General features: G+C 39.1%; 6 protein-coding genes and 1 pseudogene across 10 annotated transcripts; 2 read left to right on the top strand and 5 right to left on the bottom strand.

Annotated features, from left to right (window-relative positions):
• Window positions 1–8,590: 8,590 nt before the first annotated feature.
• On the bottom strand, window positions 8,591–9,954 carry LOC128543406 (chromodomain Y-like protein). Its single transcript, XM_053513823.1, has 2 exons — window positions 9,205–9,954; window positions 8,591–9,064 (listed from the first exon to the last, which is right to left on the bottom strand). The coding sequence occupies exons 1-2, from the start codon at window positions 9,311–9,313 to the stop codon at window positions 8,700–8,702; spliced, it is 474 nt and encodes a 157-aa protein (XP_053369798.1). The 5' UTR covers window positions 9,314–9,954; the 3' UTR covers window positions 8,591–8,699.
• An 18,308-nt stretch (window positions 9,955–28,262) lies between these two features.
• On the bottom strand, window positions 28,263–32,226 carry LOC128542934 (chloride channel CLIC-like protein 1; annotated as a pseudogene).
• A 1,870-nt stretch (window positions 32,227–34,096) lies between these two features.
• LOC128542932 (chloride channel CLIC-like protein 1) lies at window positions 34,097–40,351 on the bottom strand. The gene is made up of 10 exons (XM_053513126.1): window positions 39,912–40,351; window positions 39,697–39,816; window positions 37,758–37,868; window positions 37,371–37,595; window positions 37,043–37,183; window positions 36,285–36,384; window positions 35,963–36,060; window positions 35,731–35,877; window positions 34,988–35,557; window positions 34,097–34,863 (listed from the first exon to the last, which is right to left on the bottom strand). The coding sequence occupies exons 1-10, from the start codon at window positions 40,080–40,082 to the stop codon at window positions 34,765–34,767; spliced, it is 1,782 nt and encodes a 593-aa protein (XP_053369101.1). The 5' UTR covers window positions 40,083–40,351; the 3' UTR covers window positions 34,097–34,764.
• A 2,673-nt stretch (window positions 40,352–43,024) lies between these two features.
• Window positions 43,025–56,167, bottom strand: wdr47b (WD repeat domain 47b). Its single transcript, XM_053513124.1, has 14 exons — window positions 56,053–56,167; window positions 54,115–54,298; window positions 53,839–53,922; window positions 53,660–53,744; window positions 52,541–53,316; window positions 52,164–52,281; window positions 51,332–51,501; window positions 49,707–49,937; window positions 49,419–49,586; window positions 48,739–48,908; window positions 45,719–45,889; window positions 45,326–45,457; window positions 45,006–45,224; window positions 43,025–43,878 (listed from the first exon to the last, which is right to left on the bottom strand). The coding sequence occupies exons 2-14, from the start codon at window positions 54,270–54,272 to the stop codon at window positions 43,736–43,738; spliced, it is 2,625 nt and encodes an 874-aa protein (XP_053369099.1). The 5' UTR covers window positions 54,273–54,298; window positions 56,053–56,167; the 3' UTR covers window positions 43,025–43,735.
• Window positions 56,168–58,578: 2,411 nt separating this feature from the next.
• camsap2a (calmodulin regulated spectrin-associated protein family, member 2a) lies at window positions 58,579–91,836 on the bottom strand. Of its 4 annotated transcripts, none has more exons than XM_053513120.1 (18): window positions 91,294–91,836; window positions 87,091–87,350; window positions 77,922–78,083; window positions 75,916–75,999; window positions 73,244–73,276; window positions 72,138–72,279; window positions 71,667–71,806; window positions 69,352–69,442; window positions 69,167–69,263; window positions 69,047–69,084; window positions 68,867–68,936; window positions 66,770–68,759; window positions 65,750–65,886; window positions 65,440–65,660; window positions 64,489–64,585; window positions 62,106–62,224; window positions 61,911–62,029; window positions 58,579–60,519 (listed from the first exon to the last, which is right to left on the bottom strand). In XM_053513120.1, exons 1-18 carry the CDS (start codon window positions 91,430–91,432, stop codon window positions 60,214–60,216), a joined length of 4,245 nt encoding a protein of 1,414 aa, XP_053369095.1. In that variant the 5' UTR covers window positions 91,433–91,836; the 3' UTR covers window positions 58,579–60,213. The 4 variants fall into 4 exon arrangements, with proteins under 4 accessions (XP_053369095.1, XP_053369096.1, XP_053369097.1 ...); XM_053513121.1 differs by having other exon boundaries at window positions 64,489–64,561; XM_053513122.1 differs by lacking the exon at window positions 73,244–73,276.
• A 1,571-nt stretch (window positions 91,837–93,407) lies between these two features.
• On the top strand, window positions 93,408–99,869 carry ddx59 (DEAD (Asp-Glu-Ala-Asp) box polypeptide 59). The gene is made up of 7 exons (XM_053513125.1): window positions 93,408–94,328; window positions 96,438–96,620; window positions 96,820–96,909; window positions 97,003–97,254; window positions 98,851–99,003; window positions 99,125–99,253; window positions 99,541–99,869. The coding sequence occupies exons 1-7, from the start codon at window positions 93,564–93,566 to the stop codon at window positions 99,802–99,804; spliced, it is 1,836 nt and encodes a 611-aa protein (XP_053369100.1). The 5' UTR covers window positions 93,408–93,563; the 3' UTR covers window positions 99,805–99,869.
• Window positions 99,870–100,725: 856 nt separating this feature from the next.
• On the top strand, window positions 100,726–122,186 carry kif14 (kinesin family member 14). 2 transcript variants are annotated; one of them, XM_053513119.1, is made up of 29 exons: window positions 100,726–101,803; window positions 101,904–102,158; window positions 103,039–103,126; window positions 103,705–103,803; window positions 103,959–104,011; window positions 104,097–104,127; window positions 104,841–104,948; window positions 105,037–105,153; window positions 105,255–105,373; window positions 105,506–105,678; window positions 105,843–105,990; window positions 106,080–106,143; window positions 106,280–106,464; window positions 107,049–107,151; window positions 107,240–107,394; window positions 108,839–108,986; window positions 109,077–109,229; window positions 109,370–109,508; window positions 110,212–110,305; window positions 110,405–110,546; window positions 112,079–112,182; window positions 113,099–113,199; window positions 114,766–115,002; window positions 115,201–115,391; window positions 118,928–119,080; window positions 119,214–119,336; window positions 119,504–119,578; window positions 121,062–121,200; window positions 121,313–122,186. In XM_053513119.1, exons 1-29 carry the CDS (start codon window positions 100,944–100,946, stop codon window positions 121,666–121,668), a joined length of 4,713 nt encoding a protein of 1,570 aa, XP_053369094.1. In that variant the 5' UTR covers window positions 100,726–100,943; the 3' UTR covers window positions 121,669–122,186. The 2 variants fall into 2 exon arrangements, with proteins under 2 accessions (XP_053369094.1, XP_053369093.1); XM_053513118.1 differs by having other exon boundaries at window positions 121,059–121,200.
• Window positions 122,187–123,730: the final 1,544 nt, after the last annotated feature.

Below are 123,730 nucleotides of genomic sequence, written 5' to 3'. Positions count from 1 at the left end.
GACTTTTACCTAATAAACCATATTTAAATTAAGACATTATATAGCAGAAGGGCATGGTAAACAGCAAACAATTTTTTTTTTTATCATAGATTGTAAAGGATAAATAGACTTTGGCAAAACTATCAGAGGTTCATGCTGTTATCTGAAACACATGGCAACCCTTTTACTTAGAAATATACTTATAAAATACATCCATTGCTTTTACCTTCTGATACAGTCAGGTCCATGTGTATTTGGACAGTCACAATTTTTTTTATCATTTTGCATTTTATACGACAACAATAAAGCATCAAAATAAACCATACATTTTAATTCAAGAGTCAGCTTTTCATTTTTAAAAACACAATAAAACACATAAAACTGAAGGGACTTGGTAAAAATGGCTGTAATTTCACATTAATATACCAGTCTAGTAAAATCACATTACTATCTAGATGTCCATCCTAATTCTTGAGTATCGCAGGTGTAAGGATTTCTTGAATTTTGGTAGACCCCCTTTTGTCTACTGCTTGTCCCGCCTGGTACCAGGAACCCCCTCAATGAAACATACAGTACAAGTCAGTGCTTAGAGAGGTGTTCAAAGGTTATTGTGTGAGACAGGAGTATATATATTTACACACACACACACACAAAGAACCAAAAAGGTGGGTGCAGGAGTGTTTACATCTGTTCTGGAATGTTTATAAAAGATGAGGTGAAGAAGAACAGAAACTTGGGAGTAGTTCTGCATTTGCAAACGTTCAACAGTTTTACGACCCTTAACATAAACTACTATGGAATGTGTTGAGGTAAAAGAAAAAAAACTCTCTGTTCTCATGCACACAAAATATCATGAAACACACTGAAAATGTAATATTCCCTACAGCAGGAGACCAAAGCAAACCAACAGCTTTTTAAATACTGCCGATTTTACCATTTCGCTTTTCCACCTTGTAAAACTACAAAAAGCTGTGAAAACTACAACTCCCACTAGAATGTGCAGTCGTCTTTGCGGTTCTCACGTCACGCTTTGCTACTCCTCGCCGAAAGTAAGAATAGGAAGCTTTATAAAGAACTTTTATGTCCTACTCTGAGGTAGGAATAGTTTCAGTTCTAAATGAACTTTAAGCGTGATTCCCAAGAGTGATTCTGAGACGCTTGTGGGACCTCACATTTCACTGGCCTTTAGCTCCTCCACACGTAACTCAGCAGCAGCAAGAGTACAGAAGAGGCCATGATGTGTGAGGATTTAATTAACAGCAGCATCCTGCCATAACTCACAATTCCTCGCAAACTACTATTTCTACTTGTATCACTGGCAACTGTGGTGATTAGAGACCATGCATGACTATGAGGTCTGCAAGGGGCACTTTAATGACACTTTTGGTGTCGAACTTGACGCTGTTATTGAGGTGAGCAAGGTATTTTGCACAACACAAAATGAACTGAACACAGCTGCATTAATGTTGCAACATATCTCATAATCAGAGCCTGGACTTTTTTATTATATTAAGTAATTGTTGTTTGCCTACTGTAATATATTATTCTCACACTTTTTACGCAGGTCTTTGCCAAGGCCATGTTAATTGTTCTTATGATCTGCACTGAGATGTGTTCTGTCGTTCCCTGGTTTATCCAGTTTGGGTGGAGAGTGTTTTCTGTCTGCTTTATCATTAGTCTAGTGTGGAACTGGGTCTGTCTCTACAAGGTAACATTAAAACAACTGCTACACATAATTGTTATGCTACACATTATAAATAACCAATTATGGTATTGTCTACTAACATCATGACGAAACAGAAGATTTATGAAAATAGATCAGGGCCAGTATTTGCTAAGCATCTCAAAATCACACTTAGACTTATGGCAACCTTTAAATAGGATAAGGGGTGGAATATAACTGTAGATATAACAAAATACTTTCTGAATGATCTTTCATGAAAGATCTAGGTAATTAGCTTTTAGGTACATTATCTTGTTTTTTGTTATCTGACTGTAAAAGAAAGGTGGGATAGTTATTTGTTTACATTTAGTTACATTGCTATTTTTTTTTTATACGGCTGGTGGTATAAATTGATATATAACTGTGTTTATATGCATCTTTTTTTGTTTAAAATAATATCAGCAGGGATTGTTGGCCCCTATGAGCTTTCATTTACTTCGAAATGATGTGACAATCATCTCGCTCTCTCATTTACAGAAAACAATATATTCATTTAAATTTTCTAAGAAACTTTTTGTTTAGAAAGGCCATATGCGAGGAGGTGTGAAAGATCTTGAATAATGCTGTAATTTACACCAGAGAAGACGAAAGACCCGCATAATGAGCTGAATAATTACCCCTTTCAGTCAGGTATGGGACAGAGGAAAGTGGTACAAGAAAATAAGTTGAGGACAGTAACATATTTCTTTGTTTGTGGTTTATTTAGAATAACTTAAGATTTACTTGCAAAAATTTCAGGAACAGTTTAATATAAATAAAAAGTGCAAACAACATTGACAGTGTAGGATATAAACTGTGCAAAAACATACATGCAGGGTAAAACTGCAACAGGAACAGTGCAAAATGAAAACTGAAAAAAGTCACAATCTTCTTCTGAGGAAAAGGTAAATTCTTCCTCACTTTCCAGAACATTCTGAAGAGCTTCCTCTGCTGTACGCGTGCCATCTTCCAAATGTTCAGAAAACTCACTGAATCTGTACTTACTTTACAAGTAAACATTTAGTCAGTATACACATATGTAGCTGCCTAGTATTTTTGTGTGTTTTGTATGAACTTTATGAATTATGCCTACTTTTTCTCATGGTAAGGTTGACCTTTGCATGGAATTAAGTACATTTATAACTTGATTTTATATTTTGGCATTCTCTAGATTGCCTTTGCCAATCACCAAGTCGAAATGGTGAAGATGGAGCCTGTCAGTAAAAAATGTACTTGAGTGAACAAAATTGACTGGATAGATAATATCAGAGGTGAGGTGCTGGAAATCATCTAGCCACAATTAATTGGTATTCATTACAATAATGTGAATTTCAGAGTAAAGCTGTGGCCACTCCAAATTAAAATGAACCAGTTAAGCGCCCTTGGGACTACTGCGAAATTTTTATTGTCATTGGTTTATAAATGTGTGGGGTTCCTACATAAGAAGATGCAGTCAGTGGCTTGGAGAAGTCTGGTGTCTGTACTGACCCTCTGTCTTTTGCCACTGAGATCCTCATCAGATAAAGTGAAAAAAATTTAATGAATGGAGAATTTGTAACCAAAGTTTTAACATTGGCAAATATGTTATATTATTTGGGCATTGGTGGCTCAGTGGTAGGTTTCTTGCCTGCAATGTTGTGTATGAATCAGGTGGTCCACTGTGGAGACCCCATGATGGATGCAGCTGAAAAACTAACAACAGCAACATTTACATTATATCATTTCAGTGGTATCGGACCACATGGTCTCTACAGGATGACGCTTGTAAGAAATACTACCAGCTCCTGATTGTGAATCCAATTCTGCTAGTGCCCTCAACCAAGGTTCATAATGGTTTATGGTCTTGCTCTCAACTAAAGTACATTGTCCTGAAGGCCTGATTTACCTGTTTCATGTTTGTCTTTACAGGCCATCACAATAACCCTCGTCAGCTTTATTACAGCCATTTGAAATACTTGGGACAAGGCATTAGCGAATTTCTCAAGGCCTCACTGAAAGACCTGTCCATCACACTGAAGTCGCCTGTTTATTTATCTTGTCCTCTTTATCCTGGTATAAAATTTTAAATGGTTGTCAACTGTTTGTAGCAAATTCTTAATGTGAAATTAATCAATTACCAGGAATATTACAAGTAAACAATTCCATACTCCTTTTGAACAAAGTAATTGTCAGTTTTTCCTGCCAACCCACTGCTATATGTCTTATCAATTTACAAATTAGATTATTTACACTTTTACCCCTTTTCAGGTATTTTCTTACAGCACTGGTCAAGGAGCTTTGCACCATGTAATTTTTCGGCCTCTACAAGACAAACGTCAGGATCCTCCACCTGGCATCACACAGCAGCCTGCTGCCAGAGGAACACAGATGAAATTGTTTGGTCTTGACTCTAAATTGTGGAGGGTTATGACCTGGTGCTCAGTGAATAACTTGATCTCAAACCTGATTGCAAAAAATACAAAAGCCCAAAGTTTTTTTCAAAACCATCCAAATTCCATTGTCAAAATCCCTCAGTTTCTCATATCAATATTGAGATATTGACCTATTTTTTTTTGTTCAGAAAATCTTAGATCATCTCTCTCCTTTTGACATAGATACTTAAGATCTGGTTTTATTTATCCAGTAGCTTTAGAAACTTTCAGCCAGTATCTATCTCAATTACACAAAATAATTTCTCAAAGGAAATGACACTCCTTTAAATATATTTTTTTTTGTTTATGTCTTAATGAATTCAATGCCTGGCATATTTGCAACTGAATGAAAATACAACTGAAATGAATCTACTGGTTCCTGCTGCTATTAACAACTCCATTAAAACACATCATGCAAAATCAATCCTTTTTGATTCGCTTCTCTCCAATTTGACAAGCGTGTAAACGCAGTTGTAAAGAGTAGTTTTTGTTTTTTATCTTAGATCAGTGGCAAAGGTGAAATACTTTCTTTTTAGTAAAGAAATTGTAATTCATGCACTTTTTTTCTTTCTCTGGAGCAGCCTGCTGTTCCTCAGTTACAGGAGCCAGAGGAACATAGATGAAATAGTTTGGTCTTGGGTCTAAATTATGGAGGGTAATGCCCAGGTGCTCAGTGAAAAACTTGATCTCAAACCTGATTGGAAAAAATACAAAAGCTGCAAAATAAAAAAATAAAAAGACGGGCATTCAGGATAAAACAGTGCAAAATAAAAACTAAAAAAAGAGGGCCATTTAAAGACAAATGGTGCAAACAGGAACAGTACAGGATAAAATGGGTGTATGGTTTGTATAGTCACACATCTCTGTGCCCATCTTGTAAGCAGTTCCTGTTCAACTGAAGAGACAGGGGAACATTACATGTCTGGCATTTCCAAGGTGTTTTTTGCCGCTTGCCTTGCACTGCTTTGCAATGAGCACATAACCTGTGACCAGCAGTGGCAACATCTCTGGCATCCAAGGTCAACTCAGCTCCTGGAACTGAACTTACTGCTTGTCTGTTTTGATGCTACTTCCTGTGAGACACCACAAGGCTCTTTGATAAGTTGTACCATTAACTCTTTATGGGACAGGTTACCATATAGTTCTTTATGCACAATAAAAGCATTGGTGGCAGCAATGTTCATGAAGTGTAGAAAAATCATTCTATACCACTTCAATGTTTTGCATGACATTGTCTGTATCTTGTTTGCCTTTGCTTTTTTGGGGGACAGGTGGCTGATAATTTTTGACTATTTAAAAAAAAAAGAAAAACCATGAGCATGCTGAGAACACAATAAAATAAAGTACATTATCATCATATAGATATATACACATATTTGTGCACTTACTCAGTATGATTCTCAATTGCGTTAAAAATTGAACAACTCTTGCGTGTCCTGATGTGAGGTGCTGGTGAAGGCAAGGGTGATGCAGACACATTCCTAAAACAAATACATTAAAAAAAAATGTTAGCCTAAACATTTCAGAGTAAATGGATGTGCAATTAATAAGTATGAATGCACAATACTGTATATACAGAGAGGCCCAAAAAAATCTATCCACACTTTAACACGATAAATATACACCTCTCTTCTGTAAGTCACATGACAGCATCAATGATGGTGATACAACTGACATTTTTAGAAGAAAGATAATACTACACACTGATGCCATAATTCAACTTGAGTTTTAAAAAAGGGCATAGATAACAATGTGAAAATGTGTATACATTTTTGTGCCCCTCTATGTCTGTTAATTGGCAATAGGCTGGACAAATATCTGTTGATGGGCCATAGACCATGTAGTGCATCTCAAACATTTACACTAGTGATAGGAAGTTTGAATCAATTTAGTGATTTGGTTCTTTGAATCTCGTTTATCAAAATGAACAAATCTTTTTTGAGTCATTCAGTTCATTTCGTTCTTTTGGTCAGAAATAAAATAAAATGTTGCATTTTTAATAAAAAATACCCCCAATACATCTACATACACAAATTTTGGCTATAGTTCCAGTAATAAAAATATTACAATGCAGCTAAGGACAAAGCTGCATTGTAATATTTTCATTACTGGAACTATAGCCAAGAATTGTGTATGTAGATGTATTGGAGGTATTTTTTTATTGAAAACTTAATTTTATTTTTGATCAAAAGAACGAAATGAACTAAATGACTCAAAAAATCGTTCATTTTGATAAACGAGATTCAAAGAACCGAGTCACTAAAATGAGTCAAACTTCCCATCACTACCGCATAGCGTCTATGGGAGTCACGTGACAAAAGAACGAACGACTCGGAGTAGAAGAGTCATTGAGAAAGAATCGCTCAATTCTGTTTCCTGTACATAACCTACAGAGGTTTTGCGGTGATTTGCGCATGCGCGCTCAGTAGAAAATAAACGAATCAATCTCCAAGACGACTCGTCCTTCTGAGTCACGTTCAAGAATCGTTCAAAAAGAACAAATCGTTCACGAACGACCCATCACCAATTTACATCCGATACATTAGCGAACACCATCCCCTGGACATGCTTTACATAATATTTAACACATTCTAAACATTTACACCTCAGCAGGTATTTTTAAATACAAGCCAAACAAAAGGCATTAAGAACATTTACACCACATGAATCCATAAACATCTAAGATACATAAGGCAGTATTTTAGCCAACTGGAGCTAGCTTGTTTGTGCTAAATAACATTACCGATAGCAGTGTTATAAGCTAACCAAAACGGAGCCAAATATATGTTAGCAACCGTAATCTAAAGCTATCCAAAACGGGGTGAAATACATTAGAACATTTACAAACATCTATAAACTCTATAAGGCATTAGCTTATCCACCGGGAAATAATATGTTTGCTACATAAGGCAGCATGTTAGCAGTGTTATCCACATGCTACACTAAACTATGTAAATGGCATTGGAAGCCAATGTTTCACATAAGCTGAGAAAAGCTAGCTGAAGTGAGGAAAATATTTACTAACATTAGTTTAATCTCATTAAAATAAGAGTTATATATGACTTAATAACTTACCCACTGTCATAACAGCTTGCTTGAATGTCCTCTGCTGGATCTGTTCTCTCTTCAAAATGCTCCCGTTCGTCGTCGGAGTAACGATCTTCTTCTGAGGAAAAGGTAAACTCCTCCCACTGTCCAGAACATTCTTAAGAGCTTCCTTTAGAGTGTAGCGCGTGCCATCTTCCAAACGTGCAGAAACCTCACTGAATCTGTACTTACTTTACAAGTAAACATTTAGTTAGTATACACATATGTAGCTGCCTAGTATTTTTGTGTGTTTTGTATGAACTCTATGAATTATGCCTACTTTTTCTCATGGTAAGGTTGACCTTTGCATGGAATTAAGTATATTTATAACTTGATTTGCTATTTTGGCATTCTCTAGATTACCTTTGCCGATCACCAAGCCGAAATGGTGAAGATGGAGCCTGTCAGAAAATAATTGTACTGGAGTGAACAAAAATTGACTGGATAGATAATATCAGAGGTGAGGTGCTGGAGATCATCTAGCCACAATTCATTGGTATTCATTACAATAATGTGAATTTCAGAGTAAAGCTGTGGCCACTCCAAATTAAAATGAACCAGGACCCTGGTCCTACTGGGAAATTTTTATTTTCATTGGTTTATAAATGTGTGGGGTTCCTACATAAGAAGATGCAATCAGTGGCTGGAGTTGGAGAAGTCTGGTGTCTGTACTGACCTTCTCGGTCTTTTGCTACTGAGATCCTCATTAAGTAAAGTGGAATAAATTAAATAAATGGAGGATTTTTAACCAAAGTTTTAACATTGGAATATAAGTTATATTATTTAGGCATTGATGGCTCAGTGGTAGGTTTTTTTGCCTGCAATGTTGTGTATGAATCATTTGGTCCACTGTGGAGACCCCATGATGGGTGCAGCTGAAAAACTAACAACAGCAACATTTACATTATATCATTTCAGAGTGGTATCGGATCACATGGACTCTACAGGATGATCCTTGTAAGAAATACTTCCAGCTTCTGATTGTGAATCCAATCCTGCTAGTGCCTCCAACCAAGGTTCATAATGTTTTATGGCTTTGCTCTCAACTACATTGTAACGAAGGCCTTATTTACCTGTTTCATGTTTGTCTTTACAGGCCATCTGTAACAAAGTAGGACTCCACACAGGGGTAAGTATCAAGATAAGCAGGTTTTATTTAATTCAGAGTACGTAACCTCAGGACAGAAGGCTTTAGCCGATTAGCACCTAGGGCCGGAATCTGTTAACCGTCACTTCTATCTTTCGCGAAGGGATATTGAATTATACCGCGTTGGAAACCTGGAACTGGCGGTCGCCGACTAAGACTCACACACCACAGTAAACGGAGCTCCACGCTCAGGGACCGTGACTGGAACGCTGTAGAAAGCAGAGGTATAAGGTAAATAAACAGGTAAGTATTAATCTTCTTACTTGAAACGTTAGACGTTGGGTCCTCACTCATGGGTACGAGCCCGGACGTTGACTGAGGTGTGGTGTGTGGTCTTTATGCGTTTACACTGATTACGGACAGGTGGTGGTGGTTAGTACTCAGGCGATAAAGGGCGCTGTGTTGGATTAAGTTCGGAGCCTGGCCTGACTGTGACATTACCCCCTCCTTCACGACCCGCTCCTGAGGGTCGGCCTCTCTGTCGTCGTGGTGGCCTACCTCGTCCTCTGGGTGCCGGACGCTCGGGGTGAGTATGATGAAATTCCTCCAACATTGTGGGATCGAGAATGTCGTCGCGAGGCACCCAGGATCTTTCTTCTGGGCCGTATCCTTCCCAGTCTACCAGGTACTCTAGACGGCCACTACGACGTCGGGAATTCAGGATGTCACGAACCTGATAAATGGTACCTTCATCAACGACGATCGGAGGAGGGGGTGTTTCTTCCTCAGGACCAGGCTCTGTGGGAGAAATGACAGGGTTTTGGTAAGGTTTTAGCAGTGACACATGGAAGGTGGGATGAATTCTAAAGTGTGCTGGTAACTGTAACCTGTATGTTACTGGACTGAGTTGTTCCAAGACTTCGAATGGACCAACATACCTTGGGTTAAGTTTTTTGCAGGGCTGTCGGAGGCGCATATCTCTCGTGGAGAGCCATACCTTGTCTCCAGGTTGGTAGGTTGGAGCGTTGGATCTGCGCCGGTCGGCATTGGTCTGGTACCTCCTCACAGCTCTCTGCAAATGATGATGAGCTTCCTCCCAAACTCTTTCGCTCTCCCGAAACCAGAAGTCCACTGCTGGGAGGTCTGACGGTTCCCCATTCCAGGGGAATAACGGAGGTTGGTAGCCTAAGATACACTGAAAAGGGGTGAGACCTGTTGTGGATTGACGTAGTGAGTTCTGGGCGTACTCAGCCCAACCCAGGAACTGGTTCCAGGAGTTCTGATGGTTGTGGCAGAAGGTTCGGAGGAAGCGCCCGATTTCCTGAATTTTCCTTTCTGTTTGTCCATTGGTCTGGGGATGATAGCCTGACGACAAACTTACACTCACTCCTAAACGGTGAAAGAAGGCTCGCCATACCCGAGATATGAACTGGGGTCCTCGGTCGGAGACAATATCCTCTGGAATTCCATAGTAGCGGAAGACCTGGTTAAAGAGTACTTCTGCAGTGGTCATGGCTGTGGGTAAGTTTCTGAGGGGAATCAGGCGGCATCCCTTTGAGAATCTGTCGACAGCCACCAGTACGCAGGTATGTCCTTCCGATTCGGGCAGATCAGTGAGGAAGTCTATTCCGAGATGTGACCATGGTCGCTGAGGAATGGGCAGGGGAATGATCTTCCCAGCAGGAAAGTGTCGAGGAGTCCTGGACATGGCACATTCCTGACACCCCAGGACATATCTTCTGACATCGCGTCCCATGTTGGGCCACCAGAAGCGTTCTTGTAACAACGCGAGAGTCCGGTCTATTCCTGGGTGTCCGGTACCTAGTGAAATGTGTACTGAGTGGATGAGGGCGTTGCGATCCCCTTCTGACACAAAACGACGTAGTGGTGGGCAGTCTGGTGGAGGTGCTGGAGCCGGTTCTGAGAGGAAAGAGGGAAGTTCCCACTGAATCGGGTTCACAAACAATTTTTCGGGTAGGACGGGTACGGGTTCCTCGATGGAATCAGTGGGAAAATACAGGCGGGAGAGCGCATCTGCCTTAATGTTCTTAGTTCCTGGTAGGTAGGAGATCTTAAAATCGAACCGAGTGAAGAACATGGCCCATCTAGCTTGTCGTGGGTTTAGCCGTTTTGCCTCCCTCAAGTATTGTAGGTTTTTGTGGTCCGTGAGGACTAGAAATGGTTGGGCTGCCCCCTCCAGCCAATGTCTCCATTCCTCCAATGCCATTTTAATAGCTAGTAATTCTCGGTCGCCAATGTCATAGTTTACTTCCGTCGGACTGAACTTGCGTGAAAAGAATGCACATGGATGGTAGGTGGGCGGTTCTCCTTGCTGTTGGGAGAGAATGGCTCCCGCTCCGACGGTTGATGCATCCACTTCTACCACGAATGGCAGTTTGGGGTTAGGGTGGACAAGGATGGGAGCAGAAGTGAACATTTGTTTTAAGTGTTGGAATGCTGCGATGGCTTCGGGAGTCCACTTCAATGATGTGGGTTTGCCGCGGAGGAGGGAAGTCAAAGGGGCTGCTGTGGTGCTGTAACTCTTGATGAACCGCCTGTAAAAGTTGGCAAATCCTAAAAAACGTTGTAGCTCTTTGACGGTAGTAGGTTGGGGCCATGTGGTTATGGCTGCTACTTTCTCCGCGTCCATCTTCACTCCGTTCTGGTCGATGACGTAGCCCAGAAACTGTACCGAGGGCTGGTGAAAGGAACATTTTTCAGCTTTCAGAAATAAGTGGAACTCTCGAAGACGTTGGAGTACCTGGGTAACATGATGTCGATGTTGTCCTTCTGACTTGGAGAATATGAGAATGTCGTCAATGTATACTATGACGAATCTGTGAAGGAATTCTCGGAGTACTTCATGCATGAAGTTCTGAAAGACTGCGGGGGCATTGACCAGACCATATGGCATCACAAGATATTCATAGTGACCTGTAGGTGTCACAAAGGCTGTCTTCCACTCGTCTCCCCTCCTTATTCGCACCAGATTGTAGGCGCTCCGAAGGTCTAGTTTCGTGAAGATGTTTGCGTCACGGAGACATTCGAGAGCTGCTGGAACTAGGGGTAATGGGTATCGGAACTTGACTGTGGGGTGGTTGAGGGTACGGAAGTCGATGCAGGGACGTAAGCCACCTCCTCTTTTTGCCACGAAGAAAAAGCTGGAGGCTGCTGGTGACGTTGAGGGGCGAATGTAGCCATGTTGCATTGCCTCCGAGATGTAGTTCTCCATGGCACTTTGTTCGGGGAGAGACAGAGGGTAGATACGTCCACGGGGCAGTGGTTCTCCTGGGATCAGGTCGATGGCACAATCCCAAGGTCGATGGGGCGGCAGCTGAGTTGCCCTTTTGGGGCAGAAGATGTCCGCGAAGGAGGAGTATTGCGGCGGCACACTCTCGGATTGTTGTTCAATGGGGCTCTCGATGGAGGTGGTCTGGATTGGTAATGGTTGAGGCTTTACTGGTAGTGTTGGGAAACATGTAGTCGTGCATCGTTCTCCCCATCTCAGCACTTCACCTGTGGTCCATGACAAGATCGGATCGTGTTGGATTAACCATGGTCGACCCAGGACGACGTCAGAGGTGGAGTCTTCTAATACTAACAACTGGATCTCCTCCTGATGGAGAAGGCCAATCTGAAGTTTGACGGGGCCGGCCAGTAGATGCACAGACTCTTTGGATAGGGGCTTTCCAGTTATGGACTGGACCTGGTAAGTTTTTTCGGTCGGACTGGTCTTGAGCCGGAGGTATCGGCATAATTCCCCGGAGATAAAGTTGCCGGCTGACCCCGAGTCGAGTAGGGCTGCCACTGAAACCGACACATGACCAGAAGTGAGGTTCACATTGGTGGTTAGAGGTTGTAGTTTTTCAATTTTAGTTAAAATCGAACTCACCACAGCGCGAGATGGTCGGATGGGGCACTCGGCTCTGAGATGTCCCGTGTCGCCACAGTACAGGCAGAGACCCTGGGACAGCCGTCGATTCCTCTCCGCCAATGTTATCCTTCCTTTTTCCAGAACCATTGGTTCATCCTTGGGTTCTGGAGTTGCTACCCTTCTCTGTGATCCAGCCACTGGGACGACTTCGTTTCCGGAGTTGGTTGGACATGAGGCAAGTCGTACTGAACAGCGAATAGAGAGCTGAATGAACTGTTCTAACCCCATGTCATCATCGTAGGTGGCCAACATGCGTCGGAGAACGGGTTCCAGCCCCTGACGGTAGGTGGTTAGGAGAGCACTCTCGTTCCATCCACTCGTTGCTGCCAAAGTGCGAAACTGTAATGCATATTCTTGTACCGATAGAGTACCTTGGGTAAGATGATATAGTTGCTCTCCAGCCGACACCTCGCTGTCGGATCGCTCAAAGACCTCCTTGAAATGATCCATGAAGAGCTCGTATGACTCGATTAAAGGTCCACCGTGCGACCAGATTGCCTCGGCCCACTGTAATGCCTGTCCAGATAAGAGAGAAATTACATAGGCAATTTTAGACTTATCGGTCGGGTACAGGGATGGCTGTAGGTTGAAGGTTAGTGAGCACTGTAGCAGAAATCCCTTGCAGTTCCCCTCCGTGCCGGAGAAGGGCGCTGGTCGGGCCATTGGGCTGGCCACTGGGGGCGCCGAAGAAGCCGCGGTGGCAGCGGTGGCTGCGGCCGGTGATGGCGGCGGCGGTGTTAGCATCGCTTGCCGGAGTAGACTCACCAGCTCCCGTAATGGGTCGGTTTCGCTCATCTTGATGTGTTGGTAGGGTCCGGGCTTCTGTAACAAAGTAGGACTCCACACAGGGGTAAGTATCAAGATAAGCGGGTTTTATTTAATTCAGAGTACGTAACCTCAGGACAGAAGGCTTTAGCCGATTAGCACCTAGGGCCGGAATCTGTTAACCGTCACTTCTATCTTTCGCGAAGGGATATTGAATTATACCGCGTTGGAAACCTGGAACTGGCGGTCGCCGACTAAGACTCACACACCACAGTAAACGGAGCTCCACGCTCAGGGACCGTGACTGGAACGCTGTAGAAAGCAGAGGTATAAGGTAAATAAACAGGTAAGTATTAATCTTCTTACTTGAAACGTTAGACGTTGGGTCCTCACTCATGGGTACGAGCCCGGACGTTGACTGAGTGTGGTGTGTGGTCTTTATGCGTTTACACTGATTACGGACAGGTGGTGGTGGTTAGTACTCAGGCGATAAAGGGCGCTGTGTTGGATTAAGTTCGGAGCCTGGCCTGACTGTGACACCATCACTATGACCCATAGTCCATTTGAAGTACTTGAGACAAGGCATTAGCAAGTTTCTCAGGGCCTTACTGAAAGACCTGCCCATCACACTGCAGTTGCCTGTTTATTTCTCTTGTGCTCTTTATCCTGGTATAAAATTTTAAATGGTTTCCAATGGTTTTCAACTGCTTGCAGCAAATTTCTTAATGTAAAATTAATCAATTACCAGGGATATTACAAGTAAACAATTCCATGTTCCTTTTGAACAAAGTAATTGTCAGTATTACCACTTCTATATGTCTTATCAATTTACAAATTAGATTATTTAGACTTTTACCTATTTACAGATATTTTCTTAAAGCACTGGTGAAGTAGGGTTGCACCATGCAATTTTTCGGCCTCTACAAGACAAACGTCAGGATCCTCCACCTGGCATCACACAGCAGCCTGCTCCTCCTCAGTTACAGGAGCCAGAGGAACACAGATGAAATTGTTTGATCTTGACTCTAAATTGTGGAGGGTTATAACCTGGTGCTCAGTGAATAACTTGATCTCAAACCTGATTGCAAAAAATACAAAGGCCCAAAGTTTTCTTCAAAACCATCTAAATTCCATTGTCAAAATCCCTCAGTTTCTGATGTCAATATTGAGATGTGGACACAATTTTTATTTTTTTCAGAAAATATTAGAGCACACACACCTCTCTCCTTTTAAAAAAGAGATTTAAGATCTGGTTCATTTATCCAGTAGCTTTACAAACCTTCAGCCAGTATCTACTGTGTCTCAATTACACAAAATAATTTCTCAAAGAAAATGATACTTCATTAAATAAACTTTTTTGGTTTATGTCTTAATGAAGTCAAGGCCTGTTATCTTTGCAACTAAATGAAAATAAAACTGAAATGACTACTGGTTCCTGCTGCTATTAACAACTCCATTAAAACACATAAAAAATCAATCCTTTTTGATTTTCTTCTCTAATTTGACAAGCATGTAAACACAATTGTAAAGAGTATTTTTGTTTTTCATTATAGATCAGTGGCAAAGGTGAAACACTTTCTTTTAAGTAAAGACCTGGAAATTGTAATTCATGTAAATTTTTTTCTCTGTTGGTTTACTGTAACTCTTTGTACATTGGCCTACCTAAATCTACACTGTCTCACTTACTGTTCACTTACGGAACTAAGAAAAGTGATCATATTTTTCCTCATTGCACTGGCTCCCAATAAAATTTAGAGTTGGTTTTAAAATCCTTTTTTTGTAATCAAGGCATTGCATAATTCTTCTTTTTATTCTTTAATTTTTATCTCATCAGGCAGTATATGGATTCTAGGCTATTAAGATCTAATGGTCAGTTTCTTTTACCTTTCCCCCCCCTCCATTCATGTTGTAAAACAGAGGGCGATTGAGCTTTCTCAGTAGTTTACCCAAAACTGTGGAACAGTCTTCCTTTGAGCATCAGAGATTCTCCATCATTGGATGTTTTTACATCGAGCTTAAAGACTTATTTTTTCTCACTAGCATTTGACTAATGCTGTGTATTTACTTTAAATAGTTGAATTGTTCTTAAATTTGTGTTTTATGTATTTAAATTTTATAGTTTTTGATCCTATTTAGGGGCCAAGCACTTTGACATCAGCACAATGACAACATGACTATGATGTCATCACCATTGCTTTGATAATGCTCTTTTGTTTTTTTTTTTAGTCCTGATGTCATAAATGCGAGGGCCCTCTTGTTCTTCTAAGGCTACTTTTTTGGGCCCTGGCTCTATTATTTTCCTAAGGATATTTTTTCCCATAATTTAGGGCTTTTGGGGGGACTTAGCGTGCTCAAAAACTCATGAAAATTGGCTATCAGGTTGGAATCTGCTGCCATTAGGATGTCTGAGAGTCACATGAGACATAAACCCTGTACACAATTAGAGCTCATTGAGCTAAACAACTTTAACCTTGCACGTCAAGGCGTCAATTCAACAGGAAGTCAGTTGTTTTGGGTCATTTTGGGAATTTATGCGATCGCCACCAAACCTAAACTTATGCTGAAAACTTGTCCTTTTTGTGTGGCATCACATTGAGTGACATCACATTGAATGACATCATAGTGTGAATCCTTTTTTTTCAGTATCTGCTGCTTTTTAGGGGTCTTAGCATAAAATAAAAATTCCCCCTATTCATATCACGCACACCTCACAAATGTTAACACTCACACACACCAACACACACATCACAAATGTTAACACTCACATCCCTCTTTTTCTCTCTCTGATCGACAGACATATGCACGCACGCACAAACGCACAAAATTAGTGAACGATTTATTCTTTTTGAGCGAGTCTTTAACGTGGGTCAATTTAACAGGTAGTCAGTTATTTTCGGTCATTTGCAAAACGCACCCATTAGAATTTGATACACTCTTCCTAGGGAATTTATGCAATCGCCACCAAACAGGGCCCATGTGATCTCAATATCACCCCGACATCAGTCACGTGATTCCAGCAAACGCGAGGCCTCGTTTGTTACATGACATGGCGTCTTACCAGGTTTAAGTAAAGGTTCGAGCACATGGAGTCTCACTGCTGTGAGTCATTATACTGGAAAAAAATTTTTTTCAATCAAAATTTAGGAAAACTTTTTTATCCATTTCATAAAGAATCTTACATTTACTTCCTATATTTTATACAAGGAAGGTCATACACTCTAATGATATGTGTGTATTGAATCCTTAACACTGACTGATGTATTTATATATTCTGTTCCAAGTGACTTGTTAGTGGTGTTCCTGTTCATGTTTATAATTTTTTTAAAGAAAAAGAAAGAAAAGGACCCTTTTTGTTCTTCACTTTTCTTTTCAGTACTTCACTTAATTTCCAAAGATTCATGGACGATGATTATGTGCATAAACATTTCGTTTGAACAGTGGATTTCTTTAAACAACACCCACACACAAATTACTGTCAGTGATAAATACAACGTTACCTACAGGGGCATGTCCATATTAACCCATAATTGTCCTGCTGGTGTAAGAGTCTAGTTGCTTTACAGAATTTGTCCCCTAGATGGCAGTACAATGAGCTCCTAAATGAAGCGTCATGAAATTAACCTTGTGGTGAATATATTGGCTGGGAAGCCTTGACACCTAAATGAGTTTTCATCTGGCCATCAATACCTGATGACTTTAACTTTTTCTGGTTTATTTTTATTTGACAAGCATCAGACAGTAGACATTTTGTGTTTTAATGACTTATATATTTTGTGTTTTAATTGACGCAAATAAAATATTTTATATAGATAATATAAACCAAAAAAATTACGCAGAACAGAATATGTTTGCTGCTTATGATTTATACAGCATCTTATTTTTAAGACGCCTGGTGGACTTTTATTTTGACATTCTAAAGAGCCGTACGTATATACACTTCCGTACAAGACCGCAGAGCTGTGTTTCGTTCCGAAGTGTACTTTAAAGTGTGCTTCCTACTTCTTGTGCAGGGAATGTCAATGTGCGTTCTAAACGGCTTGAAGTTCAGCCATGTTAAGTGTGATTCCAAACCGCATGGAGGGAAAATCAAGAAATCCCTTAGTATTATGTAGGCTAGTAATGTTTTTAAAAAGATCTTTAAACAAATTGGATTATTATTAATCAATAATTACATATTATACAAGTTACACATGATTTAATGGTACATTATGTTAAATGTGCGTAGTGTGAAATTTCCACAGCAGCAACGACAGGTATCCAAGGGGCTTATGTTACCATGGTAACGCTTAGATACCCTTGGATACCTGTTGCAGCTGCTGAGAAAATTTCACACTACGGACATTACATATTGAATATTTATTGAAACAAAAAACAGACACCATAAAAAAAATTATAATATTGAAATGTATATAACACGTAACTAGATTATGTTATTAATTTACTAGATGAAATGATTATTGTGCAGTTTATTTACACATTACTAAATTAAACATAATTTTTTTTTGTCACATTAATATTACGTCATCCTCGATAATAACGATAATAGATAAATAAATCCCTTTTCCAGTTCCATTTTTTTTTTTGCGTTCCAGAAATGCGCAATGAGCAATTGGAAAAAATTTTATGTCAACTTCAAGGGAAATCTTCTCTCGAGCGATCAGGAGCTCTTCTTAATCCCTGTGATTGTATCTAATTTGTGTGCGCTATTTTGCATATCTCTATACACCAGGTGCACCTCACCTTATATTTTCTTACAGTTAAACTGTGTTACTTTTTAAGGTCACCGGCGGTCGTACAAGCATTTCACTGCATATCGTACTGTGTATGACTGTGTATGTGACAAATAAAATTTGAATTTGAATTTTTTATTGTGTCTTAGAAAAAAAAATGTTAATAGCAATCTAAATCAATCCACTGTCAAATAAAGGAGCCTGTAAAATTGGAAACGAGAGATTTTATTGGATCAATGCTTGGTTGAAGCAGATCAGTGTTGGGACAGAACAGATCAATGTGGCGCACGGCAGACAGCAGATTAATGCTAGGACACGGCAGATCAATGCTGGGGTAGGACAGATCAATATGGGACATGGCAGATCAATGTTGGGGCATAACAGATCAATGCTGATCAAAAAAGTCAGCAGAATGCGGGAACCAATGTTTCTGAGGATCAAAATGTTTGAGAGTGGACCCCTGCTTTGGTTTCAAAATCCTCCCCACTTTTTTAAGGTTGGCTAGTATGATAAGCAAGATATTCTGATAGAGTGTACATATTTACATTTTACTAAACACTCTCACCTTTCCTTGCAACATTCCGGTTCCTGCACTTGCATTCCTTTATATCGGGACACTGAGACTCTGAACAGCAATCTTGAGAGTATTCCTCACCGTTAGATGCCATGCTACTGTAGCTGGAAGTCTAGAAAGCACATTTTCACAAAAAAAAAACAAAAAACTGTAGTTTGTTTTATAACAGCTAGTGACCGAGTCTGTTCTCTTGCTCTCCTAATCTTCAGCTTTATGGTTACCATAAACCAGCAACAAAAACTAAAACTTTATCCATTTCATAAAGAACCTTAAATTTAAGATACTTTTAAATACTGGTGTATTTATATATTCTGTTCAAAGATTCCAAACAGTGACTTGTTAGTGGTGTTCCGGTTTATGTTTATATTTTTTTTTAAAGAAAAAGAAAGAAAAGGACCCTTTTGTTCCTCATTTTACTTTCAGTCCTTCACTTAATATGACTTATAGCAAGGAGACCACGATAGCCCCCACAAGAACACCACACCTGACCGCTTCAAGATCATTACACATTAGAAACAGCTACTTAAATATACCTGGAGCACCTGCAAGCTACTAATAACTACATTTTCCCTGAATGTAGTGTTGCCAAGTCTGCCATGTTTCCACCAAATGGGGATAGTTTGAATAGGTAAAAATTTTCCCCCCAGATTTTACCAAAACAATTAAAAAAAAGAGTATATCAATGTTCTCACTTTCAGTCACTTAAATCACTGTTCACTGCAATCATGGGGGGGCATTTAAGTTTTCATAGTGATAACAAAGCAGAGTTTTGAGAATAAAAACTCACTTTATTTCTCTATATAATCCCTTGGTATCGCAGTGTTTCACCAGTGCTTGAATACCATTAAAGAGAAGCGTTTTCTCAGTATCAGTCAGAACATAGACAGCACTTGTTAGAGTAGTAAATGACCTTCTATTGGCCTCTGATCAGGGGTACGTCACTATGATTGTTTTACTTAACCTCAGTGCAACGTTTGACACTATTTATCAGAATATTCTCCTTCACAGATTGAAAAATGTAATATGAATTAATCAGCCCTCTCTTTGCTTAAATCCTATTTGACTGTTTATTGTTAGTTTGTAGATTTAATTGGTGACTATTCTGCATGTTCACAAGTGGAGTTTGGTGCTCCACAGGGTTTGGTTTTAGGTCCACTGCTTTTTTCTTTTTACATGCTTCCTCTGGGCAACATACTGTAATTCGTAAGCATGATATTAGTTTTCATTGTTATGATGATGACACAGTTATATGTTTTTCTTAAAAATTAGATGAGAAAAACCAGCTTCATAAAGTTGAGCAATGTGTGCATAAGAGACTGGATGTTAATTAACTTCCTTCTGCTTAATCCAGCTAAGAACTTTTAGTCATAGGACCGCATTCAGCTAGACGCAAGTTATTTTTTCCATCAAATGCAACAGGAAAAGACCTCGGTGTAATCATAGATTCCAGCCTTTCATTTGAAGCACATGTACAGTACAGTAGATAATATTACCAGGGTAGCATTCTTTCACCTCAGAAATAATTGCCAAGATAAGGAATATATTGCCACTAAACAACGCAAATTTTTTTTATGATTTACTGTAACTACCTCTCGTTTGGACTATTGTATCGCCTTGATATCTGGTTGTTATAAACAAGCTTCACTTAGTCAAGAATGCAGCAGTGAGAGTCCTCACTAGAACCAGAAGATACGAGAACATCACCACTATCTTGTCCGCATTCCACTGGGTACCTGTTAAAATTTGCATTGATATTAAAATACTTCTTTTGACAAATAAAGCATTAAGTAGTTTTGCGCTTTACCATGAAGACAGTCCTGGCCTCAGCTGAAGCAGACAGCTGTTCTCTGAGGACTTCCGACTGCAGTCGTTCAATAGTTCATAAAGCAAACTATTTCCTTCAGTCTACCTGATAACAAACTGAACTCTATATTAATTTAAAGACATTAAGTGTTATGCTGAACCTCCAGCTGCCTAACACATATGACTGCAGATCAATCCTGTTATCTGTTATCATCCAAATGAGGATGGGTTCCCTTTTGAGTCTGGTCCCTTTCAAGGTTTTTTCTTATTGCCATTTCAGGGAGTTTTTCCTTGCCACCATTGCCCTTGGCTTGCTTATCAGGGACTATCTAATATTTTTGATTCATACACATTTTTCACAGCTCATACAAATTTCCATAATTTTCTTTGGATTGTGTAGAGCTGCCTTGCGACAATGACTATTGTTAAAGCGCTATACAAAGAAAATGGAATTTAATTGAATTAAACTTAAAATGTTACTGTTAATATTCACTGGTATTACTCTGTTTTAAAAAAGAATATTTCTCAGAACTCATTTATGTTCCTCACACTTAATTATGTTCCTCCGTTAATGAGCTGGCTGCTATAAATTTGTTGTAATCTGGAGATTTTTTTAAAATGTAGGTTTCTGTTGTTACATGATTGATCTCTTGAATAACATATAATTATTTTTACATTTATGTATTTATTTAGCAAGGAATGTGTCCCGCAACATGTTGTTCGTGCTGTATGTGTGTTTATGCTTCTGTGCTTCGTAGCATGTGTGTGTGTATATTGTGTCCAGGTCGCGCGCCGCTCCATATTCCACTCCAGCGGCTGCCTGACCTTCCACACGTGCGCTTCCCCCCTGAGTGACGTCATCAATGAGCGGACCAGTTAAAAACCAGAGAGAGACGCGGGAACGAGAAGGCGTGTAAGCGAGGTGTTGATTGTTTGGAGAGAGAATTTGTCATTTTGGCGTTTTTGATATTGGCTTGTGTATTCTGGTTTTGACTTTATTGCATCCCTTTGACTTTGATCATTGCTTTGTCCCTTTTGGTTTGGTTGCGTGTTTTTTTTTAATATATATTTTGTAAATATTTTCACTTTGTTTGAGCACTCACCAGTAGTAGGGGTTTGGCTGCCATTTGTTTTGGGGAAAAGGGAATTTATTCACTGTTTTTGGTTTAGGGAGTTGGGTAGGGTATCTATATTTTTGTTTGTGTTTTGTTGGCTATGAAATTAGCTTATCAAATATGGATACCTGTTTCGTTTATTATTTTGGCCTGGGTCCACCCTGAAGCTAATCCTGGTGTAGTGTTTGTATCTTTATTTGCATTTGCTTTTTGAAAGGCAATACAAACCTCATATTTTTGCCAGCTGAAGTATCTGTCTATGTCTTTCTGATATATTACACAATTTATTCCACAATATATTATAAAAATATTCCACCTTTTTCACACAGTTTAAAATAGAACCCCGAACCAATCATTTGCTGTACGGCCCAACCCTAAACTAGGACATAACAGAAGTGGGGGCTCGTCCGGGATTATTAAACAAGGCTTTCATTTATAGCATTCTAGTTTCAGCTGGTGCGAGTAATTTTCCAAATATGGCGGCATTTGATTTGACCATGTTCACTCTTTGTCCTAATTAAGAGGAGTTTGATGAATGTAAAAAGGATGATCTCCTCCTAATAGCTGATTTGTTTAACATTTAGGTCCCCAAATCAGCTGGTAAAAAGTTGGTTAAGGCCACCGTCTATGATGCACTTGTGGCTGATCAGGTCTTACCTGAGCGTGATATATCTGAGGGAGTTGGTACTTAACCTCTCCCAAGGGCTGGTGACACAAAAACAGTAGCAGAGCATGGGGGGGAATTGGGGGCTGTTTGACTTGAACGCCCGATCGACTCAGTGCACCCAGTCTTGCAACTGGCACTGAAGGAGCTGGAGTTAAAAATTAAACGACCGGAGTATGAGACGCAGTTGCTGCGCATTCGGGAAAGGGAGCTGGACGTGGAGGGGAAGAAGCTTAAACTGGCTGCTCAGAGTCGGAAGCCTGTGCTGCTGCCAAGAAAGTTTGGTTTTCCTGCAGCAGTCTCCCCTAGTCCTTTTGGAGCTGATGTCTCTAGTGCGCTGGCGTCACCACTTGCTCCACTCCTGTTCTCACCGGTAAGCCAGCCTGTTTTTGATGTCAGCCGACATGTGGGTCTAGTGCCTATCTTTAGAGAGGAGGAGGTTGATTCTTATTTCGCTGTGTTTGAGAGAATTGCAACCACGTTAAGGTGGCCAAAAAGTTTGTGGACACTGTTACTGCAGTGTAAATTAACTGGGAAAGCACAAGAAGCATGCTTTGCTCTTTCCTTAGAACAGAGCCTTGATTATGATGTGGTTAAAGCTGCAGTTCTGCGTGCTTATGAGCGTGTGCCTGAAGCACACAGGCAAAGTTTTAGGGATTTGGTTAAACCAAATAGCCAAACATTCGTTGAGTTTGCTCGTGAGAAATGCCTACTGTTTGAATAATGATGTTCTGCAAGTAATGTAAGAAATTTCAACAGCTTAAAGAATTGATTTTACTAGAGGAGTTTAAGTCTTGTCTTCCAGACCAGCTAGTGGTGTATTTAAATGAACAGAAATTGATGTGTTGTCTAGAGCTGCTGTCTTAGCTGATGAGTTTGTGTTGACTTATAAGACTGTGTTTAATATGCCCATGTCAGGTACTAACTCTTCCTTACGCCAATTGAAGTCACATAACACAACTGCTCAGGCTCGCTCTCTGGTTAGTCTTCCCCTGAAACCTGTAACTGTTATTATTTCCACGAAAAAGGTAACCTAATTGCCTCCTGTTAAAGCGTATTCTGCTCAATCGTTTACTTTGGAAAATGCATTGCCCTCTTCAAAAGCTTCCTATTTAGGGGTTGATATATTAATTCAAGGCATCGGTATGACTGTAATTCGGGCACCTTTGCATAAGTTGTATTTAGAAACCAAAGGCTTTTCTGATTTTGTTAAAGTTGCAGTCCGTACAGCATTGCCAGTTAGTGGTGTTTAATTCATTCTGGGGAATAATATTGCTGGAAACCAAATCTTTTCACTTCCAGAGGTTGTATCTGAGCCTATTACTGATTGTCCCGAGTTAGAAGTTCAGATTCCTTCAGTGTTTCCTGCTTGTGTGTTAACGTGTGCTCAGCAAAAGAAATTGGGTGACGTAGTAGATTTGTCTGACTCTTCCTTATGTCAGGAGAAAGCCATTGAGGAAAGCATGCCTCAGCTTAACCCCCAGTGTGAAATTTACTGATGTTCCAAAGGATACATCTAAACCAGATGCTGAAGTCCTCATAACTCAAAGTACAAAGTTGGTGATAGCTCAAAAGGCTGACCCTTCGCTAACTTATTGTTATAAGACTGCGGTGGATAAAGGGAAGCTGGAGAAGCACTCAATGGCTTACTTTTTAGAAAATGGAGTGTTAATGCGAAAGTGGTCACCACCCTATTCTTCTGATGGTTGGAGCGATGAATATCAGGTTGTAAGTTTTCCAGAATTTCAAGTAGTTCCTCCTTCCAAGTTCACATGTTGGCTCATGACCATCCTTGTTCTGGTCATGTAGGCATACAGACTATAGTACAATCGAAAGGAAACCTTTAACATACTTGCTGATGCATTGTCTCGTTGTTAAGCTGTTTTTTTTTTTGTGGTGCTAAATAAAATTTAAGTAAATTTAGAAGTTCACAGTTGGTCGCACTGTGTGTGTTTATGCTTCTGTGCTTCGTAGCGTGTGTGTATATTGTGTCCAGACCGCGCGCCGCTCCATATTCCACTCCAAGCTTTCCAACTGCTACTACACCAGCGGCTGCCTGACCTTCCACACGTGGAAGTTTGGCTAGGTAAATTATCTTATCAAATACCGATACATGTTTTGTTTATTATTTTGGCCTGGGTCCACCCTGAAGCTAATCCTGGTGTGGTGTTTTATATCTTTATTTGCATTTGCTTTGTGTAAGGCCGTGGTTCTCCAAGTGTGGGGCGTGAGGGAATTAGTGGAAAATAATAGGAAAGTACCTATTCTAATTTCTGCTTTTCTTGACAATAAAGATCAGACACTCGAAACTAAACAATCACACACAAAGAAATAGATCATTAATACAGTAAAGTATAGTTCCAAAGAATAATTCCAAAGAAATTGATTCATGTTTGCGGCTGTAATCTGACAAAATATGGAAAAGTTCAAGGGGGCCGAATACTTTTGCAAGCCACTGTACATGTTGGCTGTTGTGAAGAAAACATCACCCTCCTTCTGAGCTTTTCAATCTAGAATAGGTTTACAAATATATGATTATTAAATCACTGTTGTGGGTAATAAAGGCATTAACTATAATTTAATGACATTTTGTGAGCTTTGTAAAGAGATCGACTGTAAATAAATAAAATTAAGATGAAATTCTTAAGCACTAAGAATTCTTTTTTTTCTCCTGCTAATCTCCTGAGAGTTTCATGTTTTACAGCTTCTAGAGTTCAAATATAGAAAAGAAGTGTAGAAAAAAATAAACAAAACACTTTATTAAATCAGTTTGAATAAGTTTGAATACGTTTGACCATTCTCCACCCCTCTCAAGTGCTTCAGCCAACAGAAAATCAAATTAAATGAAAACAAAAATGAAATTAAAATTAATTAAAAAAAAAAACATATGAAATGCATGTGTGATGAGTTTTGTCCAATGTTTAATGTTAAAATTAAACTATTACATCATAAATGTTATACTGATAAAATTACTACATAGTATATGTTTAAATACAGTGTGACCGATGGGAGTCGGACGTTTTTAGAAAAGGGTAGTACACGGCAGAGGTGTGGACTCGAGTCATGTGACTTGGACTCGAGTCATGAATTAAATGACTTTAGACTCGACTTGACAAAATATAAAAAGACTTGCAACTCGACTTGGACTCTAACATAAATAACTCATAAGAAGCCCAAATATAAAAAGTGTGTTAACACGGTCCGCTCTATCTCTGTTTATATCAAGGGATTTTTTTAAAATACAGTATATATTTAATATAAAGAAATGGACCACTACGAGTGCTGATTTCTTTCATATGCAGTTTGGGTTTATTCAAATAGATGTGACCCAGTGAATTGACATCACATGGATAAAATGCTAATTATCTTGCATAATAATAATAATAATAATAATAATAATTATTATTATTATTATATAATATTTAATAATAATAATAATAATTATTATTATTATTATATAGAATATTTAATTATAATATAATAATAATATTTATTATTATTAATTTATATATAATAATAATTATTATTACTATTATTATTAATGTCCTGAGACTATATCTGACGGGTCTCTATTTTGGCATTATGGTTTTGCTGAAAAGGCATATTTGATATGAAATATCAGACAAAATACTGACATGTTTACAGCCTACAAGTGACTCAGCCGAGGTTCATCATTCTAAATATGTCCAAGATAACAAGGGAAACACATCCTGTTGGCAAGAGTTCGTCAGGGATTAAAAAACACTAACTGTCCTTTTTATTCTTTACCGCACTCTGTAGAATCTCAGTGGTCCGCGCATAACCCTTCGCGGGCGAGCCTTCTCCTAAATGCGCGTTCCGTTTTACATTGCTACTAGCATTTACTAACATTTGTATTTTTATGTATCTGAGCAATGTTCTTTCATTAAAAAAAGGTTTGTTTAATAAATACAGATCTTACAACCATACATAATCTGTATACATTTTATTTTTCTGCTAAAAAGACTTGAAAAGACTCGAAAGTCAAACCGTAGGACTTTGGACTTGACTTGAGACTTGTTGGCCTTTAACTTGGGACTTGACTCGGGACTTGCCTGTCTTGACTCGGGACTTGAGGGCAATGAATTGAGACTTACTTGTGACTTGCCAAACAATGACTTTGTCCCACCTCTGGTACACGGTAAGTGGTGATGGACGATTTCAGGCGAAGGATTGAAAGATGCAGTGAAGAGGATGGTCGTCATATCTAAATGACATTTTTCATAACTAAATAAGTGACTTAAATGGCATGTCCTGACCTCTGTTTTTGCAAAAAAAAAAATTAAAAATTTTTAGTTGAAAATCTAAGAAGTACTGTTTTTTTTTTTTTTTTTTTGTCCAGTCACCCTGTAAACCACATGTTATACCCATAGTTCATCAGTTAATTGTCTTTATGATATACAGTGGAACCTCGGATTACGAGCATAATTCATTCCGGAAGCGGGCTTGTATTTCAAAACACTCATGAATCAAAGCACATTTTCCCATAAGTAATAATGGAAATTAAAATTATTCGTGCCACAGCCCAAAAAAATTAATACATAAAAATAATTAACACAAAATATAAAGTAAAAATAAAACAAATTAACCTGCACGTTTCCTTAAAAAAAGTAAAAATAAATCCCGACCAATAAGTGTTTCCATTTATGACCACAGGCGCTGTGTGTGTGTGTGTGTTCTTCTTTCTCCTCCGTTGCTGAGTGTGTGTTGTGTGCGCGAGCGTAATTTGACACTGTGTCGGTTGTGTGTGAGTAAAGCACCCCCTCTCTGTTTCACACACACACACACACACACACACACAAACACATTAAAGGCGAGAGAGAGAGTGTGTGAACCGACAACTTACAAAAATTACGCGTGCACACACACAACACACACAATCAAAAACTGACACTAACGACGAGAGAGTGTGTGTGCACATAACACACACTGCAGCACAAGAGAAAGAAAAACACACACACATAACACACAGACTCAAACACTGACACACAGTAAAGGCGAGAGAGAAAGAGAGCGTGTGTGTGTGAACCGGCGGTGTCAAATTATGCGTGCACACACATAACACACACACTCTGCAGTGCAAGAGAAAGAAAAACACACACACGGATTGATTATACCAGTAAGGAACGAGCACTAAGACCCAGCAGGGGAGATGAATACCCGCAGCGCCAGAGAGAGAAAAACTGTTGGCTCAGTTGTGATGACGTGATGCTCGGTGTCAAAAGAGGAAGCACATGCGTTATACATGATACTCGGAGCTCGTAAACCACGACAACGCTCGTTTTTTAAGTCAAAATTTATTAAAAATCTTTGCTCGTCTTCCGGAACACTCGTAAACCGCGTTACTCGTAATCCGAGGTTCCACTGTACATAAATAAGTTCTTCTATAGTATAGTATATTTTGACTTACGGTATTTGAGATAAATAAAACTTCCAAACAAGGGTTAAGAAAATGTTTATGCACAAAATGATATCTTTGAGTCTTTACTTAAGCGACGCACAAGTCGGTCATGTGGTTCCGGGACGCAATGCTTCATTTGGACACGCCCTTTTCTACTCTATACAAGATTCTGAGCTTTTGTATCACAGTAACATCACTGGTGGCAGTGTTGATGTTCCTCTGATTCAGAAGGGTCAGGGGTCTGCATTAAGCAAAGAAAACAACTACGGAGATTGCTGCGTTGGGAAATCAAATCATGGGGGGGAAAACTGTAGAACTCATGGTTATGCTTAATAGTGAAAGTAAGAGCAATAGCACAGGGACAATGTAAAGAGAACTCAAGTGACTGGGACTAAAAACCTTTAAAAAAATTTTTACCTCTTCATCAAAATGAAGGTTCCCTAAATGAGAAAGACTACTTATAACAGGGACACCACCATATCTCTGCAAGAACAACGTAACTGACAACATCATGATCATTACAGCTACTTAAATATACCGGTAGCATGTCTAAGCTACAAATAACTCAGTTAGCACTTGTACAGTGAGCTATATAGTCAATGAGAAGAGCCAGACCAGGGACTAAAGCCCTAATAAGTAAGAAATCAAGCAGCTCTGCATATCGATCATTGTTTACATGTAGAATATAATGTCCCATTTCAACTATGCCAAGCGGGGATGCCAGGCCTGCTATGTTCCCACAAAATTGGGCTAGTTTGAATAGGAAGTGAAGGATGAAAATAAAATATAAAAGTTTTATTTCTTTCCTTTAAATGTTACCACAATTTACTACTCTTTGGGTTGCAGGTATAAAGAAAAGAAGATTGTAAGTAGGTATTGGCTGACATAAGATCAACACCCTGAGAAAAGTTGTACACTAAAAGATGTGAATATGTGCAAAAAATGAAATAAAGTTGTGCACATTATATTGCCGTTTAAAAAGAGACAGCAAGTGGAAGCAGCAGCTGGATTGTTTATTAGGGACACCACAGAAATATTTAATCAAAAACTTTTGGCTTACACATTTAAAGTGTTCACTGCGATTATTTTCCCATTCTGTTGCATTATGTTCTGTCTTCATTAATTTTATTTTCAAGAAGATAATAATCATTGAAAATCAAAGTGGTAGGGGTTTATGGGGCAAACGTGTGAATAGAGGCTGGTGGGGTAATAATTAAGCTAGTTTGTGTTGTAAAAACATCAATAATTTTCCAGAAGCTGACAAATAAGTGATGCTTTTGGAGTAATTTTACAGAATCATACTGAGATGATTTCACGCAACACCCTAACATTATAATAGTAGATACTATTATGTCCTCCTTACAATAAAGACTGCACTGACTGGCTTGTGAGTCCACCAAACTATTAATAGCTCCTGATACTAGTCACAACTACAAAATAAAAAATAAACTACCACGCTAACACTATATTTACCTCATTCCTTTCAGTGTTTCATGAATTCTTGTTATCTTTAGTGTGCTTTTTAGGTGGAGTCTAAGTCTGCTTTATTTGTGTATTAGTTGCAGACGCCTCATATTCCTTCGTTGGCTCATCACTGTGAGTTTGTGGCTCTTCGTCCACATGCTGTTCATATGCTTCGTCATGAGTGTCTGTCTCATCCTCGCTGTAAAGGCTGTCTGCATGCCGTACGGTTTCCACACTACCCTCTGCTGCTCCGCTCTCTGCATGTTGGGTTTCCTTTGGCGAATTTCAGGTCTGTTGTCTTCATGGTCAGTCCTGTTCCCCATGCGGGTGAATTGGTTGCCTTCTTGTCCTACATGGTGTCTGGGTTGTGCGGGGCGGTTTGCATCACCCCTTGCCAACAGGTACTGTTGTTCTCTGTGGTCCTCTGGCTTCGGTAAGAGAGGAGCGGCAGGCTGCGGCGCGATGCTGGGTGGAGGATCTTGACGTCTTCCTCGTAGAAGGGCATGGTGTCAGCCGCTTGACTCGTGCTGTATATACATACCTAATGAAATGATAAGACATGGCGGTAGCGAGATAGAAAAGCTGGTTGCATGACAACAACAGTTTTTTGTTTTTGCTTTTTTAACAAAAACCTGACATTTTAACACTGCTAAAACTAAACCTAACTAAAACTATAAACAGTAATTTGCTGGAAACATTTAGCTCATAATTTCATACCAGAATAAACAGCATCACACAAAGAAGAACAGGTATCTGCAGTGTAATAGGCATGTCTTTCAATAAAGCCCGGAGAAACTCGCTAATGCCTTCTCCTATGTGCTTTAGAGGGTCTGTGAAGAAGGTAGTGATGGTCATAGTGATGGCCTGTAAAGGGAGGTATGAAACAGGTTAGGTAGGCCTCAGAAAATCTTTCATTAGTTTTTGAGCACAGCAATAAAATGAACCTTTGTTGGGGGCACTTGCAGGATTGTATCCATAATCAGGACCTCATAGTATTTCTGACAAGGATCATCCTGAGTAGACATGGTCTGATACCACTCTGAAATGATATAAGTGAAATGTTTACATTTCATTTGAAATGTTTTAACACAAACTAAATTCCAAAATCTTTATTCATTTGATTATTTTCCACTGTTTCTGGTGAGGATCACAATAGCATATATTTTGAACTTTAGCCACAGATTGCCCTGAGACATCTCCATCCAGACGCCAGTCTGGGGGGCCTACTTGTAAGATACCCAAATCACCACAAGTGAAGCATCAACTTTACTTACACTAGATTTACATCATTTTATTAATAAGGGCTACTCAGTCGTTCTTCCCCTCCCACTGACATGTACTGTATATCGTGAGAAATTGCAAGTGTAAGTTCTAGCACCTCACCTTCAAAACTATCCAACCAGTCAATTTCTGTCATTCCAGTGCACTTATCCATCACATCTTCAAACTTTAACATGCTGGCCTGTTGTTTATAAAAGGCAATCTATAGAATGACAAACCGACTGCATTATTACTCACAGTAATACGCAAATAATTATCATCAGAATTTCTTTTTCTTAAATGGAATTTTTATAAATATTAACTTTAATACATTAAAGGCATTACTCAACTCATAGTTGTTAATGTTTCTGCCAATGTATTTTAATAAATCTATTTTGCTGCTATTACATATTGTTAAGAGTATGTATGATGTGTAGCATGAAAATATCTTCTGGTGTGCTTTTGTTACTGTACCTTGTAGAGATAGAGCCAGTTCCATACTACAGTGATAAAGAAGCATACAACATACATTCTCTTTAACTGGACAAACCAGGAAACCACGGACGACATCTTAATGCAGATTATGACCACAATGACGAAGACAAGGAGAATGACCTGTATAAAAAGTATGAGTAACATACTGTCTCAAGCAACAGTGATTGAGCCGTGTTCGGTTCATTTTCTGTGTACTGTAATTTTTTTTTTTTTTACCCAGGAAAATACATGAAGCTATATATTTTATACTGTATAAGGTAAGACGTTTTCACCTTAATAACCGTATCAAGCTCCACATCAATCGTGTCTTCAGAGTGTCCCTTCCAGGTCTCGAAGTCATGCAGTGTGAAATTGATAAGTTTTTGACTTGATTCAGTCTCAGCAGTGGGCTAGAAGTTCACACACGAGTATGAGCAGCACAGCAAATGTAATGTATGGTTCATGTGTCTTATGGGATTATCATACCAAGTCAAGTTCCTCCATTTCCTTAAGAAGCTTTGTGAGGAAGCGCTTGAACAAAGAAATACATGTTGGCTGTTGTGAAGAAAACATCCCCCTCCTTCTGAGCTTTTCAATCTGGAATAGGTTTACAAATATATGAATATATGTTTGTAAAAATCACTGTTGTGGGTGATAAAGGCAGTAACTATAATTTAATGACATTTTGTGAGCTTTGTAAAGAGATCGACTGTAAATAAAAAAAAATTAATTGGTTAGGAAAAGCACTAAGAATTCTTTTTTGTTTTAGTATATCATAGTTATAACTCCTGCTAATCTCCTGGGAGTTTCATGTTTTACAGTCTCTAGAGTTAAAAACGCAGAAAAAAAAAAAAAAAACCCACTTTGAATCAGTTTGAATACGTTTGACCATTCTCCACCCCTCTCAACAAATGCTTCAGCAAACAGAAAATTAAATTAAATTGAATGAAAACAAAATAAAATTAATAAAACAAACATATGAAATAAGTTTTTCATAAGTTAAAGAGTAACTGAAAATCTTGAACTATATTAGGATTTTATGCATTGTGCTGCATGATTGGCTGATTAGATTATCACATTGAGGTGAACATGTATACAGCAGGTAATACATGAAGCAGATATACAGGTCATATATCTTTAATATACATTTATATTTTACGAAACATACTCACTTCTCGTTGTAACATGTTCACTTTGTCAGTGCATTCCTTCACTTCTAAACACTGTGCCATTTGGAAGGAATCTTGACCGTGTTCTGTACTGTTCGTCACCATATTATTGTAGCTAGAAGCCTAGAAAAGTTTTCACCAAACAGATTTAAAAAAGAAAGAAAAAAATAAGTCCTGCGGTGTGTTTACTTTATTAACATACAGTAACTGAATCTTTACCTCATAAGGCATTCTCTTTCTTTCTTCAGCGTGATCATTCCCGTAAACAAGCACTGAAAGACTATGTATAAGAAGAAGCCCACCATAGCCACACAAGAACAACCAGCCAGACACCCTCATAATAGCAGTAATAGGGTAAACTACAGATAGCTCAGTCAGGACTAAGCTATGATACCTATGATCATTTGTCTTCCGTTTATGCCTCACCCACGACTGAAAGCAGGGTTGCCAGATCACAACCATGCCTTGACTTTTGGGGTTGGGCTGTAGCCAACTGACAACACTGCCAAAAGGGCATAACATGGCAACAACTCAAAGAAAGGGTTAATGGATTGAGATGTAAATTTAAGTTTTTATTTATTTTTTTATTCCTGTTGTTCCAGTTACTAATTATAATAAATATAATACTAACTAGTGTGGGAGTGAATTCCCATTCTGGTAGACCTTGCTTCTAAATGCAAAGGTATGTAAAAAGAAAGAAAAAAAAAGAAAGATACAAGGTATACTGTATCTCATTGTTGAGTTTCTATGCATAAGCAAAAAAAAATATTTTATATATATATACATTTGATGTTCAGATGTCAGATAAAACCACTCACAAAATGCTCACATTTTTTGGTTATAGAATTATTTTTATTTTTTTTATGTGATCACAGTTGTCTATGGTATTGCTCAGTCATGTTTATATAGTTGTGTTATGAGATCATACTGCCTAGGTTAAAATAAAAAAAAAGCTCGTTGTTTTATCATAAAACTGTAGGTACTGTAATTAGACACTTTTTCTTTTTTATTTTTGTTAGGTGCACCTGGACAGTTCCCCATCTAACTACACTGTAAGATGAGACCTGCTTTTAAAGTTCCTCTGACCATGGCTAGTCATCTGGCCATTACAGTTTGGCCCCAAAGTCGGTCCTATCCTTTTTTCGGCTTCAAAAACATTAACTCCAAATGTTCACTGGCTGTCCAACACGCTCCCCACCCAAGAAAAAAAAAAATCACTGCCTGGATTTAACTAAGTAAATATTTAAGTCTTCCACTGGATAATTATGCAGTGATTAATATGTTTCAGCTGCAACAAATTATTTAACCCTAACAATATCTTTAACATGTCAGAAGACATGTTGTGGAAAGTAGTAATGGCTAGATGTAGCGTCATTTAGGTGTCACAGTTACCCAGCCAATAGTTTCACCAAAAAGTTCATTCAAGTGTATAAACAAATTTTGCGTAGCAACTAGACCGTAACATCACAAACAGCACAATTAAAATGTACATGCAGTTGCACCGTTTAAGGAAATGTTTATGCACAAAATTATATCTTTGAGTCTTTACTTAAGTGACGCACAAGTCGGTCATGTGGTCCCGGAAATGCGATGCTTCATTTGGACACGCCCCTTTCTACTATATACAAGATTCTGAGCTTTTGTATCACAGTAACATCACTGGTGGCAGTGTTGATGTTCCTCTGATTCAGAAGGGTCAGAGGTCTGCATCAAGCAAACAACTACGGAGATTGCTGCGTTGGGAAATCAAATCATGGGGAAAAATAGTAGAACTCACGGTCATGCTTAATAGTGAAAGTAAGAGCAATAGCACAGGGACAATGTAAAGAGAACTCAAGTGACTGGGAATAAACAACTGTGTAGCCTTTAAGAAAAGTTTTTACCTCATCATCAAAATGAAGGTTCCCTAAATGAGAAAGACTACTTATAACAGGGACACCACCATATCCCTGCAAGAACAGCCTAACTGACCACATCATGATCATTACAGCTATTTAAATATACCGGTAGCACGTCTAAGCTACAAATAACTCAGTTAGCACTTGTACAGTGAGCTATATAGTCAATGAGAGGAGAGCCAGACCAGGGACTAAGGCCCTGATAAGTAGAAATCAAGCAGCTCTGCATATCGATCATTGTTTGCATGTAGAATATAATGTCCCATTTCAACTATGCCAAGCAGGGATGCCAGGCCTGCTATGTTCCCACAAAATTGGGCTAGTTTGAATAGGTAGTGATGAATGAAAATAAAATATAAAAGTTTTTTTTCTTTCCTTCAAATGTTACCACAATTTACTACTCTTTGAGTTGCAGGTATAAAGAAAAGAAGATTGTAAGTAGGTATTGGCTGACATAAGATCAACACCCTGAGAAAAGTTGTACACTAAAAGATGTGAATATGTGCAAAAAATTAAATAAAATTGTGCACATTATATTGCCGTTTAAAAAGAGACAGCAAGTGGAAGCAGCAGCTGGATTGTTTATTAGGGACACCACAGAAATATTTAATCAAAAACTTTTGGCTTACACATTTAAAGTGTTCACTGTGATTATTTTCCCATTCTGTTGCATTATGTCCTGTCTTCATTAATTTTATTTAAAAGAAGATAATAATCATTGCAAATCAAAGTGGTAAGGGTTTTAGGGGGCAAACGTGTGAATAGAGGCTGGCGGGTAATAATTAAGCTAGTTTGTGTTGTTAACATCAATAATTTTCCAGATGCTGACAAATAAGTGATGCTTTTGGAGTAATTTTACAGAATTATACTGCGATGATTTCACGCAACATTTTAACATGTATGTATGTAGATATGTAGATGTAGATACTATTATGTCCTCCTTACAATGAAGACTGTACTGACTGGCTTGTAAGTCCACCAAACTATTGATAGCTCCTGATACTAGTTGCTATGTTTAATAGAAAGGCTCTAATTATTTTAGGTTGGCGGGAAGTTCAACTAAATGTAAAAGGCTTTTCATAATTGAACAATTCTCTTGCTGGTTTCCATTGACAGAAGTTTTTGCTGCACCTAAACAGTTTCATCATTTTATATTTAATATAAATATATTCAAGTACAAAAATTACATGATAGTGATTTTTTTTTAAAAGAAAACAAAAAGAGTTATTTTAAGAGGAAAAATGAGTTCCCTGAACAGGACTGCCAATATTTTCAACACAGTCTTCTTTCTTGGATTTATCTCCTCTTGGGCTTGCGGAATCACCTGCCTTGAATACAAATAAATAAATGAACATGGATTAAAATGCAAAAAAAAAAAAAAAGATTAATATACCCAAACATTAAAACAACTACAAAATAAAAAAGAAACTACCACGCTAACACTATATTTACCTCGTTCCTTTCAGTGTTTCCTGAATTCTTGTTATCCTTAGTGATTCTTTTCACACTCTGCTTTTTAGATGGAGTCTGAGTCTGCTTTATTTGTATTTTAGTTGCAGACGTCTTATATTCCTCCCTTGGCTCATCACTGTGAGTTTGTGGCTTTTCGTCCACATGCTGATCCACGTTCTCGGCTACTGCTCCCTCATGAGTGTCTGTCTCATCCCCGCTGTAAAGGCTGTCTGCATGCCGTACGGTTTCCACACGTACCCTCTGCTGCTCCGCTCTCTGCATGTTGGGTGTCCTTTGGCGAATTTCAGGTCTGTTGTCTTCATGGTAAGTCCTGTTCCTCATGCGGGTGAATTGGTCGTCTTCTTGTCCTACATGGTGTCTGAGTTGTGTGGGGCGGTTTGCATCACCCCCTGCCAACAGGTACCTTTGTTCTCTGTGGTCCTCTGGCTCTGGTAAGGGAGGAGCGGCAGGCTGCGGAGCGATGCTGGGTGGAGGATCTTGACGTCTTCCTCGTAGAGGCCGAAGAAGGGCATGGTGTACGGCCGCTTGACTCGTGCTGTATATAAATACCTAATGAAATGATAAGACATGACAGTAGTGAGATAGAAAAGCTGGTTGCATGACAACCAATTTTTTTTTTTTTTTTTTAAACAAAAACCTGCCATTTTAACACTGCTAAACCTAAACCTAACTAAAACAATAAACAGTAATTTGCTGGAAACATTGAGCACATAATTTCATACCAGGATAGACAGCATCACACAAAGAAGAACAGGAATCTGCAGTGTAATAGGCATGTCTTTTAATAAAGCCCGGAGAAAGTCGCTAATGCCTTCTCCTATGTGCTTTAGAGGGTCTGTGAAGAAGGTAGCGATGGTCATAGTGATGGCCTGTAAAGACCAACATGAGAAAGGTCAAGCAGGCTTAGGACAATCTATCATACTGTAAGAGTTTATGCAGGGAAACAGTATGAACCTTGGTTGGAGGCACTAGCAGGACTGGATTCACAATCAGGTCCTGGTAGTACCGGTAACATGGATCATCCTGAAGAGTCAACGTAGTGCGATACCACTCTGAAATCACACGGGTGAAATGTTAATGATTGAACACAGTAGACAATCCTAAAAAAGTCAGTGATGACGTCTTCATCAAACAGGATATGCCACAGACAGCTATATACAGATGCCTGAGCCAACATACCTGGTTCCTCTCAGTTTTGGAGGACCATCAGCTTTTCTTAAAGACTTACTTTGTATGTAAGAATGAAAAGTGGCAAGTGTGATCTCCAGCACCTCACCTTTAATATTATCAGTCCAGTCAAATTTCTTAACCCTGGTGCATTTATCATTGAATTGCTCATTCTTTACCAGGCTGGCGTGGTGTGCAGCAAAGGCAGTCTAAAGAAATGTCACAACCACATGAAATTAGCAAAGCGGCAATTACACTTTATATATACACAGTACAGGTAGTCCCCGACTTACGAACATCAAAGTTATGAACGGATTGCGGTTCTACAAACATTTGTAGATGCGAGCAATCAGAGAAGTAGCTTATGTGTATTGTACAAAAAATTGACTGTCCTGTGAAGCTGTCCAGATGATAAATAATAAAAATTTTTAAAAATCCTCAACAAAACAGAGTTCACAGTTCAATAGAGTGGAAAACAGCTAATAACACCAACATTAATTTCTCTGTGCGATTTATTTCCTTAGCCGCAGTTATGTTTTTTTGGCCACATGATGGCAGTGTGGGAAAGGGGAATACAATTTAGTCAAGCGAACTGGTACACTTTAATATATTCTTTTGCTTTTATATTCGTGTCAATTTTTTACAAGACTCACTTTGTCGGACTAAAGAACAAATCCCACCTACGAACCTGCTCCCAGAACAGAACTTGGTCGTAACTAGGGGACTACCTGTATAACATTTAAAAAAAAAGAAGAAAAAAATCAAAAAGAATTTGATTGCAAATACAATAATTTAGCAGATTGGGTGGCATGGAAGTATTCCAGGCACAAATTTAGATGTGTGTAAATTATGATTTTTCATTATTACCTTGTAGAGATAGAACCAGTTCCACACAAGACTGATTATGAAGCATAGAGCAAACATTCTCTTAAACTGGACAAACCAGGACACCGCTGACCACATCTCAGTGCAGATTATGACCACTATTAACAAGACAAGGACTGTGATCTGTTTGAAAAAACAAATAAAAGTTTGTAATTTATCACAAATGAAATATGACGCCCAAGCGTTAAGTGAAAATTGTGACAGCAGTGCTGCAGCTACGTTCTGTTGATTTACTGTGTAAGTATTTGCTTACAATGCAAAATACAAGAATAGGGATGAATGAATAGGTTTCATTTCTGGATGTTTATACCATGATAAGAGTCTGTAGCTCAACACCAAACGTGTCTTCAAAACGCCACTTCCAGGCCTCATAATCATGTAGTTTAAAGTTAACAAGTATTTGACTAAGAGCATCATCCAAAGCTCCAGTCCTCCAGCTGCTTTCATCATTCACAAGCTTCTGGATTTCTGACACCATTTGCTTGGAAAGTTTCACTTCGGCATCGTAGTGCTTTTCAGACGTCACAGCAGTGGGCTAGAAGTTCAAACAACAACTGAGTAAGAGCAGCGCAGAAATGCAAATGTGATAAATGGTTCATGTGTCTTATGAAATTAAGACAATCTTGATTGTGTAACAATTGTGCCAATTGTTAAAAGCGCTATACAAATAAAATTTAATTAAATTACTGCAGCATACCAAGCCAAGTTTTTGAATTTCCTTAAGAAGCTTTGCGAGGAAGCGCTTGAAGACAGGAATACACGTTGGCTGTTGTGAGGAAAATGTCACCCTCCTTTTAAACTCTTCAGTCTGGTAAATAGAAAATATGATTAACTACAAATACAAGGTTAATAGATATCTAGAAACAATTAAAGCAAACTTAATTGATTACCAAAAGGCTTCTGACAATGCTAACAATGCTAGAAGTAGTAAGAATTTACTACTTCTGCTTCCACTACCATTAGCTTGTTCCGATTCTAAAATAGGATTCTCCGATTTGATCCTAATGATCATGTGATCAAGAGAGAGACGTAACTCTTTTCTGTTTTAGGTTCACAGTGGGTTTTATTTAGCATTCTCTACCCTTTTACATTTTTCCAACTATAAACAATCATATTGCAAACACAGTATTAAATATAAATTAACACAATATTAAATTTAAAATGTATAATTTAGATTATTTAAAAACGAACACATCGCTGTTATGATTTATTTGATGGGTTTGATTCCCATCCATTGCCCAAACCCCAGCCACTAGATGCAGCGCCGGTCCCAAGCCTGGATAAAATTAAAAGGTTCTTTCAGGAAGGACATAAAGTGTAAAACCTGTGCCAAAAAGATGTGTGGCGACGCCTCGACGGGAGCAGCTTTGAAAGACTAACAACAACATCTTTGTGCATCTTTAGCACAAGTCTTCACACCCTACATGGTTATCTCTTTAAAGCTACAACTAACATTTACAGAATTTGGGCGATGCCTCTATGAAAGGCGACATTTTATCTCATTGTACATCTGAGCAGTTGAGGGCTAAGTGCCCAACTAACATTTACACAGTAAATTGGCAACTTGGTGGTGCTGGGTTTTGAACCTGAGACCTTCTGATCAGTGGTCCAATGCCTTAACCAATCATCTTTTATCATGCTTATATCCAGCATGGATAAAATGCCAAGGCACAAAAAACATCTCAGACTGATTCTTCTTCCTGTCTTTCCTTTTTGGTGTCTAATGGTGGTTGGCATCCACTATGTTGCATTAACTTGCACCTTATCTTCCTTTGTTTAAATCCTCTTTTCTAGTCCTTTGACTCAACCAAAATTCCCTTTGCTCCATGACAGTTAATTTACTGTACAGTGTGAACAAACAGATGATGTCTGCAGAGTCTATATAAACACGAGACAAAATATCTGATTATTAAACACAAGCTGAAGCACCCATCATGGACGGGAAAAGAGTTTGTAGAAATGGTTAAAAGGCTAAAGCTATAAATAAGATGATCAGCTTTAATGTAATCAGTGATCTTATTATATCAGGTTTTAGCCCACATACGTCTGGCTGTCTTTTTGTACAGACGAACTCTCTGCATAACTTATTAATATGGAGAAATAAAAATTAGCAAGGTTGAATATCTTACACCTTGTTTACAATAAGTTGTACTTTGTCAGCCAAATACCCTCCCTGTTCGGTAATCGGAGAGTGAATCACGAATGAGAAATAGAAAAGTAGATCAGATAAAAATGAAGTTTTGTCTTAAAACAACTCCAGCATGTTAAAATTCACTTATACCACATCAGTGGTGCAAATATGAACTAATCCCAGGGAAATATCCAATTCAGCTATTCTAATTATGTACGTATTGGTGCAGCTGTTTGTTTACTTTGTAAGTAGATTATTAAATCTGGCACATAACTGTTCTTAACATCTGATTGAGTGATACTCAGCATTTTGATTTTTCTTATGGTGCAGGTTAAACTTCAGGAAGATATCCAAGTACAGTTTGACGCATGCGCAGTACGCAGTTCAAACATTTTCTGAGACTGGTTTCGTTTCCTCCGATGTACGAAACGTAAAGATATCACGGAAATACCGAGTTCTGACCAACGTACAGACAAGACGTTAGTTTTTTTATATAGATACTCACTTCTCGTTGTAATGTGTTCAGTCTGTCAGTACATTTCTTCAAATCTGGGCACCGAATCACTGGACCCAAGTCTTGATTGTGATCCCTTCTTTTAGTCGGTACATTATTGTAGCTGGAAGCCTGGGGGGGAAAAACAAAATCGATAAATTTACTCTATGATAATTTAGTCTTATTTAAACATGCACGGACTCAATGTTTTTTGTTTGTTTGTTTACCTCAGCAGTCTTTCTCATGCTTTTCGTAATTGGGTCGTAGTTGAGCATGTCAGTTGGGTCAACCCACTCATCATCTTCAGGACCAATATGTCCACAAACAAGCGCCAATAAACTACTAACAACAATGAAACCACTACAGCTCCATAACAACAACCTGCCTGACTTCTTCATTATCACCACACGTTTAAAATACACCCATATAAACCTAGTTTTTGCATGAAGCTAATGCAAAAAACCCTCAGATTTTTATCTACAGCTAACTAACTTAGCCTTCTAAAAAAATAAAAATAAACATGCTAGCTAACTGGTCAACGAACTAGCATGGGCGATAAAAGAGAAAAACCGAACCCGAATCACTCGCAGCTGAAGAGACAGATAACGCTAAAGCTAATAAACTAACTAAGTTCCTCCTTATTTTCGTCGTTAAAGCGGCACACACAAACCAATACAAGATGTCGCGAGATCTGTTCCGAAAGTCTCGTCCCGGACTAACAGTCACGTGACTTCCGCACGCCGCCGATATCAGTGTCACGTGACCACTGGCAAACCTGCGTCCCAATCCACACCGCTGTTGTTTATAAGCTCTTCTTCCACACGATAGAACTATCACTCTTTTAATATAAACGTTATATGTATCACACAATCAGTATCCAGCTATAAATGTGGGGTATACATTGACTGACACATTATTAGGAACACCTTTGGATCTGATCATTCCTTTCAATTATCCATTCACCTGACAGCAACCAAGTGCACAAAATTATGCGCACACACACACACACACACACACTTAAGCTTCAAAAGCTTAATTAATGTTGTAAAATAATAATATGATGTCAGTGAGTGTAGCATGGTATATGTACAGAGACAAGATAAAGATTTTCATGGTTTTCTGCAATATTTTGTAAAAAAAAAAAAAAAAAAGTGATCTGGTCGTCATCAAGTCATGGGTATTGACAAATATAATGTGCCTAAAATAATAACACACACACACACACAAAAATTTATCTCATTCAACGTCCAAAATGGTATTGGAAAAAGGCACTTCAGGTAGCTGTGGATCAGACCAGCACATCGTTCAAGAGAAGTTTTAGTCCATTCTTGTTTGAAGACCTGCTTCAGCTCTGTCATATTCTGGTGTCATGACTCCCTTTAAGTCATTCTATAGCGTCTCTATTGGGTTGAAAACTGGGCTCTGACTTGGCCCGAGGCAGGAAACGAACCCAGACCCTGGAGTTTTAAGATGATTGTGCTAAGCAACTGTATAGACGGACAGATGGACAGACAGACAGACAGGCAGGACCCAAACTTACATCTACACTTTGAGAACTTGAGTGGCCAATATATAAAACTAGTACCTGTGTACTTTTTTTTTTTTAACATATAGTATTCTATTATTTAACACCAATTACCAGCTCTAAAACTGCATAGGAAGGTTCAAGTCGATCTTATGATGGGTACAACATCTAAGGACACACTGGGGCAAAAGCTAAGGTAGAACGGGATGATCACTACGCCGCCGTCCGGTTGCAGTTCTTTATATATACTTAGAACTGGTGGCCTTGGTGGTCTAACCAAGTGTTTGGACCTTGCTTAAGTGACAAGAATAACTTTGGCCTTGGTGGTCATACCAGTACATACTCTGTGGTGGTGCTGTGCTCTCTTTGGTTGCCCCCATTTACATTTGGAGCCTAGCCATTATGGAATGGACACATTTACATGCACGTTGCTATGATACACTAGTAGATTCCTCATCACAACAACACAATTATCAATTTTATACTAAGCCCCTGAAGGGCCGGGAAACAAATTTTATGGTTAAGCTAAATGACCCGTCCTGTTCTAGCACGTGTGTGAAGGTTGTACACTGAAATTTAAACTCGTATCGCTGGATTCAGAGTCCAGAGGGCAAACCATTACGTACACCATGGAACCAGCCTGCCAAGAAGGAATTTTTGTCATCAGCCAAATTACTGCCATATATAGACAGTCAGGAAACAACACATAGGTCAGAGATTATACAGTTGCAAGCAAAAGACAGACAGCCATGCTGAAACCCGTAATTGTAACCACAGACCTTTAGTCTTAGGCTTTCCCAACTAAGCTTTTTCACTTATGCAACACCCTATAAAGAGCAAACAGTAACTTGCCACCATCAGAGCTTTAGTCTAATGATCCCCAATCAGGATATTTCAGTCAAAGTGCACATGGGCTTGACTTCCTGGACCAAATGCTTTTGCCATGGCCTACATTTATCATCAACATAATTTGGTCCATATTCATCTAACCAAGTGTTTGGACCTTGCTAAGTGTTGTTCCACTTAAATTGGACCATAAAACCAACATCCTCCATATCTTAATCCATGCAAGAGCTTGTGGCATGTACAAACTATACTTAAGCATAAGTTTCTTTGACATATTTATGTCAAATGTGGTACATACGAGCACGGTGGTGTAGTGGTTAGCACTTGCACTTCCAGGGTCAGGGTGTGTGTGTGTGTGTGTGTGCCATGCCATGAATTGGCACCCTGTCTGGGATGTACCCTGCCTCGTGCCCTAAGCCTCCTGGGATGGGCTTCAGGCCTTCAATACAGGATAAAGTGGTATAGAGTGTTACATACTCTGTTTAAGCTGAGGGAGCTGTTCTACTCTGGCAAAAGTTTGTAGGTTCCACTGAGATTTGAACTCAGATCACTGGATTCAGAGCCCTAACCATTGCATCATAAAGTTTTTCTACCTAACAACAACATATGGCAACAGCAATTTATCACAAAGGAAAACTTTATTTGGCATAGTACATCTGTGTGGGTCAAAATTTGGAGTTATGAAACAGTATGAAAGCATGAAGCCATTCTCCATTCTAACAAATGTTCAGGCTGCTGGGGGTTTGGTGTGGGAGATTTTCTTGGCACATCTTAGTACCAATTGAGCATGGTTTAAATGCCACAGCCTACCCAAGTATTATTGCTGTTGATGACCACAGGATAATGCACCATATCACACAGTTAAAATCATCTCAAACTGGTTTCTTGAACACGACGATGAGGTCACTCTACTCATAAGGCAAAAGGGGGTGAGTGTAAATCAACTGCTTTAATAAATGGAAACATCCATATTGTGCATTAATCTTTTTAATAGTAGATCTTCTGTCAATATTCAAAAGCTTGGTTTCAATGAGCAAATAAACATTTGAAACACAAGGAGAATGAAGGTGCTTTACAACAGTGCAAACACAGTGAACAAAAATTTTAAAACAGCATAAAATATTATGAATACATTATATAACTTATTCGTACCTTTCATTTTATTATATACTGTATTTGATATCCAAACATGTCCTAAACATGTACAGAGTTTAAGACAAATCCATCTTCACATGCCATTTAAACACACATGCCAAAGTTGTATGTTAAATCTGCTTCATGAGGAATCTCTGCCAAGATTAATATTTCCAGCATACCAAATAATGTCAGATGAGAAGTAGTGTTTGTGACTATTTAGCCCAATTTTATAGCAGGAAATATAATGAAATTCATGAGCATAACCATGGACGACCCAACTCAAGGCACAAAATAGTTTATACATTCAGAATGAAACTTTTTTTCAGCACAAATAATAGCTCTGTAGTTTGCTAAAAAAAAAAAAACAGCAATTTTTATTAGTTGGCTCAGTTGACTCGCTTCTCTTAGCAGCGGACATGCAGGACATACTCCTATTACATGGAAAGTTATTTATAAATTTGTACGAATGATTCTGTCTATAAAGTTTTACAGAGGGCCGAGTGATTTGTGCTTTTTCTGTTACAACTAGTTCCCAGGGAAAAGTTAGGGGTGGTGTGCCCACAGCGTGACAGTCTTGTCTGCAGAAGAAGACAGGAAGGAGATGTCTCTTGTGTGCCACCGGCATTGGATTACTTTGTCCTTGTGCTCACCAGCCACCATTACCGGAAGGGGCTTCGTTAGATCACCTGGGAACGAAACGTTAAGTTCATAGGAATAAGTTCAAGGCATTTCCCTTATGAAGTCTGCAACTCATAAACATCACCAGATACTGAGTTTCTTCAATGGTGATGCTCAGAGGTGGAATGCATTTTTTTGTCACTTTACTTAAATGCAGTTTTCACATACCTGTACTTGAGTAGTTTTATTACAGAATGCTCTATACTTTTACTCCACTACATACTACAACAAATACCTGTACCTTCCACCATGTGTGCATGGATTTGCATTACATAACGACAGATGGGGTCCATAATCCAAGATACCGCCATTGAGGTTGGATGCCGTTAACTGCTTCAACCCTTCTTTCTTTGTTCTTGTTTATTATGTTAATAAGCATTTCATGTATGGTTGTAGTTGTTGTTAGTCTTTCAGCTGCTCTTATTGAGGGGTTGCTACAGCGCACCATCCAATTCGCACACAACTTGGCACAGATTTTATGCCAGATGCCCTTCCTAAAGCAACCCCGGGCTTGGGATAAGCACTTGGGTATGGGCATTGGATGGGAATCGAACCTGGACCTTCCACATAGCGGGTGAGATTTATATCTGAAGCGTTTGAAAAAGACATATCGCCACCTGCTGGCTATAATATAATTTCTAATTATGTGATTTGCCTTATTTCTGTGAAATGCTTTATTATGTAGCAGGTGTTTGAAATTGAAAGACGAGATGGCCAAATATCATGTTCAGAGAGAGAGAGAGAGAGAGAGAGAGATTTGTGTATTTGGCCCATCAAGAGATCAAGATGACCTGGTATGCTTTGGATTATGAGAAGTTTCTTTCCTTCTCCTTATGCTCATCTTCCCATCATTATGGTGCAAGGATTCAGTTCCAGAACTGCACAGATTTATTTATTTTTTTAGCTGTTTTAGACAAACTCTAATCTGGTTTAGTAATGATTTACATCTTGCAGTAACCGCTCTGTATTTTCTCTGCTGAAGTCTTCTCTTGATTATTGACATTGACACAAATACATCAACATTCTGAATCATACTATATAATTCCTTAATGGTTCTGTCATAAGTTCAGCATCTTCAGAATCAATATACAATGTTGAAAACTATAAAATGTACGTCTGTCTCGTCTTGTCCTACCTTGTAGATCAGTAATCATGACCTTGCTGTCGTAGGAGCCGGTGAGCAGGTAGTGAGCTCCAGGGGAGAAACGGACAGAGCGGATGTCGCTGGTGTGGGGGTTGTACGTCTGGACCGTTCGACCCCCTCTGATGTCGTAGAGCATACATCGGCTGTCCTCCAACCCTGCAGCCAGGAGCCGTCCGGTCGGGTCGACTGCCACCGAAGCCACTGCACTTCCTGATTTGAGAACGTCACCGTCATCACACACCAATTCACTGATACAGTTTATACTTTATCCTTGTACGCATTTCAAAACTCAAATCTGAAATCCAACCCACCTGGTCCATGCAGGGCACTCCTGACCACTTTCACACAGCTGGGTACACGCAGGTCCCAGAAACGTACAGTCTCATCCTGAGAGCCAGACGCTACCATCCAACCGCTCCATGTATACAGGGACAGGATGTGCCCTAATCTCACACACAGGAACTTCATTCATTCACAAGACATTATTTGTCCTGGCCACCTTGGCCCACGTTCACAGATTTTCGATCCTTGCATTGGATTTGGGGGTAAGCCTGGCCCGTGTAGTCTGATTCAATAGAAGCTTTAGTGTAGATTCCTGTTTTACTGTTTGACTGTAGTGTCATTACTGTTTTACCTGTAAAAAGTCAATATTGGAGGCCATGATGTTGTGGCTGATCAGTGTTCATGTGCATGAGTGTGTATACCTGTATGTCCACTGAGTGCATGTAATCCTAGTCCTCTTTGGCAGTCGGTGGTGTAGATGTTGCAGTCTCCAGCTCCAGCACTAATAAGAATAGCACCACCGCTCTCTGGACCCTCCATGAACGCCAGGTCACGAATGGTCCCATCATGCATGCTGAACTCCAGGTCTGGCCCTTTGTGCATAAACAGTGTTGAAAAGACCACTGCAGAAATCTCCACAACAACATCATGCAATAGTGAGGACTTCATGAACTTTTTTAATAATAAAATTGTAAATATTAGGCATAAAATTGAGGTTTTGAAACCGAACAATGTAATTGATGCAGATGTTAATCTAGCCATGTCAGATCAGAACCTAGAATACTTTACTCCCCTTGAAGAGAATGAACTAATTTCACTCATCTCTTCTTCAAATTCATCAACCTGTATATTAGATCCTGTACCGACACATTTTCTTAAACAGATAGTACCAGCAATAATAGAACCCCTGTTGAGAATAATTAATTCTTCACTCAGCATTGGATATGTTCCAAAATCTTTTAAATTAGCAGTTATCAAACCAATAATTAAGAAACCTGACCTCGACCCCTGTCAGCTGTCCAGTTACAGACCAATATCAAACCTCCCCTTTATCTCTAAGATCCTGGAAAAGATAGTAGCGGAGCAGCTATGCTCATATATACATAGGAATGGCATACATGAACTGTATCAGTCAGGATTTAGGCCTCATCACAGTACAGAGACGGCGCTCGTTAAAGTAGTAAATGACATTCTATTGGCCTCTGATCAGGGTTGTGTAACTATGCTTGTATTACTTGACCTCAGTGCAGCTTTTGACACTGTTGATCACGCTATTCTTCTTCACAGATTAGAAAATGTAGTGGGAATTAAGGGTACAGCCCTCTCCTGGCTCAGATCCTATCTGACCCATCGTTATCAGTATGTAGACTTAAATGGTGATTATTCTGCATGTTCTCTAGTGGAGTTTGGCGTTCCGCAGGGTTCAGTTTTAGGTCCACTGCTTTTTTCCCTTTACATGCTTCCTCTGGGCAACATAATCCGTAAGCATGGTATTAGTTTTCATTGTTATGCTGATGATACACAGTTATATGTCTCAGCAAAACCTGATGAGAAAAAACAGCTTACTAAAATTGAGCAATGTGTGCAGGACATAAGAAATTGGATGCTAACTAACTTCCTTCTGCTAAATCCGGATAAGACAGAAGTTCTAGTCATAGGACCGCATACAGCTAGGAGTAAAATTTTAGATCATACCGTAACTTTAGATGGCCTTTCTGTTCCATCAAATGCAACAGTGAAAGACCTTGGTGTGATTATTGATTCCAGCCTTTCATTTGAAGCACATGTAGATAATATTACCAGGATAGCATTCTTTCACCTCAGAAATATTGCCAGAATAAGAAATTTATTGTCGCTAAACGACGCAGAAAAACTAGTTCATGCTTTTATCACCTCTAGGTTGGACTATTGTAATGCCTTACTGTCTGGTTGTTCAGCTAGATGCATAAATAAGCTTCAGCTAGTCCAAAATGCAGCAGCGAGAGTCCTCACCAGAACCAGAAGATATGAGCACATCACCCCTATCTTATCTTCACTCCATTGGCTCCCTGTGAAATTTCGCATTGATTTTAAAATACTACTCTTGACATATAAAGCATTAAATGGTCTCGCGCCGCAGTACCTGAGCGAACTGCTAGTGTCTTACGATCCGCCACGCCTACTTCGATCAAAGGATGCAGGCTGCTTGTCAGTACCGCGTATTATGAAAAATACAGCTGGGGGCAGAGCTTTTTCTTACAAAGCCCCAAAGTTATGGAATAGTCTTCCAAATAGTGTTCGGGACTCAGACACAGTCTCAGTGTTTAAGTCCAGGCTAAAAACCTATTTATTTAGCCGAGCATTTTTATAAATAGATTTGCCATAGGTAAAGGAGCAGATCTGGGGGACTCATGGACGTAGAGTATTATGGTAAACTGGTATGTTTGGATGCTGTCTTCCTCACTCACCATACCTAACTGCCATCTCTCCTCTTCTTCTCTTTCCCCCCTCTTTCTTTTTCCTCTCTCCTCCTGTCCCCCCCTTTCACTCTTTCTCTCTCTCTCTGTCGAGCTACACATGTCGTTCCTGAGCTGCCAGTGATCCAGACTCCCTCTGCCCTCCGGACCTGTCTGACCCATCCTGGTGCCCCGCTTCTGGCTGAAGATCTCGTCACATGGATGCCCCGTGTGTCTCTCTGGGATGCGTCTGGTGTCTGGGAATGATTCTCTCTACCTAGAAAATGGTTCTGGCCTTGACTGGTGTTGGCAACTGTTTCTCTGGGGACTTGACAGTTCGATAGTTCATGACTGGAACTTCTTACAAGTCTACCTGGGTCTTCAATAACTACCTGGACTCCATATTAACATCAATTAACATCAGCTATTATAGCTGAACTGCCTCCCACCCTACACACTGTATAAATGCAGATCATTTACTGCTTTTTGTTTCACCCAAATGAGGATGGGTTCCCTGTTGAGTCTGGTTCCTCTCAAGGTTTCTTCCTCTTACCATCTCAGGGAGTTTTTCCTTGCCACTGTCGCCCTCGGCTTGCTCACCAGGGACAAACTGACCATTTTGATTCATACAAATTCACATTTCATACAAACCTAAATAATTCTTTTGACTATGTAAAGCTGCTTTGCGGCAATGAAAATTGCTAAAAGCGCTATACAAATAAAATTGAATTGAATTGAATTGAATTGAAAACAGTGACTGTTACTGGAGTGTTACTGGAGCTGTCACTTTAATCAGTATAGCATTGGGGTGGACATGATGTCTTTGAATAAAAAAATTAAAAAAAAGCGTACTCAAGTTCAGTAGAGGTATATCAGTAGAGAACATCACACAGAACAGAATAAAAACAGAACTGAACTGAAAACAATGATAATATGTAGGATTTTGGTTCATTTTCTAACCTGCAATCTTTTGTACCATGACATAACTTTTTCATGAAATTGTTCACCTGTAGCATTGCAGGTCTCGGCGCTGAAAGGCAGGACTTTGACATATTTGTCGTTGGAGCCGGTAGCCAGAAGCTGGCCACATGGACTCCAAGCCACACAGTAGATGGAGCCTTTGTGGTGCTTGTTGCGTTTGAAGCAGACTTCGGGCTGCCTCGCTGGACTTCCTGCACTGGGAGATAATAATAATAAAAAAATTTAAAGCATCACTTTGCATAATTCCGCCTTTAAATGATTGTTGTTGTTCTTATTTATTTAATAATTACTATATTCTTCAATTCCTCTTCTAAATTAAATGTTTCTCCATTGGCTAACAGGGGTGTTCAAGTCATAGCCAGACTTTTGATTGTAAAGAATAACAGAACACACTTATGAAACGTCCTTTACTTCTCTAAATAATCCACTGCTACACTAACGCACTTATCCTAGTGCTTGGATGCCGTCAAGGTTTTCTCAGTACGGTTCTTCACATCTTAAACGCTGGCCTCCAAGGAACTCCAAGTGGTGTTGGTGAATGATTGTGTGTACAATCCACACAGACAGATGAGTGTCACAAAAAGGTGTGCAAGATGTCCATTTCCTGTTCCTTGCCATGTTCCTATTGAACTCAATGGCCAATGGATCCTAATAAATTTCCTTGTACGTGCGTAATAATGCACAGAGAGTCATCTTAATGCAATACCTGGCTGTAAGGTCCTGCGGGTACATGCACACGCGCAAGGTTTTGGAATTCGACCCGATAGCATAGAGAGTTCCGGAAGGATGAAATGCGACAGCTCGAACAGCTTGTGTGTCTTCCAGTGTGTGCACTGCTATGAACGGGGACTTGGGCTTATCCTCCTGAAACACACTTTATTGTCATACCAAAAGGTATAAAATTAGAAAGGAAAAAACGTAACAGCATTATGAAGGATTACAGCAGCAGTTTATATTTAATGAGTTTCCACAGCTAGAAGTAAAGCTCCCTTACCTCCGGCTGACCATCACTGGGGACTCGTCTAGGGAAGGCATCCCTCGAATGCCTCCTCTCTGAGGGGTGCTGCTTGTCACAGCAGTTTTGTTTTTGCCCGTTACGTCGGATTCGGGTGTGTGCACGGGCTGCGCGTCAGACTGGGAGCCGTTGCACTGCTGGGCCAAGGCTTGCACGTTCTCCCCCAGGTCTTCCATGCCTACATTCAGCTCCTCCAGCTTTTGGATGGACCTATACCAATACAAGTTTGCTTCATTTCCAATCCAATTCGTAACAATGCCACAAAAACTAGGAGCACATTTCAATTAATTTGCACTTTCGTTCAATTTAAATTCTTGGTAGTTTTATTTTATATTTTAACATAATATATTTTACATTTAATATTTTAAAATAATATATTTTGTGTATATTTTATAGTTCATGGTCTTTTAATCCGGTCTCTAAATGATGCACTTGTACATTTCACATCAAACTTTCTCCTAGACTTCTTTAATGAACCTTAAAAAGGATTCCACTCATCTTCTATACAGCTTTATCCTGTTTTCAGGGTCACGGGGACATGGAGCCTATCCCAGGAGGCTTAGGGCATGAGGCGGGGTACACCCTGGACAGGGTGCCAATCTATCGCAGGGCACACACACACACACTACGGGCAATTTGGGAACACCAATTAACCTAACCTACATGTCTTTGGACTGTGGGATGAAACCGGAGTACCCGGAGGAAACCCACCAAGAACATGCAAACTTCATGCACACAGAAACGGGAATCGAGCCTGGCCGGGAATCGACCGTGGGGGGCGCAAGGCGACAGTGCTAATCACTACACCAACGTGCCGCCTAGGAATCCTTCTGCCAAATTCAGGTCTTCGGATTTAAGGACCATCCTTCATAATCTAACTAATTCTCTGCAAAACCTAAGGAAGCCGCAGTATTCCACCCACCCACTCCAGGTTAAAACACCTCCTCTGCACAGTCAAATCTTTATCCTGTGTACAGGGTCACGGGGAGACTTTAGGGTACAAGGTGGGGTACCCTATGGAGAGGGTGCCAATCTATTATAGGGCACACACGCACACACAAACACAAACTATAGGCAATTTGAGAACGGCAATTAGCTTAACCTACAATACATGTCCTTGGACTGTGGGAGCAAACCGGATTACCCGGAGAAACATGAACACCCCATGCAGGAATCGAACCCGGAACCTGGAGGTGCAAGGCGAGAATGCTAACCACTAAGCCGCCGTGCCGCCTAAATCGTGCTTTATCTATATAAAGAAACCACTCATACGCTCATATTCAGAATTGGATAAACATGACCAGTGTTCGTCTTTAGTTCAAGCACTGTGAATTAATTCATGTTTAAGTACATTACCCTAAAAGCAACCACCATTCACAATCACAGCTGTTCATCCCCGCAGGAAATCTCACTCGGGTACATTTACACCTATTCTACAGCCCATGTTTAAGCAGCTAAGAGGACACCCTACCGACACAACATCTGTTAGCTCTTTATTCACCACTAATACAGCACGTGCGGGCTCTTTATTCACCACTTAACATCTGTCTTGTTGATGCGCGCGTGCGGTAACGTCTAGCATGCGTGTTAGTGTTTTGGCTGACCTGCTGAGGAAGGTCTGTGTGAGGTTGTGCTGGCCGGCACCCGAGGCCTGACTGGCTTGCTGCACTCCTCCCTCCAGCAACATCTGCTGGTAGAGCTGCATGTGCTGCTGCTTCTGCTCCAAGTGATGCTGCACACGCAGTCGCTGACGCTGGAACTCCTGCAGCTGCTCCTACAAGCGTGAGGACACCGTTAGTCTACGGAGACAAACACACTGGTTTCTAATTAAACACAAGTTTAATAAGATCATTCTTAAATAATAACAGAAAAACAGCATAGAAGCATGCCTACATGTTTATTCTCATGAAGAATCCAATTGGACATATATGAATAGGAAATACCCAAGACCTAAAAGCTGTAGTAAGAAATTTAAATTAAATTTTAATTAAAAATTTCACCATTTTTTATAACCAATATTGTAACAAATTATTGGTAATAAGACCAATATTTTAGTCATATTTTTTTCTCATTTTAAGTCTTATTTAATCAGTTCCAGCAGAATAATCCCTCTAAATACCAGTTATGTAAAACAAATAGTTACACCAGCAAAAAAATAAAAACACGAATAATGATAATTTTAATAATAATAACAATAAGGCTGATAAAAAAAAGCCTACTGTCATCAAAAACGAGGCTGCTAAAAAGACAACGTCCAAGATTGAGCTGCAAGTGCGCCCTCTTGTGGTACACAAATGATTTGACATATGGGCTACGGAGAAACATTATGCAAAACAAACCTATCTGGAGATAAGTTAGATTTTTTACTGTTTAAATACTTAATTATGATTAATCTATTAACAATTAATCATTGAACTTTCTAATTAGAAATAGTACCTCTGTCATCTTAACTGTACCAGGGAGATCTCCATGTTTTTCGGCAGGTTGAGTGGGACAGGATGTGTTAGGTTCTACGGAAGTGTTGAGTTTATCTTCTCGTGTGTGTGACCTAGAACTGTTGGGGAAAAGCAGTGAGTATAGCACAGCACAAACTGATAAATCATCATATGAACACATAGATAAAAAAAAGGTAAGTTAAGCTAGTAAACCATGGATACATCAGATGGATGTATCAGTTGGCTCCCTAAAAAAAAAAGTTCAATGTTACCCAAGTAGATGCCTACTAGCACAATCATACACTTAATAAATATAATGCAGAGAACAGAAATGCCAAAAAAAAAAAAGGAAACAAAATACGAATAGAAGCTTCATACCTGTCTGGTGTCTCCATAAAGTTGCTGTCCACTACGTGATGGCTGCCACTCAAGCCAAAGTTGGCAAAAGAGTGCGACATCGGAACTGCATCTTTTCCATTGCCCTCTGTGATTTTTTTCTCCCTCCCTGCCAAGCCATAGGCCAGACCATCTAGTGCTGGGTTGAGGGAACGCGATACGTACGCTTCAGCTGACTGCGGGTGTCTGAGTGGTGACACCGGGGAAGGTGAAAACTTGGCAAGGAGCGGAACGAGCAGATCACTGTGGCCTGCCCGTTCTGGCTTTATCATCTTGTCAACATGGATATTGAGCATCTTCTGCTCGAAGGCGCACGTAAAGGTGGCGGGGGCAAGATTGCGCAGCCAAGAGATCAGGCTCAGGTCGGGTTCATCACAGCCATTGCCACATAGCACATCAATGCCCAGGAGAACCTCAGCCTCGCCAATCTCTTCACCTGTCGCCTTGCTCTGGCAAAACTCCACACAACATTCATACAGCACGCCCTTAACCAGCAGCTGGAAGAGGCGGTCTGAGCCGGCCCGAAACCCGGCCTCGCTGAGCTTGCGGTCAGCTGGGATGAACTCGGCCACCAAAGAGCACGCCTCGTCGAAGCAGCGCACACGTGCTGTACTCGGGTTCCAGTCCTTAAACTCGACATGGTGCGTGAGCTGAGGGAGTGTCAACAGCAGGCAGAGTTTGCTGTAGGCTTCTTTGGATGGACTGAACTCCTCCAGAGCACTCAGGCACCTTACGGCCTCTTGCATGGTTAGCTCAAGCTGAGGAGGCAACAAAAGTAAAAATTGGCTAGATATTTAAATAAAAGTTATACAATTTATTGCTTCAATGATGGTCTCTCCAGGCAGCTAGCTGCAACATCATCTGGGATTCAAACTAACGATCGCCCAGATGATAGGACGAGCTTGTTCCTGCTGCACCACTGAACAAAACAGTTTAATTAATGCATCTTAAGAGAACACGGACACAATACCCAACAATGGGACACTATTGTCCCAACAATGGCCTGCATTTCCATCACCATACTGATCACAGCCCTAACACATAACTGTCTCCTGAATCCACCTGCAACGACGACACACAACCCATCGCAAACACACTCACGTTTTGAGGGTCATCGGACGCAGATATGGCGTTATTTACATAAAGTGCTTCCAGGAACCGCTGTTTCAGAATGATGAAACGAAACCTTTACAGACATAAAGAAACATGAAACACATGTAAGGCGATGATGAAAATTATCGATTGTATCACTGAGTGTATGTAAACTTATGATTCTTTACCTCTTCTTGTCAAATTTGTCTATATTCTCCAACGGCTGAATGAACTGAAGAACCTCCTCCCACTGTCCGTCTAGTATCAGTTGTCTAGGACGAACAAAAAACAAATGAGAATGTCAGGTTATTCAGTGCACCAAGGAGCACTGCATTCTAATACAAACGTATGCTTTTTAGAAATCAGGTGCTAACTGCTTTTCACATACGAAATCAACGAATCAGTTTCTTGAAACCAGTCCGATTCATCAACACAAAATGAATGAATGAATGAACGAAACCCACCTGAGGAAGAGCATATCATCCGAATAGAGCCCGTTAATAACGCCGCTTTCCTTCTCTAAGGCTAGCATGCTGATGTGGAGCTTTCGGGAGTTGAGGAAATCCAGGATGAGCTTGATGATCTCTGCTTCCTTGATGTTAATCGTCTCCTCTGCAGTCATGATGTCCAATTGCTGTACAAGCTTTCCTAGAAAGCAAATTTCCAGAAAAGAGATTGACATAATTGTTACTATTAGCTGGGATTTTATTTCATATGTCATGTTAAAATGAAGTTAATTATTAAGAGATTTTGCAATTGCTTTGCATTATGTTTTGGAAGGTTATATACCTGAACAGTTTCTGATAAATGTTTTTTGTTTGTTAAGCCACACAGTGGCCTATGAATCATTCAAGCATAAAAAACATCTAAGTTAATGCACGAACCAGTGAGAAACTGGTGCAGATGATGACAGATGATCAGGCGGGTGATTGGTATACTGGTGATGCTGAATGATTAGAACAGACGAGAGGGGAAATGAGGTCGCTGCTGAGGTTGTTACATAAACATGTTTTAAAATTGCATCTTTAAGAACTTTGCAGCCTGTCTACCTGGAGATTTATTACAGTTTCTTTAATTGAATCTACATCGTTTAATTTCATATGACGAAACATACTTATATGCACATTATTACGTTAGTGATGAGTTTTCTACTTAGTCACAGAAAGCATAAGTGAGGTCAGATATTGATGTCAATTTAGCTGCAACAGTTTGGGGAGGCCCCATATACAGGTATGATGGTCCGGTGTCCAAATACTTTTGGCCATATATTGCATTAGTTTTTTAAATAGGCATATATATGTGAACACACATTATACAGCCAAAAGTTCATTTTGACAAAGTCATCTAACAATTACATTAAGTTCATGCAAAGTCTCAATATGTGCAGTGTTGACCCTTCTCTTTCTAGACCTATCTCGGATGTGTCAAGCGACTTACGAAGAACGGACCCCTGCAATTCACCCACGCTGTCAATCATCTTCTGGGCCACACCCTGACTGATGCCATTCTTGCATAATCAATGCTTGGAGTTTGTCAGAATTCAAACCAAAAACAAAAGTGTTGGTCTTGCTTTCCAGGGAAGGTCTTCATGAGAGACAGCTTCATCGTGGGGCTTGATGGGTTTTGCAAATGCACTTAACACAATCCTGTTCTTGCATAAATGAACTGTTCCAGAACAGCTGAGCTTTATAAAAATGGCTTAAAATATCAACTGACTGTTACTGTTACTTAATTACTTAATGCCATATGTGTGATTTCATAGTTTTAAAATCTAGAGTATTGTTCTAGAATGGAGAAAATAAATCACTCAAGAAAAAACATTAGAAGAAATAGAAGGTGTGTCCATATTTTGACTGGTGCTGTATGGGTGTGATGGCCTGCTTACATGTTTTTGGGTGCAAAACAGTGTGTTTGGATCAGTTACCCAATGACCTCAATATATTTACATAAAATGAAAATCTACAGTCATGCATTTCATTTCAGTCAGGTAACATGCAGTGTGATGCATGTCTGTCTGAGTGTGTGTGTGTGTGTGAACATGCAGGGTGATGCATGTCTGGCTGAGTGTGTGTGTGTGTGTGTGTGTAACATGCAGTGTGATGCATGTCTGACTGAGTGTGTGTGTGTGTGTGTGTAACATGCAGTGTGATGCATGTCTGTCTGAGTGTGTGTGTGTGTAACATGCAATGTGATGCATGTCTGACTGAGTGTGTGTGTATGTGTGTGTGTGTAACATGCAGTGTGATGCATGTCTGTCTGAGTGTGTGTGTGTAACATGCAATGTGATGCATGTCTGACTGAGTGTGTGTGTGTGTGTGTGTGTAACATGCAGTGTGATGCCTGTCTGTATGCATTGCATCACTGTGATGAATAAAATCCCTGCCTTTGTTAGAGAGCCTTACCTAAACACTGCAGTAGATGCCCAGGGTGGACCAGAGCAGCAGATCTGCTCGCGCAGTGTTGATCAGTTAACGTTACACACGCTGGTGTATTTTTCTTCCTTGTAGAGCCTTACCTATGTGCAGAGCCAAAAGGGTCAAAACGTCTAAAAAACACACAAAAAAATGAAACAGTCGCGTTCTCCTGCTTCTGTCCCCGCCCACCCGGCGAAAGGCTACAATCCACCAATGAGATTAAAGTGGGCGGTTCCCTCGACTAAAGTGACAACCACGATAGGAGATTTCGGTGTCAGCAGTTTTGCACCCATGTCCAAAACCATAATGAAAAACATCCCATAATGCACCACAACACACCCCTTTTGCTGTCAGTAACCATGGTGATTGTTCTTTTTTTTTTTCCACATGGGCGGAGCCTAGGTGTTAACTGCCCTGAGGCGAGGTTTTTTTAAGGTGAAATTTTGTATTGAAAAAAGCTTTTTTTTTTTTTTTTAAATGTAGATGCAGATAATCTGTTCCAGCCACTCAAAACATATTACCAGTAGAACCAAGTTTCCAAATTACTTTTTAAAAAAGACATGTACATGAAAAAAATATATAAATAAATAGACATTAAACCTCAATTAACCTTAACTTATGATTCCTACAGTATTAGCATCGGCTCCTGAACGTGGCTCCCTTCGCTGCTTGCTACCATCCTCGCTAACTTTCTTGGGAAATGTGGTGCTATGTCTTTACTAAATCTTACACAAAATGAAAAAAAAAAAAAAACAACACACACACACAAAAAAATATATGTAAACTTGCTTTGCTTTCCCCTGACGCAAAACAAGACGTACGTGCAACTTAGCTGCCGTTCGGTTCGGTCGCTCGTATGCCGAAAATGCTTTACATACCAAGGCAAAAATTTTTCTTAAGTCCAAAAATTATGAGGTGGCATGAGACGTTCACCTTATATGAAGTGTACTCTACAAATACAACCATTTCTGATGATCGCCTCAGTCCAATCCTTTCATCTTTCTATCACTTTGAACCGTTTTTTTTTTCAAAAGCAGTAAAAGCAGGTATGTTATAAAACGTAAAATTACATCCATTATCTAATTGATTCTGGCTCACAACATGACAGCAAGACAGCATTTTTGGTAGCTGATGCATCACTCTTACTCACTCACCTTCCATACCGCTTTATCCCGCATTTAGAGTCACGATGACCTGGAGTCTATCCCAGGAGGTTTAGGAAACCCACCAAGCATGGGGAGAACATGCAAATTCCATGCACACAGAGACAGGAATCGAGCCTGGCCAGAAATCGAACTTGGACCCTGGAGGTGCAAGGCGACAGTGCTAACCACTACACCACCCTGCCGCTCGCTGATGCATTAGCTTCTGTAATTTTTGCCTCCAGACAGCACCGTGACATAATCATGAGAGATGTTCTAAAAAGGTGTAACGTACAAACCATACACTCTTATCCTGTAATTGGAGAAAAATCATTGTTATTGTATCCATGCTTCTATAGGACTTTTATACTGTTAGTATATGTTTCTCTGTGGAGAGAGGAGAACCTTCCAAGAAAACTACTATCTATGCAACGATCTTGTAGCATCATACTCGAAAAGACTTGAGGCTGTAATTGATGCCAAAGGTGCTTCAACAAAAAAATGTTTCTCATGGTCTGAGGGTCCTTCAACTCCAGAAATCTGTCATGTGCATTTTACTGAGGAGTGTCTTCCGTCTGGCCACTCTACCATACAGGCCTGATTGGTGGAGTGCTGCAGAGATGGTTGTTCTTCTGAAAGGTTTTCCTCTCTCCACAAAGAAAGGCTGGAGCTCTTTTAGAGTGACCAATGGCTTCTTAGTCCCAGAGGTCCGCTCTAGGTAGAGTCTTGGTGGTTCCAAACTACTTCCATTTATGGACGATGGAGGCCACTCTGCTCATGTAGACCTTTAATGCTGCAGAAATGTTTCTGTACCCTTCCCCAGATATGTGCCTTGATACAATTCTGTCTCTGAGGAATACAGACAATTCCTTGGACTGGTTTGTGCTTTGACATGCACTGTTAAGTATGGGACCTTATATAGACAGGCCTGTCTTTCCAAATCATGTCCAATCAACTGGATTTACCACAGGTGGACTCCAATGAAGTTGCAGAAACATCTCAAGGATGATCAGTGAAAAGAGGAAGCACACAAGGTCAATTTCAAGTGTCATCATTTACATTTGGGCATTTGGCAGACGCTCTTATCCAGAGCGACTTACATTTTTATCTCATTACACATCTGAGGGTTAAGGGCCTTGCTCAAGGGCCCAATAGTGGCAACTTGGTGGTTGTGGGGTTTGAACCTGGGATCTTCTGAACCGTAGTCCAATGCCTTAACCACTGAGCTACCCCTGGCCCATTTTGAGGAAAATAATGCATTTAATCTATTTTAAAATGCTAATAAAGTGGGACTATGTATAGTTTTACATTTTATTTAAAATTCGTTTGGTGTTGAAGGTCCAACCATGCACAAAAACTTTCCCACAAAGCATTTGAGGTCATGCGCAATTTCTTTATTCAATGCATTATGACTCAGATGTGATGGACTATTTATTTAACAAATGACAGTAGTGCCTAAAAAAAAGAGAAAACAACTGCTTGATTAAAATGTGCAGATGAGCTCAGAACACACTGTACAAAATGTAAACTGTGCGTATTTACAAATACATAGCCAGTTCTTTTATGGCTTGGAACAGCCAAGTAATTTTAGTACAACTGCTTGAAAAAGGGTGTGTGTGTAGTCCGTCAAATACAGTACATCAAGACTGAAGAATTTCCATTGTTTTTTTCAGTAACTTACTCCGAGTGTGCTGATGATTATGCGAAGGCAAAATGCAGAACTATTTATATATTAAAAAAAAGAAAAATCTAGTGTATGTTAATATTAAATTTAGTAAACCTAGTAAACTTTCCACCGACAAAGATCCAACATTGGCCATGCTTTCTCATAACAGAAATACATGCCGTACACATCATAATCCCAAGCCAAATAATATTTAAAAATAAGTTATTAATAAAAGCATAATTTCTCAATCCTCAATCAAACCATTGTTTATCAATTCAAAGATGAAGTCTGGCATGTTTTTTTTTTTTTTTTTACATTATGCAACAATACTGCTTCTTCTTATAAAAACATGAAATTATAATGAGTGCTGTAGAATCAGAGAAATATCTCATCTATCACAAATGAAAATAACTACTAATACGATGAAACTTGTCCATACAGCATATATATATATATTTATATTTATATACTCATTTGAACTGTAAAGCTGACGAGAAATATCATCGACACGCTATTTGTTATGGCATTTTTAAATATCCGCTAGATAAATTTTAACAACCTACAATGACATCATCATCATTATGTCCGGCGTTTAAAAACCTCAGCAACGTAATGATGACACGCTGAAATACACATATCATGGCTTTGAATTGAAAACATTCCTCTGACCTGTAAGATTATACTAATGCAGAATAATAATAATAAGAATAATTATAATAAGAAGAATAAATCCTAATTCTTTAAATCTTAAAAAACACGGTAAAAATTCACAATCCTGCTGTGAAAAAAAGAGTAACAAATGCAAGCGAAAAATAATCTATGTATTACTACATCGATACATACAGCGTTGTCCACAGATGGCCAAAACTTTAATAAAAAAACAACAACAACAACACTTTAATGGTAATTATCATTCACTTCGTTACATACTATAAAACATCCAAAGAATTCGAACCCAAGGCCACGAATAATGTACACCTCGAAAATGACAAAAGACATTCAGTGCTTCAGTGTACCAAATATCAGTCATACTACATGATTTTTCTTTATTTACCATTTTCTTGCCATGTAAAAAACTCACACACACTCAGCCACCCTGCCACACACACACATGCTTGAAATGACCTGCAATAAGATGCTCAGGTTATAAATACAAGAGTGCGATCCACTGACAAGCCCGTATTGTTTTACAATCCAGCTGTGCATATTTTATTTAAGATAAAGTGTGTTGTGTTTGGTGACTAAGAAGCAGAATTCAGCGCAGTGCATATACTGTATTATTTTACACCGGAAGAGAGCATCGCTGATATCAGAAGCTCTCCGCTCCAATCGAGGGAAACCTTAAGACTTGTTGGGTGCTACTTTCTTCGGTGTAGCCGGCTTCTTGGTCTGCCACAAGTGGCTGTGGATGGTGATGGCGTCTACGCTGGCGGACATGGTCTTAGCCGGGATTTGGCTAAACTGCTTCCGGTCAGAATTATACTTAAAGAGGCCGTCGATCATCTTCCGCGAGATGCTCTTGGGCCCGATGCCAGCCAGCTTGTTCATCTGCTCCGTTTCAGGGCAGTACGTGTAGACGGCGCGGAACTGGCAGCCCGAATCGCGGAACAGGATCAGGAAGTTGTTGGCCTGAGATTTCTCCATCTCCTACAGAAAGAAGAATACAACACTAGGTTGCAACATTGCATGATACGTGACACACACCTTAAGGATAAGTCGCATCCTTAGATATAATATTATGCCGGTTTAAATACTGTGAAATACTGAGTAAAAAAGCAAGAGTTTCTAGCGTTTAAGGTAAGTTATAATACATTTTGTTAACGAAGCGCTACACTATTGTCAACGTCTTTCTCAAACGTTAGATTTACAAACAGCCAATCAACAACTCATTGACAAAATCGCTGACTGATTAGAAAAATAATCAGGTCGCACAATATAATAGATGCACCTACAGGTTATTTTGTAAAGGGGGCGCTGTTGTCAATGCCTTCCTGAATTTTAATGTCAGACTTGAAAATGTGCCTAAAGAAACACCCAAAGTGTCTTTCTCCTTTTTTTATCTCTCCACTTTTATGCTGATTGGCTGATTTAAAGATAAACAAGCAACTTGTTACACAAAAGGGGGCGCTACTGAACTCTTTCCATTCAACAGTTGTTGTTTTTCCAATTATATACTTTTTGTAATTTCTTATTTTAGGTTTCCATTTTGCACAGTCCTTATAATAAATATTAAATCTGTTCATTATTTCAGTAAATGATTATTAATAAAAATAATATTTCAATAATGTGATCATAATTAACGTTGTTGGTCTTTCGGCTGCTAGGGGTCGCCACAACTTGGCACAGGTTTTACCCCTCCTGACGCAACCCTCCCATTTTATCCGGGCTTGGGACTGGCACTGCATCCAGTGGCTGGGGATCGAACCCAGGCCTTCCGCATGGCAGGCGAAACACCTACCACTGAGCCACCAGTGCACCAGATTTTTACTGTATGTTTTTTCCTTTCATACATACATGTTTGTTTTTTAAAAGTATAAGTAAAGGGATACTAAGGCTGCCAAATACTCTAGTATTGAATTGCTTTGTCTTACTGTATCACAAACATAATTCATCTCAAGTGCAGCTGACATGTTTGAGAGCAGGAGGAACATTTATTCATAGGGCGGATGGGTGAGGTACGGCATGGAAAACTATAATAATAATATTTAAAAATATCTTTAAAAATACCTTTGATAAAAAAAAATAATAAAAAAAGTATTTCTATAACTTAAAAGAAATAAATAAATAACAGTGACTACGTCTTCTGAATAATAAATCAGGGGGGTTAAAATGAGCAATGATCCTTAAAGGGTTAATAGATCTAATATACACGTTTCTACATTTTAAGCATGAATTATATACATTACATACATTAAAGTATTAAGACTAATGTAAATATAAGCTCCAATATGCTCTAATAAAATATGTTTAATTATCATAAAATATATCGATATCATTTAAAGGTCTTCAGAAGTGGTAAGTAGTTTCTAAATTCTTACCTCCAGGATCTTGTTCTTCTGACCCTCATTGACCTTCCCAGCCAGACAACAATGAGCTAAAGCGTTCTGAATGATATGCTTATTCGACTTGGCGCTGGGCTCTTTGTACAACTTAGGACCTGCAGAAACAGTTTAATTAACACAATATTCGAGAGCTTTATGTTTCCACGAACCAGACCGATTCAGGACACTAACCTGTGTACTCAGTGATGGAAGTGACAGAGGAAGTGGTGGAAGCATTTTCCCAGTCTTTCTCTCCATTATGACTCCCGGACCGGGAAGGAGACAGGAAGCTGTCAGCCGAATCAGGCCTACTGCAGCACACACACATACCACACACACACACAGACGATACAAATGAATAGTGCGGTCAGTTTAATATAATACATTATTGCTCTCTCTGAGTCTGAGGCAGCATAACATTTCATTTGGTCTCATGCAGGATCAGGCAGTGAAAGTCTGTACAGCATATACAGTAGTGCAAAAGTAGCCGTTTATCTAATCCTGAGGAGCGCTACTATTACTTCTGCTGTCTAGAGCTTGTGCAGGTCCCATGGCCTCCGTATCACCGGTCCAGCGTGATAGAGACGAGCTCTGGAGCCACGGTGGTGGGAAGGGGGTATTTAAGCAGAAAATTTTAAATCTCGGCACAAGCACTAAGGCGGTTGATGACAGTAGAGGTGTGAGTACGATCGGCGTGATAGCTGTATCAAAAAAATAAAAAATAAATCACATGACAACGAGGAGCAACTGCACAAGCTCTGTAGCACAGAGTGTTCAAACTAACACATGTTGGATTAAAGACTTCTTTATCTATTTATTAAGCTTTCAGTGATAAGCTGATCATGTAATAAATAAAATACCAACCCGATTCCAAAAAAGTTGGGACACTGTACAAATTGTGAATAAGACCAGAATGCAATGATGTGGAAGTTTCAAGTTTCAATATTTTACTCAGAATACAACATAGATAGATGACACATCAAATGTTTAAACATTTGAAAAATAAGATGATTTTAAATTTCATGGCATCAACACATCTCAAAAAAAGTTGGGACAAGGCCATGTTTACCACTGTGTGGAATTCCCTCTTCTTTTTTTATAACAGTCTGTCAACGTCTGGAGACTGAGGAGGCAAGTTGCTCAAGTGTAGGAATAGAATTGTAATTGATGCAGTATGTGGTCTGGCATTGTCATGTTGGAAAATGCAAGATCTTCCCTGAAAGAGACGACGTCTGGATGGGAGCACATGTTGTTCTAGAACTTGGATATACCTCTCAGCATTAATGGTGCCTTTCCAGATGTGTAAGCTGCCCATGCCACACGCACTCATGCAACCCCATACCTTTAGAGATGTAGGCTTCTGAACTGAGCGCTGATCACAACTTGGGTCGTCCTTATCCTCTTTAGTCCGGATGACATGGCGTCCCAGTTTCCCAAAGAGAACTTCAAATTTTGATTCGTCTGACCACAGTCCATTTTAAATGAGGCTTGGCCCATGCGCTTCTGGATCATGTTTAGACATGGCTTCTCTTTTGACCTATAGGGTTTAGCCGGCAACAGCGAATGGCACGGTGGATTGTGTTTTCTGGAAGTATTCCTGAGCCCATGTTGTGATTTCCATTACAGCAGCATTCCTGTATGTGATGCAGTGCCGTCTAAGGGCCTGAAGATCACGGGCATCCAGTATGGCCATCCGGCCTCGACCCTAACGCACAGAGATTGTTCCAGATTCTCTGAATCTTTGGATGATATTATGCACTGTAGATGATGATAACTTTAAACTCTTTGAAATTTTTCTCTACGAAACTCCTTTCTGATATTGCGCCAATATTTTACGCCGCAGCATTTGGGGGAATTGGTGATCCTCTGCCCATGTGGACTTGTGAGAGACACTGCCACTCTGAGAGGCTTGTTTATACCCAATTATGTTGCCAATTGATCTTATAAGTTGCAATTTGGTCCTCCAGCTGATTCTTATATGTACATTTAACCTTTCCAGCCTCTTATTGCCAACTTTTTTCAGAATGTGTAGCTCTCATGAAATCCAAAATGACCCAATATTTGGCACGAATGTCTCACTTTCAACATTTGATATGTTATCTATATTCTATTTTGAATAACATATTGAAATTTGAAACTTTCACTTCATTGCTTTCTGTTTTTATTCACAATTTGTACAGCGTCCCAACTTTTTTGGAATCGGGTCTGTAAAATAAACACAGGAAAAGCAGTTGCAATATGAGATGTGTATGGGGGCATCCTTTCACCAGGAACTGATAACCCGTGACTTTGTGGGACACAGCACAAGCAGAGGACTGGAAGGGTGATCGTAGCCGATCCTGCTAAGACTGACCTTCTCCTTCTTACACGAGGAGAGCTCAAGAAGCCGTATAGGCTGCCCGATGCTAAGCTATTGCTTCTGAATGTGAAAGAACACAGGATTCACAGAATAAGAAATACCAGGTTAGTACTAGAGAGGTACTACACAGTGCAAACCAGATGGTCCTGTTGATTCTGGAGATTACAATAAAAAAAGGTCTAATCATGACCTGTTGACTTGAAGCACGGTTCTTACCTGGGGGTTCGTTTCTCTGAGTTGACGCTGTCGTTGTCTCCCAAACTGAGGGAGGCCAAGGAGAGACTGGACACTGAAAAGACACGAGGTCGTGAACCTGGATGTAAAACACAGCGAACGACCGGAAATAAAGTTAGATGATGGAAAGACAAGGCCACTTGCTGTACTTTGAACTACCCCCTTTTATAAAGCTCACTTCTCATATCCAATCATCTCGCAACTAGGGACCATGGAGGCCAATGGTGACCATTGTATTTATTTCCATTTGTATGACCGTGGTAGGACCTCTAGTCAACAATCATACATTATGGGCAATTTGGGAACACCAATTAGCCTAATCTGCATGTTTTTGGACTGTGGGAGGAAACCCACCAAACATGCAAACTCCATACGCACAGACCCAACGGGAATCGAACCCAGGACCTGGTGGTGCAAGGCAACAGTGCTCACCACTACGCCACCGTGCTGCGTTATAGCCAATCATGATCGTATCCAAACATATTCATTACATTTAGGCATTTGGCAGACGCTCTTATGTAGAGCGACTTACAGTTTTATTACATTATACATCTAAGCATTTGAGGGTTTAGGGCCTTGCTCAAGGCCCCAGAGAGACAACTTGGTGGTCATGGGATATTCAATCATTTCCAAACTAATGTAAGATTTCAACAACAGATGTTAGCAAGATTGGTAAATTCAAAAAATGCTGGTTCATTTAGAACCTTGGAAAAATTTTGATTAAATAATGAGTGGAATTATTAGAAAGTGCAGAAGTCAAACATCAAAGGCAAAGCAAATTCATTTGAAACAAAGGTAGAGTTAGGAATTAGATCGTGAGTTTAAAGGGTCTGTTAAAGAGATTCAGTGAGCAGGAAAGCCAAAGGGCCCAAGAGGGTGGCACAAAGCAAAGCACACGGCTCTCGCCCAGGTTGAAGGCGTCCGCCTCTTTACCTGCTGTCGCCCTAACAGGAGTTCTGGGAGACTCGATCACATCCCGGTGAATGGATTTAGGCCGGGGTTTCTTTTGCTTAGCCGTGGCCGGCCGGGCTTTCACCAGCATGTCCATATCCTCCATGAGTTTGAGCTGCTTTCTCCTCAGATACTCCTGCTTGATGAACTCGCGTCTGGCCTTCTCCTCCTCCTTCTTCTGCCGATCTTCCTCTGCCTTCAATCTGAGAAAGAAGAAGCACATGCTTATCAGCCACGCTTCGTACAAACGACAGCTAACCTAACAGGCTCTGGAGGCAGGGCCTGCTCTCACCTAGCCTCCTCTTTCTTCTGCTCCAGCTCGGCTTCAAGCTGCTGCTTCCTCTGCTGGTTCTCTCGTTCCCTCCTTTGCCTCTTCTCCAGCAGGGCAGCTCGCTTCAGTGCCATGCTGTCCTCCCCCTTCAGGTCATCCTGTTAATTAACGGATGCGACAGCGGGGTAAACACAAAGGCAGAGGAAGTCACAACAATAACAGCTTTCGATTAATCGCGCTCTGTTGCTGCTTTAATATCGTCTGCAGCGTTTAAGACAAACAGTCTATAATTAGCATTACTGCTAAATTACAGCTACACACGTTCTCGTGTAACTTGTCTGAGGCACCATGTGGTTAACTGTAAACCCACAGATACACCAAGTGGGTCTGTGTTTATTGTTGCATGTCCTCTGTTGCAACATTTATCGGTCTTTCAGTGCACTTTATTAAAAAAATTTTTTTATTAAAGGTAAATTTCAAGTAAAACATTAGGTAAAATAGCTAGGTTAAAACACTATTACTAAAAATAATTTGCAGAAATGTGGATAGGCAAAATGTAATTGCTTTCAGTAGTACGGGAATGAATGAGGTTAAAAACATTACCACACCCAGCCACTAGAGGGGCTCTGGGGTTGTTACTACAACCACACGTATACATATCACTCACTCACTCACTCATTGTTTATACCGCTTTATCCTGTATTCAGGGTCGCTGGGACCTGGAGCCTATCCCAGGAGGCTTAGAGCACAAGGGTACACCCTGGACAGGGTGCCAATCCATCGCAGGGCACACACACACACACACTACGGGCAATTTGGGAACAGTCAATTAGCCTAACCTACATTTGGACTGTGAGAGGAAACCAGAGTACCCGGATTAAGCCCACCAAGCACGGGGAAAACATGCAAACGCACACAGAGATGGGAATCGAGCCTGGATGGAAATCGAACCCGGACCCTGGAGGTGCAAGGCGACAGTGCTAACCACTACCCCACGTGCCGCCCTGTATACATATCAAAGTATATGAAATATATACGAACCTTAAAGAAGAATCCACAGCACATCTTCTGGTCATCATCCTGGTTCTCTCCTGCTGTCAAGGGCTCTCCTGCCTCTTCCAACTCTTGTCCATCAAGAGGCTTTAGGACTGAGAGTGGCACCTCGATCAAGTTTTTGTTGTTTTGACTAACTAAATCTACTGGCTTCTCAGTAGGAGTTACTATGAAGGTTTCTTTCACGGCTTGTGACAGCACCTCTGAAACACTTGATTCCATTGTGGGCTTAAGTTCTCCGTCTGATTCTTTTCCTACATCCTTCATCTTGATGGTCTCCTCTATGCTGTCGTCTAACTCTATAGTTCTCAAGTCTTCGATGTCTGTTTCAGTTTCATGCTGTTGTATGTCTTTGGTGGGTGAAAGAAGATCAGAAGCAGCACCATCTGGACACAAGGTTTCAGCTTGCATATTATTTTTGCTTGCTTTCAAATCATTCCCCAGATATGCAAAGGAGCTGGATACGGATTGAGAGGGTGAGAATCTGCGCAGACGAGGTAGGCTGTCAACAGACTGGGGGACTGTGAGAACTCGGTTGAACGGCGTGATCTTCAGCTCAGTAGGCCTGGGTGTCCGTGGGGTTTTGGAGTGGAAGGAAGCCGACTTCCTCTTGATACTGGTAGGTGAGCGATGGGTGACATGTGGGGAGTCAGCCGGGGATGGGGAACCTGAGGAGCGAGCTCCGCTCCCTCTAAGCTCCCGTACCTGTTTCTGCGGTGAAGGCTGTTGTGGACACACAACCCAGGCCTGCTGTTCCCGCATTTGCATGATGATCTCCTGCTGCTGAGCCAGACGTTGCATCTCTGTTTGCAAAAAGCTCAGAGAATCATTTAACTTTTGAATAGAACGTGTGTACTCTACCAATTCTGCCTCAGAAGTGTTCTCCTCACTAAGGGACTTGACAGGAGACTTTTCCGGAGATTTCGCAGTATGAGGCAATGTCTTGGTACCCTCAGGGCTTGTGGTGTTCTCCTGGATTGGTGAGGTACCATCATTCTTTCTCTTGACCACTGTGAGAAAGGCACTATGCCCCATCTTTTGTCTGTGGCGTGTGAAGGCAGCTTCCACCTTTTTCTTCTGAGCTTCTATGGCTCTGCGCTTTTCTTCCAGACGCATACGCAGCTGCACCATTTCAGCGGCCATGGCTTGCGCCGGATCCCTTTGGGGCTGATGGGCAGGGCTTGTCTCTGGTGAGGGCGCCCAGGAGACTGAGTGGGAAAGGTTGAGATCTGAACTGTCAGGTGTGGTCCCCTGAGAGGTGCCTCCTTTGGACTCTGCATTTGGATTGAGTTTTTTCAACTTTTGTTCAGCAAAGCTGGTCATTTTTGGGGTAACTCCCATGGGTGTATCAGCTATCGGAGACTTGGCACCAACACTGCCGGGATATGAACTAATAGAGTCCTGGCTGTAACTTACCCTAGTCTCAAAGTCCTGGTCCGCATCTAACTCCATACTTGTTGTGCAGTCTCTCAGCGATGAGTCGTCATCCAGTGTCTCTTGGATATCTTCTGTCTTTACGTGGATTCCAGTGTCCACCTCAGTAGTTGAAGCACTTGAAATCCCCATGACTTCTGACAGAGTGTCTGCTTCTCCAGCTTCGGTTTTGGGGGTAGTCTCTCCTTTGGTCTGCGTGTGAAGGAAGAAACCCTCATTCTCTGGCTCAACCCTTGTGTCTTCCTGTTGCTTTTCGGAACTATGAATTATTTCCAGAGCTTCCTCGATGCTACTTTGTGCCATGCCATTTAGACCACCGTGTTGGATTCCGACAAGGGTATCCGGACAGCCCTCTTCCTCAATACCGATATTTTGTCCATTGACCGGTTGGAAGGACAGATTTCGTTTCATTCCCTTGGCTACTTTGAGCCCAAATCCCTCAGTACTTACAGACCTGGTCATACCCCGTTTGGGTTGTGTAGTTGCTTGACTGGTGCTGTCCTTATCAAATGGGATGTCGAAGGATACTCCCTGAGTCCCTGACCTAAACAAATAATATGTAAAGCGTACTTAACACAGGTTTAAAAATGTCTCAGATGTTTTCTAACAAATACAGGGGTACTGAACAAGGTATGTCTTAAGTGTTCACACCTCCTCTCCTTTGGCCAAGTCCCCAAAAAGCTGTCAACAAATGACATGGAGGTTGATCGTCGGATCTCACCTGTACAGCAAGGCAAACCACGGTTAATATTTGGCGAATGCGCATGGCTCAGCAGGTCATAGAAAGGGAAATGAATGATACATCAAAACAGCTTTCTGAAGTTAATTTACCTGAGTTTGGGGTTATAGGCTGTGGTCGAAGCGGGAGACTAAAAGTCAGGAGCACACATTAGTGAGGCACAGGATCACACGGCCGTCTAAGGTCTCTAAAATTCTATAAATATACTGTACCTTGGTCTGTCTGGACTGGGAGGTCTTTCCATGAAGCTTCTCTTTGTGACTTTTGAGATGGGCACAAATGGCACATTCTTCAGTGATGGAGCTGGTGCTAAAGCGCCACGGAGACGAAAGTCAGGTTGTGTGGTTGTCAACAAATATGTAACTCATTAATGAGAATCTTAAGTGACTTCGTTTACCATCGTTGACTAAAACCTGAGGCTGGACAAAAGATGGCTTAACCACTTCGAACCACCAGAAGAGCTCGGCCATAAACACAAGGTAGTTGTTCTGTTAAAGGACAAAAGAATTGAGGAAGAAAAGTCTTGGTTTACAAAGATTGCTCTTCATAGAGCCACAATATATTCCTGCTTTTTTTTTTTTTTTTATTTAACTCAAAAGTAAGGTGACACGGAGGAGGCAAAATCACTGAATTGTGCATTCATGAGGGCATTACCCTTAAACGAGCATGAAATACACTAAAGATTGTAAATGATTTGTCTTTAAAAACACTATAAACATTATCAGTAACAGCAACTCCAGCATTTACATTTCTCACTCAATCAGAAAACATTTCCATAATACTCAAACCACATGTATATCCTGTTTAACACATTAATACACAACCTTGAACACAGAGGGGTCCCCGGCTGGGCAGACTGGCTCAGCTTGTACAGTTTCCCTTTGGCAATACTCGCATTTGCGTGTAGACAAACTATAAATCACATGAACTTTAAAATTTTTTACTTGCAGCTCCCTTTGTTGTAGATTCCTTTTCATGCTAGGCAATTTAAACGTACAGAGATTGGACATGTAAACTCCATGCGCACAGACCCTTGAGGTACGAGTCCACAGTGCTAACCACTATGCCACTGCGCCGCCCTGTATCGATAACTATACATTCAAAATCCAGTTAAAATATGTTAAGACTATACAATACCATTATTTTAATAGTTATGGAACCACTACAAAAATTCAACATCTTGTCTTAGACTAAAGAGTCTATTAGGTGTTTATCAGTATGACGTGATGTGCAGTGCAAGTCTTATGCATTATTAACACCTAAACCAACATAAAATAACTTTAAACACAACTTTAAATCCTTTACGAGGGCTGACAGCTACAGTAATACAAGCAACTACGTTTTTTTTTTTTTTAGCAATTGCTTATCAGGAATTCCTTAGCTGCATTTCAAAAAAAAAAAAAAAAAACTGAAAGTGAGATTATTAAACACTTTGCACTACAAGGGTATTACAGGTGCCACTACAAATATGTTTTAAAATAAGAAGAATAAAATTGAGGATTGATTCAAGTACACCACAAAACCAAAAGTATATGGACACCTGGCCATCACATGATGGATAAGCCGTTCTTGGTGTGAGTTAGGAGCACACTGTGGTCTACGTGTCTTTGTATACTATAGTGTTACAATTTCTTTTTAATGGAAATGTTCAATAAATATTGGACGCTTTGATTTTCTATTCTGTAAACAATGTTAAAAACGCTACACATTATAAATAAAACTGAACTGTTTGATGTTTTGCTGTAAAATCACACTGAAGCCGGGGATTTTACAGTTTACTACTACGAGGATTTTTACATCTTATGGAGAGATATTTAATATTTTAAATCGCTTAAATATTGAATTTCACTGCGGGTGCGAGGAGGAAAATATTTAATTAGATGGATGCATTATCCGTATTCATATCATTCCATATGCGCGAGACGGAGGTAGCTCAGTAGTAAAGGAATTGGATTAAACCCCAGGTTTAAACCCCATGACCCTCAACTGCACAATCAGATAAAAAGGTAAGTCTCTCTCTCTAAGGGCGTCTGCCAAATGTCATAATATAAATTAAATTACACTATGGAACAAATTTTATAAGCGGAACAAGTCAAGCGCTGTTACGGCTACTGTGCGTCCTTTGAAGTGGTCTTTTGGACATCAGGAACATTCGCAACTAAATTCTCTTTAGGTTAAACAATATTCTACGACATTTGTTTTAGCCATTAACTTCAAGGATGATTGTATTTTTTCCTTCACATACAAGCCTGCGAGTGATTTATATTCTAGTGTGTCTTTATAGAGTCTGAGAATATGTACGTTACCATGGGGAGCCTCACACCGCTCACTGTTTTGTAATGCGTGACTCACCTTTTTGGCAAACGTGAGCGAACCGAGCGCCTACGCGCTGTCCTTCTGCTTGTAAAAGCAAGCAGTGCAATATAATTTATTTTTATTTTTTTAAACCTGGCCTTGACAGGACTGTCACTGTGGTTAGGTCGCGTTCAGTCGGTCTAGCACTGAAGACACGGCACATAGAGCGAGAGAATGCTTTGATGCATGTGTACAAAGCCTTAAGCCATGTAGCTAAAAGAGTGTGGACGCTTCACCTTCACTCAATCCTTTACATTTAATCATTTTAAACACATACTGTATAACGACATGGATGATGGTTGTCTCGGTGGTTCGATACAGTTGCTTTCTACCAAATCTGATGAAATGACGTCTTACTTTCATGGAAGAAGAGGCGTAGAGCATATCCTCCAGACTGAAGTGGCAGCAGTGGTTAAGGTGCTCGCGGCAGAAGTCCTGAACCAGCTGCAGATTGTACAAGCTGTCCGCTAACGACATGCTCTCTTTCAGGCACACGTCTGTCGAAGGTAAGAAGGGGTTTTGAAAGAGGAACACATGGCACAAGGCAGAAGTACTGACCGGCTCCACCAATCAGAGGGCAGGCCATCAATCGGCACATCACATGACATTTTCTTTGTCAATACGTAATTGATTTCTACTTTATGCTTAAGCTGATAAGACCTCACGCCTGATGAGATTACGGTGAGCGTGTCACGACGATGATTAACATCAAGAATGATTTAATTGATGATCTTATCCGAGGCATCAGGACAGAACGACAAAAAAAATCACAATGCTTCAAGCACACAACCACACACACATGAGCACATACACAGCAGGGGTTCGTACCCTCTAGATTAACGAGGTCAGGGCAGTAGAAGTGCAGCAGTGCGGCGAGCGCGCAGCCATCTGTGCTGTCCTTCAGCAGGTTGTCCACCGGGGGGATCCAAGGTACTGTTTTAGGCAACGTCTGCTCCTTTCTATAGCGGGCCTGCGTCCCAACGCGCACACACACACACACACACCAGTGAGCAGAGATTAACAGCATCGAGAAAACATCATTTTTGGCACAAAACAAACATAAATAGACACATCAGGTCAAAATGGCATGAAATGAAAAATAAAACAAATGAATGAAAACTAAACTTAATAAAGGATCATGAAAGCAGATTATTAAATAGTAAATGTGCTGCAAAAACAAGCAAAGCAAGTGATGAATATAACCCGACTGATCTGATATCCTAATATAAGATTACAAGACTATTAAACGTACAATGTGACATTTTTGCTTCTTTTATTGTGACAAATTTTTTAGTTTATAAATATAAACTATTTGCCAGTATTCATTTATTTATTTATTTTTTTTACCGGGGGCGTTCAAGTCAAACCAGGACTTGTAATAAAATTTCTTGTGAATGAAGGCGTAAAAGTGATTGACATATCAGACTCTTAGCTGCAGTAAAGCATTTGAATGATGTAAATCGATTGATAAATTGTAGCCAACTAGTGTAGGAGACGCATCTGTCTGTGTGAACTGTACACACAATCATTCACCAGTTCCTTGAGGGCCGGCGTTTCACATATTAATCAAGCGGTCTGATTATATAGAGGGAGGGATTATATAAAGAAGTAAAGGGAGTTTTTACTCTCGTATCGTCTTCTGCACAATCAAAAGTCCCTGTTTGACTCGAACACCCCTAAATAGTCACTTTCAATCTCTGCCAGAGTCTCTATGTTTATATGATGCTCCATGAATTATGATGGTAGTTAACACAATTCACACAATGAGAAAAATCGACTTTTTTGTAACCTAATTGATGGGTGATGTGACACACTGAGGCAGATGAACACGTATGAACTCCTAGACAGGATTCCTCATGCAATACAGCGATGGACGGGGATTGAATGACGAGCAGATGAAGGAGAAGAAAAAACACATCGGTGTTGAAACTTACAGGAACCAGCTTCATATACCATTTGGTTGGAGACTTTAATCAGAAAACAGAGTGAAAGAGAGAGAAAAAGAAAGAGAGAGAGAGAGAGAGAGAGAGAGAGGAACAGGAGTCAGGATCAGGGTGGAAAATTTGATTCCATTAGAGAACAAAAGAATGAAAGAAGAAAAGGAAGTAGTGCTGGTGGGATTTGATTTCCTGTTTAATCAATAGCTCGTTACTTTAAGTGGAACACTGGGGGAGTCACTGGAAAGAAGCGGCATTCTGTTCATTCCTGTTGGTTTAAAGCTGCAGAAGGTGACAGGATTCACTGGGGTTCCTCTGGAGCTGGGAGAGCAATGCAGCTCAGAGGGATCAGGACTCCGGGACAATGACATGAGGGTTAATGAGAATGCTTCTCTCTCGTTTGTTTTTTTTTTATTTTGTTTAGGAATTTCCTTAAAGAAGTGTCGAGAACTGTACTGGGCTTTGCTCCATGCCAAGGTCTCAAAGGACCTTTATGACTTGGAGCGGGTTGGAGAATCTGTGCATGGTTAAAGAAGGAATATTTATTCCTAACAGCTAAAATAACTATATAAGTGTGTAACTATAACTTACATTCCAGTAATAATCAGTATACTATAAAGATAATAGAAAAAAATCGATTAAGGTACTTCTTCTTTCGTGTGGTGATTCGCGTATCGTCACACCAACTCCAGAATAAATATTTATAATAATACAGTAATAATAAAAAATTTTCTATAAGACGGATGAACCGGTCGATCGGCTTTGACTGGCCATGAGCGGTGAGACAGATCACCTTAGATATAAACGATTGTGTACAGAGCGCGGAAGCTTCAGAGTGGCGCAACAGAAACACATTTGTATGTTATTAAAAATTACCTCCGTGAGCGTATGAGTCTCAGGCCCACTCATTACACACGCTTACACAAGTCTCAAAATACCACAAGCGCTGATTAGTCTAAAAAAAATCACGTGTTTCAGTGTCAAGTTAAGTTCCGAGTCTTTGGAGATGTTTGTGTATGTGCAGGTGGCGCACTCTGAACTATTTACATATTTTCATTCTGTAAGGTAAGAGTGAATTAATTAATTAATTTGCTTACAAATAATAATCATGGCAAATGACAGAGATTCCTGCTGCTCAGTTTAAGTCTGTAAGCGCACCTCTTTATTGGGAACAGTTAAACTGGAATCTCTAATTTGGAATTGTTTCGGATTGAAGCGTAGCGGATTGTAGATTCAAAATGTTGAAAATCAAGATTACAATTAAAAGTTACACAGTTAAAATTAAAAGTTACACAGTTACAGAGTTGTCATCATTTACATTTGCAAATCAAGTGTTTGTACAGTTTTCTTAAATTTCCATCACCTCTGGTTTTTGTTTATCAATAAAAAGATTAGCATGTTCTTTGATCTTTATACGTACAGTGAAACCTTGGATTACGAGCACTCGTAAACCAAATTTAAATTTCCTATAAGAAATAATGGAAACTCAAATTATTCGTTACACAGCCCAAAAAAATAAATATCTAAAAATAATTAACACAAAATATAAAGTAAAAATAAAACAAATTAACCTGCACTTTACCTAAGATAAATAAATAAATAAATAAATCCCAACAGATAAGTGTTTCTGTTTATGCGCGCAGTGTGTGTGTGTGTGTGGTGTGTGTGTAAAGTGTGAACTAGCACGGTGTCAAATTACGCATGCACACACGTGTGTTATAAGAAACACTACACGTGCGCTGTACACACGTGCTTACAAGCACAAAATAAAATATGCTCTACACACACACACGTGGTCACAGTACTATAGTAAACAGTGCACACGCATGCACAGATGTTGTTAATACCAGTGAGAGACGCGCACTAAGACCCAGCAGGGGAGACGATTCAACCACAATTCGCAGCACAAAAATCTTTGCTCGTCTTGCAGAACACTCGCAAACCGCGTTACTCCCAATCCGAGGTTTCACTGTACTTGTGACTTGCTCATGTTCATGTATTTTCCTATTTATGAAACCTCATCTCTCAGCAAAAAGCAGCTTATTTACATTAATTCATGCCAATAAACTCATGAAGTTTGCCTTCTCTTGCTCTTTTTGTCGGTTCTTTGCCTAAACTGGACCTGACATGACGTGTGAGGCTGAGTGAAGCTGAGTGAACTGAGGACGCAGTATGGGAGTGTATGGCGTTCTAAAAATGCAGAAGATATGTCGAGATCATAACATCAAACTGAGAGATTCCACACAGCAGCTCAAACACGAGTCTACGACTGAGCGAAGCCAGAAAAAATCCCTTATACAGCAACATGACGTGTGTGTGGTTAGAGGCAGGGCAGAGTGACAGGTTACATCAGAAACGGTTTACACATGAGCATATAAATGTCTCGGAGGATTGAATCGTATTCCATTTAACATAAACATTCAGCAGATATTTGAAGACCACGACTCCGAACCAGTCGAGGCTGCAACCACGTCCAGGTTACTTTTTTTAGGATTCATTAGTTACGATGTCTTACCGGGCGTTATGGTTAAGAACTTTTCTTCAGTTCTGATATAAAACTCCTGATCGGTTCTAGTGTTCGCATTACGAAATAAAAAAGCACAGGAACGCTGCCAAAATAATTAAAATCATTTCCAAACCCAGATTAAACATGAAGCTGGGTAACTTACCTTGGGGATCTCGAGGGGCTCCGCCCTCTGCGCCTCTCTCCTGCTTTGCTCCTGAATGATGATCTCTTTCAGGTATTCGTTCACCTTTTGGAAAATTACACCACAATAAGATATCATGGCTATGTAGATGTCATCGTTATGCTCCATAGATGATCATGATAGTTCTGATTTATGATATATGATAAATATAAAAAGTCTAATGGTTTGCTCGCAGATTTTTATTGTAATTTTATTTGTGTACTGTATCTTAAAATCCTACTGTGTTATAAATTATAGGGTTATTACTCATTGCACTTTTAAGTTCAAAATTAACTTCAAAATCCTGTTTTTTTTTTTGAATCAACTTCAAAATCCTGTTTTTTTTTTGTTGTTTTTTGGCACTGGCCAATGCTACGATTTAGTTTCCCAAAGACAAGTCCAAAACATTTTTCTCTTTTATCACAGTTAGTGTTTATTGATACTACAATTAATCCTGATGCCATTAGAATGAACTTATATAATTTATTTACAGTATATCTGCTACTGCTCATTTTGTTTACAGATGTTATGAGATTTAGTCTAAGAATTATGTTAGAAATGTTTTTCCTCAGCTTGAAACTGTTCTACATAAGGTCCAGCGCAGTGAAAAAGTTTTTGCCCCTTTCTGATTTTTTTTTTGCATATTTGTCACACTTAAATTATTTACATCATCAAAGATAACCAGAATAAATAGTTTTTAAATGATGAAGGGAAAAAAGCTGACCAAACCTACCTACCCTGTTAAAAAGTAACTGCCTCCTTGCTGATTGAACAGTGATTTTGGAAAGCTAAGTTAAATTTCACTGGCCACACCCAGGCCTGATTACTGCCAGGCATGTTGAAACAAGAAATCCCCTTGTCTGACAAACTGAAGCATTCCAAACTGGAAAGGATTACCATGACATTTCTTTCCAAGACTTTGGGAAACCAGCAAAGCACAGTGAGAGTGTCCACCAGGATGGTAGTGTGATGGTCTGAGGGAACCAGGATGGTAGTGTGATGGTCTGGGGGCACCAAGATGGTAGTGTGATGGTCTGAGGCCACCAGGATGGTAGTGTGATGGTCTGGGGCCACCAGGATGGTAGTGTGATGGTCTGTGGCTACTTTGCAGCTTTAGGACCTAGATGACCTGCCACAATTGATGGAACCATGAATCCTGCAATTGCTCTACCAGAAAATCCTAAAGGAGAATGTCTGGCCATCAGTTTGTGACTTCAAGCTCAAGCACACGTGGCTCATGCAGCAGGACACTGATCCTACTAATGGCTCAAAAAATACAAAAACAAAACTATGGTTTTTGAGTGGCAAGTTCGAACTTAAATCCGATTGAGATGACCTGGCAAAACTAATTATTAGGTTTAGGGATGAATTATCTTTTTTTCATAGGGCCAGGCAGGTTTGGGGCCCCTTTTTTTCCTTTAATAAATGAAATCATCATTTAAAAACTGCATTTTGTATTTACATGTTTTATCTTTGTTCGATATTAAAATGAATTTGTTTTTATATTCAGGAAGGGGGCAAATACTTTTTCATGACACTGTATCACACAGTGTGAACACCTGTGTCATTATCTATTGTGGAACATTTTCCACTTATTAAATATTCATGTATTTTAAACACTTATGGGCCAAATGTAGCCCTGACGCCTTTTGAAATATGTTTGCAGGATTACGCTCGGTACAAAGACACGTGTCAAAAGTCTTGGTAAATATGTCGGGTACAGGCGGGTAATGTTGGATTTAATGTTGGGACACGTGTGTGGGCTGCTAGCACAGCGTGAATATAAACATTCTAACCCCTGCCCTCATTGCGACTCTGATGGCTAATGCTATTTAGCAGATACGGCCAAGCAAACACTTTCTATAAGAACTTCCAGGGAATAAGAAGACCAAAAAAACAAGAAACAATGTATGTCATTTTATTCTTTCTAACAAACCAGTCAGGTTTTGTTAAGCAGAGAAGTAAGAAAGACTTGCGTAATCAGATACCTTATTCATCCAGCTAATCACTCCATCCTCCGTGTCATAGGGTATGTCCGCGTCGGTGCCGTCTGTAGAGTACTGCTGCATGCAGGCCACCACCTTGTCCATACTCACAGTCTCCACCGTATACACCATCATCAAAGTGTCAATCAGCGCCAGGTGGGCACCCTGCGTGAGGAAATCAACGAGCGTAAATCAGGTTGGAAACAGAAACGACAAGTTGTACGCGACTCTTTACTCAAGTTATGTATTATTGGAATTTACAATCCTACTGCTGTCGTTGCTCTATCCAACAGGATGGAAAGAAGAGAAATATCTACTCTTAGATGGTACTCCAGCTGCTTTTTTATATGCCAAATAAAGCTCGAGGCCTCAAACACATTGGGCATGGTATGGCAGATTTTAAACATGGCATGGTAAAACAAAAACAAAAAAAACTCTAAATGACTGTGTTAAGGTGTTGGTGGTAAAGAATTTCTTACAATGTCCAGTTTCCTGGATTATATAGACGATTATCTCAAAGATCTACGGCACTAATCCAATACACATCTGCTAAGATAAGATTAATCATTGGCTTGTGAATGTTCCCAAACACAGAACTCATCAGTAACATACTATGCATGTTAAAGCTCATCTAACTGTAACGTAATAATTAAATCATGAGACAAGACGATAATATGTTTTTTTTGCCCTGCCAATTGTCAACTCCACACTCCAGTCCAGTAGGGGGCGATATTGCACTCACTGCCCATTGATTCAAAAAGAAGAAGAAGCTATTTTCTGCAACAGCTATGGTATATTTTAATGAAATAATAGAGTGTTTATTATAAATTCACCTAAATAATCTTCCTCTGCAAACCCTAGAGATAATAATAATATGCCACCGTCAAGGTCACTTAAATCAACTTTCCTCCCCATTCATGTCTACATGCCTAAATGCATTGTGTTGCTGTCATGTGCATGGCTGATTACATGTTTCCCATAACAAACAGTTAAACAGGAGTACCTAATGAAGTGGACAGTGAGCGTATACTGTATATACGTGATTAAAACCTTCCACTCCAGGTTCCCATGAGTCCCGTAGGAGATCTGTCTCTCTCTCTCTGGTTTCTACTAGCATCCCTATCATGCTGAATTTGATTGATCCTTTCCAACTATGAGGCACTTTACCACTTATTATTACCTCTCGCCACATGCGTCATTACTCATGGGTGCAATATATATAAAGCCGCCTCCCCCTCCATCCCCACCACCACCACTACATCCACCACAAATTAAAAATCTGTCTGTTTACTCAGGAGCGCAGTGGGGACTGGCAGACACAGAAGCTAAATGAAGCTAAGTGAAATGAGATAAGTCGCGTTTAGCACACAGTGCTGCGAGAAGTAATTTACAGGCAATGCTACGCTGACAGAAGTACAAGCATGATGAGGACAATATTGAGAATAGCATGCTGATCCGGCGGTAAATAAACTCAGCTGTTTATGGCTTTTTCTACAAACAACGATTAATACTCACTCACTCGCACTCTCTTATTTTCGTTAACGGTTGCGGGAAGCCTGGAGCCTATGGCAGGGGGCTCAGGGGCACGGGGAGGGGTACACCCTGGATGGGGTGCCTATATGCTGCAGAGCACAAGCACACACACACTAGGGGTAATTTGGGAACGCCGATTAAGCCTAATCTGCATGTTTTTGGCCTGTGGGAGAAAACCGGAGCACCTGGAGGGAACGCATCAAGCACGGGGAGAACATGCAAACTCTGAAACAAGGCTTTATATGTGTCAAAACAATATTAAATGAACCCTCTCATGTATGAATTATGATTTTTTTCCCTATGTGTTTTTAATCTTTTTGAGGCATGCAAAAATATATTTGAACTTTTTACAACATGCATTTTTTAGGAAGTTATTCACACGTCCAACTCTGGTGGACTGAATGCGCTCGAGAATTCAACCTAAAGGAAAGTGCATTCGTAGACTAATCAGTAGAACTATGCATTATGTGAAAATTATGACTATATTTTAAGTTTTAACATTGTTTAACATACATTTAAACATATTGTAACATTTCTTTACTCTTATGTCTTACTGAATAACCAACAATGTGATGTGTGTAGCTTGAACAGTTTTCATCAACAAAAGACTCCAAAACCTCTATTTCATATAAAACTGAAGAAATAAAAAACGGGAAATTCAAAAGTCAAGTGTACTGTACATACTTTGAGGAGTTTGGTAATGCACCCAAGGCACAAAGCCAAGCTACACTGTAAACAGATGTACTTGGTCTTTCATGTGCATGCAGCATCAATTGATTTTTTTTAGGGTCTCCTGCTGAATTGAAGATTTTCTCAAGTGTATTTAACTCCGATCTGATTTTGTAGAGATCATCAGCATTTTCTGGCTCCCTGTTTGGCGAAGCATTTAAAACCAAACCAAGAAGAGACCTTCTTCATAGGGACGAGTAAATTCTTGATCTTGGGTATGTGAGGAATGCTTGACCATTTTTATTCCTAGCAGGATCTGAATTTCCTTTGATGTCATGGCCAGGGTTTGGCATGCCTACAAGCTCGCGTCGTGCACTGTTAAACCTATCAGATCCGCATGCACTAGATGTATGATGAACCTTTGGATACACTTTCATATGATAGGGGTCATTTGCACAAAACAAAAATAAAATGTTTGTACAGTAGCTACCCTGCCGTTTATGTAATGATAAGACAAATGCACTGATTTACAACTAAAAAATAATAGAAAACTGCTGGAAACTAATTACAAATTTGCAACAATGGTATGATGGTGATGATGGAGGTGGGGATGCATGATGTCCAATTTAGTGGACAAATGTTGTGGGTCTTTCGGCTGCTCCCATCGAGGGGGCACAATAGCGGACCACCCGATCCGCACAACAATGTGACACATGGTCCAATAAATGGGAATTTTTCTGTCTGTCTGTTGGCCACGTTGGTGGAAATGCATCTTGGTTGGTTAGAAACATACGAAGTGATGCAACAGTAGTACCTGATACGCAGTTAGACAATTGCAACCTGTGCATTTGCAAGAAAATGTCTATTGAATAGCTAGCTGTCCACCATGCGTGAAGATTAAATGAAATATGAAATAAAATAAAAAATCTATGGTATCTAAAAACAACAAAGCCTTAGCAAAGTCCAGAAACCACAAAGAAAAAACAAACGAAGACAGACAAGCACAGATGTAAACGGTCTAATTATTACAGAAAAATCTTATTACCTTCAAGACAGCCACAATTTGACTTTAGGGGTGCCAATAATAACGATACTACTACTACAAGTGATAATATTACTAGCACTACTATTAGTACTACTACTACTAATAATAATAACGTAATAAAGAAGAAACATATTGGATCCGGATGAAGAATAGTCGCACCGTTTGTAGGTTCAATCCATCACATATTGTACGTATGTAATTCCTTTTTTATGATGGGTGCCAATAATTCTAGAACTGACTCCATAGCGGAGCAGCCCTAGCTGAGTTAGCAAAGCCCTTGTGAGTAATGCTGAGTGCTGACACTGCTATAAGAACAGAAAATTACGTCCCATTGTATTTTTTCTTTAAGTTGAGCGAGTGTGATAGGAAGGGGGCTGACACTGCACTCAGCATTTCAGATATTTGCCTCAGGCAGAGCAATAATTCCACACACACACACACACCAGTCGCCTGCCTCCTGTGCGTTGCCATGGCAACGTCTCAGCCACCTTGTTCGGTGTGTCGATATAAAATATGGGTTTCCTGAGCGCGCTGGCCCTTTAAGAAGCCGCGGCTCTGCCAGCGAGATGCCGGGCCCTGAGGGGAGAACCAGACAATTCTTTTTTTTATTACTATTATTTATTTATGTGACTGACCAGCCCTAATTTAATTCCTGCAATCCAAGGTTTAGGTACAACCACTACTAGAGCTCTTTTGTTCCTTCGGCTATGAGGACACGACTGAATGTCAATGTGTGATTAAAATAAATTTCCTTCATCAGGAGGACAAATTAAGAATATCTGATTGACGGGAACGTGCAGCCGTCCAGCGTACATTCGGAAAATCAAAAAAAGAAAGTACTTTTTCCCCCCTTTGTCTTTGTGTAGGAAAATGTAATTTACTCCATAATGCCTCTTTCCTTCTCGCGATATATCTTATAACAGAAACAGATTTGTCCATCTTTTGTCCACACATTTGTGACTCAAATAATAAATTAAACTTTAATCCTTCCTTCAGATTATTTGCTATAAAACAAGATTATCGTTGAAGGCCAAAAAACCTCCAAATGCTTGTTGCAGTTCATAATTTTGACCTCTAGGTGGCTCACAGAAAGCTAAGTGTGATCGCGTAACGTATAGAAATTAAATGGAAAATTTTCTAATCAAATTACAGCATTTTTTAAAAAAAATAATAAAATGGGTGACTTAAAATGGGCCATAGCTCCCGCGGACGAGGTAAATAGAGCTGTGCAATTTGTCTGAGGTAAGTTTTCTATTTAAGACCAAATTACTTATTATTATTGTTATTATTATTACAATAAACTTGTTCAACATTAAATCGTCTAAAATTGACAAATTCCTTTAAAATTTACCACAGCCTTTGTGGAAAATACAAACTGATTCTGTCTACCGCAAATACTCGCATTTTGCAGGAGTGTCGCTTTTCTTCTTTTTAAGCGTATGACTGTTTTGTGCAATACTGCCCCCTACTGGACTGGAGTGTAGCACAAAAGATTGACAAGGGAAAAAAATATCGCTTTGCACGAAATGTGACATTTAAACAATCAACAACACAACATTTCAAAGTTTGGTGGATACTTTAAGTAGTTTTAAACACTTATGATAGAAAGAGACAAATCTAACAGTAAACATCAGTGCTACCGAATCGAACTGAGAATTGTAACGCGTAAATACTGAGTGGAACCGAATCCAAAGTCTAGCTGTGATATTGATTTGGACAATCGTTTTAAAAGCTGGCATCTGATACTGTATTACAAAAAGCTAATCCAGTTTAGGATCTGTTACATAACGTTCGTGCATAATAGCCTAAATTAGCGCACAGGGCCGTTTCTCCAATAAGGACATCACTATATTTGATACGTCTTCCTTTGCGGCTTCGGCACAGATGCCAGGATGAATGTGTCTCTCGGAGAAAATAGGTCAGTCGGAATGCTGAAATGATTTCTGAATAATGCAGCGAGTTTTGTCTCGTGTGTGCTAAAATTAACACATGTTGGAAGACTTGGGAGAAATGGACTGACTGAGTGAAATCTGCTCTAAAGGAAATGTAATGTAACCATGTAACCTGCTAATGCTTACAGCATAGTAATGTAGCGTGAATAATCATCATAATAATAATAATAATAAGAAGAAGAATTCACCGCAGTGTAAATATGACTGCTCTGAGTACACTTGAGAGTACGGTCTCCATGGTGATGTCAGGGAGCGAGGGAAGGTGCTACTGATAGGAAAGATGCTATGTAGATATCGCATACTATAGCCAGTCTGATTCCTGTGCACTTTGTGTGGACCAGCTTGTCCTCTTTCCTCTCCATTGCTATCATCTATTATTAATAAGGATGCTGTTATAAACAGTCAGCGCATCTCATGGGTACTATGAATCAGTCTGACTGCGATACCCACCAGCGTCTGCACCTGCGTCTGAAAACCCATGGCACAAATATTGCAAGCTGTGCTTATTATCATTTTTCTATAAAAATCAATCGAAAGATATTTGCATCGCCTTTACATAGAGCAAACAGGCTCTGTTGGTGTGTCTGAAAATCTGCTATTAATTTCTACATGATTTATTTACCATTTTACTGTAATTCAAAGTCAGAGCTAACCTATAGGCAGGAATCATGGATTTAGAGTCATTGGTTTTGAAGGCAATAGATTGATTTTTCAATTCAACTCAATTTAATTCAATTTTATTTGCTTTTAACAATTGTCATTGTCGTAAACTTGCAAAACGTGCTGTGGTCAGTAAAAAACAAGTTGTGCAAAAACATATATATTTCATGCTAATTAGTACTAATTGGACTACATTTGACAGACATTCATCGATTTAGTTTATTTATAATCACCCTCTAAATTAGGAGATATGGGCATCTACCAAATGGTTGAGATGGCCTTTCAAGGTAAAACTAGACCTGCCTGGGGAATATATAACCTGTGATAGTTTCTTCGCACATCAGCCATAATGCTTGTCTTCTTTTACCCCTTTATAACAGGGACATGATAAATGAGTTTGGCAAAAATATACATTTTATGTTTATTAGTACTACAGAATAACGCTGATTTATTTTTCCATAATCAATCATTAGATTATGGACGTCTGCCAGATGGTTGAGTTGGCCTTTCAAGGGAAAAACAGACCTGCCTTGGGAGTAGAACCTGTAGTACTTTTATCACACATTAGACATAATGATTGTGCTCTTTCAACTCTTTATAACAGGGACACAATAAATGAGTTTTTTAATGTTACTGTTACAAATTTTATGACATTCAACAGAATTTTATTTGATTGTCTACAAAATATGTTGATTGTTTAGTTTTTTTTTTTTAAGAATCGCGCATAAGGTTAGGAGTTATGGACATCTACCGAATGGTTAAGTTGGCCTTTCAATCTTTTGCAACCACAAATTGAATACATTTTGACTATAAACCTTTCCAAGTGCTTAGATATGAGTATAAGATAAATAGATATTTCTCATGTATTGTCAATTTCAAAATTGTCGTAAAAACTAGTCGTGATAAAACATGTTCTTGAAATTGCTGTTATGTCTTGCTCATGGATGGCTAATAGTTAAGTGTAGTGTGTTTTTACCACAACAACTAATGTTAATGATTAACCATTGATCATCATTAAAAAATGCATTAACCAACAATGTTTTGCATAATATTTATCCGTAGCTTTTAAAGTCAGTAATTTGCACATCGCAAAAGGGGCGCATTTGTACTTTAAAAAATTTTTTCATGCTGATGGCCAGTGTGTAGTGGACTAAAACCACAGATACCACAAACATGTATGACATCATCTTTCACCAGAAAAAAAAAAAAACACTAATGAGATCATTTTTAATTAGGAAGAATAGGATATATAGTCTGGGAACGAATGAGTCAGAGCAGCGTATAAACGACGGATTTTCACCAGAATTTGACAAAAAATCACAAAAATGACAGAATCACTGGCTTCTCCTTCAAGTCACTAAATTATAACAGAGCCCAGATTAACAAGTTTGTTTTAAAGCATACTCATGATATCTGCACGAAACGGATATTGTGCCATAAGTTGTCATAATATAATATTTTATATTATATGAATAAATATAAACATAAAACTAACATTGATATCAGGCTACTTTAAGTCAATGAGTCAGTCTACTCTAAAGCAGTCTAGTGTAAAGCAGTCTAGTGTAAAGCAGTCTACTCTAAAGCCCCATGTTGTGCATACTCTTCACCAGCCTGACGATGTCATTTCCTATAATGAGGGCATGCTGAGTCCCTAAGGAACCCTAAACTAAAATTATCCCCTCCTGCTTCTTCAAAAGGCTAGAGGACACTCTGCATTGCAACGAGACGAAAATAAGACAATAGGAAGAGCAGCTACCTGTTTCAGCGACCAGACGATCTGGAATTTGCTTGAAACATTAATCTTGGAGTTTGTCTAACATACAAGTACATGTGGTAGAGAGTTTCCTGAGTGGCTGAACAGAAACGCAGAAACTGGGTGTGACGAATGTCATCTGCCTGTATAGATCGTACTGAGGAAGGAGGGAGGCTTGGAAAGTCGCAGCACTTCCTGTAACTTGGAAGACGCATGTGTTTTCCAGACCGTTAGCTGCTGTGCAAGAGGAAAGAACAGGATTCGTAACTACAAAAACATCTTTATACAGTACTATTATCTATAAGAGGCAATAATACCATCTAATATATGACGTTTAAAAAACCTGGGTACGTTTACAATACGCCATCAGTTATGTTATGACTAAAGAAAAAATAGTATGATGCAATTTATATTAATATAATACTAATAATATTCTCATTTTATTATCATCATATTATCATATATAAACATATAACCTATAGCAATACATTTATTATTTAAATATTCATACAAGTTTTTCTTTTTGTGATAATTTTCTTTCTGGGAAAATATATAAAATTGCAAATCAAATCGGCACCTGGGTATCATAATAATATTGTTTTAATAATATTGCCCTCTGATGATTCCCTTCAGTTGTAACTTGTGTTGTTGGTCTTTTAAATCTCATGTCTTATATAAAGCAATAATCATCTTCCTGCAAGTACTCTTCTCCACACTCCAGTCCAGTAGGTGGCGGTATTGCACCAATCGCCCATAAAGTCGAAAAGAAGAAGAAGCGACACTCTCACAAAAGGCGGGAATTTCAGAAGACGCAAGTAGTTTTTGTTTTCTGCACAAATTGTGGTATATTTTAAAGGAATCTGTCCTTTTAGCTAACTTTTCTAAGTTTAGTTAAATTACTTTCAAAACGCGAGTAAATTTTTAATAAAAAAAAAAAAAAGAAAAAAGATTGTATAAATTGCACAGCTCATTTTAAACACGTTTGTTTTCCTGATTTGGTATCATACAGTACAAAACTAACAAATGATGTGTGTTAGCTTTAGGAAATGTGTCAAACTGTAGTCCAAAACTTCAAAGTCAATAAACAGGTAGTTATAATTAGACTATGATATTATTATTAGGCCCTGTCTCTTGATTGGGTTAGCACTGTCGCCTTGCACCTCCAGGGTCCGGGTTCGATTCCCGTCTCTGTGTGCATGGAGTTTACATCTTCTGCCCATGCTTGGTGGGTTTTCTCCGGGTTCTCCGGTTTCCTCCCACAGTCCAAAGATATACAGGTTAGGCTAATTGGCGTTCACAAATTCCCTGTAGTGTGTGAGTGTGTGTATGTATGTCTGCCTCGTGCCCTAAGTCTCCTGGGATAGGCTCCAGGTTCCCCGCGACCCTGAATACAGGATAAAGCGGTAATGACGGTGAGTGAGTGAGTGTCTCTTGATTGGTAAAGGGCAGTCTCTTTACAAAACCTTATATGACCTCATGTTTTAGCATCTCCGTCTTAACGTTACTCACCAGAAAAGCACACAAACAGTATGTTGTGAAAAAGAATTCATGTCTCACCATCTGGATCGGTCTCATGGACAAGTCTCTCTCGGTGACCAGTCTCTCATGGACGGTCACGTATAAGCCTTTTTGAGCCAGGGCCTGGATGACAGCTTCGTGGCCCAGCAGTGGTTTGGCTGCATCGCTTTTGAGGATCAGACTCCCCGCGCGGCAGTACAGCTCGGCCGATAGCAGCAGGTCGACCACCGGCGGTTTCATGTGCTCCTGATCGTATTGATCTGTGTAAAACGGATCCTTCAGTTTGTCCGGGATGCTGTCTGGGGGGAGAGCAAAGGAAAAGATAAGCAGAGGAAAGATTTCAAAATGCTAAGTCAATACTGCTATAGGAATTAAAGGAATAACGTCAGTTATAAGCGGATATTCATGATGTCCATTACAGTATTTTACAACTGTGCATTTAAATGTATTCTTTTTGTTTATTGCATATTATATTATGTGTTTTTAATTAACTGCAGAGATGTGTATAGTTGCATCATATTTCAACTCCCAAAAATGAATAATTAAGTTCGATTCATTAATGTAATTAATGCAATTTCCTTATTTTATTCTGCTACCATTACACATAATATTGGCATCAATGTACAAAAGACTCTACTTTTTAAAATCCCCTATTGTGGAACTATAAAAGTCTTCTCTTTGTGCAAGCCATGGAAATTTCCACGATTCATTAGAACAAAAAAAATCAGGTAGGAGGCTTTTGAGAACAAAAGAAAGAGAACATCTACACAGGTTTTCCAGTCAGGTCGATTCACAAGAAGCTCAACACCTTCAGAATTCTTTCTCAATCTGGACGAGCGCTAATTAGAGTCACCTGAAATCATCATCGTACATCAAGCTTTAAAAGTATCAGTGGATCTGAAAGCTGCAATTTTGTCCTCTGGGAATAATGAGTGAAGAATGAGGTCATCAGCGCCTACAGTGTGACGGGATGCTATTTGTGGGTAGAGAATGAAAACAGTGATAATTCCCTGCATGAGCGAGGCAAAGCAAAACATGCAAAGACAGGTGATCTATAAAAAAAATAAAAAATAAATGTAATGAATAAAATCTAATATACTTTTTCCCGATTTAAAATCTAAGCCACAACTAAGTTACAAAATATGAGACACTTTAAAGACGAGCAGGACATGATGAGGATCAAAGCGGACAGGGAAAGAGTAAGTAAAGGAACAACACTATTTTTTTTTTAATTATAGCATCCTTGATCCTGTTTGAGCTTAAGGTTTAAACAAGATTGATAATTACAAAGGATATTAATAATTAATCATGAATTGATTCGCTGGGATTAAGAACTGAACTAATTATAAATGCATTAACCAATCATGTTTGTTTTGCATAATATTTCCCCATAGCTCGGAATCTATTAACTTGCACACCACAACAGTTCAGACGCTGTTCAATATTGAAAATTCTCATTTTTTTTTAAATCAAAGGAAGACAAGAGCAGTATTTTCCGTATTCGACAGTCTTATTTTTTTAATTATGTTTGTGTTATTATGTGTGCTTCATCCGTTTGTCTCACACAAGTAACTTGTTGCGATTGTGCTGCTACAAATGTTTATATAAAACTTAAACTGAGACAAGTATCATATAGCATGTCTCATACGGTGGAGGTAATGCATAATTGATTGATTGTTGATCGCTGTACTTATTTATTTAATATTTATAAAAACATGGATACTAGCCTACATATACATTACTGCACAGTAAAATTATTTATTCTTTACATACCCCAGCTTCTTGTTAGTAGGCAGGGGTCAGAGCATAGAGTCATCAATTATACAGTGACTGGATTAAGGGCCTTGCTTAAGGGCCCAACAGCGGCAACCTGGTGAAGCTGGGACTCAAACCGCCGACCTTCTGATCAGTAACACACTGAGGCACCACCACCCCAGAAAATGGATTCATGTGACTCAACCACAAATAAATGAGTAGTAAAACCCGTAGACACATATTATAGCTTATGTACCTGGTGCTAAATACACAAAAAACCCCAAAAAAGCTGTTTCAGTATGTTTGACTGGGTTGCAGAACCTGAACCAATAGTCAAAACCTTTCTTAATAGCAAACTTCAGTGGACTTCGGTCTGAAATCTTTATTTAATTTATTTATAATCAGAGTTATCTTGTGTATCTGCTCCTCCTTTGTGGATCCTCGTGAAGAGAATGATTTTGTTGCTGCTATTACGGTTGGTTTAGTGTGACGTTGAGTTAGTGTGAAATCAGGCAGATGGATACACACTGGTGGCACACTCAGAGCTCGTTCTGTTAAATTACGTAAGCAAAAAATCCAACAAAACGCCCACAGTACACCCAGTCTATCCCGAAGGATTAGAGAAGATGAAGGTTACCAGACGTGTACCATATACAGTATAACAGAATGTTCATAAGGACAGAATATTAGGGTTCAAGGACAAAAATGTGTACTCATTAAATTTACTCGCACTGAAGATGAATCTGTATATGAAACCAGTGTAGAAAACAGCAAAAAAACAGGCTGTCTTCGTTAAAACCATAGTTTTGACAAAGGAAAATATGATGATGATGATGATTATTATTATTATTATTATTATAATAATTAGAAGTGTCAACTTAAGGATACTGGAACACGGTTCAGAATTTTCACACATGAATTTGTAACCAAATTGTGCCCCGCAAACAAATCTAAAGGCCGTCAATAGAATCTTGCTATTATATATACAGTATATATACTGTATATTACTGTACGAATAATAATAAGATGAAGAATAACAAGAATATACACTTTTTTATATTATTATTTATGTTTGTAATAATTCTTGCCTTATTTAAAGATTTTTTTTTCAAAATAGAAAAAATGGGGTTAATTCATTCATTCATATTCATACAGTACGTGGTCGCAGGGGGCCTGGAGCCTATTCCAGGAGTCAGGGACTAGACAGGGTGCAAATCCATTGCAGGGCACACACACACACTACGACAATTTGGGAATCCCAACCAACCTAATCTGCATGTCTTTGGGCTGTTGGATGAAACAAGAGTACCTGGAGGAAACCCACCAAATACGCACACAGACCCAAGGCGGGAATCGAACCCTGACTCTAGAGGTGCGAGGCCATAGTGCTAACCACTACACTGCTGTGCTAAACAAAAAGGTGTTGATATATATTACAGTTAATATGTGTGTATACAGGTCAATCAGGTTAATATATCCATTCTTTCATCCAACCATCTAGAAATCCAGGTCCAACTGGGGACCGTGAAGACCAATAGTGATTACAGGCCATTTGGAATCGCCAATTAGCACGGCTAATCTCCATGCCTTTAGACTGTGGGAGGAAAACTGGACTACCTGCAGAAAACCCACTAAAGACAAGTAAGCTTAGTCAGCTAATTAGTTGAGCAATGCAAACTCCATGCACACAGACCCGCGGTGGGAATCGAACCTGCGACCCTGGAGTTGTGGGGCCACAGTGATAAAACAAATGCCCTGTGCTATACAAAATGTAGTTAATATATTACAATTAATATGTGTGTATGTATATTACAATTAATATGCGTGATCCAGGTTAATCCATCCATCCATCCATCCATCTAGGAACCTCGGTATGGGAACAGTGGATACCAATAGCGATCACCATTGTATTTCTTTCTAATTTTACGAACATGGTGGGACCTCTGGTCAACATTTACACATGCGCCTCATCTGCATGTCTGTGAAACCCACCAAGCTTGGGGAGATTCACAAGATGGAAATCGAACCCACCGTGCTAAACAAAAAGGAGTTAATGCACTTTGCATCCATTCATCCACAGTAGGAACCCCTGTGGAGGCCAATAGCGATTACCGTTGCATTTATTACCATTTTACGACTGTGGTAGAATCACTGGTTAACATTCACACACGACGGGCAATTTGGGAACGCCAATTAGCACGCCTATCTGCATGTCTTTGGACTGTGGGAGAAAACCAGAGTACCTGGAGGAAAAAGCCACCAAGATAGAGAAGAACATGCACACACACACACACACACACATACATATATATATATATATAATCCATAGAATATTATATAATGATATATATACAGAGACAGAGGGTGTATAAAGGCTAATCAGGTTAGACACTAATGTATTAAGGCAATGATTGATCAGGCAGGATCAAAGGAAGATCAAACAGAAAGGAGAGGTGTGAGTAACGGAAAGGAAAGGACGCCACCTACCTGTGCCAAAGGCTTTGGCCACCAGCCATGTGAGGCTGGCTCGGATTTTAGCTTTGTTAAAATCATAATGATCAAAAGATTTGATTGTAGGGACAATGAAGGTCTGTTTCCAGGGGCAGGATTGGCTCAGGTCCCCCATGTCCAAACACACCAGGAGGGTCACAGATGACGGCAGAGCAGGAGGATGATGATGATGATGATGATGATTATGACGATGATGACATCCTCCGGAGGAATTCAGTAGAGTCTGGATGTCTCTGATCACAGGAGCTCTGGGTTGGAGAGCCCGAACCTTCCCATCCTGATCCTGATCCCTTTCTCTCTCTCTCTCTCTCTCTCTCCCTCTCTCTGTCTCTCTGTTATAGCGGATCTCTCTTAAAGCAACACCGAAATACAAAAACAGCTTCACGAACAGCAGATCCGAGACGCCGAAACGTTTTAGTCGTCGAAATACCCTCCAAAGAGACGCGCTGGAGTGGAAATCTTTACATCTTTACAGTCATGTCCCCGTTTTTCCTCCGCTTGCTATTCATCCACGCTTTAGTGCTGGCTGGCTCGCCGACTGCGCATGCGCGCTCCGCCCAACATACCCACACAGGGCAGAGAGCTTTAGTACTGCAGAAACTGGGAGCACTGGCCCTACTGTATTCTCTCTTCTCATCTCTTTCTTTCTTTCTTATTATTTTTTTACTATTATATTTATTTTTTGGACTACTTTGTCTTTTGTTATTTTTTATTTGCATATGTTTTATATTTTAAGTTTGCTTATACTGTAGATCTTAGTATTCAGTATGATATGAAGTGAAATGCTTATATGACTGCTGTTGACCAAAATATTACAAAAAAATAAGAGAACTTAAAAAAATATTTTACATTTATATCATACACAGCAATAGGAATACTAAAAATCTAAATAAAATAGTAGAATAAGAGAAATATAAAGAAGTTAAAGAATATATATATATATATATATATATATATATATATATATATATATATATATATATATATATATATATATGTATATAGTAAAATGTATAATACAATAAAATCTTTTTACACATGAATTTGGTATGTTTAAGTTTTGTTCTTTTAATATTGTAATTGTATTTTTTTACACAATATATATATATATATATATATATATATATATATATATATACAGTATTTGTTTTGTTTTTTTATTTGTTACAAAATGTATGTATACAGAGTCAGGCAAACTAGTATAAATAGTTTAATAATAAATGTATTGCACATTTATGTTACATATTGATATAATAATACTATAACAATATTTTGATAATATTATATTTATATAATACACATGATACTATTTTCCTTTTCCCAAAATGTATATACATTTTTTTTGACCCTGTATTTTGATCAGGCCCAACCACCTGTGTCATCGCCCCCTGGGCGCACCAGAAAGACAAATGGCACATGCATTCAAAGGGGAACTATCGATACCATTATGACACATTTTTAGAATAGAGGGAATTTTCTGTTAAGACCTCTAATGATGGTGATGTCACTCAATGTGATGTCACTCGAAATGATGTCACCCAGGAAGTTATTAGCTTCTTTTAAACATAAGTTTAAGGTATCACCATTGCTTAACCGTTTGATATCAAAAATCCCATTGCAATTTTACATCCATAATGTGTTATTTAAAGAAAAACATGGCAGTACAGTATGAATTCAGTCTGAGCATAAAACACATTTTAACCCTAATTGTGCAGTCAATTAGACAGTAATTGAAAATTTTGAGCGCAGCAGAAAGACATTGGGCACAGTCAGCACATGCATTTAAAGAATTAAATAGAGATCATTTTGTACACTGGAATAGTTCTTTTAATTATTAGTCATTTTAAGTTTAGTGGCTGCTAAAAACAAATTAGTATTTCATTAATGTTTGTTTTTACATTACTTACAAGATGTCAGATATTATTATCATCATTATTATTATTATTATTATTTATTTTTTATTATAAGATGTTGCTATTTCAGCAATAAGATGAGAATATTGCAAGTCTTTTCAAAACACGGACTTCAATACCCAGGATTCCAAGCGCGGAAATGTCGTCATATTTGCGCGACCGCGTCAGCGTAAACGGGCAAAAATGAGTCATTTTTTTATGTTTTCTCGTTGAAACAAGTGCATTTTTGTGTCTTTTTCTCTAGCAATTAACTGTAGTTATATTTGTAATGTATTATATTTATAAATAGTTTATTCTTGCGTGAGGTTGTTTTGTTATGAGCCTGATAGAACGATGTTTATGCCTCGATCTGTAAAGGTTAAGAGAGGAGTGTGTGAGAGTGATGAGAAAACCACTGGAGTGAAAAAAAGCAAAGGAAACTTGGATGGTGTTTCTGACCCTTACAGTGTGGAAGCAGAAGAGCACGAAGATGACACAACGGTAGTGCAAATCAGTGAAGCAGAGGTGTCTGGAGAGACACTGGACCAAGAGGAACCTGTGAAATCCTTCAAGAAAAGCCAGAGATGGCCCAACCCTGGAGAACCTGTGTGTGTGATGTGTGGTCGTTATGGCGAGTACATCTGCGACAGCACTGACAATGATGTGTGCAGTCTGGAGTGCAAGGCCAGTCACTTGGCCAGCATGTGCCTGGGACTTAAAGATAAAGTCTTCTCCAAAATCAGCCAAGAGTCATCAGAGATCCCTCCATCATCATCATCATCATCATCACTTCCAGACAGTGCTGAACTCGGTTACTCCTACAGAGAGGATGCCTTCATATCAGATCTGACCGAAGAGCAGGTTGACAGGGTGAAGAAAGAGCTGGCGATTGTTACAGAAGGTCAGGATGCCACCAGGCCCATCATTGAATTCGAGCACTGCCACTTTCCAGAAGCGCTCATGATGAACCTGAAGAAGGCTGGCTACGAGGCCCCGACTCCTGTCCAAATGCAGATGGTTCCTGTAGGTTTGGCTGGGAGAGATGTGATCACCACGGCTGACACAGGGTCGGGAAAGACCGTCGCCTTTCTGCTTCCGCTGGTGGCTCGTTGCTTAGAGGTAATACGTGTATGGGACTTTTGGAGATTGGCAGTGAAGTGTTAGTTATTTAAAGGAAAGGTACAGGAGAGGATCAGGGACACATTTTTTTTATTTTCTTTTTTAAATAGTTCTTTTTAAGAATTCCGACTTTAATCTCAGAATACATTTATTACTAGAATTCTGAGATTCGTTTTACAATTCTGACTTTACTCTCAGAATTCTTACTTTAATATTACACTTCTGACTTTAATCTAATGTTAATCTCAAAATTCTGACTGATTTTTTCAGAGAATACTGACTTTAATCATAGAATTCTGACTGACTAATCCCAGAATTGTAACAATAATATTAGAATTCTGAGTGACTTTTTTTTAGAATTCTGACTTCAATTCCAGAATACTGACTTTTACCTTACTATTCTGACTTTAAACTAATAATTCTGATTTCCCTCAGAATGTTGACTTTAATCCTAAAATTCTGACTTTTATCTCAGAACACCGTCTTTACCCCAGAAACCTGAAATTTTTCCTTAGAATACGGATTGTTTCCCCTCAGAATTCTGACTTTAGTGTTAGAATTCTGTATAACAAAATGACTTTTGTTTATGGAAGCACATTGGCATCATAATTAGAATTGTATCACCCTTTGAAAAACACATTTTGTGACTTTTAAAAGGATTATATTTGAATTTGTGTGCATTGAAGTTCAGGTGAAATTCTCAATAGTCCATTTCAGTAGTATTAACATTTCAAAATTAAATATAGTTGTGAGCAACCATAAGCGGGCCCAAGCACCCTGTGCCATCGCCTCCCTGGTGTGCTACACCAAACAACCGGTGTGTTATTTGGGCGTGTGTGCGAGATGTGTGTGTGTGTGTGTGTGTGAGAGTGAGAGAGTTAACATTTGTGATGTGTGTAGAATAGGCCGCAGATGCTGAAAAAAAAGGATCACACTATGTCACTGAACGTGATGTCACTGAACGTGATGTCACTGAACGTGATGTCACTGAACGTGATGTCACTGAATATAATGCCACACAGAACGTTATTAATCAATTTTCAGCATAAAATTTAACCTGTTTTAGATACTATATCAGAAAATCCCTCTACTGTACAATTTTGCATCCTTTATGTCTTTAGATCACAGAGGCCCTGTTTGGTGGAGATCGTATAAATTCTCTAGGAGGAGTATATCACAATCATTAAAATGAGCATGATAAGGCTCTCAAAAAGTCCAAAAGTGTGGAAAAAAAAATCTTTAGGAAAACAAGAGGATCCTGCGCACCCTATAGTGCTAGGGCCCTAATGATTTAACAGTTATTAGATTTCAGAATTATTTTTTTTAAGCTGATATAATTCTAATTATTATGATGCCAATTCGCTTCCATGTTTCTCCTCAAACTACTGATTTGAAACTTTTATGGTGGTCCTAAACCTTTTCCATAGAACAGGAGGCGGTAAAAAAGTTATGCAACAGGTTTTAGTCTTAAACATATTGTCAGTTGTCAAGATTCTCAATTGTCTGAAAGTCGTGGCAACTAGACACCTTTTTTATTGCTTTAAAACGTTTTACTACTCATTCAAGTAGCTTCTTCACTCTGAGAAAGGTTGGTTAGGGATCCCAAATATGTCTTGCACCTTTGTTGTGGAAAGGGCTTGACACCTTGGTAAAGATGCCGAAGACTGAAAGGAGCCAAAGTGGAAAGAAAGCTCTTATCTCACTAGTGCTGGAGGTCTCGGATATGATCTGTCTCCAATTTCATCCAACCTTAGGAAGCTTAACGCCACTTTACACTTCCTTTAGGGAACAAATGACCTCCCTCTCTCACCGTCTCTATTGTCCACATAACAAGCTTATTCAGGTGAGGGGGGAAGATTTGGTGTAATTAACCAAGACAGAAAAGGCTACTTGGATAAGTAGTGAATATTAATCACTTTTGATTAATTGATCTTGATTTTATTTGGATTTCAGTAAAGTGTTAATGAATGACACAAAATCAACATGAACGTCTCAGGACTCATGTTAAATGAATCGTCAGTGTGTGTTGCATCTCATTAATGATCACCATCATTACACTGAATTCATGTGCATTAAACGTCTAAATGAATGCCTGTCTTTGATTTCCAGAACAAAGCAGGTACTTCACCTGACCCCCTGAGTGTGATTCTGACTCCAACCCGGGAGCTGGCGATCCAAATCGAGAGACAGGTCAAGGAGTTGATTATGGGGCTTCCTAACATGAGGACGGCGCTGCTGGTCGGAGGGATGCCCCTACCTCCTCAGCTACACCGGCTCAAACAGAAAATCAAGGTAGTGCTATACTATGCATACTAAGCCATACCTTTGGTTCTAAACATGTGGAAATGGCTTGAAAAGAGGTCAGCATCTCATCTCATCTCATCTCATTACCCTACTGTGCTTGAATCAGATCAGCATCCATATAAGCACTTATTTATTTCGGAATCAATAATCAGAATGTGATTAAATCGCATGTTTCCCGTGTGTGCAGATTGTGATCGCCACTCCAGGCCGTCTCATCGAGATACTGAAGCAGAAGGCTGTCCAGCTCACCAGCGTAAAAGTCGTAGTTGTTGACGAGGTGATGATTCCCCTATTCTGTTACTTCTTTCCTTCCTGCTCTTTTCCATCTGAAAAAACAAAAAAGAAAAGTATCTTTCGTTCCGCTTGTCAGGTCGACACCATGCTGAAAATGGGATTCCAGCAACAAGTGCTGGAGATTCTGGAGCAGGTTCCTGATGACCGTCAGACTTTACTGACGTCTGCTACGATACCTAAAGGGACAGAGCTGCTAACGTCTCGTCTGACCAGCGATCCGGTACGAGTTACGGTCGGCCAGAAGAATCAGCCGTGCGCTAACGTTCGACAGATCGTCGTCTGGGTGGAGGAGCCATCAAAGAAGAAGAAGCTTTTCGAGATTCTGAATGTAAGAAACTATTTCTTGAGAGCTCGTGTATGTTTTCTGTTTTTTTTTCCGCCAGGTTAGATTTTCGATTTAACACTTTTCAGGACGCTGGTCTTTGACTTCCACTGAGCGTAGCCACTGTTGGATTTTTGGACGACACGCTGCAAGGTTTGCAAGGAATGTTCTGGGTTTGATAAGCGTTTCGCACTGGCAGGGAGGACGTGTTGATGGTTTTGATCATACTCTTGGCGTGCAGCTTGCTCTTTAGTTTTTCAGTTCTTGTCCTACTGCCAGACTGAACTGCTTCTTTCATTGTTTGGTTTGGTTTTCATTTGATTGGAGGGTCTCCAGGTATTTTGTCTCCTCCACTTCTACTGTCGTTGCTGTAAATCTTGATCAGTGAGTCAGTGTTTCTTTTAAAAGAGATGCATAATACTTGATACAGTATATTTTAATAGGTCAGGTCTATGTAGAACAGCATCGTGTTTTAGTCTGCTTCTGGAGTCCACTTCCTCTACTGCCCCTTTGAGACCCAGATGAAGGAACATGGTGTCTTTATTAACTTCCCGTTCCAGCAGTACATGCATGCAGTATCATGTGTTATTGATATCTTGTGCTTAAATCTCTGGTCTTTAAACCCTCTGCCATTTAATCAGTTTATTATTTAATTAATGGTTTTCAATTCGCACTTTTTTTAAAAATAATGAATGTTTTAAATTGTGAAAATCCTCACAAACAAACCATAGGTTTTGCAGGAAAAAAAAACCTTGTGCATCTTTAAGTATTTACGTGTTTTGTTTGATTTTTTTCTTGAGATTATACTTTAAGTAGTTTTTGATCATTTATTAATAACCTCTATTAAAATTGAGTGCTGTAAAAAGTATTTTTTCGCATATTTGTCACACTTAAATTATTGTGATCATCAAACTAATTTTAGTATGACACAAAGTTTAACATGTGTAAATACAAAATGAGGAATTTCATTTGTTTATGAATGAGAAAAAAGGCATTTAAACCTGCCTGGCCTTATATGAAAAAGTATTTGCAGTAAAAAAAAAAATTTAAAATTCATTTGTAATTTGAACATCCTGATTATCCCCAAGACTTGTGTTCAAACATTTTGTGGACTTATGAGACAAAGTTTTTGGAAGGTGTGTGTTCTGTTAGATCTGGCCTAAAACCAACACAGCATTTTATAAAAAAGAACATCATACCAAACAGTCAAACATGGTGGTGGTAGCGTGATGATCTGGGGCTGCTTTGCAGCTTCAGGACCTCAGTAATTGTTATACAGTTAAACAACATCAGTTCTTTTAAATGTAATCGAACCTTTGATCTGCAGCTCTACTTACTGGATTTTCTTCCAAATTGTTGTCCATATCTAGAGTTTAAACATTACATTTATGCCTACTAAAACTTTTAAGATTTGTTTTGAAAGTAAATGTCCGAGATGGAGTTTTAAACTAATAAAATATAGACTAATATCATGGTGTATAAATGAGAGAGAGAAAGCTTTCACCATAGTGTGTTGTGGCAGAGTTTCCAAAAAACAAGTGTGTCTGCCAAGCATTATAAAATGATATTGGTTTTAGTACCGTATTCTCTTCACCCCTACAGGACAGTAAGCTCTACCAGCCCCCTGTGGTGGTGTTTGTAGACTGTAAACTTGGAGCCGATCTTTTATGCGAGGCTATACACACAGTCATGGGTTTAAACGCAGTCGCTATTCACTCGGACAAGACACAACGGGAGCGCAACAGGATCCTCAAGGTAATCGTTTTTAAATGATGTCATACCTATAAACGTTTTACACATAAGGCCAGGCAAATAATATTGTCTAATGCATTATAATGCATTATATTAATACAGCTTTGTGTATTGTTTTCTTTAGGGCTTGCTCGAGGGCCAGTTTGAAGTGGTGGTTAGTACTGGTGTACTGGGGAGAGGACTGGACCTGGTCAACGTCAAACTGGTGGTGAATTTCGACATGCCAACTAACATGGATGAGTATGTTCATCAGGTTTGTATGAATTAAGTGCCTTTGTTGTTTAACAGGGATTGTCGAATGGTATTTAACCTTAATTAAGTCATATAGAAAAAAATCTACAGTATATTCCAACCAAACGCTGGTGTCTGCATTCCTGTTTTTAAATTTTGACCACCAGGTGTGACTAATGTGCACTTTATAATGGCTTTAAAAGGCTTTGTTCCTCCATCACTATAATTTCTTTAGCAGATGTGCCTGTAAACCCTGATGTAATGATTTGTCCTTTTTTTTAAAAAAAAAATACATACCCGGACTTACAGATTGGTAGAGCAGGAAGACTCGGGCACAGAGGGACGGCTATCACCTTCATGAATAACAACAACAAGCGCTCTTTTCTGGACATAGTAGAGAGAGTAAAGCCGACTGGCTCCCAGCTCCCGCCGCAGCTCCTCAACTCTCCGCATCTCATCGAACAGCAAAGGAGAGCCAAAAAAGGTCACAGACAAGGATCAGATGATGTTGTGACCAAGAACAATATTATTGACATTATTAAGAGGCACGACCGGAGACAGTTTAAGAAGTGACATTGATTTTTGCTACACGTTATAGTGTTAAATGAATTTTGAATAAACACCACATTTTGCATTGAGCTGTGTCATTAAATGTCTTGAACATACACAAGACCACTATGGTATACAACTATATTTAACATAAGAAATATTGTCATGAATACAGTGAGGGTAAACAGCCATTCGAGAGCAACAGCTCTCATAAATTAAGAGTAATCCCACTTATAATAATAATAATAACAATATTGAATTATTTGTCACATGTTCCTTACAGCACAGTAAAGTGGGTATTTTTTTTTTTTTTTTTTTTTTGCATATCCCAGTTAGGGAGCTGGGGTCAGAGTGCAGGGTCAGCCAGCAGATAGGATTAAGGCTTAACAGTGGAAGTTTGGTAATGCTCTGGCTTGAACCCCTGACCTTCGGATCAGTAACCCACAGCCTTAAACGTTATTGTAACGTTTGAGCCACCACTGCCGTAAAAAACACACCGTTTCCAACTGTACGCCAACATCACACAATTAATGTAGTGTCAGGTATACAGTACTTCTCCAGAAAAACAGTCCCTTAACAGCATTTAAGATACGGCACAATCCAATTGAATCTAGTTAAAGTGAACTACTTAAATGTGTCTTTGTATGTGTAATTTAATGTTGTGTTAATGTAAAGGGAAAAAATCAGCACACGTGCATGAAATAAATAGATACGCATTATTTTCTAATAAAATTGGTTGAAGTAAGATTTAGCTATTAATATACATTAATATCTGTCTATCTAAAGCTGTAACTGCTCAAAGGTGCATAGGTGCATAGGTGAACAACAGCGGCCCCTGCTGATTAACAGGAGTCACTACACTTCAGCTGTGACGTCACGGCTCAGGACGGTCCAATCAGATTCCTCCTCTGAGGTTTGAATTAAAGCGGCAAGATGGCGGCGTAGACAGGAGCGAGTTTCAGCGTATTGTTGTTTTTGTTGTCAGACTAAAGTAAACAAAGCTTTTCGGGTTGTTTTTTTCTCGTTTTTTTTTTAGGTGTAAAGCTTTATTTTATTCATTTTTAGTTTTTAAATCATACAACAATAAATAAGTGACAGTTGTTTTTTTTGTAGTGACAGTTAAAGATCATAGAAAGTGCTGGAAAACAGTGAAGAAGAAGAAAATGAATGAGAATGAAGATAAGGAAGGATCATCATCTCTGAATAACACCAAAGAGGTAAACAAGACCTATATTATATCCACCCTGCCCCGAGGCCGGTGTCAGGAGTCTCCCATGGCTGGACGTCTCACGCTTCAGAGAAGAAACACATCCAGCAGAAACACTCGGGACGTTGATCAGGAAGCGGGTGAGAATACAGAGAACCAGGGTCATGTTAAACGGTTAACCTTACAGAGACGAACCAGAGCGGGAGCGGACTCGGGCTCGGCATCCCGTCCACACTGGTCCAGCATGACCGAGAAACGAGCCTGGACCTGCTCCAAGATCCTGTCCGAGCCCAACAGCCGAACAGTTCCGGCTCCAGCTCCTACTCCTCTGAGATCTGTCAGTCTGAAGGAAACCGGCATGAAAGATCTCATCAAGGCTGTACACACTCCTGGAAAGACGACAGAGAAAGCTCAGAGCATGGGCCGGGACCAGAAGAAGATCTCGACGCCGACCGGGAAAACCTGTTTCGAGAGGATAAGCCTGAAGAAAGAGGTTTTCGAGAAATTATCCGTCAAAGATCAGTCGAGAGTGTTCACCGCAAAACCAGCAGGCGGTGACCCGCACAAGCATTCGGGCGCTGATCCGAAGGGAGCGTCGATCCCAGGGTCTGCCAAGAAGTTTCCGATTATCGGTCAAAACCGGAGCACGATATCCACCGTGAGGAAAAACACACCTCAGATTCCCACAGGTTCAAACCCAAAACCGAAGCCTTCTCCGACTGAGACGCAGGTTCCTGTTGATCTATCATCTGAAGAGCTGAAGATGGAAAACAGCACGGTGACGGTCGCGGTTCGAGTAAGACCTTTCAGCCACAGGTAAGGAAAGAAAAAAGGTGGCTTTCATAAATACACCTGATCACTCTCTGACTTTACTCTGATATGTGATGTTCACAAGGCTTTGTTGCTTGTAATCCAGGGAGAAGAATGAAAACGCCGGTCGAGTCATTTTCATGGAGAACCACGAGACCGTAGTTCAGCATCCCGATACTAAACAGACGTACTCCTTTTCGTTCGACTTCTCCTTCTACTCGGCCGACGAAACGGACCCGAATTTCGCCGGTCAGCAGACCATTTATGAAACCTTGGCTAGACCGTTGCTTGAAAGAGCTTTTGAAGGATTTAACACCTGCCTCTTTGCGTACGGACAAACGGGCTCTGGAAAATCCTACACGTAAGCAGCTTCTTGTCTTTTAAAAAGTTAAAACATTGACACTGTTTACGAGTAATCGTCTTGTATGTCTTTAGTATAAAGTGTAGAAACTTTCCCTGTAATGGAACGTAAAATATCTAATTTAGTAGCCACGGGAATCACCAGGGACCAGCCGATATGATATTATCACGCTAGCTAGTTTGTATTGCGATCCTGTAAGTATCACGATTTTGTAAATATCTTGACTCAATATTATTTCTTTTTACAAATTTTTTTTTACAGTTCTAAACAAACTTTGCAAACTATTTGTTTAGATTGTGCCACATGTATGATTATAGAGGAACGGCGGCATTTCATCACCTCAAATGCAAACATGTATACACTGCCCGCACAAAAAAAAAAGAAAAAGATTGGCATTTAAAAAGGGCCAATTTTTGGTCCCCATCAAGCACTAAAACAATTTGAAATTACTGGAATTGGGTTAAGAACTGTCCGAGACATTATTAAAGCAGATTATCACATCTATGGAGTTTTTCTTCCCAGATGGCACGACCGTATTCCAGGACTAAAATTGTGAAAGAGTGGTTTTCAGAGCATGAAAACTCATCTTCACACATGAACTGGACACGACAGTGTGCACCGTAATCAAAGCTAAAGGCGGTCAATGAAACCTGAGAGTTTTTTTTGGGGGGGGGTCAGGAAGTATAAATGTAAAAAACGATTACAAAAATAGATTTTGGCATCATCATATCTCCACCCAAAAGAATTGTAATACATCACTGATTTTTTCCCCACATGTTCATAATTTCATAGATTTACATTTATAAAGATACAACCCTGCTACAAGGCTGTATTTTTTTTATTTTTTTTTTTATGATTTTTCTTCTCACATTTCCTCCAGAATGATGGGTTTTGGTGAAGAGCCTGGGGTTATACCCAGATTCTGCGAGGAGCTATTTGCCAGGGTGGCCAGTGCTGACAAAAATGTGGTGAGTTGTTTACGCTCCTTGCTCTCACCTCAGATGGGAGTGATTTCCTATTTTAAGAATGTTGATAAATTGCTAGGTAAAACGGTGGCTTAGTGGTTAGCTCGGTCGCCGTGCACCTCCGGGGTTCGATTCGAGTTTGCATGTTCTCCCCGGGCTTGGTGGGTTTCCTCCAGGGGCTCCGGTTTCCTCCCACAATCCAAAGACATGAAGATTAGGTTGATTGGTGTTCCCAAATTGCCCGTAATGTGTGTGCGTGTGTGTGTGTGTGTGCCCTACGATGAATTATCAGATACAGGTCATCAAAAATCAGAATCAGGACAAGTCATGGTCTCAGTAACTATAACTATGGCATGTTTTTTGATGCTGGTTTGAGTTTTCACAGAATGGTGAAAAAAACAAAAAAAACATCCTGTAAGTAATTTTACTATAGTATAAGGAGACCACATCAGGTTCCACTCTTGTCAGGTGAGAACATCAATTCCTCTCAGATAGAGGGTAGAGTCAGAATTTGGCACCTACAGCATGAAGCCTGTAAAACTGAAGCCTTTTTAAAAATATCTCTATATTTTTTTGAACAGTTGACTTGTCACCTGGAGATGAGCTACTTTGAGGTGTACAATGAGAAGATTCACGATTTGCTCGTGGTGAAGGACGAGCAAAACCGAAAGAAGATGCCTGTAAGTACAACATTTTGTTTAATTTTTTTATGTGACCATCTTAAATCTTATTATTCATCAAAAGAAATTAAAGACCATTGATTGGTTTGAGACCATTGATTGAGAAATCTCAGAGTGGAATTGGGTGAATCTCACCTCTTTACGTTTGTTTTCAGTTGCGGGTCCGAGAGCACCCCATCGACGGGCCGTACGTCGCGGATCTGTCTACGTAAGGAATCCTGACATTAAGAAATCTTTTCACTCTTTGATGTGTTATTCAGGTTTTACATCATAGATTTCTGTTGTTCACACAGGAATGTGGTCAGCTGTTACTCTGATGTCCAGGTAACGTGGCGATGTGGGGTTCAAACTAATTATCACTTTATAACGAGTGGAATAGTCTTCTTTTTTTTCTTTATTTTGTTTGCTCTTTTAATTATTTTTTTAATTAGTTTTTTCTTAATTTTAAACTTTTGTGCTTTGCTTTTACATACCTTTGTACTTTCTTTCTTCTTTCTTTTGTATGTTTCCTTCTTTTAAACCTTATTGGCTTTGTGCTTTCTTTCTTTTATTTCTTTTCCTTGGCCTTTATGCTTTCTTTTGTTCTTTTATTTATTTCCTTGTTTTTTTTTCTTTCGAACTTTCTTCCTGTCCTTCTTTCATGCTGCATGTTTTGTTTCTAAATTTCTCTCTTTTTTTTTTTTAAATAGTTAATTTTTGTTGTTTCTTTCTTTTGATGTTTGGTGCTGTCCATCTCTCAAGCTTTACTTCTTTCTTTCTTTTTTTTCTTTTAAACTTTTTTTGTGATTTTATTTTTATTTTTTGCTTTTTTCATACTTAATTTACTTTTGATATTCTTCTTCTGTGCTTTAATTTTCTTTTGCCCTGTCCTGCTTTCTTTCATGCCTTTCTTCTCTCATACTTCTCCATCTCTCTGTTTCCTTACTTACTTCTTTCTTTCTTTCTTGATATCTGCTTGTTGGCTCACTTTCTTAAAGAAAGTTAGAAAACAAAGTTAATGAAAGATGTTTTCTCACTTCTCCTGTGTATTCCTTCAGGCCTGGCTTGAGCTTGGCAACAAGCAGCGTGCTACTGCAGCTACAGGCATGAATGACAGAAGCTCCCGGTCTCACTCCGTCTTCACTCTGGTCATGACTCAGACTAAGGTTAGTCCTAAATGATAAATGTCACTTTTTCGCACATGAAAAGCCCCAGTGCATTTTAAGTCATGTTGTGTTGTTGGTTCATTCGCAGACAGAGTTAGTGGAAGGAGAAGAACACGATCACAGGATAATCAGCAGAATCAACCTGGTGGATTTAGCCGGCAGCGAGCGCTGTGCCACGGCTCAGACCAGCGGAGACCGGCTCAGGGTACGAACACCAGACCGTTCCATACACCTTCTTATCGTTTTTACATCTTATATCTATCTATCTGTCTATCTATATATATATACTTTTTTTTGTCTTATTAGGAGGGAGCAAGTATCAACAAATCTTTGCTGACTCTTGGGAAAGTCATCTCTGCACTTTCTGAACAATCTCAGGGCAGAAAGAAGACCTTCATCCCGTACAGGGAGTCGGTCCTGACGTGGTGAGAAACACGTTTCTGAAAAGATGAGCTTTGATTAGCTCGTCTTGTTAGGAAAAACAATGCTTTGTTAATGTTGAGTGTTTTTGTCCTCCATGGTGCTTGAGCATGCTTCTCTCTTTAATGCCGTCTCAGGTTGCTGAAGGAGAGCCTGGGTGGAAACTCGAAGACGGCCATGATCGCGACGCTGAGTCCAGCCTCCAGCAACGTGGACGAGAGCCTGAGCACTCTGCGCTACGCTCAGCAGGCCCGTCTGATCATCAACATCGCCAAGGTCAACGAGGACACCAATGCCCAGCTCATCCGAGGTCAGTTCAACCGCTTTCCAGACACGCATCTTGCTTATCTGCTAAAGGGAAGAAAAAAGAGGAAGAGATGTGCGCCGGTGTTATATATATTATCCTCCCAGTAGAGGGCAGTAGATGAACACAATACTACATGTATATACAGTCTTGCTTGTGTTCAACTCCAGAGCTGAAGGCAGAGGTGGAGAAGCTGCGGGCCGCCCAAATGAGCTCGCAGGGCATCGATCCAGAAAAGATGAGACAATTCCAGCAAGAGATCTCCGCCCTGAAGTCTCAACTCTCTCAGCAGGAACACGAAATGGCCGAGGTGCACAGGTAGTCAAGTAGACTTTCTTATTCTTTCTTTTTTTAAACTGAGATTGTCCCATGAGCAGTGTCTCACACATCGTGATTGTCTTCTGTAGAACATGGAAGGAGAAACTGGAGCACGCAGAGAAGAGAAAACGCGAAGAAACCAAAGAGCTCCAGGTCTGTGTGTGTGCGTTTTTTTTTTTTTTTTTTTTTTTTAATCTAATAAGCGTCTAACAGGAGCTTTATTGGTCTATAATGCAGCATGGTCATTTATACTTTTTTTTTTAATACCCTCCCTCTCGATATATATCAGCGAGTAGGCATCACATTTAAAGTGGATAACCGGCTCCCCAACCTTGTGAACCTGAACGAGGATCCTCAGCTGTCAGAGATGCTCTTATACATGATTAAGGAGGGGCAGACCAAGGTCGGCAAGCTCAAGTCTGAATCGGCGCACGACATCCAGCTCTCCGGGGCCCTTATTGCAGATGAACATTGGTAAGATGCCATAATAAAACAGCATTATACCCCATCTTGGGATCAGATGCCTCGAGTTCCACAAGGACGTCTGGTTATAGCGAACTTTTTACTGTTTTTAAAAAAAAAGAAAAAGGAAGAAAGAAAAAGTGCAGTCTGATTGACTTCCATGTCTTTTGCCTTGCCTTATGTGCTTTATAATCTCTTAGCGTTTGTGTAGAAAGCAGTGTTAAGTAAGAATTCACATCACACATAATCTTTAAATGGTAAGTGATGTTACACAGCAACGCTGGTTTTATGTAGCAAGGTCGTGTTGTATGGCCAAGAATACAAGCTTTCAGCTAAAGTATGTCTATTATGCGTTCTTTACTTCAGCATGAGTTTGTTTATACAGTACGTAAGGCGAAATAGTACGCTTTTTAATCAACTTTTATGCATAGACTGTGAAGGATGGATCCAATGTATTATCAACGTATAATCACTAATTTAATATTTCTTTTTGGTATATCTTTAAAGGAAAGTCCAAATACGTAGACACCAGTTACAGCAGTCTGAAATATTTGTACCTAAACTTAATGTATTTTTTTTATGTTTTTCTTTTCCAGCGTTATCTCCAGCGTTAATGGTACGGTCAGCATCACCCCGATGGAAAACGCCAAGACGTTCGTGAACGGAAACCTTGTATCTGAAACCACCGTCCTCCACCATGTAAAAGAAACCAGATGACACAACATGTGATATCGCCCTTTCCCTACAAGTTGTTTTTAATCCAGCGTCTTTATTTACATGTCCTCAGGGAGACCGAGTCATTCTCGGAGGCGATCACTATTTCCGCTTCAACCACCCGGCCGAGGTGCAAAGTGGAAAGCGGGCGTCCTGTTGGAGCAACGGAGACGGACACAAGGACTTCGAGTTTGCCAAGAACGAGCTGCTTTCAGCTCAAAGAGCTCAGTGAGTTCATAATTCATAATTTATATTTTTTCTGTTTGTTTTATTACATATGTTTGTTATTTGATTATAACGTTGCTTACTGTGTTCCATCAGTACCTTTATTAGGGAAGTTTAAATAAAACCAAAGTTGTGTGCTCGAACTGCCTTCAAGCGGAACTATTTATACAAGAATACTTTAAATGTAAGACATGGGAGTGGTGGCTTGGACTCTAGGTTGTTAATTTTTCAGACCTAAAGAACAAATAAGATATTACTGAGCCCATGTTTAGGGAATGTTATAAAGTTTTATATGACATAAATAATAGAAATGACTAGTATTTAACATTCTGATGCACTCATAACACAAGTTTTAAACTGATACCATTTTAAATAATGTAAATTTAAAACAAATTATTTATATTTAATAATTTAAATCTACAATAAAAAAAAAAAATGCAATTAGCACTGTGGCCTTGCACCTTCTGGGACGAGTCCTGCCTCCCTGTACTGTTAAATAACAATTAGTTTGCATTACATTGAAATAAATTTCTTAACTTTATACCATTCATATAATCTTATCCAGTGATGGTGATATTAAAGTATGGTTTTCCACTTCTTCTTGCTTTGCATTTATCTTAACCAGTAGCTAAACATGTTATCAATTAAATATCTATCAATCGTTAATTACTCATAGTAACAAGACTCTAGCGCTCCGAATTATAAGTAAAATGTGGATTCACTTCAGTGAAATTTGTGGCTTTGCAATAATAAATTCAATAGGACTACAGTTTACTGTCTCGTTTACCATTAAAAGTGACAGAAATTACCTAATAAACATTCTGTGTAACTCTCACAATGAAACAGTCCTGCAAATCTTCTGTTCAACGCTCCAGTCCAGCAGGTGGCAGTATCACACTCACTGTTCATAAACTTAAAAAGAAGAAAAAGTTAATATTCTAGCAAAATGCTAGTCTTTGTGTAAGATGTAAAGTCTGCAAAAGCTGCAATATATTTTAAGGGATTTGTCCAATTTATTTAATTTGAAAATATTTGAAACTTCACTTGAATGGTTTTAAAAAGTTTTCATTCATTCTGAATTAAAACCCAATTTGTTTAATGAGAAAGAAAAATAGTTACATTGTGTAATGAATTAAATTCTACAGCTCTATATAGTTCCAAATGCAAAGTACCAACAAATTATGGTATGTGATACAAATGAAATCAAAATAGTTAAAATAAACAGAATTTAATAAAAAAAATAAAATAAAGGCTGTTATGTCTGCTTTTGTCTTCATTCAAAAACGAGGCCACTAAAACATGTCCAATATTGCACGCTGCTTCAGTTGAAAGTACGCCCTCTTTTGGTGCACAATTTATCACTATGTAGAAATATTATGCAGAACAATTTATTACATTAAATGTTATCAACATTATCAACATCCCTAGTTCACTATTTCATCTCCAGACTAGAGGCAGAGATTGAAGATGCCCGAATGAAAGCCAAGGAAGAGATGATGCAGGGAATCCAGGTGGCCAGAGAAATGGCCCAGAAGGAGCTGTCGGACCAGAAGCTTCAGTATGAGAACCGGATCAAAGTCCTGGAGAAAGAACTTGTACGTCGAATTCTCTGCTAATGAGTAAGCTTGTAAAGACTCTACTTCCTTTTTGTTGACATAAGGAATACGTTTCATTTTTTTTTTTAGGAGGAGGAGGCCGAAAGAAAAAGAGCACAGGAGGCTGAGAAGCAGAAGGTCACCAGCAAGATGGAGGAACTGCAGACAGCGAAGTCTATCCTGGAAAAAGAAATGAGCACGCACAAGAAACGGTTACAAATGGAGGCCCAGGCTGCCAGACAGGTGGGTCAAAGAGGGGTGTATACTTATGTAACCATGGTGGTAAAGTCAGAAATATACTGTATATTTAGAACTTTAACTAAAGGTGCTTTATCTAAAATGTTAAATGAAGCGTGTTAATGGAAGCTTATTTTTATCTACAGGCCATGGCTGATAATGATATTCGACATGCTAAAATCCTCGAAGCTCTAGAAGCAGAGAAAAGGAAAATCGCAGGAGATCTAGCTGAAATTCAGAAGAAACGTGCCCTCAAGCTGAACCAGGCTCAGACTCCCAAGACTGGTAGGTCTGATGTCCAAATATAGCATCATAATTCAGTAGGTGCTAGAAATAAGCAGTTACTAAATAAGCAGTTATATGTAGTACATGTTCTTTACTATAAGAACTAATATGTTTAAATGTGACCCAGTAGAGGTCTCCTCACACCTCCAGGATCCGGGTTCGATTCCGGGCCAGGTTTGATTCCTGTCTCTGCGTTCATGGAGTTTGCATTTGAAATAAATTTAAAACTAATTGTTTATAATTAACAATTAAAATTTTTTGCAATGTTTTTACAATAAATTATTTCAAATAGGCGCTTAGCACCGTGGCCTCGCACCTCCAGGGTCCAGGGAACGATTGCTGCCTTCCTGTCCTTATAACAATTATATAATTAATAACAATTAGTTTGTTCTACACTGAAATAAGATATTTGATTTTTGAGATTTATACCATTTATATATTCTCATCCTTATGTGATGTTCATGATCGCGTTGCATTTATCTTAACCAATAGTTAAACATGTTATCAGTCACATATCTATCTATATATATCTATATCTTTATATATATATATATATATATATATATATAAACAATAATAATTATGATTTTTTTAATTATTTTTAAATAGTTTTCAGTGTCTGTGAATGTAACATGACGTAAAATAATAATTTTACCCTATTTCTTAGTAACCCGGGTCTTTCATTTCCCATCACTTTACGCAGCTCCTCCACAGTGGGATGCCATGAAATTGTCGCTTATGATCGAAGAAGCGAACAAAATAAGCGCCAAATTAAGGAAACACACAGTGTTCAGCAGGTGTGCTCATTTTAGCTTGTAATCCCGTCTCCTTGGATTGTAATTCAGTCAGTGAAAAAAGTAAATCCAGTCAAATTCTGTGAATGATTTTCTTTGCAGGCACGAAGTGTCCGAGCTGAGGAATGAAGGAGGAAACACTGAAACGCAAATCCAAGTGCAAAACACTAAACTGGGCATCTCTACCTTTTGGAGCATGGAGAAGTTCCAAAGCAGCCTGGCTGTCATGAGGGAGCTGGAACAGGTCCGAGACATTTGTGTGCTCACTTCTTTAGTCTAGAACATCAGCCGTGTCTGAAACCGTCCTGTTCATTATACACTGCACTAATGTTGGTCCATAAAACAAAACGAATGAAGATCTTTGGGTGTGAGGATGAGGATAAGACACTAACTTATTTCTACAGACAGGTTCAATTTGCTTGTTCTGTAGGTAGCTGAGTTACTTCATGGTTAATGCAACTATTCCAAAAAAAAAAAATTATCCAAATTATATTCTTGTTTAGAAAACTATTTATATTTTCCCACAAAAAAAGTTGTTGAGGTTTTGTGTGAAACTCAAAACTAAAAGCTTAGTCATACAAAGATATAAAGTCGTGTGTTTTTGGCAAAAGTTTGAAGTAAATAGGCATGACTTTAATTTAATACACTCATCGGCCACTTCATTAGGTACGCCTTGCTAGTACTGGGTTGCAGCCCTTTTGCCTTCTAATTGTTTGTGGCATAGATTCAACAAAATAAATCCTTAGAGATTTTGATCCTTATTGACATGATGGCATCACACAGGTGCTGCTGATTATTTCAGCTGCACATCCATGATGCGAATCTCCCGTTCCACCACATCCCATCCCGAAGGTGCTCTATTGGATTGAGACCTGGTGACTGCGGAGGCCGTTTGAGTTCAGTGACCTCAGTGTCATGTTCAAGAAAGCAGTTTGAGATGATTTCGTAACATGCTGCAGTCTCCTGTGGTCATAAAGGGACAAACATGGTCAATAACTTGACTAAACAATACTTGGTAGACTGTGGCATTTAAACCCTTTCAATTGGTACCAAAGGGCCCAAAGTGTGCCAAAAAAATCTCCCCCACACCATTACACCACCAGCAGCCTGAACCACTGATTCAAGGCAGGGTGGATCCATGCTTTTGTTTTCTAGAGATGAGTATGTATAAAAGTCCCAGTGGATCAGCACTTGTCTCGTCCTGCATGTCTAAATTCATTGAGTTGCTGCACTGTGATTGGCTGATTTAGTTATTTCCATTAACCAGCTGTTGAGCAGGTGTACCTGTTTGTTTTATAAGAAAACAACTGTTAGGTATTACTGAGTTTGCTGGAGAATATAAGTTCTTCTGGTAACTTTTGTGTTCCAATGGCCTGAACTTTGTCTTTAAGACATCATTTAATGTAACAATAATTTTTTTTTTTAAATAAATATATTTTATAGCATACTTGTTACATTTAGCCGCTCTTAACCTTGAAAATTAAAAGAAAAGAAAGATTGGTGGAAAAACTGAAATTTTAATATTACTAGAAAATACAACATCCTAAGAATAACTCGGTTTAAAATAATTTGAGGCTCTTTGATAGCTCCATAAAGTTACATAAGAAAGCACAAAGCAGAGCTCACAGCCACCATGTCCTCATAGAACAGCACACAAGCCTGTCCCTTTACTCTGTTTACAACTTATTTAGGCTGTAGATTTAATACATGCAGAAGAAAGTCTGAAGCATTTTATTCCTCTTCTTTGCTCAAGTCAGTCGATTTCGTTGCTCGTAGGGCGTTTGCACCACGAAAGACGACGAGGTGTTTTATGACCCCAATGATCACTGGGAGCCAGACATATCTTCAGCATCCACAGAGTCTTCATTCTCTCGCAGAAGGTACTTTTTATTTCTCTTCTTGATCATTTGAGTCTCATTTACTTTTTACCCTTCAGTTTTGTAATTTATTTCTGGGTAGTTATAATTAACTGGCTAGGACTGTTTTTCACTTGTTTAAAAAGTTTAACCACTTAATAATAATAATGATAATAATGATTATTATTGTGTTATTTGGCATCGTTTCATTGTGCTTTGCAAGTAAGGGTTACTTAGCGGTAATCCTGATATACAGTATGTTTAGATTCAACCATGCCATTACTATTACTGATTTTTGTATGAAATAATGTGAATGGTGGGAATTTCTTTCAGAGTCTTTCACAGACCATCAAATAAATTCTCCTGCTTTTATTTGTCTGTTATTTGTCCAATAAATGTCCAAAGCATGTTCAGGAAGAAAAGGACTACAAATGTCACCTTTCCTAGAAAGATAGTAAAATATATATATTTGTGATTTTGCAAGTTCTCGTACTTAGAAGTCATAGAGGGGTCTCATACAGTAGGTGCATTTCCACTGTGAGAGACAGAATCTAAAAAGAAAATCCGGAAATCACATTTGAATGATATTTTTTAACAATCTATTTGTGAATTACTGTGTCAAATAAGTATTTGATCACTTGCTTATTAGCCAGATTTCTGACCCTTAAAGACCAGTTATTTTGCTTTTAATTAGTCCATATGCTTCTTACGGAAGCATATGCCACTCCTTAGTTTTTTTTAGTTAAAGATTTGTCAGCTTACAGTATTACTGTATGTTTTTCCAACATAACCTTGGCTAATGACCTTTAAAAAAAAAAGCACCCTTTAATATCTCTTACCACTCCGAACACCTTGATGTCAGCAAAGAATACTAGAGTATAAGCAGATTTACGGTTGCTGACGTGATGTTTTTTTATCCTTTCTCGAATGTTTTTTTCAGGAGCAGGAGTCTGCTGAAGAGCAGACGCATCTCCGGGCGACTCTATGAAATCCGAGTGCACCCCATCCAGAGTTTAAACTGCACCTCGTCACAGCCTACGGGTAGGAACTATGTGCACGCTCTTGAAACATCGTCTTGCAGCGTCTTTATCGTCGCCATCCTTTATCATTGCATTTCCTTTTTATGTACTGACTCCTTGGAAGAGTGACAGGTCCTCCTTAGAAGACGCACATCTGACTTTTAATCTTTTAATTGCTCTGCAATGGCTTCAATTTCAGCATGGTGCCTGATTTACTTTATATATTGCTTAAAGACTGAAGGGAACCTTTAATTCGGGTTTGACATGACGACCCAACTCCCCCTGTATATATTCTATTATTATATAAGTTAAATTTTATAATAATATTGTAATATTTATATTATTTATTATATTATAATATTTACTTATATACAGTAGGCCTATATTTTATTCATCTACAGTGGAACCTTGAATTACGAGCATAATTCGTTCGGGAAGCGGGCTTGTATTCCAATACACTCATAAATCAAAACAAAATTTCCCATAAGAAATTATGGAAACTCAAATTATTTGTTCTACAACCCAAAAAATTAATTACATAAAAATAAATAATACAAAATATGAAGTAAAAATAAAACAAATTAACCTGCACTTTACCTTTGTGTGTGTGTGTGTGTGTGTGTGTGTGTGTGTGTGTGTGTGTGTGTATGTGTGTGTGTGTGTGTGTGTGTGTGTATATATGTGAAGGAGACTCTTACTTTCAGCCCCTCCTGTCTCCCCCTGCTTAACTTACACAGTAAACTTTTCTCCTCTCGTTTTTGAATTTCACACAAAAAAAGAAAAATTAGCAAGGGACATCGCTAATAACCCTCGTGTGAGCGCATACTTACAATGAACCTGTACTTTACCTTCAAAAAGATTTGCGACAGTGTGTGTGAAGCAGAGAGGGGGTGGGGGGGTGTAAAAGCAAGAGAGAGAGAGAGCTTACAGTACACACGTGCTTACAGACACAAAATAAAATATGTTTTACACACACACGTGGTCGCAGTGTTATAGTAAACAGTACACGCGTACAAGGATGTTGATTATACCATAACGCGCACTAAGACCCAGCAGGGGAGATTGTTACCCACAATTTTGCAGCGCAAGAGAGAAAAAAAACATTGGCTCAGTTGCTCGTAAACCAAGACTTGTTCGTTTTCCAAGTCAAAATTTATATTTTAAACAAAAATCTTTGCTCGAACACTCGAAATCCGCGTTACTCACAATCCGAGGTTTCACTGAATATCTGAATACTGGGATGCATCAACATAGATATGGATAAAGCACATGATATGGATATGTACAAGAATAAAAAAAAAAAAAAAATTGCACATTTTATTTGCTTATAAAAAAGTCTTCATGTACAGAGGCTGCCAAAAATATATATACACACTTGAACAGATAATCTTTTACAAATATTTTAATGCTAAATATACAGTATATATTAATGTACAGTATATGCTTATGTATTAATATAATATTAATAATATGAATATACATCATATTATTTTCCTTTTCTTGAAGTGTGTTTAATTTTTTTTGTCTGACTCATCATGAATGATGTTCAGATGTTTCTGTTTCTGTGTCTTTTTTCTTTCTTCTGCAGGCCTGATTAGCATGAGCAAACCTCCTCCTTTTCACTCCAGCACGTCCGACTCGGCCTTGCCTGGCATCTGCAAAGACCTCATAGCTGCCACGGTTTCGCGCTTACGTGCCAGTTCATCTGCAGGAGAAAACGAGAGCCTGGCAGACAAACTCACCCTGGACCTCTTGTCCATTTTTAACGCTGCAGACTCCATCGCCGGCTTGTACGGGCAGCTGGATGACAACAGCCAGGAGAACTGTAAGCTAATTTAAACAACTCTACATCATCATTATGTTTTTCTTGTAGAGTTAAATACGATTATTCATCACACTCGAACACTTAGAACTATATCCTTGTTGTATTATTATTATTTTTATGCTGTCGACCCTGCAAATACTGAGATTTAGTTTGTCTGAGTGTGTATATCTATGTGTGTGTGTGTGTGTGTGTGTGCAGTGTTTGCATGCAGCACCGAAGCACAGACTCATCTTGTGAGAGCTACGTCGGCTATCGAGAGAGCTGTGTTCGTTACCACGCACTGGGTCTCCAGTATCTCAGCACTCAGTACTCAGTCAGTCTCCCAAACGGTGGAGGAGCTCAAGACTGAAGTAAAGAACACAGGAGGATATTTTCAGCTCCTCATTCAGGTACATGGGAAGAGCCTGGATGTTTTGACATGCATAAATATTACTGACATTTATTATTATTTATATGCTCAGATTAAAATCTTTGAGGGCTTAATTTGTCCCGTCATAGTGTTGTTAAATAATCAACAATAAATTCTTCTGAGAAATGTATTAAGTGGTGTAGTTAATCATTTTAACTGTGGAAGGAATCAGAAATTCTGGATCGAGCTGATTAACGAAGGAAAATGTGGATAAATTATTACAGTGGGGGAAATAAGTATTTGATCCCCTACAGATTTTCTAAGTTTGCCCACTTATAAAGAAATAAAGGGTCTATAATTTTTATCATAGGTTTATGGTAAAGGATTGGATATTGGATTAAGGTCTGAAGACTGGCTAGACCACTCCATGACCTTAATGTGCTTATTCTTGAGCCACTCCTTAGTTGCCTTGGCAGTATGTTTGGGGTCATTTTCATGCTGGAAGACCCAACCACAACCCATGTTCAGGAGGTTCTCATCCAAAATTTTACAACACATGGCCTCATCTGTTGGCCCCTCAGTGCAGCAAAGTCAATCTGTACCTTTAGCAGAGAAACAGCCCCAAAGCATAATGTTTCCACCTCCGTGCTTGACTGTAGAGACTGTGGTGTTCTTATGTCATAGTCAGCATTTTTCTTCCTCCGAAAACTGCAAGTCGAGTTGATGACAAAGAGCTCAATTTTGGTCTCATCTGACCACAGCAGTTTATCCCAATCTTTCTCTGTTCATTGGCAAACCTCAGATGGGTCTGTACACGTGTCTTCTTGAGGATGGAAAGCCTTGCTGCGCTGAAGGATTTCCATCCATGCAGGTGTATTGTGTTACCGATGGTTTGTTTGGTGACTGTGCTCCCACCTGCTTCGAGATCATTCACAAGCGCCTTCTGTGTAGTCCTGGGCTGGTCCCTCATTTTTTTCATGATTATTCCTACTCCATGAGGTGAAATATCCATTTGTAAATAATCGCTCCAGCAGTTGTCTCCTTCTCATCAAGCCTCTAGCTGATGTCTTGTAGCCCATTCCAGCCTTGTGCAGGTCTAAAATCTTGTTCCTGAATTGCTTTGACAGTTTTTTGGTCTTGCCGATGGTGGTGAGGTGAGAATGGAAGATAGAGATTTTGTGGACAGGTGGCTTTTATACACATAATCACATTGTTGTTGGGCGCACCTTCTTAAATTAATGTGTACCACAAGAGCACATAACCAGTCTGTGAGAGACAGAATTATTGTTGGTTGGTAGGGGATCAAATACTTATTTCCCTTATAGAAATGCAACTTAATTCATAACATTTGTATCATGTGTTTTTTCTGGAATTCTGGTTGATATTCTCTCTCAATCCTTTACCATAAACCTTTGATAAAAATTATAGACCCTTTTAGTTCTTTGTAAGTGGGCAAACTTAGAAAGCCTGTAGGGGATCAAATACTTATTTCCCCCACTGTAGATGAAATTCCTCCAGTCGTTCAAGAGTACAGCTAAAATTTGATGCTATAGTGTTAACACTCTAGCGTTACTTTTCAGTCCGTAATTTCAGTCCGGGTGTAGATTTACATCCCAGCTAAGCAAGTCACAGTTGACAATGATGGCTGAGAGGAACCAGCCTCAAAAAGGGGAACCATCCACCACTAGGTGATGCCAGATAATGAGACTATAAATCACTAAAGTGTACAGCTGTAGAAGAATAAATGTTCAATATGAGAATTTAGGAGTCCTGGGATGATTACATGAGTGCAATCATAAATATCATAGGAGGACAGGTGCCAACATTTTCGGACTACTTTTTTTCTATTGTCCTTTTTTGAGCTGAAGGAGTACAAATAAAATTCACCCAGTAGAGAGGACGCTTCATTAATGAAAGAAAGGATGAGAGGAATTTAAAATTGTGATTATTTTTCACTGCGTGTCAACCTTATCTTGGTGAACTTTGACCTGTGAATTCGGGAACTTTGTTCTTGCGAGGTAGTAAGAAAACAAGAAGGCAGGACTGTGGTCCCTTTCAGTGTAAAGTAAAAAAAAAAAAAAAAAAAAAGTTAATTATTATGAGGAGTATTCAAGTCAAACCGGGACTTGTGATGGGCATTATCTCTATCTATCTATCTATCTATCTATCTATCTATCTATCTATCTATCCATCTATCCATCTATCTATCTATCTATCTATCTATCAATCAATCACAGGCCAAAAGTTTAAACACACCTTTACTCATTCAATGTGTTTTCTTTATTTTCATGACTATTTACATTAGTAGTCACTGAAGGCATCAAAACTATGAATTAACACATGTGGAGTTATGTACTTAACAAAAAAAGGTGAAATAACTGAAAACATGTTTTATATTCTAGTTTCTTCAAAATAGCCACCCTTTGCTCTGATTACTGCTCCAGAGGTGTTTAGCACGTGTTGGCCCCTTTGCCTTCACTCTGCGGTCCAGTTCACCCCAAACCATCTCGATTGGCTTCAGGTCCGGTGACTGTGGAGACCTTTTTTTGTTTAGTACATGACTCCACATATGTACACACATATATATATATATATATATATATATATATATATATATATATATATATATATATATATATATACACACACACACACACACACAGTGAAACCTTACGAGCATAATTTGTTCCAAAAGTGGGTTTGTATTCCAAAACACTCATAAACCAAATTGAATTTTCCCATAATGGAAACTCAAATTATTCGTTCCACAGCCCAAAAAAATAAATACATACAAATAATTAACACATAATATTAAGTAAAAATAAAACAAATTAACCTGCACTTTACCTTAAAAAAGGAAAAGGAAAAATAAATCCCGACAGATAAGTGTTTCCGTTTGTGCGCGCAGGTGCTGTGTGTGTGTGTGTGTGTGTGTGTGTGTGTAAGAGAGAGAGAATCTAAAGTAAGCTCCCTTCTCACCCTTCCTTGTCTTAGTTACCCTTTCTCTACTCTTTCCACGCGTGCACACACAACCGAAACACTGTTTTATTGAAAAAATAAACAAGAAATCTCTAATGACACTTTTTTGAGCGACACACTAACAGAATCACTGCTGTAAAGTAAAAATAAAACAAATTAACTTTAATTTTACCTTTAAAAAGAATTGCGACAGAGTGTTCAGAGAGAAAGAGTGTGTGTGTGTCTGTGAAGGCGAAGGTAGAGCAGAGCGAGAAAATGGATTTTTAAAAGTGTCACAGGAAAATGCAGTATGGTGATTGAAGTGAATTGAGTGCAATAAATATACGTAATGTAAAGTGTAAATGCAAATAGCAGCATGGAGATATATAATTATAATGTGCGTATTTATGTTTGTGCTGTTTTTTTTATGATAAATGTAAAGATGTCCATGGTATCTTTACCATTTTATTAAAATTAAAATACATTTAAATTAAATACTCATTATTTATTTTCCAAAGCCATAGGGAGCGACAGCAGGGCGATAAAAGTTGCCGACCCCTGATCTAGTGTAATGTATGTTTAAAAAGGTTAATCTCTATGTACTTTCTGTTCCTTCAGGGTTGTGAGTCCGAAATCTCCTCTATGGTGACCGAGGCCCAGAGGAAGGTGGGGAGGAGTACGGACGCAGCTCTGAGCGCCACGGCTCACCTAGCAGCAGTAACCGGCACACGTCTTGATCTGGCTGAACACGGATCAGACATCGTAGGCAAAGTGAGGTTCTGTTTGGATTTGGAATGTGATTTTTACAAATATTGTTTTACACCTTTGGAAATAATTGTGTTGTGGTGGTGTTTTTTTTTTTCTTTTTATTTTATTTCCTTTCTTTTTAACTCGATCTCCTCAGAGGTCTGCTGCGATGTGTCTGCGCGATGGGACGTGCCGAGGCGTGAGAGCTCTTCTAGATGAGGCGCTCCTGATCAGCAGAGAGATGCTCAGACACGCTCAGTTAGCTCAACCAAGAAATCAGGTTCTTTTGCCTTTTTTTTTTTTACCCCTCTTCTGTTTAATTATTTAATATTCTGCAAAAAATATTCCAACTTTCATCAAAAGAAAAACTTTTTTTTTTTTTATTATTTATTTTTATATTCAGTGTATCCCTCATGTACTTAAAATTCACTGTGTTTTGCTTTCCAGATTTTACAGAAACTTAAAGTGAAAATGCTAGAGGTGGCAAATCATTTGCAAAGCTACATTCACTGCAACATGTTGGTACGTATTTGTAAATTATTACGCCGTGACGAAGGCTTTCAACTGATGAGCGCGCTCCCGAAAAAGTAAATCAGCAATGTGCAGCAGTGCTAGTGAGGCCATGTGCCCGATCGGGCTTATCGTAGACGCTTTCAACCAGGCCCTCGTCAAGATAACGCATGGCTTGAACCGAATGTCGTCCGTCAAACGTCTTAGCGTTTTTATTAGGCTGAGGCTGCTATTATTCTATTATTTGTCTCTCTCTTTCTGGAACACGAAGATTAGACTGAGGAGATGTGCTTGATTCAGTAATTTACAGTGGGGGGGGTAAATCCCTGAATCAGATTTGTAGACTGGTTCTTAATATGGTTTTTAATTTTACTCAATGTTGCTATGGACATAAAAACGAAGTACTAACGCCATCTGTTTTTGGCGTTTTTCCAGCTAACTAACTAACGTGCTCCCAGAAACACAAAGTTTTTTTTTTTTTAATTATTTTGATAATTTGAGTCCTGGAACATGCCTGTGCTAATAGGGAGAACAAACTCCACAGATGTGATAACCTGATCATTTAGTACATAGTCCCAATCCTGCAAGTTCTCTTCAATTTGTGAGTGTGGAAATGCTCTTACTAATACATGATGCTTTCAGGTCTCAGTAACAAATCTTAACCAAAATCCAAATTCTTTGCCTGATACACACCAGAAATTTGGCACTTCTGAAACTTTTTTGCCCAGTCTGTGTTTACCCAGCGGTGTCCAAAAGTCTCAGAGCATAAGTGAAATTGCTTCTATCTAAAGATTTCTTCTTTTTTTTATCTCGAACGAGTTTAAAGTATCTAAATAGATTATGAAATATTTTGCACTTTAATTTTTTTTTTTAGATTTTAAACTTTTTTCTATTTAATTGTGTTCATTTATGTTTGCTTATTTTTTTTTTCTGCCCAGTCTTATGTCTATCTATCCATGTATTCATATTTACATTTTTGTATCATCTGCCACCAAAGCATGGGTGACACACAGGGATCACTATTCGCTATTTTTGGCGTCGTCATCATTGTCACCCGACATAATCACACTTTTCTTCTGCAAGTCCTCTGATACCATTCATTAGAATTTGACAAAACCAACATAGAACCTTTTATTAGGAAGCAGTGATGTGCACTAACTATTTTATTTTCTAATAAATTAGATTTTTTTGAAAAAAAGACACATTTTTAAATGTCGTAGCATGTTCAGAGTACAGAGCGAAACATCTTCCTTGGTTGACTCGCATTCATTTTTATTAATTTATTATTTATAACCTTACTGACCCAAAAAATTAAACACTTACTTTTTTGGTTTTTGAATTCAGCATGTTGCATCAGACGTTGATGATTTGTGGGGATATTTTTTTTTATTTATTTATTTATTTTTATTAAGTTTGTTAATGTTAGTATGATTAGCCTGTGACAAAGCATGATTAATAGTAAATGTATTAAGTGTGTTTGCTCTTGCTCCAGAAGAAACCTGATCATATGGAAAATTATCCAGAGGGAGCCGATGCTGTACAGATGGGACGCTTGAGAAACACGGCCTCCAAACTCTTTGAGCTAAACTACGCTCTTCAGCAGCTTCAATCCTCTTTGTCTCGCACTCTAAGAGGTATATTTTTCTGTTCGTGTAGATCACTAATTACCTTCGGATCATTTATTTATTAACCTTACAATATTAAAATATTCATAATCAATGACATGCATGTGGATAATTCCGCCAGGTAAAGGCAGCGATGTTGGTCTCACATCGTTCAGAGATACAGTCCAGTCTTTGACCAAGACCATTAGTGGCCTAGTGCACGGGTTACCGAGACAGACGGACGTCTGCCACGCCGGTACTCTTCAGCTGCCGTGTATCAAGAGCGTCATGGATGCGCGAGACGACCTGCACTCCGCTTTATGCTCTCTAGCAGAACTGTTTAATGAGAGCATCGAAGATGATGTGGAATCCAGGACCTTCGTGAAGCGTGAGCTCCAAGAAACAGCTCCAGGCTTAAGAAATCGAACCGTTCCTAAAACAGTGTACTCGCCGTCCTCAGGCGTCAGCTCGTGCTCCAGAGACATCCGCTGGGTTTGAGCTGGGTGTTCTTAAACAAAAAATAATAATAAATAAATAGGATAAGTGATTATATTATAATAGTCTGAGCACCAGCAGGAAATTTCCAGCATGCACATTTTTCCACAAAGAGGTACTGTAATATTAAAAGCACAAATATAACATGTCTACATGCCTTTTTTTATTCAGAAGTGATAAATATTATCATTTTACATTAGAATATGCGATTGTTTTATATATATATATAATACAGGTATGGGTGTTTTTCTTGTATATAACTAAGGATATAGTAATAAGTTGGAGTTGGCAATGCAAAAAATAATAATTCTAATAAAATTTTGTTTTTTCTTTTTAAAAAAAAAATACATTATTTCTTTTACTCACTCAATATTCATATATGCACTGTTTTGCAGCTTTGCACAAACTTTCCACAATCCCTGTCATATGTTTGTCCTTTTACAAGGTCATTATAGAATAGCATTTTATTTATAATCATGTAGTAATTTAATAGGTTGTGTACTATTTTTATAATAAACACTGATCCTAGCTGAAATGTCTTGTTTCATTTAAATTCAAAGTCTGCTTCTGTGCTCTTTTAAGTAATTTTTTTTTTTTACAATAGTTAATGTTGGCCAATACCTGTCAGGAAGCTGGTCTGTTAATTTATGCCATCAGTTGTACAGGTTTATAAATCAAGATGAGTCGACTTGAAAATTATTGCCACCATCCAAAGGATCATGCTGCCCTGGGAACAGCGCGAATAAGATTGAAATACATCCTGGATTGAAAAAAAAAACATTTACACCAAATTATGGAAATTTCCATCCTTGAAATCTAAAGATCTAATATCTAAAATTATTAAAAGTGACCCCAACAGGACAAAATATGCAGCCATAACTCATGCACACAATCGTGAGAACGGGCACTGATGCTGGTGAGGAGGTCTGGAAGGCAGTCAGGGTTCCGTGTTTAGTCAGGGCTCCAACTTTAACACATGACCAAAAACAGTATTGGCGCTGTCTAGTTTTTTTTTTTTTTAAATATATATTATGCGTATAATACAGAAAGTTTGTGGCCAGAGAAACTACTTCTGAAGTTTATGCAACATGGAAGTGACATCATGATACTGTCTCGTTTTAACCAATAATCATTTAAAATGCCAATTATTCATATTTCATGTTTTGATATTAAAATCGGTTTAAGCTTCTAGCAGCATATGACCAGGAAAAATAGTTGGTTCATGTCAAATTTATGTTGCAATATTTTAACTTAATATCTTATCTTAGTTAGCTAGTTTAATCTGAATGTCAATTAAGATCATTAAAAGATTTTAATCTAAAAAAGTTACAGACACTACATACTGTAAAAGGAGAATTTGTAGTTAGCAAATGTGTTTCTTTTTATCTGATAAAAATCTAAATGTATATGCTTATTTACAAAAAACAAAGCACTAGATAAGAAGCGTCAAGTATTATTTAAAAATTGGTGTTTTATGATCTGAAAATGTATCTTTTAGCATCGATAACATGTTTTGGCCGATACCATAGCTTCATGCAGAGGGATATTGTCTTGGCTGGACAGGTTCGTTCCTGTTATGTTCCAGAGAAGGGAAATTGTAACGCCATAGCATTCAAAGACTTTCTAGATAATCCTGTGTTTCCAACTTTGTGGTAACTGTTTGAGGAAGAACCACACATACAGTATGGGTGTAAAGGCTGTATAGTGTAGTGTAGCCCAAGGACCTGTGCAATTATTTAATCGCAAAAGGCTATAGATTATTACAGGCGCTACACTTAGTTTTTGATATATATTTTTGAGGTGATAAATAAATATTGGCAAACATCCTCCTAATTTGTGACATAATTTGCTATTAGCCTAGATAAATACTTTTGAATACAAAATGGTACAATTTAATAGTTCGTTATGTACAGTATAACGCAGTTTAATATATATTACAATGTAATTTTTTTAATCAAATTGTGCATGTACTGTCGTGTACACCAGATTCATAGGTTGTGGTGTAGAGGCTCATGTGCCCTTATAAAACTGGAGTTCGCATGTTCTCAACGTGCTTGGTGGGTTT

This window comes from Clarias gariepinus, chromosome 15 (genome assembly GCF_024256425.1).
Source record: "Clarias gariepinus isolate MV-2021 ecotype Netherlands chromosome 15, CGAR_prim_01v2, whole genome shotgun sequence".
Classification (NCBI taxonomy): domain Eukaryota; kingdom Metazoa; phylum Chordata; class Actinopteri; order Siluriformes; family Clariidae; genus Clarias; species Clarias gariepinus.
This window is presented reverse-complemented; position numbering and strand designations above follow the sequence as displayed.

Excerpts from the sequence above, each read along its gene's own strand:
- LOC128543406 (XM_053513823.1), bottom strand. The coding sequence starts at position 9,313 with ATGCCGACCGGCGCAGATCCAACGCTCCAACCTACCAACCTGGAGACA. Across the intron at positions 9,065-9,204 it reads TGCAAAAAACTTAACCCAAG|AGCCTGGTCCTGAGGAAGAA; the intron begins GTATGTTGGTCC and ends TTTCTCCCACAG.
- LOC128542932 (XM_053513126.1), bottom strand. The coding sequence starts at position 40,082 with ATGAAGAAGTCAGGCAGGTTGTTGTTATGGAGCTGTAGTGGTTTCATT. Across the intron at positions 39,817-39,911 it reads GCATGAGAAAGACTGCTGAG|GCTTCCAGCTACAATAATGT; the intron begins GTAAACAAACAA and ends TTTCCCCCCCAG. Across the intron at positions 34,864-34,987 it reads GAAACACTGAAAGGAACGAG|GCAGGTGATTCCGCAAGCCC; the intron begins GTAAATATAGTG and ends TTTGTATTCAAG.
- wdr47b (XM_053513124.1), bottom strand. The coding sequence starts at position 54,272 with ATGACTGCAGAGGAGACGATTAACATCAAGGAAGCAGAGATCATCAAG. Across the intron at positions 49,938-51,331 it reads ACACAGACCTTCCTCAGCAG|GTCCATCCAAAAGCTGGAGG; the intron begins GTCAGCCAAAAC and ends GTATTGGTATAG. Across the intron at positions 43,879-45,005 it reads CATGATTACTGATCTACAAG|GTGATCTAACGAAGCCCCTT; the intron begins GTAGGACAAGAC and ends TTTCGTTCCCAG.
- camsap2a (XM_053513120.1), bottom strand. The coding sequence starts at position 91,432 with ATGGGGGACCTGAGCCAATCCTGCCCCTGGAAACAGACCTTCATTGTC. Across the intron at positions 69,443-71,666 it reads ACGCCTCTTCTTCCATGAAA|AACAACTACCTTGTGTTTAT; the intron begins GTAAGACGTCAT and ends GTCCTTTAACAG. Across the intron at positions 62,030-62,105 it reads TTCCATCACTGAGTACACAG|GTCCTAAGTTGTACAAAGAG; the intron begins GTTAGTGTCCTG and ends CTGTTTCTGCAG.
- ddx59 (XM_053513125.1), top strand. The coding sequence starts at position 93,564 with ATGTTTATGCCTCGATCTGTAAAGGTTAAGAGAGGAGTGTGTGAGAGT. Across the intron at positions 94,329-96,437 it reads TGGTGGCTCGTTGCTTAGAG|AACAAAGCAGGTACTTCACC; the intron begins GTAATACGTGTA and ends TTTGATTTCCAG. Across the intron at positions 97,255-98,850 it reads AGCTTTTCGAGATTCTGAAT|GACAGTAAGCTCTACCAGCC; the intron begins GTAAGAAACTAT and ends TCACCCCTACAG.
- kif14 (XM_053513118.1), top strand. The coding sequence starts at position 100,944 with ATGAATGAGAATGAAGATAAGGAAGGATCATCATCTCTGAATAACACC. Across the intron at positions 105,154-105,254 it reads CCAGCGGAGACCGGCTCAGG|GAGGGAGCAAGTATCAACAA; the intron begins GTACGAACACCA and ends TTGTCTTATTAG. Across the intron at positions 110,547-112,078 it reads TCATGAGGGAGCTGGAACAG|GGCGTTTGCACCACGAAAGA; the intron begins GTCCGAGACATT and ends CGTTGCTCGTAG.